The following is a 123,419-nucleotide window of genomic DNA, read 5'->3' on the forward strand; positions in this document are numbered from 1 at the left end:
TTGGACTCAATTTTTGTTGCCTTAATGAAGTGCTCCTTCCCAGGGAGCTCCTTTTGCCAGGAAGGAGTGCAGCAGTTATGCTGCTATAAGGCGAAAACAGAGGCCTCAAACCTTCCCCCCTCCCTTAAGATCCCGCTGGCTCCCACAACAAATATCATTCGCTCCAGCAGCAAGGCAGGCAGGCCTAGTCCCGTCCCCTTGTGCTTAATTCAGAGAGTGTTAGCAGAAGATGCAAGATTGATAGCTCCACAGGTCAGGGACCTCTTTGAGGCTTCAGCCAACCTTCCCCACAGACTGGAGGGTTTACAGGGATCCTGGCTCTTTCCTTGGAAAGGTTAATCTTGTATTTTTTACTGGAATCCGTAAGCCGAAAGCATTATGATTAGGGGAAGCGTTCAAGCCAAATTGCGTCATTGGGCAGGTCAGAAGCCACCATAAAACAACCACCAGGGATGGAAACAATGCCCATCGTCGGTCCATGGGGGACCAGGAGCAAAAGCTCGGAGAGGATTGGGCTGTGATCACTTTCAAGGGGACTGGGGAATTCAGGGACAGGAGGAGCCTCATCGTGGATAGTTTATTTGGGGAAGCCTCAGGGGTACAGCTGCTCTCTCGGAGCGGGACTGATAGCTTTGCCCGCCCTGTGTATTTGCTCCCACTTACTCTCTGCCATCCTTCCGAGGTCGGTAAAATAAGTACCCAGCTTGCTGGGGGGGGGGGGGGAAGTAATGACTGGGGAAGGCACAGGCAAAACCACCTTGTATTGAGTCTGCCAAGAAAACGCTGGAGGGCGTCACCCCAAGGGTCAGACATGACCCGGTGCTTGCACAAGGGATACCTTTACCTTTACTCTCTGCAGGCGCATTAGACAGTTAAGCAAACACTGCATACCCCCCCCCGTCCATTTCCACCTCTTTCCTCAACATGACCTCCCCCCCCCCGGAGGGCGTGCCCTGGAGCTTTGCCCTCCTCGGCCGTGTGGCCGCATAACACGATTCTTTTCCGTGTTGCCGCCTTGCACTTCACACGAACCTCTGCCACCCTTTAGCAGCAGCCGGACGCTAAAGGGGACCGGGGACCTGGGCACGGGGGGGGGAGCGGGGGGCTCCGAGAGGAGCCGCCTGCCCAGAGGAATAAAGGACGGTTGCTGCTGCTGCTGCGGCCGCCGCTACTTCACGCACTCTCTCCCCGCCCCTTCCCCACGCTCGCCCACGCGCCCCCCCCCCCCCCCGCCCGGCCGCCTCTCGGAGAGCCTCGCCTGCCTGGCCCCTTGCTGCAGTGCCGGCCAAGCATGGAGCAGCCGAAGCGCGGGGAATGGGAGACGGCCTGCCCGTCGCGTCCTCCCCGTCGCACCAGCAGCAGCAGCAGCTACAGCGCCGGCGCCGGACCTGCCCGAGCCTAAAGCCCAGCGGCCGCACGGTAAGCCCCGCCTGGGACTTCTCGGCCTCGGCCGCGCTTTCGGAGGCACCCCGCCCTGCTCCCCCCGCGCCGAAACCCCTGGGCCGGCGGGCTGGCGCTGGCTGGGCGCGATGTCGCCGTCCTCCCTCTCCCTCTCTGGGCGGGAAAGCCGCCGGCTCGCGCCATCCGGCTGGCGAGGCTGCTTCTCTTCGCGAAGGCAGGTGCCACCGCACACCCTTTGGCTCCGTGCGCCAGGAGGGCGACGCAGGCATTGTCGCCCCACGAGGTCCGCGGCGGCCAGCCTTGGTGCTCAGGGCCTCTGCGCCCCCCCCCCGCCCCCGAATGGGCCACAAGTACCCCCCCCTCAGGTCTTGGGGGCGCAGTCCTCTCCTCTGCCCCCAGCCGCATGGGGTCTCGAGAGAAGTCAGCACTGCTGCCCACAGTCCGGCCTCCCTGAACTCGCGCCGCCCCTCCTTGGAGGAGGACTTCGGGCAGCCCGGGTTCAAGGGCTCCGGTGCCCGCCCTGAGAGTGGTCTGGCCCTGCAGAGCGGGCGGGTACCTCATCCAAGCTAGCCTGACAGGCCGCTTGTGGGGAAGCGCCATTGCCAGGGGCTCAGCGTCCTCTCCCGTATAGAGGAGGGGCAACCCTTCCAGTCTATTCAGCGTTCTCCAGGGTCTTTACACCTTGCAAAATCCTTACACAGGAATCTCTTGTGCAGAGGAATTTCCTCTTGTATGATGCAACCTACAGCTGTCTGGCATTGTTGTGTAGCCCATGTTTGCTTCAGGACTGCTTTTGCCACAGCTTAGGATCTGGGGTGCGTGGGGAGCATTTCTGCATCTGAGGTGTATGTTTGTAGGAAAAGATGGCACACCTGATGCTGCAATCACAACTCATCTCTGTTTCTATGGGGATAGAATGCAAGTTTCAGGAGGTTGCAACCCTGCTTGGCATCTCCTCCATGAGGGTGTATGTTGGGGGTACATCAGAGGTAGCAAAGAGGATGTGGAAGCCCGCCCACTGGTCCCTCCTAAAGGCCCCTGCAGAGTCTGCAGCCCTATTGCCTGGACTGGAAAGATTTGCCTTCTAGAAAAGAGATAATGCCAGACTTGGATGATATGGAAGCCCTCTCTCGCTCTGGAGTTTGCAGTCCCCTTCTGTGGGGCCCTGCTCTCACATGGATCAGCACCCTCCCCTCTTGACTGCCTTCAGCTTCCTTGAGCTTCAGATTATACTGAGAAAGAGTGTCTTCCCTCTCCAAGCTCTGCTTTCGGGAAAGAGGCAGACCTTATTCACATGGATCATTGTGCAAATAAAACCAGGAGTGAAAACATCTCCAGATGAGTTCATGCAGCAGTCAATGATATGTGATACAGAGCCAGCCACCAGTCTGGCTAATAAAGTTGACACAGGAATTCAATATCTTAGTCCTCTTGGACTTGCCTTGCCTTTTGCATCAGGGTGGGGTACATTTTGTTTTCTCTGTTATCCACCAGCATCTGCTGTCCAATGTAAACTAGTAGTGCTGTAGGGCAGAACACTACTTGTTGATGGAGAATGTGAGCTGTACGTTTTTTAGATAATCTTCTCTTCCAGCCATCCCTGTTGGGATGATATGTCTGGTTAGTTTTCAGAAGCTTAGAAAGACCACTTGTACATGTTTAAATAATAGTTCTTGTCCACTGAGGCATAGTGTTTTGGAAAGGCATGCCAGCAAAGCAGGAGCACCCCAGAGGGGGAGGAGCAAAGTGGAACTTGTCCACCTGTCTTGTTGATGCTGTGACATGGTTTTAATTGTAAGCCACCTCAAGCAGGACCTAAATAAATAAATGTCCTTGAAGAACATCAGTGTACTCAACCAAAAGGCACAGGAAGAAGTCCCTTTGGTTTGCTTTTCCATCTTAGAGAAGGGAACACAGCTAGTCCAAAGTCTCTTATGGGTTGGATTGGGTACTGGACTAGGACAGGCAGGACTGGGTTTTGACCACACACTCACACACTACAATGCAGCTCTCTGGTGGACCTTGCCTAGTCACACTCTCTCAGCCTAACTTACCTTACAGGGCCATTGTGAGGATCTAATAGAGAAGGGAGAGGACCATGGATGCTACCCTGAGCTCCTTGGAGGAAAGGTAGGGTAAAAATGTAATACATAAGTCAGCCTTCCTTAACTTTTTCTTCATTGAGAAACCCCTGAAACATTCTTCAGGCTTCAAGAAACCCCAGAAGTGCTGTGATTGGGCAGAATACAGCTGGGTAGCTGTGGACACGCCCACCTGAGGCCCCTCCCCTTCTCACCTCCTCCAGGCCCATCATTGGCTATTTTGGTAGGGGCGGGGAAACAGGTCAACATGACCATATATGGTCATATCGCCCAATAACTGTTTAGCAGATTTAAAAAATATATTAAAATTAACTCCCGCCCATTCAGGAAGCCCTTCCAGGGCCATCAAGAAACCCCGGGGTTTCACAAAACCCTGATTGAGAACACCTGAGATAAGTAAAAGGAACCTTGCTGGAAAATCATTTTCCTCTGAGTGATTGATGCTTCTCAGCCCTTTCCTCAACAGCATTATCTCCCCTTTTCTTCCGCACAAGCTGGAAGGTAGAGCTTGCCTGCCCCAGGACATAGGCTTCGATGGCAAGGGAGAAGGACTTTGATTTCGGCCAGTTCACTCATTCCTGCATTCATTTGCCTTAAGACACAGCTTGGAATTCCGCCGTTTATCTGGGCTGCAGGATGGGCCATGTGTTTTGAGTCACATCGCATGTCCTTAAAAGACTGATCAAAGGTAGCTTCAGAGCTTGTGAGAACACCATTGGGAGAGAGAGGCAACAGTCATTATCAGGGTAACCATAGATAAACCATGAAAACAGGAAGAGCAGACAGGCCAGCAGATGGTTGGGAGGGGAAGGAATTGTACCAGCCTGTTGTTTTTTTCGCTTTAGCTCTTTTCCCGCATGGATCTTCAGTAGGTTCCTGTTGTTTCATTGATTCTCCTGAAGAACAAATAAGTATTATTCTAGGCCAAACGTTCTGCAGACAGGATTCGGGTTGGTGAATTGGATTTAGCTGTGAAGAAAATTGATCAATGGTTAGAGCACAGAACAGAAAGCTTGGAAGATCTGTTATTAGGATTGTCACCAGCTTTCTCCATGATCTTGGGTAAGTCACTTAGAATCAAACTGAAGGGTTTGTTTGTTTGTTTGTATGGGACTTTTTACTGGGGCCAGTTGTGTGAAGACCCGTATAGAGGAGGACATTATATAGCAGCTAAAATTTAGGTAGAAACTAGGCAGTTCTCAGAAAAGAATTAACCATGTCATCAAAACTAGTGGTGTTAAGAAAAGAGCTGGCAGATGTTGTTCACTATGCCTCATGAAAGTTGAATTATTCTTATTCGGCATTACAAAAAAATTTGCTTGCTGTGGTGGTGGGCAAAACATGCCTGGATGTTGGTCCCTTTGTCTTTCTCTGCAATGAACATAATAAGCTGTCCTCCTTGCACGACCAAAACGGTGGTTTAGCTTGATACCCAGCTAAATTCTGTTCCTAAAGTGGCTTAACTTCCTTGCCATCCCATTACTGACAGTTATTAAATTTTCTGTTTGTTTGCAAGGGACAAATGTTCTGCTAGTGTCTGCTCATCTATGCCAGGGGTGTTGTAGGACCTCGGTGAATCTTGTATGGTGTTTATGTCAGGGTTGGAGGCTATAGAGCGTAACAGTACTAGGACCTTTTTCTTAGGTTTTATAAAAGTTGCCTGACTGCTTAGCCATCCTCAAGGTTTTGCTGCCAGCCACCATCATCTGAATGGAATTAATGTTGGTGAGCTAGGAGCCATATGGAAGGGCGGTATAGAAATCAAATAAATAAATAGATAAAACTTGAGTTTAATGCTGCAAACAACATTGGTCTGAAAAGGAATGTATGTCTTTATAGCCCCTTCTGGGGCAAACTGTAGCCCTCCATCAGCCTCCAACATGGCCAAGTGTTAATCAGTAGTGCGGCATCATGAAAAGAATGGGCGAGGTGAGGTTTCTCAGGGCTGGCTTCCCTAAGCAAAAAGTGGTGGTAAGGAAATCTTTGTGTAAGACGGATTGTTTTTTTGTAGTGGTTTAAAAGAGCTTTAGAGCAGGTCAGCTAAGCAGCTTCTGAACTTGGTCTTCTGGATCACGCTCAAAAACCTATAGCTCTTTTTGCCAGGAAGCTGGCTGCAGCATGAAGATAAGACCAGGGAAGGGAGAGAGAAAGAGAGGAAGAGGGAGAGGGAGCAAGAGAGAAGGTGAATGGCGCCTGCAAGATAACCAAATGCAAGACCTAGTGATGTGCTCATTGACCAACCTCTGGGCAAGACCCAGCAAGCTCCTCTGTGCTGCTGTTGGAATTGATTCTTCCTGGCGTGCAGGGACTGAGGTCATCTCCAGAGTTATTGATGGTTACCTTTGCCAGGGTTCCACCCCTCGATGTAATTGCCAGCAAAAACCTCATTGCTTGCAGCAAAAGCAGCATGGTGGCCTTTAACTCATTCTGCCTAACAAATATCTTCTCTGCATGAGGACATACTCCCCAATTAAATCTAAGGCACAGGAGAGAAGATGACTGCATGTTGGCTGCAAGAGCACATGGTGTGTCCAAAAATACTAAAGGCTTGCCCCCGCCCCCATGCTGCAGGGCAACAGCTAGTGTTTTGTCTCAACGTATGGAACTAAGCATTGGCCAGTGGTGGGCATTGGGTTAAGAAGGGCTCCGGGAGAGCCTGCAGAATTACAGCATGGGGCTTCTAGCCCCTGTTCTGAGAATCAGAGTTCTGTAAAGCAAGGGTAGAAAAGTCTCTCTTCTTTTCCAGCTGCCCAAGGAGAGGCTGTGGCTCAAAGCCAGAGTACTTGCTTTGCATGCTGAAAATTCCAGGTTCATTCACAGGTTTCTCCAGTTCAAAAGAGCAGGCCTTGGAGAACCCTGGATAGCAGCTGCCACTCAGAGGAGGCAATGACAAGTTGGACAAAAGGTCTGAACCAATATCAGGCAGCTTCCTATGTTCTAAACAATTAAGTAACTCAATTAAGGAAACCAGAACCTCTGCACTGTATTTGGTATAGGGCTGAAAAGATGAACTTGCAAGCAGCTTGTATATTAAAATGGCTCACAAATCCCCCTTTTGGAATTCAGAAAGGCAGTGTGCTTTCCTGTTGCTTAGAGATTGTGTTCACTGAATTCTAAAGTCACTTAACACGTGAGCCCTTTTTGCCAAGGCTATTTCTGAGATTCCTGCCTGGGAACTACATTTTTGTGATCAGTATATGTTCAGTCATTGCCTTAGCGAAGGAACATTGATTAAGAAAAATTAGGAAAGACCAAAACTTGTGGGATTCTGGACCCTTCTGTAATTCAGTTGTCTGGCATCGATTGGGGTGTGTGTCAGGGTTGCAACTCGGGCCTAAATAATAGTTAGAAAAAAGTCATAAGTGGGCCTTTTGTGATGAGCATGCCTCTACAAGACACTCTGTTGTCATGTATCAAACAAGGGAGCAAGAGTTTGATTTTAAATGGAAACCCAGTTAAATTTTGTATTGGAAGAGGTGACCTGGCCTTTCTTATGCCATCTTGTTGACCGATAGCTGAAGTTGATTCAACTTTCTTTACGTATTTCTTTTAGGTTATTTATTTGTATTTGATTATAGTTTGCTTTAGAACTAAAAATAATACTCCTAGCAATTGACCATGCTCTGAGTTGGCAGCCGGTTGACTGCAATGGATCTGAGAAAGGACTTTGGGTTGCTCTGAGGGCCAGGATTATCCTACTTCATTAAAGGTAAAGGTGTCCCCTGTGCAAGCACCGAGTCATGTCTGACCCTTGGGGTGACGCCCTCTAGCGTTTTCATGGCAGACTCAATACGGGGTGGTTTGCCAGTGCCTTCCCCAGTCATTACCGTTTACCCCCCAGCAAGCTGGGTACTCATTTTATCGACCTTGGAAGGATGGAAGGCGGAGTCAACCTTGAGCCGGCTGCTGGGATTGAACTCCCAGCCTCATGGGCAAAGCTTTCAGACTGCATGTCTGCTGCCTTACCACTCTGCGCCACAAGAGGCTCTTATCGTACTTGATAACCAAGTTGTAAATTCTTTTTAATTTATATACCTCCCATTGTCTGAAGAACTCAGAACGATTTCAGGTTAGTGTAAGGAGAAGTCATTGTTGGACCAGTCAAGTCAAGCACTCTGCTTTAGCATCTGCATTAGTACAGGCGGTTCTAGCTTTGACAGTGTTCTAACAATTTTTATGGGATTGCATTTTGTCAACAGCCTGACTAATTTCTTCCCAAGGAGGTGAGCTAGCTCAATGCTCTTCAGAGCAATCTAGCAGTTGGATAGCAGCAAATCTGTGGAAAACAAATTCTGAAAATGTTTTTGGGACTTCTGGGGGTGGAGATGCTCATAATGAGAGATCTTGTTTTGCTTTTAATTGACACCCTGTTGATCAAAGCCTAATTTCCTCTCCACCAGCATTGGTCAGGCTCACCTCCTGGAATGAGTTTGTACCTTACTTTGGCTTGACTGAGTGCACAAAGGCCTTCTGAAGTCTGACAGTGCAATTCCATGCAGAGGTATACCAGTCTAAGGCCGTTGAAATCAGTGGGATTAGGCTGGAGCAACTCTGTGTAGGATTGCACCATGGGAAACTCTTTTAACGTGGTCTAGGCAGAGAATAATTGACCTGTTCCTTTAGTCTTGTGGGACCATCTGATGTTTTGGTTCCTTCCCGTCAGAAAGAATATAGCCCAGTGCTTGTAGCAGAGACGATTTTATGGGTCATATGGTAGCCATTCTTGCCGTATCAACAAAAAAACCTGAGAATTAAAATGAACAGAAAGCTGGAAAAGGAAAACCGATCAAGGAGGAGATATGTTTTGGAGGAAGAAGGGCATCTGTGAGTCCACAGCAAAGCATTGCAGAGATGGAAGACTGTGACCCATGGGTGCTGTTCTCCTACCCAGCAGGACACAGCTGGTGCCACCAACGGTTCTGCTCCTTCTTGGAAATGGAAGTCAGGGAGCAGAGGCCCCCTAGATCAAGGCCTCATTTGCTACCAGCCCTCCCAGTTTGGTCCTGTAAAAAACAACCTGCATATTCCATCTCTCCCTGTTCTTTGTCCTGAAATTGAGATTAATGGTCTACACGCCCCCTTTTGTCAGTCTCCCTGTTTCTGTCCAAAACTGACTTTGGCAGGCAGGTAGTAACAAGACTTAGTCTTCATGTAGAATCGATTGCCTGGAAAGCCTCTTTCTGTGTTGATTGACATGAACCTGAGCAAACAAGGCCCCAGTGGCAAAAGGTGAGAATGGAGCCCTAATGTGAGTCTGGGATGAAGAGAGCTCAGAGACAGGTGAGGCTGCTCTTGCAACCATGAGCTCTGAGTCTTACTGCTTTTGTAAAACTAGTCCTGAATACTTGGTCTTCTAAGGAACCAGGCCTTGATATCTGCAGCATTCACTGATATTACAGATACAGATACATTTATGCATATTCCAGCACTCCCTTTATTTTTTTTACAGAGGTTGCACAAATTGCCAGCAGGGTGTGGGTTGGTGGCTGTTGTTGCTTGTTTTGGACTGATCTTAGTTTTGCATCCAGGTTGGGATACAAAGATCTTTGTGGACAGGTAGCAAGCACCTACAGTCTGTGGTTGGATGACCTTTGATATTGGAAATTGTTGGGCTGTTGTGTGTATGAACCAGGGGAGAATGAGCAAACAACAAAAGAGGGGGAACAAACTCAACCCCCAAATCTTCTAGTTTCTCAAATGGTTCAAGCTACAACAAATAAAATAATAACTAAAATATTTATAATGTAGTATACACATACAGAATTAAAAACATTAGGAGTCTGAATATCAGACTGTACAATTTACAAGCATTCTTGATTGATTAATATGTCCGATGAACCACATAAAGGCAGATGCATTTCAGTTTCTACAGCCTTCCTCAGTGGTACAAATATATCATTATTAAAGTACATAAGACACATTCAGAGAATATTCTGTATTTTTCTCAATCAGGTGTTATTCTCTGAAATCAAAAAGGGGGAAGCAAGCTATTGAATGAAAATGACAGTATTATAGTATTTTTTATTAAATAATATATTATAAAAATTAAAATGTTATAAAAATTAAGAATAGTTTTACCTCTCATACTGTGTAGTTAGGCAAAGAATTGTATAGATGCACATGATATAATAAATATTTTGTTATTTTAGTTTATTGGTTGTAGCTTGGTCTTTGACCCATCAGGAATTTGAGGATTATCCAAGGGACCACGGAAGATCCCACGTTCCCATAACGTGGGCCTTCCTTGGGCTTGGGGCGGGTCACACCCGCGCTGGCATTGTCGTTGTGCGTAATCGGGGATTTTCCCCCATGCCCTGACGCCGCCAGCACAGGCATTCCGGCTCGTGCATAAAGGGTGAATATTGGTAATTTTGGTAAATTGTAAATGGTAAAATTTAAAAAGTGCTAAATGTTAATGGTCCTTCCCTGGATCAGGCTAGCTCAGTGTCATCTGGTCTCAGAAGCTAAGCAAGCATTGGGATCAAGACCCAGCCTTTATGCACCCTCAGTTGGGAGGGATAGGGTGGCCTAAAAATTAAAATATAAATACATAGATCAATAAATAAAATTGCAAAGGAGAATGAGACCACTGCAGGGAGGGATGAGTGATGAGTGCACTGATGGGTTATGCTGGGGCATCCTGTCACAGGATGCTGTCTCATTGATTGGGTAATTGCAGCTGACTGGCAGTGAATGAAACCTTCTCCACTTGGTGATGGTCTGTATCCTTGAGACCTAGGCCTAGTCTGCACACAATAGATAATACACTTTCAATGCATTTTAGAAGTAGATTTTCCTGTTCTGCACAGGAAAATCCAGCTGCCAAAGCACATTGAAAGTGCATTATCCTGTATGTGCAGACTAGGCCCTAGTTGGCTGAATTCTCTGGACTGCCACTGACTACTTACTGCATTGTCAGCCTGCAACCATGCCATTTGTGGTAACCTCTCCACTTTGGGTACATGCCAGAAAAGTGCCCAATCTCCCTTTTCATCTTTTCATTTCAAGCACAGCACAAAAGTGTGCCCCATTGTCAGCAAGATTTGCATAGAGCAATGCTCTAATGATCATCTTTGACTTCAGTTTGCCAAAGATAAAACTGCAAGGAGACACTATTTGTCACAGAACGGGTGTCCAACTATTTGGCACAGAAGGGATTGTGCAGAATCATCCATGTGGCTTTATGGTTCTGCTGGGACAGATGGGCCAAAAGAATTTTGCACTGAAGCCTGCTTTGTAGGGATTACTGCCATCCTGGCTGGTATGCCATAAAACAGGAGACCGATACAGCTGCTGTTGCCACCTCAAGTTTCCAATTGGCACTGCGTTTCTTCCAGTAGTAGCAGGAGGAATGCAGATGCTATGAATAAAGCAAGCGTTGTTCCATATTCATCTCACCCAGGTTTCTAATTTGAATCTGGGAACTAAACATTTTGTGCTGGCAAGGAGAAGGGAAACATAGTTTGTTTTCTCCTGCAGTAGCACACAGAGTTGTGCTGCCCCACCACACAGGATTTCAAAGTGAATTGTCCTTTGGGGCTTTTCTCCCCTGGAGCTTTGCATCCCAACACTGAATGTTGTTCTTTCACAGCCCACAAATATGCTTCGCTTCCTGAGATTCATGACCCCCCCCCCCCAAATCCAGCAGACTCCTTGACTGGCACTGGAATCCTGGGACCCAGCTATCTAGATCAGGGGTAGTCAAACTGCATTCGCTGGCAGGGGCTCCTGGGAATTGTAGTCCATGGACATCTGGAGGGCCGCAGTTCGACTACCCCTGATCTAGATCAAAGCTGTCTTTAGTTTCACTTGAGGATTTGGTGGGGGGGGATCAGCTGCCTTTTGGGAGTGGTAGATCTAAGCTTTTTGTACCATTTCCACAAGACAGCATCTTCATTTATTTCTATCAAGATGTTCCAGCAAGTGGAGGTTTCCCCCCCCCCTTTTCCTTTTCTTTTAGCTGTTCCCTCCTGGAATATGTTGCCTCAAACAAGATTTTGAATTGCACAGTGAGAGTAGAGCTTGAAGCAAATGGAAATAAACTCCAGATATGGATTAGAATTCTTTCCCCACTTGTCTAAGAAATGGAGGTAACTGTGAGATAAGGATTTGAGAGGGGCTGTTGGGATGGATCCCATAGCAGCTGGGGCAGGAGAGCAGGCAAAACGCCCTTCTCGTACAGTGGGGCCTGTAAGGGTTGTCCATGGCTATCCATCTGAGGATTAAAAATGGTGCTTGAAAACCTAAAGAACACGATGGAAATTGATAGAACAAAAATCCAGGCAAGGGAAAACTTACGCTTGGAGACTTTTCACAGTAAGAGCTGTTTTATTGACAACGCTGTAGGGGAAAATGCCCAAAGCCTCCCCAGTTGTAGATGCATTTTACAATCAGCCATAAATTGAAAGAAATCCACGCTTATTCATAAAGTATTATGTTGATGATTCTAAGCCTCTTTGTGGTTAAGGCTGTGCTGAGATTTGGATGTCATGCAAATAAAAAATAAAAAACCCTCCGTTTCCATTTTATGCTTTAATGACTGAATTAAATACCCAGATTTGATTCAGCATCTCATCTGGGATCAGCTGGAATTTTTCCACACTGTTTATTCACAGGATTCACAGAGAAAGCTTTAAATGGTCTGGCTTGTTATGATTCCCACTCTTTCTTCCTTCAGTCCCCACACTTCAGATTCATTGCCAAGGGAGGGTTCCAGGTTCATATTTATCTCCGTTATGAAGTGGGCAGTTCTGTAAGACACTTGAGAGGTATCACGGTTGCCTTTCTTTTGTCGCACTTTGCCTTGTGGTTGTAGGGGCTTGGGGGGGGGGCGTAAAGGCAAGCGACAGCTAGCTCATTCTGCTTGCAAGAGTGGAAACAACGTCTGTGGGTCCCTTCAGCATTAACATGGAGTGTTTTGAATGTCTTCTTCACCAGCTAAATGGGCTTCAGCATAGTATTTCCACTTGGATTATAGGAAGGACACATGTTGCGGCCCCAGCATTCAGTTGGTAGTGAGTGAACCTGTTACAAGAAATGAGCAGCATTAACATGGAGGAATTGCAACAGAGGTATCGTGCCAGCCTTGGCTCAAGAAGAAGCTGCATGAACAGTCTAGCACAGGGGTAGTCAAACTGCGGCCCTCCAGATGTCCATGGACTACAATTCCCAGGAGCCCCTGCCAGAGAATGCTGGCAGGGGCTCCTGGGAATTGTAGTCCATGGACATCTGGAGGGCCGCAGTTTGACTACCCCTAGTCTAGCATCATAAGCATGTTAGAATCATAGAATCATAGAGTTGGAAGGGGCCATACAGGCCATCTAGTCCAACCCCCTGTTGCTGCTGTGGAAATATTCTCTGTGCTATCTACAGTGGTGTCACAAGCACAGAGGATTTGGGGAGGGGGGGATCTGGACCTGCTAAATAATTTTGCCGTTCACATTTGGAAATAGCACATATGTGCACCCTCATGAAGTCACTTATTTTCTGCCACTGATCTCTCTCTTCCTTTTTTCTTAATAGAAGAGTTGCTGTCTCAGAGAAAACAGGCTGACCTCTTTATGAGACCTCTACAATCAGGGGCAGCTCTTTGAGTAAGCAAAGGGAGGTAAACCATGTCAGGCAGTCAATTTTGGTCCCCATTAAAGGGCAAGAAAAATTGCCTTCTAAATGCCACATTTGACGGTGACTGGAGGCACCATTTGGCATGGCTTGGCCTTGCCTGCAGTATTTATTTTTCTTTGTTTTTGCATTCCTCCTTTGCTATTGTAGTTTTTAACGTGTGAGGCAGCTATTCAGGACATGCTACCAGCAGACGCCTTTGTTCCTTCTACTTCTAGCTTCTGAATTTCACAACCCTGGCTACTTTGTGAACTCACCGAGATGCTTTGACATCCCTTCACTTTGTTTCTGCAAATGCCTAACACAGTAAAGTCCACAGCTTGGTCTCCACAGAAGAGATAAAATAAGAGTGGTAGGTCATGGGAATGCTGTTCAGCCAAAGGAAGCGGGTCTTGACAAGCAATTTGGACCTCTGGGAACAAGCAGGGGCCTTGCCAGCCTAAACCCCTACGCTCCTAACCGTGACTCAACCAGGAGCATGAAAACTTTGGTATTGCTTCCGTTGGGTGGCTCCTTGGAACCATCATGGTATATGTAACAAAGCTTGGACATAGGTAGGCACAATGTGAAAGGATCTCAAAAGCACAGTCTCATATTTTATGGAGACTAATTAGGCTTTGTGCCATCCTGTACAATTATTTGGGGTGAGCTGGCCATATTGATTGGCACAGAAGGGTTCATTGCCATCAGCAGTTCCTATGTAGCCCATGCTGCTTGTGCCCCATCTCTACCCCATGCGTACACCCCTATGCTCCTAAACCAGCTCTTCTGTTACGGGGGCACATTGAGGCGTGTCAGTCCAATGATGAGGGCTCTTGGCCTAGGTAACACCCACCCCTTTCATTCAGGCTGCGTGCATTGTAGGACTCCAGTGGCGTCAGGAGGGGGAGTGTGCAGCCCAGCCCTACTCCTTGCCACAGCCTGCTCGTGCAAATGATCTCATTCCCAGTGTGAAGAGTCCTTCGCAGAACAAAAGCAGGATGGAAATCAACTATCAAGCAGATTCCTAGATATCAAGCCAGTTCTTATCCACCCAATGGAATGGATGCGCAGAAGTGACATAATGTACTCATTTATTAAGTAGCAAAATATTCTGGGAGAGTAGGGGTTATCAACACTTTTAGCCTAGCGAGGCTCCTGTGCTTTTGTAAGGTTTATTGTCAGTGTGCAAATACAGCTGTTGTGTGATGCATGGCCCAAACAGCTGCCTACCAAGCAGTTTGCAGTGACACTGAAAGTGAGCTAGAACAAGCCAATGACAACCCCACAGCAGAGCAGCTAGAGACATACTGGTCACTTCAGCTGTTGGCCATGTTGTGGGCTCTCTAGGAACCTGGCCCTGCACTTTCGAGGAGTCCTCTCCTGGCTTTTAGCCCTGCTGAAAGGTTGACTGCAAAAGAGTTTCAAGGATATAGATTCATGTTCAGCCTCAAGGGTTTGATTAGGTGGGTGATAGATAGTACACCCCTATTTTTAGGTAACCTTTAGGGACCAGTATTTCAACCCATATCACTTCTGTTGAAGAGTTATTTCCCCTGCTGTTTTCTAATTTATTTGATTCAATGCACTCTTCAATATATGACACAACACGATTTATTTATGCATTACTGTATTTATATACTGCCCTCTCTTTCGGCTCAGGGCAGTTTACATTATAACTCTCATAGGCAGTACAGTACAATGAGCATTCAGTATAAAACTTGTTTAACAGTGAACTTGTTTCATCAACAACTCGTCCCACCCTGTCTGCCCATGCAGCTTATACCCAAGAGTGAGTGTATCCCATGGATTTTGCCATTCCACCATTCTATTTGGCATGGTGTATTGATTGGGATGCGATCTGGGAGATATTTTGTTCAGATGTGTATTCTGGGCGGTCTTGGGCCACTCACACACACTCAGTCTGGCCCTGCTTCACAGGGTTGTCATGAGGATAAACTGGAGGATGAGAGAATGATGCAAGCTTATTGGGGCCACAGGGACACATCTGGTCTCTGAGGTAGGTTATGTTGAGAAAGAGCAAATGACCCAAAGTCATCTAGTACAGGGGTAGTCAACCTGTGGTCCTCCAGATGTCCGTGGACTACAATTCCCATTAGCCCCTGCCAGCATTTAGAGAAGAACATTCATTCATTTATTCATTCATTCTATTTCTGTACTGCCCTCCCATGAGGCTCAGGGTGGTTTACGTGGGGATATACATTGAATCATAATAACAATAATAACGAAAGACAACCATAACAATGAGTCCCAAGTTGAACACCAGAGTTATAAAAATTCATATTACAACAATAGCTTCTATAATTTCTAACACAAACCCATAGGTTGCAGAAGTCTAGCCTAGAGGTGACCGTCACATGTATCACTGTGCTAGATGTTCTGGGGCCAAGAAGGGTTCTAGTAGTTTGGCTTGGCTAAGGTGGTAAAATGCCAACTGCACTACTCTCGTAACCTGTGCCTCCATGGAAAGGGAGGCATTGAGGATCACACCGAGGTATCTGATGGAGTGAGGTACTGATAGCTGCACCCTGTCCAGGTTGGGTTGGCATGCTTCCTTGCTTGGTCCCTTCTGCCCAGCCACAGAACCTCTATCTTGAGCCATCGCGTCACTGCTTCCAGGCTAAGGATTCAGGGGAAGAATCAGAGTGGCCATCCATCAGGAGGAGGAGTTGGGTGACATATTGATGACACCCCAGCCCAAACTTCCGCACCAGCTGAATAAACAATGAAATGCTTCAATTGCTCATTTTCCAAACATTCAGCCTGGTGCAGTGGTTAATAGCAGTGGCCTCTGATCTGGAGAACTGCATTTGCTTCCCCACTCCTATTCCACATGCAGCCAGCTGGGTGACCTTGGGCCAGTTGCAGTTCTCCCAGACCTCTCTCAGCCTCACCTACCTCATAGAGTGTCTGTTGTGGGGAGAGGGAGGGTAGGCAACCATAAGCCACTTTGAGACTCCTTTGGGTAGTGAAAAGTGAGGTACTAAAAAATAGCTATTCTGTTACTGGAACGAGACATATTTTGCAACAGCATATTGGCAAAACTAATGGGGTTTGAAACTGGATCTTCCAGAACCTGGTTTAGTACCTTATCTGCAATACTCAGCTGGTGGACATGGACCCTTTACCCAGATTTCAAAGACATCTACATTCACCCTGATTTTCTAGGAGGACGTGGACTGGCAAAACTTGGCATCTCTGAAGTTTCATGCAAGTATAAAGAATTGGTCACGTCAAAGCAAACTTCAAAGTTAAAACATTCTGATTCTCTTACGTGAAACATTAAAGGACGATGGAGCCATACAGTTTGAAGGAGAAAACAAAATAAGCCTTGAGACCATTTCCAAGTGCTTTTATTTTAATGGCACAGTCTAAAGATTCACAGCCCTAAATGCACCCTGCAATTACTGCTGTTGAAAGTTGAGAGTCAGCAAGGCTACCTGCAAAGTCTCTGTATCACCTCTGCTGCAGGGATGCTGAGTCTCTAGTCCACAGCATCCTGCCCAGAATGTGGTCTCACTCTGATCACAGCTGGATTTACTTACATGTAAATGTGATTGGAATGCAGTGGGAAGTTAGTACTAGCTCTTTCCATTTCTTGTTCCTGGATAGAACAGGGAGGCTCTGGAGGGGTGGGGGAAGTCTTAATATTTAACAGACAATGTGTGACGCTTGTCAACTCTTTATCTTTCCACAATCACAAAAGGTGGAAAACAGCCTTATGCACTCCTCTTGCTATGCACACTTGATTTTGGCTGAGGCAGAAGTTTGCACAGGCCACAGTGTGAGGACCAGAGCAACTGGCTGGCTGCTTCACTGGAGGGTGCCATTCTGCCCAGCATCCTTTCCCAGGCTGTTCTGGTTCTCCCACTGGCTGTTCTGAGCCAAGAGGAGGAGCTCTATTTGCCTGCTCTCAGAGATCTTTAGATTCTGTCCAAGCTGACCAGAGAAAACACCTTTTGGAAACAGCCACATCCTACCATTATTGTGTATAATGAAGGCAAAACCAAATGATCAGCTTCACAAAATCTGTTTCATTGTGGTTCTTAAGGTTAATGCATCCGTCCACTTGTTTCTGTGAGTGCAGAAGCTGTATGAAATGGCCCAGTTCTGGTTCTGCGCCATGCCTTGTACATCAGCACAGTCATTCATCCACCTTCCCTTCCCCACCTGAGCCGTGCTTACCCAGAGTCCTGGTATTTGCTGAGACATGACCAACTCCCCTTGTAAGCTGCCTGACACCATGAATAGGAGCCTGGACCATGTTTGCAACATCATCAAGCTGAGATGGATCAATGGCATCTCCTTCTCATCCCAAGCATTCCACTTTTAACAGCAGTGCAGTTCAGCATTTGTCAAACACTTTTTCATCTGAAAGGCTTAAGAGCTTCCTGTCATAATTGAAAGCTTGGCTCTTCAGTGCTACTGACCCCATTCAGCAGACCACAGTGTTTTGACATAGGAACTGCTGGGATCCCAGGTGCAGGCATTTGGACAGCACGGGTAAGGACCAATCGTACTCTTCCAGCACCATAATCTTTGCATCAGCTCTTCAGTATTAGCTTATTGCATTGAGAATGTGCGAATCGTTGCTTTTTGGCAGCCTTCGTGTCTTTGATGATGAGAATGTGGGTTTATTTAGCTTACAACAGCTTTGGGGTAGGCTTTTCCCAGTGCTGCTGGAGAGCCCCATTTCAAAGAACCAGCTGGCCATGATGAAAGCTGGCGCAAAACCAGCACAGAGCAAAGTCTCCATTCTGCCTTGGGTCACTGTAGAGAAGGGTACATGTTGGAGATACACCTGGCACCTTCTTAGGTTCTTCCTTCCCTGGAGGTGGCCCCTCTTCAAGTGAGAATGTCTTTAAAAGCCCCTGCTTTCAAAGCCACCTAAAGAATATAATTCATAATAATGCATTATTTTTGCAGCATCTAAGCTCACTAGGCATTGAGCAACATAAGCATGTAAACACCTTGCCATAGAGAAAAAGGATAAGGAGAAAAGCCTTGATTTTCATTGGCAGCTTTAGAATTCTCCACACTGAATTGATTTTGAAAGTTTGAAAGTGGCCTTCCTGATTGAATGAGGGATGAATATAAAAAGCGCCCTGCTGGATCAGGCCAAGAGTTCATCTAGAGCGGCATCTTGATGTGGCGAGCTAGCTTTTTTCTAGGAAATTCACAAGCAGAGTATGAAGGCAGTAGCCTTCCCTTTCTGCTGACCCTTAGCAAGAGGCATCCATTCTTCCTCTGAAACTGGAGGATCTGTTTGGCTTCCCATTATATAACAGCACTGGCAATGCTAATCAGTGTCCTATGATTGCTCAGTAGGGAGGGAATATGTAAAAGACCGACTCCTCACCAAGGCACAAAGAGCCTAACAATTGTAGAGTCCATGATACACCCACTAATCACAATGCAGCAGGCTGGTGGTAGCCCACATGACGGGCAGATGCAACCAACCAGCACATTCTGATGCGTTCACGCCATCCGTCATGCCAGGCTGTGGTGCCACTGAGAAGCAGAACTCAAGAGGAGAAGGAACAAAGGGTGCACATTACACTCACTAGATAAGGATGACTGTGGTGTGCTCAGTAGGGGTACCAGATTAGGGACAGACTTCATGTTTCAAAATGCTTACATTTGAGCGACAACACAAGGACTTTGAATCATGCCTTCAGTGGGAGTTTTGTGCCTCCCAGACTCATGAAAGCCCATTTCTACTCGTGATCATGGTGTGCAGGCAGGTGGCTGAAGCTTTCCCCATGGAACTCTTCTCTTCTTGAAGCACCCTCTAGAGCTGCTATTGGAGCCAGTGTGGTGTACTGGTTAAAGGGTGGCGGCCTCTAATCCGGAGAACTGGTTTGATTCCCCATTCCTCCACATGCAGCCAGCTGGGTGACCTTGGGCTAGCTGCAGTTCTCAGAGTTCTGACAGCCCCATCTCCCTCAAAGGGTATCTATTCTGGGGAGAGGAAGAAGATTGTAAGTTACTTTGAGACCCCACTCGATAGAGAAAAGTAGGGTATAAAAATTAGCTATTTTTCTTCTATTGGCTCTCTTGCTCCTCTAAATAATGTGATTTTGCATGTAAATTGTACTGATAATACCTGTTTCCTCCCTGGATAATTTGCCTTGGACAAAGTGCAAGATGGGTTCACATCCTACATCCCCCAACCCCATCAAGAAGAAGAAGTAGAGTGGCAATAATTATCCTTTCTCCCCTAAAGAAGGAGAATGATTGCTTCAATAAACCTAGAAGGAAGGATCTCTGTTTAGGATAGCTTTGTTAATGTTCTGTAAGGTTACTGGGAGAAAAATATCCTGTCTTTGATATAGGCTTCATGTGTTGAAATGGGTGGTCTGATTTTGTTGTTGTTATATGGAGGTAAATAAGCAAGGAAAACAAAGGAGAACAAGCAACCAAAACAAGAACCTGTGTTGGCTCTAAACATAAAGTTCATGCAGAGAAACGTGTGTAAAATGTCTTCTTTCTTTTATTCTGAAAAACCTTGTGAAAGGACAGAGTTTCCGGAGTGGCTCTCTGTTTCGAATTCTTCTTCAGACAAGGTCTAATATTATGAGTTGTTCCACAAAAGGAATCTTTACCAACATACGTGACCTTAGGCGTCTTACTTGCTGCAGCATGCACCTGTGCTCCAGTTGACTCATAACATTAGACCTTGTTTGAAGAAGAATTCAAAACAGAGAGCCACTCCAGAAACTATGTCCTTTCACAAGGTTTTTCAGAAGAAAAGAAAGAAGAAATTTTACACGCGTTTCTCTGCATGAACTTTATTCATGTCGATGTTTAGAGCCAAAACAGGTTTTTGTTTTGATTTGTTGTATGGAGGTAAATGATATCTTGTGGTACTCAGCACCCTATTAAGTCTCTGTTAAAGGGCAGGATCCTTTCCTCCTGACCTGTTGGCAACCATAATGTCCTGAGAAGGGAGTTAAATTGCATCTCTAGGCTCCGTTTTTGTGGAAGAGATGAGCCTTGAAGGGGAGTCACCATCATGCCAGGAAGGACCACCTTGCTGCCTCCTACATTGGCCTTTGAGAATACTCTTAAGAGGTGAAGGTTTTACATTTATTCCATAGCCACAAGTTTGGTAATTGAGTCTCTCCAAAGGGGCTTGTCATTTTCCTGATGCCTCTGCTAGGAAAACATGGAAAGGGGAGTGTTGCCTGTGCTGTGATGCTGCTTTCCTTGGTGGTTTCTACATTTGGGTATAGAGAAATAAAAAAAATCTGTTGGTAAATATGTCGTTAAGAGAAGTGGACCTGGGGCGCTCTATATTAATTTTGTGTAAAAAGAGGCTCCTGCATTCTCATATTGCAAGGAATTAATGAGACAAGTAGCAGTGTCTTGTGGAGAGTCCAATAGGGCAGCTCCCCATGTCTGCTTCCACTGCTGCTTGTGCCTTCTTTTTAGAAATCATTTCTTCCTTTCCATTCCCTGCCCTTGGATTCTCCAACTGGCCCTTGCCGATGATGGCAAAATGCTCTAGAAACATAGAACGGCAATGAATGTTATGCCAAGTAATGATAATGATATGCAAATATATTTAATTTTCATCAGCTGTAGAGCATGGGTTTCCTTTTAAAAAACAGGCTAAATGGTTTCAAAACTCAGATTTGAACATTGGAAAAATAGAGGCAGCAGTTCATTTGTATAAGCTTTTGAGCTCCTGGGAGCTGCAGGGTTTTGGTCAACTGACTTGAACTGATTTTCCCATTCTCTTAGTTGCTGATGCTGTTATTTGTAACACAGAGGTTGGAAAGTGATCACAGAGGCAAGTAACAATTTCCTGGGTTGGTAGATGGGTCAGCTGCTTATGTTGCCCCATGATGCATACCCAGGATTCCAGCCAGGCATTCCTCAAGCCCCCCCCCCTCTCCCCGCTTTATTAAATGATCACTCTACTTCCATCCTACAGTGGCAGGGTAGAGATGGGGCTCTTTGCTGGCATGGCTTTCTCTCCAATTTATTATTGGTACTAACCCCACGGGCCTCATTTTGGCATTGCTGTACGTTGAATTGCAGGCTCCGCTTCCCTTGCTGTGCTGTTTATACCTCCTGGGTTATATCGCCTCTCACTTTTCTCTGCATTAAAAAGTCATCCCATTAATCTCCCCAGTATTCAGTAGATTGCTCAGCAGTTGATGGTCCTCCTGGGTGCTGGCTGTGCCCCCTTCTCACTCCAGCAGTACGTATGTGCTCCTTGGTCCCTCTTTCCACGTAATGGGCTATGCCAAAAGGTAGGGATTTCCCAACTCTGGTCCTCAGGGGAGGGGGATGCAACCAATAGTTCAGTCTGTGACTACAATTATACATGTTCTAGGGGCCAAGCCCATTGCATTCAGGAATACAGCAGGCACTAGATTGGGGCGGTGGAGTGGAAGAATTCTGTGGATGGCCTGCCCCTCCCCTCAGGTCCTGGAAAGGCTGCAGGCTAGAGGCCCCCGGGAAGTGGACTCACCGGCAGGGGCAGCTATCACGCAGCAGGGATCTGCAGCCTCCGAGCCTCAGAGGGAAGTGGAGGAGGGGGTGGTCAGAGGTGGGGGACGGAAGGCGATTGGCTGGCTGCTGGCAGACAGGCAAGCCGGTTGGAGGAGGAGGCACTCAGGCCTGGGACAGCCCTAAGTCAGTGTTAAGCACTGAGTGGCACTTAAGCCATGAGACACGCTCCTCCTCCAAGGCCTTACCAGAAATATATTAAGTGGAACAGATATGAAACACTGGGAAAATGGGGTACAACTATAAATCAACGTTCTTTCATGTCTATCAGTTCAGAAGCTAAGGACAATTTCAATTAAAGTTGCATTTCTGGTTTGTTTCACATATCAGAAGCCAGATCAGGTTGCATTTAGAATTATCTTTCACACATGCTCAGAACTGCACAAGAAGGATTGAAATGGCTTTATGGACACTCATGAATATGGGTCATGTCCCATTAGCTGGTAACTTTCATGGAAATGAACTTTCACATGCTTTCTACAGATTATAGAGGGCTGTTGTGTTTGCCTGAAGAAGCAGAGACAAATGAAGAAGGAGAATTGGTTCTTATATGTCGCTTTTCTCTGCCTGAAGGAGTCTCAAAGTGGCTTCCAATTGCCTTCCCTTTCCTCTCTCCACAACAGACACCCTGTGAGGAAGGTGAGGCTGAGAGAGCTCTGATATTACTGCTCAGTCAGAACAGCCTTATCAGTGGTGCGGAGAGCCCAAGGTCACCCAGCTGGTTGCATGTGGGGGAGTGCAGAATCAAACCCGGCTCGCCAGATTAGAACTCCGCACTCCTAACCACTACACCAGGCTGGCTCTCAATGAAATTATATGGCCTTAGAAGCTTCATCTCTCCTTTGCTTTCTGATTGCCATGGCAGGGCATGACTCAATACCTTCATTATATGGGTGGCCTGAACCTGTTTTCATTTTAAACTAGGGGTCTATTTTGACATTGCCTTATTAGAATGGAATGGGAGGTTGCTTAATCCCTCAATTGCTTTGAAGATTTATGGTTTAAATAACCTTGAATGCACAAGGCTGTAGCATACAGAATTCAACTATTGGTTGATCAGAGTCAGCCATCTACTTTTACTGGCATTGGCTGTCCTGCATCTCAGGCAAAATTGTTTTACATCGCCTACTACCAGGTCCAGAGCCTCTTGTGGCGCAGAGTGGTAAGGCAGCAGACATGCAGTCTGAAAGCTTGGCCCATGAGGCTGGGAGTTCAATCCCAGCAGCCGGCTCAAGGTTGACTCAGCCTTCCATCCTTCCGAGGTCGGTAAAATGAGTACCCAGCTTGCTGGGGGGTAAACGGTAATGACTGGGGAAGGCACTGGCAAACCACCCCGTATTGAGTCTGCCATGAAAACGCTAGAGGGCGTCACCCCAAGGGTCAGACATGACTCGGTGCTTGCACAGGGGATACCTTTACCTTTACTACCAGGTCCTTGTACTGGAGACAGCCGGTTATTGAATCTGGGTCCATCTGGATGCAAAGGAGATGTTTGGCTACTGTGCCGTGACCCCACCTTTTGAAAAGGTTCACACAATAGCCAGGGAGAAGAGACGTGACAGGACCTTTCCAGTGGGCATGTCTGAGAATCACGTGATTATAGGATTACACATGACTCACTGGCCCAAGCAAATGCTGGTGAATGGTGCTGCAGAGCTGCATTTTCCCATCTATGCCTTGTTACCCTTTTACGTGCCAGGAAAAATGCAGTGTTTTGTGCTATGCAAGTGCTACGCAGGATCTCCCGCAGGAACTGAGAAATGGCCAGTTCACTCTGTATGCTAAAAATAGTTCTGTGGCTGAAATGTCCAGAGATGGCTTCAGCTTAGCAGCTTCACTTTCCCTGGTGGGTCTGGAAAACTGGGAAGCTCATTCTGCCTACCTCGTATTCTCTATGAAGTCTTGCCCGGAAGGAAGAATTAGCCTGTGGCTTCTTTTTCATTTAGTAGCACTGAAGGCATCAGCGAAAAGTCCTTCATCATCCCATGCCTCATGCACACATCCAGCTCCTACCTTGCCATGGGGCACTGAACCATAATTTCCCACTTCCTTCTCCTCCCTTTCTTGAGCAAGCAGAGAGCCCATGATCACTGCTAATTAACTGTGCCTGTCCCCTTTGGAAAGCTAGAAATTAATGAGATCAAAGGAGAAGGGCACAGAAGCAGAAGGAAGAAGGAAGGTTCAATTAGTGAATTTGGGGCTGGTCCACTGAGAGATGGTGGCCCTTGTGAGGTTGGGCTTGATGTGTGCAAGAACATTGCAGTATGAGCACCACTTGGCATAACTTTCTGTTTGCTTTTTCTGAGGACTGTGGGTCATGTAACAGGTAAGGCATTAGCCCAGCATGTCAACAATTGTCTAGGGCAGGGGTAGTCAACCTGTGGTCCTCCAGATGTTCATGGACTACAATTCCCATGAGCCCCTGCCAGCAAATGCTGGCAAGGGCTCATGGGAATTGTAGTCCATGGACATCTGGTGGACCACAGGTTGACTACCCCTGGTCTAGGAGTCTCCGCAGGTGGCCGTAACTTTGCTGGGATATGTATTAAATGCGTGAGGTTTGAGATTCATTTGAGACCAGGGCAGAGTCTGCACTTACTTTCTTTATTCCATTGTCAATCCTGTTGAATTCAGATCGCTTTGAACTCGATTCTTCCTCTCCCCCCCCCTCCCCATTGAAACACTTGGTTAGGGTAGTTCAGAAGGGGGGAGGAAGCCAAGCCTCTTTCTTTCTTTTCTTGAAGGGGGGGGGAGAGGAGCCAAGCAGGGAGCCTCTTTCTTTTCTTGGAGGGGTGGGGGAGAGGATCGAAAAAGGCAGAGGAGGGAGGAAAAATCCAGGACCGACAGAAATTGAGAGAAATTAGGGGCTTCTCCTTCAAGGCAAGCATGCCACATTACCAGGTGTAGCCCATCAGAGGTTCTCTACCACGGAGCTTTCTTTCCCAAATGGATATTGAGGATTAACAGCACTCTGAGATATCGCACAATAAAGGTAGGGTCACACCGGATCAATCCTTCTGGCTGCAGAAGGAAATTTTAAATCGCCCAAAATCCAAATGGAAATCGCATTCTGTGTAGAGGGCAGGGACTGAATCGATCTGGGGTTGGAATAAAAGCTCCGTGCAGTTTACACCCAGGTCCAAAGAATTGTTCCTTTTCCTGCAACCTGCACATACTTTGAAGTGGAAAAATGGGGTCCGTTTTTTGTGAGGTTTGCTTATGAGGTTACTTAGACAGGCTTATTTGTTTAAATATTTTCATTCTGAGAAACGAGGATACATTGACGCTCTGGAGGCAATGGCATTTCTATGTTTATGAAGCTTTTGTCTACATTTTTGGTGCCTCTTATGTGATGGATGGATCCAGCTAGCTTTACCCATTTGGAAGAAAAAGACCCCTTTTACTATTCAAAAGAGCTATGCTGGGGATCATGACCTGCATGGACAAAAGCCAAGAGGGATAGGAATTGTGGTAAGGAGGAAAACGAAGCAAAATGTTTGCTGGATCCAGCCCATTGAATGAAGTGAGCAACATCACTCCATTAAGGAGATAATGCAGTATAGCCAGAGAATGCTGGAGACAAGGGGTCAAATGTCTAATTCAAGGATTTATTGACAGCTCATCATCCTGACACATTTTGCGGCAATACTTCATCCTTCAGACATGGATATAAAAAGGGAGCTGTGAAATGTTGCAGGGAACTGAGGATAATTAGGGCCCATCTTTCATGCTAAGATTTAAATATGCAATCATGGAATATGTCAGTATAATAAACATCATCTAAATATTTTTCACATGATTAATCAGTTGAAAGGCTAGCAGGATCTCATCAGATCTCAGAAGTTTAATCAAGGTTGGCTCTGGTTTGCTTTTGGAGGGGAAATCACAAAGGAAGTTCATTCAGTCATCCATCCATCCATCCATCCATCCATCCATCCATGCATCCATGCATCCATGCATCTATCCATCCATCCATCCATCCATCCATTCATATTTATATACTGCCCTCCCCTGAGGCTTAGGGTGGTTGCTGTGCAGAGGCAGGTAATGCCAAATCACTTCTGTTCACCTCTTGCCTCGAACACCCCGAGGTTGCCACTGGTCTGCTGTGACTTGACAGTACTGCCCACCACAAATAATTTAAGGAACAGATACAACCATCAACTGCTTTTCAACTTTAAAAATATAAGTATTTTTATAAGCTCAAATGATGTAACATATATGTTATATGTTACATCATTTGAGCTTACTGCTTACATGGATCAAGGCACTAATCTGTCTACTCCAGCATCCTGCTTCCCATGGTATCCAATCAAACTGCCCCTGGAAAGAGTACAAACAGGTAATGGAAGCCCAAATATTTATCTGTTTCCGTACCACAAAGGACCAGTAATTGGAAATTAGCTGCCTCTGAAATGGAAGTTCCATTTAATCATAGCCAATGGCGGTGACTGTGTTTGTTCTTCTAGAACTTGTCTACTTCCCTTTCTAAGTCAAACTAGTGGCCACCACTGCATTCTGCAGCAGCAAATTCAATATGCCAGGCAATGAAGAGTTGGTTTTGTGTTTCTGCCCTGAACCTTTTGCCCATGGACTCATTGGTTGGTCACTAGTTTGAATACGGGGGGGGGGGGGGGGGGGAGGAGGAAGCTAGTGCAGCTGAATTGGTGGGATTCCTTCTGTGGCTTCTCACAACTCTAGCTGAGAAGATGGGTGACCAATCCAGAAATACTAGCTCAGATATTAATTTGGCCGAGATTTGAGCCCAGATCTCTCCAGCCAAAGTGCAGCATCCTGGCCACTAGAAAGGCCACATGACGGTGGATGCAAACTACACAGGACAGTTTTTGTGTCTGTGGACAATGCTGGAGGAGCTACCAGACGCCTAAGCTTTTGCTCATTGCTGTACATAACACATATTGCATCCCTTTCTACTGCTGGAGTCAGGCTGGATAGCTAACAGAGCAAGCCCAGCTTTACACGGTACTGCATGGCTTGCTACCTTGCTCTCCGTGCAGTTCTCCACATCCCATTAAACAGCTGCTTTCCTTTGGTCTCTTCCAGCTCGTTTGCTTTGTCTGAGAATTTACAGGACCCCCCCAGAGATATTTGTAGAGAGATGTTAATAAGCATGCCCCTCAGAATGCTTTGCAGCTGCCCGAAGATGCAGGCTTGCCTGGATATTTTAAAACCTGGTCGGTTCATCCCTCTCTCCGTTTTTGTTTTCACTCCATCGGTTACCCATTAGTTACCGGATGCAATGTAAATTAATGACTATGTGAAGGGGGGCAGTGAGGCAATACTATGCCCCCCCCCCCGCCTTCTCAGCCCTGCACAGGGTCAAGCCCAGCAAACCACCAGGACCAGTGAGGTGCCTGATGCTGCTCACAGCTCAGTGGTGGCTGCCTTTCTAAGACTCAGATGTCCACTGAGAATCAGCTGTTGGGAAACTCCACCCTAATGAAAGAGGTAAGAGGCAGAAAGGGCTCAGGAGTGCTCTTGGCCCCTCAATGCCAAGGGTAGAGGGAAGCTACTGGGCATACCCCAGGCTGGAAAAGACCTTGAGGAGGCTGATAGACCAGGGACCTGTCTGCATTCCTAGTTTAATTTCAATTCTTACTGAATTGAAGCAGTATCTTTAATCCACATCCTGTTTGCATCTGTTCCTGCACTCTGCACCTATTTCCTTTCTTGGACTTTCTCCTCCAAAGCGCAGAGTTTAACTCTGCATGCAGATTGGATTGCCAAGATTCCCTCCCCTCCCCCCCCCCCCTTTTTTTTTTGAGCTGTTGATCGGTTTCTCCTGATTGTTGTGCAGCAGGAGCAGTGCGTTTGACTTTCCGTCCTCCCTTTTCAGCTGTGGATCCATTGTGTGTAAACTTTTGTGCTGTGGGGGTATTTTTCTGGTTTTCCTGGCCTCTTAAGGAATGGAATAAGCACTCGTATCAGAAGGAGATAAAGATGAACCTGTAGTCACCCTCAGCTGCCGTTTCTTCTCCCAATCTGGGGAGAGGGGAAGAATGCTTGCAAAAAGTAAGCAACCATTGTGAATAGGGTCCACAGGCAGTGAACTTGACTAGTGGTCCCCAACCCCCGGTCCGGGGACCGGGACCGGTCCATGGATCAGTCAGTACCGGGCCGCAGCTCCTCCTCATCCTCCTCCCTGGCTGCTTCCTTGGGAGGCTGCCCTGCCACTCTGCCACTGGATCACCTTTGGTGCTCTCCGGCAGCCGCCATGGCTGGGGCTCCCCCTCGGCATGACATTGCGCAGCTGCTGCTGGCAGCGTCCCCCAGTGGGCGGCGGGAAGTCAGGAGCACCGACGGGAAAACAAGTGGAGCAGGGGCTCATGGGAATTGTAGTCCATGAACCTCTGAAGAACTGCAGTTTGACTACCTCTGGTCTATTGGATAGCCCCCACCGTTGCTTGTATTGACCTCTTCTGTGTAATCAGCATTGAGTCCCAGGAAGAAAGGCAAACTAAGTAATGCAATTAAGTAAATAAACAAATGGCCTCAGTTTCAGAAGATATCAAGCATGGGAAGAAGTCCTTCTGAATGATCCTTCTTAGACTGCTACAGGAGTTTGCAAGCTTTCAGTGTGCACAGAGCTCTTCATCAGGCAGACTCTTGTGTGGAACCTGCAGATTCCCACACCAGCCTGTGATGGTGCAGAGCTGGTACCAAAGAGATTTTTTCACCCTGCATTCTACCTCTTAACCTTTAGAACTAACATAGCAACCACTTCTATAAGATGGGAGACGTGGATTCAGAATAACGTGCATGAAGCACAAGTGACTCAAATTAGGAGTATGCAAAAATTGGCTGACGTAAGGAAGGAAGGGGGAGAGGAGGTGGCAGCTCGCCCCTCCCCAGCAATTGCCCGTCTGTCTCTCGCACATTTAGAACTGTCCCTTGTGCCAGTCATGGCAGGAGAGCGCATGAGCAGCCGTGTTTGTACAAGCATGCTCCAGGTAGCCCAGCAATGGGGCTGAGGCTGTGCTCCTCCCTGCTGCTCTGCCTGCTGCCGTCGACTGCTTGTTCTCTGCACACAGCTCTCCTCCGAGAACCGAGAGGCTCCCAGCAAACAGAACCATTTAATAGCAGAAAGAAATGAAACAGAAATGTTACAGGCAGAAGCATGGGAGGGGGAAGACTTTTCTGTCTAGAGACGCAGGAACTGGAACTACACAGGCACTGACAGGCACAGGCTTTGACAAGGTTGGGATGAGGCAGTGGTAGCCCCCTGAGTGTCAGCTACTAACAGTTCCATCCGACAAGCTTTAAACTCCTCTCCTCTCGCCTCCCTTTTGGGGCATGCATCGCTTTCTAGATGTCAGCAACTAGGTGCCACAATCCAGGTGTCCATCACCCAAGGTGTGTGTTGCAGTCCCTTTGCAGAAGTAAACACAGATGTTGTGGGGGGAGGGGAGTGAACAATTAGAAGGTAGGGTCTATTTCTTTCCGACTGGGCCAACCAAGTTAGCAAGGCCCGGCAGTGCAGACCTGTGAGTTTTTGGAAGGGTTTGCTGAACACATTTTCCTCCCCGTGGTGATTCTCTTCAGAGGGATGCAGGCAATTTCATTTCAAAGTCTCTGCTCAGGGTGTTTATTGTGCTAAATCATAATGTACACTGTGCATTCTCTGGCTCGCTGTGAAATGCACCAAACACCCTGGGGGTAATGAAATGTTGAAGCCGACTCCCAGGGGTTATCAGCTCTGGGCAGCTTTTCAGCTCTGTGGAAAAGGAGGCAGAGTTTGTTCCTCACTTGGGGGCAGTGGAACAGGGGCAGTTGGTTCCTTATCGGAATACCTTCACAAGGTTGAACTGTTCCCCTGATCAAGTGCCCAGGCAAATGCTGCGAGGGGGTTGCTACAAAGAAGCACTGATCCAAGGGGTTGGTAGACATTTCACTGTTCTCTTGCCAGGGCATCTGGTTATCTACCTGTGAAAATGTCAAGGCTTTGTTAATGCGGGTTTTAAGCAGCAAAATAATGAAGGCCAACCTACTTAATTTGGTGCAAACAGAAGCTGAGAAGGAACAGTGAGGTCTGCTTTGTCAATCAAGCTGAGCCTTTTGGATGGACCTTGTTGGCAATTAGCTGGTGCCCAGTTGGGCTGGCGGTTGCAGACCATCCACAGTGTCCAGAGAAATGGCTGTGCTACCATCTGGACAAGCTTTGGGGTGGTGGGAAGCCACCTTCTTCTGCCATCCATCCCAGCTATCTCACCTGCTCTGCGGAGGAGTTTTTGTTTTGTCCTTGTGGAGACCTCTGTGGTAGCCAGCCTCTGGTAAGGAGAGCTTATGGTCTGTATCCAAACATGTCCCAGCTAATGAAAGACATAGGGGTAGTCAAACTGCAGCCCTCCAGATGTCCATGGACTACAATTCTCATGAGCCCCTGCCAGCGAACGCTGGCAGGGGCTCATGGGAATTGTAGTCCATGGACATCTGGAGGGCCACAGTTTGACTACACCTGGTGGACAAGCAGTGGGACAGAAGTCAAAGGAAAGTCAACTGTTGGGGGGGGGGTGAAGGAATGTGTTGCCATGACTGGAATGCCTTCTGCATTAGGTTGGGTGCCTTTGCTCCTATTGCTGCACTTGTGGCAGCAGCTGGTTCTCAAGAATGAGATGTCTGCTGGAGGTTTTGGAGAGGGTGCTCCTTGCACTAGGAGAAATGTAGAAGGAAGGCTGGATAGCCGTCTGACGGAGAGGCTGATTCTGTGAAGGCTTAAGGGGGTGGCAGGTTACAGTAGATGAGCGATTGGGATGTGAGTGTCCTGCATAGTGCAGGGGGTTGGACTAGATGACCCATGAGATCCCTTCCTATTATTCTATGATTCCAGGAGCAGAACCAGGACGCTAAGTTTGGGTTAAGAGACTGTCAGTGGGACAGAGGATCTAGATGCAGCCTTTTATTTCCAGATTGATAGTTTGTTTCTTCCCTTTGATTTATTGTTTTTCTGCCTTATTTTTAGGCCACGCTACTGGTCTATCTGAATTTTTGGTGTTTTAGGTTTTATGGTTAACAAGAGGATTGCTTGCATGTGGGGGAGCCCATCTTCCAACTCTTTACTTCCTCCCCCTCACTCTAACTTCCCTCCCTACCTGGCTTGCCTTGTCTCTTCCTGGGCATTCCATCATAACCATGCTGGCTACCACCAGTTTCTGTGCCACTATTTGAGTTGCTCTGGGAATATAAGATCCAGCTATCTGCTTTTTTTGCAATATGTGCACATATGTGGATGTCCCAGGTAAGATTTTGAGGGGGTTTCACCCTCCAATTCATCCTTTACCAAAGTTAGATTTTCTCTAATGCTTTAAGGAGTCCCTCCACTGTGTTTATGTCTGGCCCTATCATGCTTTTCCTGCTGGACATTCTAATTATGGTTAATCACCTCTGAAAGACTGGTTACCTGCTTATGATACTGTGGGAAGGGCTGGCTGGGGAACCTCTGAGGCAGTCCAGTAGGAGAGAGGAGGCAACCATGCTACAGTAAGTATTAGAGGAAGAAGAGGGTTTTTTTTTTTTTTTGCATTCCATATTTAAGAACAATCATGTCTCTTCTCAACCTCCTCCAGGCTGAACATTCCCAAACCCCTTAGCCTTTCCTCATAGGTCCCCTGGCCCCTGATCATCCATGTCACTCACAATCTCCTGCTCTTCCTCTCCCCACAACAGACACCATGTGAGGTAGGTGAGGCTGGGAGAGCTCTGAGAGAACTGTGACTGGCCCAAGGCCACCCAGCAGACTGCATGTGGAGGAGGGGTGGGGAATCCAACCCAGCTCTCCAGATTAGAGGCCACCACTCTTAAGCACCCTACCGAGAAAGGCATCTCTATTGCATGAACAGAGGATGTAGAGCTGGAGCTATGAGGAATGGCACAGCTTTCTTGCCCAGCCTTTTTTCTCTGCTGTGTCTGATTGCTCACAAGTGTTTCCACCTCCCCTAGTTAGGCTTTCACTGCCTTCCATTGTCTCCTAGGTCCAGCCTGCCTCCAGGGGACCCCCCCCCCCAGAGGGTTGAAGTCCAGTATTGTGATCTGTGATAAGAGCCAAGCATGTGAGGAGCTCAGACTCTGGGGCCACTCTCAGGCTCTTGTGCTAGACTTCAATGACAGAGCTCAGACTTCACCTGTGCAGTGTCTGTCATGCAATCTGCAGAGGGATCTTGTGTCACAGGACTTCTGCACCTGAAGGCTTGGAAAGCTGCTAAATCTGAGTAATGCCGTATATACTCGCATATAAGCCGGCCCACATATAAGCCGAGGCACCTAATTTTACCACAAAATCTAGGCAAAGTTATTGACTCGAATATAAGCCAAAGGTGGGAAAGGCTCCATCATCACAGGTTCTCCCTTCCATCATTGCCATTCCTTTTGCCACTGAAGGCAAAAGGAAAGAAGATCAGAGTCCCTCAGTCAAATCATTCATGTCCTACAAGCTGCCAGAGCAAGCTCAGCTTGCAGTATACATTTGCAAAAGGCAAAGCAACAATTGGCTGGCTGGAGCAGGCTTTTATTTCAGTTACCGTATATACCTGCGTATAAGCCGAGGAGGGCTTTTTCAGAAAAAGGTGCCGAAAAACTAGGCTTATACATGAGTACATAGGGTACTTTTAGCAGGGTCAACCAGGCTGGCCCAATCTCATCAGATCTAAGAAGCTAAAGCAGGGCATAAGGTTGGTATGCAGAGTCACTCAATGGCAAACCATCTCTGAATCTCTCTTGCCTTGAAAACTCTTATGGGGCAGCCTGTAAAGGGCCAACCGAGATGCCACCAAACATCATATAAGCCCGGGATAATCAAACTATGGCCCTCCAAATGTCCATGGACTACAATTCCCATGAGCCCCTGCCAGCGAACACTGATATAAGCTTTTGAGTTCCTCAGAACACTTTGTAAAGCTCGGTCTTAGAACATTTTAAAAATGGAGGGGGAAAGCAGATTGCAGGATCTTAAGATCCTGTCATTGTGAGCTTGTGGCATTAGTTGCTGACAGGCTCACAGACTCCAGTTAAATTGCCTTAGGATTTAGGTGACAACAGTTGCATTTTGGGAAGAAGAAGGAAGCAATGGAGGGTCATTTCGTTTGAAAATAATTGAATTCCTCAAGGTCCAGTGTCTGTGGCCGTATCTGATTTGCTGTAGGGTATTCTCTCATCTGCCTCCTGGCCTTATCCTCGGCCCTTCTCTCCCCGCTGTCCTTCGGACCTTGCAGCAGTTGCTGGGGAAGGTGCCCCCTCCGGGGTTCTTTCTTGCCAGCTCTCTTTACCCATTAAAATAGCTCATTTTTCACATTTAACTTCAATCATCTGGACACGCCATCCATCCCCAGGCTGGCCTTTAAGAACTGGGAAACTGGCATCTGCAGCCAGCTGCTGTTCCGCAGACTCGCCTCTACCCCCTCCCCAGCCGAAATGCTGATGGCAGCGGGATGAGTGATGGAGGCAGCCTGAGCAGCGAGATCACTGTGTGCGTGAGGACTGTTCTTGATAGGCCTGCAGATAATAAACACACGAGAGAGAGAGGGAGGGAGAGAGAGAGCGAACGAACGAACAAATGAACGAACCATTCAGGGAAGATTCTGGGGCAAGAAAAGCTTTGGGATGCAAAGCCCCAGGCTCTGCCTCATTGAGAGCCAGCTTGGTGTAGTGGTTAAGAGCAGTAGCGTCTATTCTGGAGAGTCAACTTTGATTCCCCACTCCTTCTCCAATCACGGTTCTCTCAGAGCTCTCTCAGCCTCACCCACCACACGGGCTGTCTGTTCTGAGGAGAGGAAGGGAAGGGAAGGCGATTGGAAGCCACTTTGAGACTCCTTTGGGTAGAAAAAAGTGGGATACCAAAAAACAGCTCTTATTCTTCGCATAGTGTAGAAGCGTGGCCAAACTGTGGCTCTCCAGAAGTCCATGAACTACAATTCCCATGAGCCCTCAGCAGCACATGCCAGCGGGGGCTCATGGGAATTGTAGTCCATGGACCTCTGGAGAGCCGCAGTTTGGCCACCTCTGGATAGAAGGAACTTCTAGATGGCCACGATCTCATAAGCAGGAGTCAATATTGTTTACTCAGAAGGTCTTTCACGTCACCTATTGGCAGAGCTTTGGAGATGCTGGGGATTGACTCCAGGGCCTTCAGCATGCCAAGCAGGTGCCCTGCCACTGAGCTGCAGCCACTTCTTGCTGTGAGCATAACAGCAGCCCATTGCCCACTTGGGAACAGGAGAAGCCTCCTTTGGAGGCCACTTAGCCCTTTCTGCAAGCCACCCCTGTGCTCCAGATGCTACTGCTTCTCCCGTAGATTGTCCCTCAAATGTTTCAAATGTGCTCAGGAAGTCAAATGTACGTTTTAAAACCCAGGGGGATTTGCAGTGAGAAAAGGAAGTGCTCCTCCCCTGTCATTTCTTTAGCCTCAATTGCTACTCCCAGTAACAGCCTTTTCTTGAAAAATTGGCCATTCAGTGCCTGTTACATAAATAACTGCATAAAATGTGAGTCTTTACTCTTACAGTATCAGACACAGACCTCTGTGAGCCCTGCAGAGCTCGGGCGAGCAAGGTATGGCTAAAAAGCAGGTGCCACGCCCTGGTCTAGAGCGTTTGGTGAAGGGGATAATATTTCCACTTCCTCTGGGGCCTTGGAAGAGGGTAGGGCAGCTGGGAAGAGCCTGTACCTGGGTCCCAGTAGTTTTCTCTAGCAGAAGCAAAAATAACACATCAGGTTTGTGTTCCACGATTGGCGCTCCGGAGACCTCCAAAGGCAGCCATGGTGGACCACCTGGCTCAGGGATGCACCACACAGGGAAAGGGTCTGTGTGAAACTGTTCCTCATCCATAGTTTCCCTGATTCCTTCTGGGGGGGGAGAGAGAGAGGGAGATAGAGGTGGTTTTTAATTAGGGAAATGGTGTGGGGAAAGTGTTTAAATGCTCATTTCCCTCGTTTCATAGACTCAGTTAGCACAAATTTCACTGGCTGCTTTTTAGGGCTAAAAAAGCACCAGTCAGACTAGAACTCCAGACCACAGAACTTTAGAATCCTGCAGTTTGGCTTTTGATAGATAACTTCACAAAGGTAGTATTCTCCTTACTGAAGATGGATTTGCATGTACAGTCTTCTGTATAGTGCCAAGATTCTCTTTGAATTCTGTGACATCCTGCAACAAAGTGCTGCAAAAATTAGGGCAAGGATAACACAAACTCCCTTCTCCTTGTAGATTCCAACAGAATGTGAATCAAGCCATCGGATGTTGGCTCTGAATCCACCTCGCCCCTTTCTCAGATCGGCTGGGAAATCCATCAAGTCTAATTCTGATTTATGCAGGTGTGGGATATTTGCATATGCATATGACGCCACTTTGCTTTCTCAGCTGCCTTTAATATCTGAGACCCAAAAGATTGATCTGTGTGAAAACTTCCTGGCCAAATATGGTGCATATCAGATTAAATAATGAATGATTCCAATCGGAGATGATTTGCATGGGCTGATCAAGCTAATTACTTCAGCGTCTGCAGGAACTCGCCAAAAGGCAAAATTCTTATGCGATGGGAATGCTAAGCTCTGTTGCTATGAAACTTCACACATGCATTACAGGGGAGCGGTGCAGATCTAGTTCGTAGAAGGGCACTCAGATATAGATAGATAGATATAGATAGATAGGTAAAAAGGTAAAGGTATCCCCTGTGCAAGCACCGAGCCATGTCTGACCCTTGGGGTGACGCCCTCTAGCGTTTTCATGGCAGACTCAATACGGGGTGGTTTGCCAGTGCCTTCCCCAGTCATTACCATTTACCCCCCAGCAAGTTGGGTACTCATTTTACCGACCTCGGAAGGATGGAAGGCTGAGTCAACCTTGAGCCGGCTGCTGGGATTGAACTCCCAACCTCATGGGCAAAGCTTTCAGGCGGCTGCCTTACCACTCTGCGCCACAGATAGATATATAGATATGTATATATAGATTTATTTATAGATATATATAGATATGTATATATAGAGATATAGCTATAGATATCTGTTTTTAAAAGCTGGAAGGAGGAGGGTCCTCTTCGGAGTCAAGACAGAGCCAGGATGCAGCCTCCTTTGCCAGTCTGAGCAGATTGTGAGAGGTTTGGGGGCTGCCACCAGGATGGCAGAGCCACCGTAGTGCAGGCAGCTCGTACGCCAGCAAGATCCCAGGCTTCGCTGCTTATCAGTTGACGAGAGATGCAAAGCTACCCCATTAATAATTCATACATCGTTTAACAGCCGTTTCATTTTGTTTTGGTGCATTTAAAAACGGATACATTTCTGCATGATGAATGCAAGCGGAGTAGATTTGCTTTGGGTGTAAAAATTAAGAGAAACTTCATGGCTGCTGAGTGACGGTCTACTCTAGTCAGTGTTGTTGGGGGATTTTGGCATGGGGGAGTTTCGTCCATGCACAGGAAGAGAGTACGGCGTTGGCTGCAGGGGAGGGGCGACATCAAGAGGGACGTGCATTTGGAAAGGCAGCAAAACTCAAGCTGAGTATAGAATGCTCACGAACCTGAATGGAATTTCCTACAACTTTCGGACCTGGGCTGGTTAGATCACACTGGGCTGATCGTTTTTCATCTCCATTTCCTTGTGCATTTAACAAAAAAACAATGACGGGAATAGGATTGTTGCGTGAGATGTAAACATCCAACAGTAAAACTACAGGAAAGAGGCAAATGAGATGCATTTTTTTGTTTGTTGGATTTTCCCTATGAGTGCCGCATAAGATGTTCTCACATCAAAAAGTTTTCACTTCACTAGAAGGAATGGGGGCTTATCAGATATGTACCTGACAAGCAAGTTGTCCAACCAAACACATAGCCCATTCACACCACACAGGATAATCCATTGGTGGTGTTTCTCTATGCTGCTTTTTTACTTCTCACATTGATGACACTTACTCTCTCTGTATATGAGGAAGGTGCTTCTCACATGAGCTGTTCCAGATACAGGATATGAGCCACACAAAAGGAGGGGACCAGTAGTTTACTGTAGCCTATGGCAGGATGATCAGACTTTGGCAGATGGGGATAGAGGCAGAGGGAGTTCATTCTTTTATGCTGCTTTTCTCTACCAGAAGGAGTCTCAAAGCCCTCCGTTTCCTTTCCCCACAACAGACACACTGTGGGGGAAGTGAGGCTGAGAGAGCCCTGATATTACTGCTCAGTCAGAACAGCTTTATCAGGGCTGTGGAGAGCCCAAGGTCACCCAGCTGGCTGCATGTGGGGGAAGTGCAGAATCAAACCCGGCTTGCCAGATTAGAAGTCCGCACTCTTAGCCACTACGCCAAGCTGGCAGAAAACTCAAGCCGCAGCCATAGGTGCACATACTCTGCAACTCTGTTAAGAAAACAAACACGGATGTTTTCCCTTAATGGGAAGGATTTAGTCCCTGAGAGCTTTGTTGGAGTTGGGGTAAGAGAGTTAAAGCTGGGAATGTGTTTCCCATTGAAATAAACAGAAATGGCTGCCAAGCAGACCAGCAACCCTGAATACCTGTCAGAATTATTTTAAATAACCCAAACACAAAAAGCAGAATCGCACCAAATATTTCCCTGCACGCCCCCTTGCCATCACTGCAGGGTGCTTTGCAGAGTAAGAACAAGAAGATTGTCTTCAGCATGGAAGCAACTGAGGGACTGGCAGCTAAGCCAGGGAAGCAAAAATGCCCCACTCATTTCAGCAGTTTCTGGTCACGCTTTGCCCATGAAACTGTTCCTTCCTCCTAGCACCGTCTCCTCTTTTCTGCCTCTGGTCTCAAAGGTACTCCTTCCCCCACTCAGGACCAACATTGTTGGGGGTCTTAAACCGCCTCTTGGGGTGGGGCTGGGGGGTGTCCCTGCTTGCAGAGATACTCAGCTGCTTCCAGGAGTAACAGAGTCCTGTTCCAGCCTCTTTGTACTGGTGTAAAGTTCTATTTTACAGCATTTTAAAAGCATTGTAAAGTATTTCATGGAATTTTTCCTTCCTTTAAGGGCTGCACAGAACAAGGCTGTAAAGGGAGACGGGGTATGAAAAACAGGTCTAATAAACTGTCCCAACTGTCTTTTGTTTCTTTATGAAATATGTCACTCATCCGGCTTTCAGAGAGGAATGACCTTCGTCGTTTTCCCAGCTGACTCTCCTTGGCCACGCCTCTTTCTTCCCCTTTTTCAGCTGCCAGCTGGGAAACAGGTGATGGGCTATGGTTGTTGACTGTTCATAGAATCTTAAAGTTGGAAGGGACATCCAGGGTCATCTAGTCCAACCCCCAGAAGAATGCACGAAATTCACAACTACCTGTCCACCTCAGTAACCTCCAGTTCCATGCCCATATGATGCCCCCCAAACCAGAATCTCAGACCAGTCTGGTTTGGAAAAAATTCGCCTTTTGACCCCAAAGTGGCAATCAGCATTTCTTTCTCTGGGCATGCAAGAAAGGGCCACAAGAGCCAAGCTCAGACACAATCCCTTCTGCCCATTCACTTACAATCTGCCTAAGTTCTGTCACCATTTCTATCAGATGGCTACCTAGCTTCTGCTTAAGAACTTCCGAAGAAGGAGAACCTTCCACCTCTTGAGGAGGCCTGTTCCACTGAGGAACTGCTCCGTCAGGAACTTCTTCTGGATATTTAGCTGAAAATTCTTTTGAATTCATCCCATTGGTTCTGGTCCGACCCTCTGGGGCAACAGGAAACAACTTTGCTCCATCCTCTATGGCAGGGGTAGTCAACCTGTGGTCCTCCAGATGTCCGTGGACTACAATTCCCATGAGCCCCTGCCAGCGTTTGCTCTATGGGACAGCCCTTCAAGTACTTGAAGATGGTTATCATATCACCTCTTAGTTGCCTTCTCTCCTGGCTAAACAGACCAGGGTCCCTCAACCTTTCCTTCAGAAACTGAGGAGTAATCCTGCAGTCCTAAGAACACTTTCCTAAGAGCAAGTTTGTTATTAATTAGAATCATAGAATCATAGAATAATAGAGTTGGAAGGGACCTCATGGGTCATCTAGTCTAACCCCCTGCACTATGCAGGACACTCACAACCCTATCACTTATCCACTGTAACCTGCCACCCCCTTGTGCCTTCACAGAATCAGCCTTTCCATCAGATGGCTATCCAGCCTCTGCTTTAAAATCTCCAAAGATGGAGAACCCACGACCTCCCGTGGATGCCTGTTCCACTGAGAAGCCGCTCTGTCAGGAACTTCTTCCGGATGTTTAGACGGAATTTCTTTTGAATTAATTTCATCCCATTGGTTCTTGTGTGTGCCTCTGGGGCAAGAGAGAACAATTCTGCTCCATCCTCAATATGGCAGCCTTTTAAATACTTGAAGATGATTATCAGATCCCCTCTCAATCGTCTCCTCTCTAGGCTAAACAGACCAAACTCCCCCAACCTTTCTTTATATGTCTTGGTCTCCAAACCCCTCACCATCTTTGTTGCCCTCCTGTGGACACGCTCCAGTTTGTCTACGTCCCTCTTCAACTGGGGGGCCCAAAACTGAACACAGTACTCCAAGTGAGGCCGAATCACAGCAGAGTAAAGCAGAGTAAATTGATGCTGATTCTTCCACTTGCCACCTTTAGCAAGCTGCTGAGGCCAAACAAGCCTGCTTTACTGCCAAAGTACTGCCCTTTCTTCTTTTTTTACTTCACCTTCAATCATCTGAAAATGTTACCTTTGCCTTAAAGCCTAGCTGGGCACGGTAGACGGCTGGATCGGAATGAAATATCTCATATTGTCTTTATTGCCCCCATAAGGCCAAGTGGTCTGAAGAGCCCATCGCTGCCCTGTGCTTCTGTCCAGGCTAGTTATGATTCTTCCCGGGAGGTGCTGTGGCTAAGGTTGATGGGTTTAAAGGACACTTTGTCTTCTTGTTCCTCTCCTCCTACCCACTGTGAATGATAAAATGAACTTCTGACATCTCCTCCTGCAGCCCACAAGCTTGGAGGTCTTACTGTCAGAGGACAGAACCAGTCAGCGACTCCTAAAATTTTAACGAGAAATTGTGTGTTATCAATTGAGGCACCCCCGCTCTGTAATCTTTGTTGGTCTTAAAGGTGCTACTGGACTCTGATTTTGTTGGGCTACTTCAGACCAACACGGCTACCCATTTGAATCTGTAATGCTAGTGGGAGAAACATCTGGCAAGATGTTGAACTTGGGGTCTTCATGGGTATACCTGTACTGCAACCTCCTGTCAGTTTTATGCTGGTTTCACTGTCCTGGCACCCACAAAAGGATCCTAGGAATTTAGTTTGGAGAAGGGTGCACAATCCCATGCATATGAACTTTGGGTCAGCCCATGTTCCTTTTCTTACCACTTTTTCAGCCAGTTTGGTGGGACTTTCAGAATGCAGGTGCCCAAAAATTTTGTTGGGCAGTCTTGGTAAATGGGGAATGACTGATCCCAGATCCTGACCAATATTACCTAGACTTTCTTTGCTTAGTCAGCCTTTAGCAAAAATCCTCATGTTTTCAGCTTTAGCTTCGTTAAGGAGTTAAAACTTGCTCTTTGCAAATTAAAAAATAAGATGTAAGGTTTCCAAGGTTGGGTCTACTTTCTTGCTTGGGCTGCTGGGAAACTGGGACTAAAATTGGTCAGGTACAATCAAGATGGCTCTTCTGGGCTCAGTATCTCCCACTGGCCATCTCAGCACTGTAATCTGGCTGCCTTTTCCTGGCTAAACATGGACATCTGGAGGACCACAGGTTGACTACCCCTGCTCTGGATAGTCCCATGATGAAGGCCACCTCAAGGATCACCACTGAGTCTTCCTCTGGGCCCAGATCTACTCCTTGACTGCCCCCAGACGTCCCTGAGCACTCCCAGGCCCTGTCCCGTCATCTCTTCTGAGTCACAGGGGAGGAAGTGAGCCATATGATCCACCAGAAAAAGCTCCTGTAAGTAAGGAGGACCTTGCTGCATCCCTGCTATGATAGTTTCCATTGGAGCCTTTGAGCATTTTGAAGAATGCCACATGCTTATTTTCACTTCTATAATTTCTTTTCATTTATTCATTTAATTTATATGCCACCCTCCCAGCAGACTGGCTTAGGTGCGCATCCTACTGTCCGAACATCATCAAAGTTAAAACTGCTTGTTAAAGTTCAAATCTAAAAATATAAACAGGTAAAGTTTAAATTTGAGTGGCATTTTAGCCTAACATCATATGTCAAGTACCCAAATAGCAACATCAACAACCCTTCCATGCTCTCCCAGGATTAGGGTCTTTTTTTATGTAGTAAACCTCTCTGGGAGATCATGGCTGAGAGCTGCTGTTTATTATATTTTTTTAAAGAAACAGTTCTTTTCTAAGAAGAAGAAGAAGAAGAGTTGGTTCTTATATGCCGCTTTTCCCTACCCGAAGGAGGCTCAAAGCGGCTTACAGTCGCCTTCCCATTCCTCTCCCCACAACAGACACCCTGTGGGGTGGGTGAGGCTGAGAGAGCCCTGATATCACTGCCCGGTCAGAACAGCTTTATCAGTGCCGTGGCGAGCCCAAGGTCACCCAGCTGGTTGCATGTGGGGGAGTGCAGAATCGAACCTGGCATGCCAGATTACAAGTCCGCACTCCTAACCACTACATCAAGCTGGCTCTAAGTAGCCACCACACTGTCCATGCACTCAACCATTTAGGATTTGCAGTATATAAATGTAATAAATAAATAAAATAAATTTTCTGAATATGTAAAACACCCATAATTTCATATAACGAGGCTTACTGTTGTATCCACTGTGCCAAAACTAGCACTGCTTTCACATATTTTTTGCCATTGGGGATGAAGAACCTTCTTAGCTGTTCCATGTTTTAAGCTGCTAGACCTGCATGGAGCATCATCTCTACAGCTTATTCCGCGGGCTAGTAACATGTTTAGGGTTTACTCTCTGCTGCCACCAACAGGCTGATAGCGACTAGTGCACTCCCCTAGTGACTGCTGGCAAATTGCAAATAACTAACTCAGTAAAGCCCACCTTTTGCAAGACCTGTGACTGGCTGCTATTCTTGTACTGGAGAATTTTAATTCATAGGGTCACCAAAGGCCAGAAGGAACTTGACAGCACTTAACTCACACTCAGCTGTGTTGTTTGAAAAATAAAACAAAAGACCGGTGGTTCCTTAAGGACTAACAGCTTCTATTTCAACATTAGCTTTTGCAAGCCACTGCTCAAAACAATTGTTTTTATGGGGCAGACTTGTAGGTGGGCAGGCGTTAGAGCAGACGGTTAATTCAGTCATGAGTCTATCAAGTGTGCATTCATGATGTGGGGGGAAAGAGGTAAAGGGATCTTAGCAGGCCTTTTATTCAGTATGTGCCTGCTTTGCCCAAATTCTGACTCTCTTCCCAGATTAGAGAGCTGCTTATTCCCCCATAAGTCATTCCTCTCTTGGTGGAAAATTACTAGGCAGAAGGGTAGGGGGGGGTTTAGAAAATTCTGCCACCTCTAATTCCTTGCATCTGCTTTCGGCATACTTGCCCACGGACCCTTTGCCATTTCGACTGGCATTTATCAGTATAATAATCACATTTTGTTGCCTTTAGAAACTGGAAAGGGAAGGGGGGACTTGCTTTGTAGCCCTTTGCCTGTACTACCTGCAAGACAGTTTTGAGCTTAGTCTCTGAGCATTCTCATGCAGCAAATTCAGCTTTCACCTGGCAAAGTGACAAAGGTCCACGCAGATACATGGAGCTAAAAGGATGTTTTACCACACCCACATACTGCATTTGTTCTGGGTTCTGCGCGTTTGTTCACTGGACCTTGTAACTTTTGTAAATAACTTCATGGTAAGTGAGCAGCTATTGCAAGGGCAGTGGCAGCAGCCCCAGCAAACATTATTTGCATGGTAGCAATGCCGTAAAGTTAAAAAGTAATGGTCTTGTAATGCACACTTCTCCTGTTCATAATGTTTGTTCTTATTTCAGGTTAAGCCCCCTTGCTTTGAAATTATTACTCTGTTCATAATTAACAGTGGGCAGTATTTCAAGTTTATGTGCCACTTTTGCACCTACATTGTTGGTCCTTGGAAAATGAGGTTGCTGAGGCTGTTAGTGCATGCTTAGAATCTAGTTACTTTAGCCCCTTTCTTGGTCTTCATGAAACTGTTCTGGTTTCTGAAATAGATTTATGAGTATTATTGGAAACATGGATAGCATGGGAGCTTTGTAAGTTGTCCTAGCCAAGACACAGACTCCTACCTCAATGTCCACTCACTACAGCAAGGCTTGCGCTCCCTGAAAGCAAGCCAAAAGACTCTCTTTTCACAAACCCTTCTGAGTGAGAGAACTGTTTAACAACGTCCTTGCTCAGCTTCTCAGAGTTAATGCCCATTGCTGCCCGGTCAGCAGTGAGTGCTACTCTTTTTTGCTTGTTGTGACTCCCTTGTCAGTTCTGGATCTTGCCTACTGCCAACGTTTCCAAATGGGCTTTAAGAAGAGAGTGAAACTTCCATGCATGTTCACTGAGGAATAGATGGCTTCCTCAGGCTCTGTCTTCACAGATTGGGTAGCAATGAGCAGGTTGGACTAGCAAGTTCTTTTTTCAGTTGGGCAGCGGTTCCCATATAAAAGTGGTTTCTTGGTATAGAACTGAGTGCAACCATGCAGATGAATTAATAATCTTTTCTTGAGCCATCAGTATGGGCATTTTCTGGCTGTGCTTCTCTGCCCTTGTGACTTCTCCTGCATGCCTTGTACCTGAATTGCACACCACATGAGTTGCCTTTCCATCTAGCCATTTTGTTTATTTGGGGTATTCCTGGTTTTGTTTTGCTTTCTTGTAAAGATGCATTATTTGGGAGCTTTGCACAGGTGTGGTACAAATGTGAATTTGAACATTGCTCCTTGAGACAAGGCGGGGGACTATCTTAAAAGGACAGTATTGGAAATGGGTAGGTGACCCCCCCTCAAAAAATGCTTAGCAAACACATGTATGCTCTTCTTAACTGATTAGAACCCATTGCTCTCCCAGTGGGGTTAGTTTAAAGTTTAGAAGAACAAAGTGATCTAAAATAAAGGCAACCTAAACCTTCTAAAGCAAACACTGTATAAGATTTGAGTATGGACAAGTTTCATAAGAATCAATCTGGGTCTTCCCTGCAAATTTTGTAGCTGAACGGAGATCCCTGATTCAAAGCCCTCTGGCAGAACTAAACTATGATACTATTGTCATTGTTATTGTTGCTGTTTTTATAATATTAGCATTAACATTAACATTTTCTGAGCACTTTCAGCATTCCACTGTTTGCCATATATTATCTTTCTGGCTGGCTTTCGTTGTGCTGGATCTCCACTTTGAACCCCCTCTTCTCCTCTCCTTACAGCAACCTTCCCAGAGGCTCTCTTCCCCGTGTGCTTTTGACGGGCCCCAAATCAAACCCTATAGACCTGAAAGGTAGCCAGATTGATGACCGCAAGCTTCAGGTTATGCATCATTAGGCAGAAAGTGGGGCTATTTGCACACACCCCGTAAAAATCTGGGCCAACGTGCTTCATTTACTTAGCACAGAAAAGCGGACGCAGTCCCGGCAGCCGGGAAGCTTGCACAGCACCATTAACTGTGGTGTGCTTTTGCATGCGGTACGTTTTATGAAAGGAAGGAATTTCACTTGGGGAACATGGTCTGCAGCCAGAACGTCAAGTGTGGAAGGGAGCAAGGTGGGTGCAAATCTTAGTTCATTGCCGAAGTAGAGGCTGTATATTTGCTGTGGTACTGAAGGTCTTGGTGGGTGTTTTAAGTGCTTGCTGCCAGGATCTGATAGGAACGTGCTGTGTTATAAATTTAAAGTATTGGGGAGATGTGAATTTTCTGATTGGCTTTTGGAGAAGTTCGAATGAAAATGGTTTGAAATACAAGAGCTCGGGGAGTGAGGGTCTTGGATTCTTCTATATAATTGCTAGCGGGGAGGGGGGCGCCCAGAAGTAAAAGGGGGGTTAGGTTTGATGTGCAATTAGGAAATAAGGTACATAAATTTGTAAGACCAAGACTTTGTCTCTATAATGATTTATGAGAGCTGCGATTCATTTTCTTCCGTAAAGGTAGAGTTGAATGTACTGTTGAGAAACGTGAATTGTTATCGTGGCTGTGCTTGTATACAGTTGGCATCATCCGGTACAGTTTTGAATCATGCACAGTCTCACTGGTTTCGTGGGGTTCTGCATGCCTAAAGCTGTTGTATTTTGGCCCCTGAGTACAGATGTGCTCATTTGTTGAGATGGCTAGAATTAATCTGGATTAAATGAAGAATGTGCCTTGCAGACATTTAAACAGGCATTATCGGAAAATCCAGATCTTAAGGAGCCAAGCCTGACTGTTGACCTACACTGTTTTGCCTCTGAGTCCCTTGGAATGGTCAGTGATCCTCTGAAATCATATTTTGGTGATTTTGTGATTTGATGGTCTCAACGGAACCCAGTGTGATTAAATTGCTGTTCTATGATCCATGTAGCTCACTGGTTGGCCACTATCTCAGCATATCTTAGTTTTATAGTTATAAAATGGAGGGAAGATAACATAAACTGCTCTTGAGCTCCTTCAAGGACAAGCTAGGTCAATAAATACAGGCATTCTCCTCAGCCTTTCATTCTGCACTCTCATTCCAGCATAATTTTGGAAAATTGACCAAATGAGTTTCAGAAAGTCCATCCTCCACTAAGCATATGAGGCTATACCATGTCTATATGATGCTGCACCATTGGTCCGTCTAGCCCAGGAATGTCTTACTCTGGCTAGCAGTGGTTTTCCACAGTCTTGGGCTGTGATGCGTCTTTCCTAGCTGGAAGATTCCCCCTTATAAATTAGGAATCTCCTGCTGCAAAGCCGTTGATCTGTGACTGAACTATAGGGCCTTTCTTTTCTCTCTTTCAATAAAACCATTCTGAAACCATTATAAACTCTTCTGTGCCTCCTCCTGCTGTTAGGCTAGGTCAGACAATGTGAAATAAATGGTAAAAATTACATTCTTTGAATGAGGTCTTGCTAATCAAGTCCAAGAAGCTCAAGTCCTCTTGATGTTTCTGAGAACATATTTCAGCACCTTGGATAGCTCTGAGATGACGCTTCTATTGCAAGTTCAAGATCAGAAGCTTCATTTTAAATGACCCTTCAAATGGTTGTTCAGTCAATTCAGGATTCCCTTCCTTGTTCCTTAAATGGATTTATTGAGAATGTTTGGGGCCCAGCCAGTCTGGTGAGTTTTACTGAAGTTGCTCGCTGTCAAGATTTTTAGAAGAAGAGTTGGTTCCTATATGCTGCTATTCTCTACCAGGAGTCTTAAAGCTGCTTTTAATCATCATTCCTTTCCTCTCCCAACAACAGACACCCTGTGAGGTAGGCAAGGCTGAGAGAGCCCTGATATTACTGCTCAGTCAGAACAGCTTTCTTGGTGCTGTGGCGAGCCCATTTCACCCAGCTGGCTGCATGTGAGGGAGCGGAGAATCAAACCAGACTCTCCAGATTAGAAGAAGAGTTGGTTCTTATATGCCACTTTTCTCTACCAGAAAGAGTTTCAACTTGACTTACAATTGCCTTTCCTTTCCTCTCCCCACAATGGGCACCCTGTGAGGGTGGTGAGGCTGAGAGAGCTCTGATATTACTGCTTGGTCAGAACAGCTTTATCAGTGATGCAGTAAGCCCAAGACCACCCAGATAGTTGCATGTGGGGGAGTAGGGAATCAAATCCTGCTCATCAGAATAAAAGCTTTTGCTCCTAACCACTATACCAAGCTGGCTTTTAAATTAATATATGGAACTTTTGAAAGTATGTAGGAGGAAAGATCCTGTTTCAGGCTCTGCATGGGGCTAAGAGGCACAGATTGTATTTGTTTGCTTGTCTGTATACTTATTTTGGACCATATAATTATTATTGGACCATAAGGAAGGCCAAGCGTCAAAGAATTGAGGCTTTTGAACTCTGGTGCTGGAGAAGACTCTTGCGAGTCCCTTGGACTGCAAGGCGAACAAACCGGTCAGTCCTAGAGGAGATCAGCCCTGACTGCTCCTTAGATGGCCAGATCCTGAAGATGAAACTCAAATACTTTGGCCACCTAATGAGAAGGAAGGACTCCCTGAAGAAGAGCCTAATGCTGGGAGCGATTGAGGGCAAAAGAAGAAGGGGACGACAGAGAAAGAGGTGGCTGGATGGAGTCACTGAAGCAGTTGGTGCAAACTTAAATGGACTCCGGGGAATGGTAGAGGACAGGAAGGCCTGGAGGATCATTGTCCATGCTTCGGACACGAATTCGCAGCTAACAACAACAACATTACTTATTTATTCCATTTGTACCTCAACTTTCACCTCATTGCAGACCAAACATAGCTTATTTTCCCCTCTTCTGCCTTTTAGCCTCCAAACAGTAATGCTGTGAGCTAAGTGAGGCTGAGAGAGTGTAGCCAGCCCAAGGTTACTCAGGACATTTCCATGGCAGAGTGGAGATTTTCTCTTGAGTCTCCAAGATCCTTGTCCAGCACTAACCACTGTAACAACCTGGCTGAAACCAAGATGCTGCTTTGATGTACAGACCTAGGTTTCCTGCAGCTCTTGTGTTGGCTTCAAGGCTGGAGTGAAACTGTTGACTTCAAGGCTGCATATGCTAGCCTTGAACCCCAGTTCTTTGCTGGGACCTTTCTTCTGCCTCATCTCACTTGCTCCAATCCAAAATGCATTATTATTTGGAATAATTGAGTTCAGTAGAGTTTTCTTTCAAAGTCTTGTGGCATCTTAAAGACTATTGTATTTATCACAGCATGATGTTTCCTTGCACTTCATCAGTTCTCCGCTGCCAAGCACATACATGTATGCTTTGGAACAGGAGGGGGGGGGGGAAGAAGCTACTGAGTTTCCAAATTTCTGTGAAAGTATCACTAAGGTTGCTGTAAAGTTCAGTTAACCTTGCAGCTTCAGCAGTTGGTATGTGAGTAGTTAGTAGCTGTATTATTTATGACTGTGGAGGCATAACTTCGAGAACAAGGTTTGACAGAAGAGCCCTAAGAACTCCCAACACATCAGGAATCAGGGAGTGGGCCTTGACTCCATGTGTGAAAAAACAATATTTGTGGAACTAACCCAATAGATTAGATATGACACTCTGACCAAACCATGACTTATAAGAATGATTCTCCCTTTAGAAAGCAGGGACACTAGCTGGGTACCCCAGCAATGCCGACTTTTTGCTTCCCAAACTCATCATCTTTAGTTCTATAAACATTTGTTGTTGTTGTTATGTGCGAAGTCGTGTCCGACCCATCGCGACCCCATGGACAATGATCCTCCAGGCCTTCCTGTCCTCTACCATTCCCCGGAGTCCATTTAAGTTTGCACCTACTGCTTCAGTGACTCCATCCATCCACCTCATTCTCTGTCGTCCCCTTCTTCTTTTGCCCTCGATCTCTCCCAGCATTAGGCTCTTCTCCAGGGAGTCCTTCCTTCTCATGAGGTGGCCAAAATATTTGAGTTTCATCTTCAGGATCTGGCCTTCTAAAGAGCAGTCAGGGCTGATCTCCTCTAGGACTGACTGGTTTGTTCGCCTTGCAGTCCAAGGGACTCGCAAGAGTCTTCTCCAGCACCAGAGTTCAAAAGCCTCAATTCTTTGACGCTCGGCCTTCCTTATGGTCCAACTTTCGCAGCCATACATTGCAACTGGGAAGACCATAGCCTTGACTAAACGCACTTTTGTTGGCAGGGTGATGTCTCTGCTTTTTAGGATGCTGTCTAGATTTGCCATAGCTTTCCTCCCCAGGAGCAAGCGTCTTTTAATTTCTTTGCTGCAGTCCCCATCTGCAGTGATCTTGGAGCCCAGGAAAATAAAATCTGTCACTATCTCCATTTCTTCCCCTTCTATTTGCCAGGAATTGAGAGGGCCGGATGCCATGATCTTTGTTTTCTTGATGTTGAGTTTCAAGCCAACTTTGGCACTCTCCTCCTTCACCCGCATCAACAGGCTCTTTAGTTCCTCTTCACTTTCTGCCATTAGAGTGGTATCATCTGCATATCTGAGGTTGTTGATATTTCTCCCTGCAATCTTGATCCCAATTTGTGACTCCTCTAATCCCGCATTTCTCATGATGTGCTCTGCATACAAGTTAAATAGGCAAGGCGACAGTATACAGCCTTGCCGAACTCCTTTCTCAATTTTGAACCAGTCAGTGATTCCATGTTCAGTTCTCACTGTTGCTTCTTGACCTGCATATAAATTTCTCAAGAGACAAATAAGATGCTCTGGTATTCCCATCTCTTTAAGAACTTGCCACAATTTGTTGTGCTCCACACAATCAAAGGCTTTAGCATAGTCAATGAAGCAGAAGTAGACGTTCTTCTGGTACTCCCTAGCTTTCTCCATGATCCAGCGTATGTTGGCAATTTGATCTCTAGTTCCTCTGCCTCTTCGAAATCCTGCCTGTACTTCTGGAAGTTCTCGGTCCACATATTGCTGGAGCCTAGCTTGTAGGATTTTGAGCATAACTTTGCTAGCATGAGAAATTAGTGCGATGGTGCGGTAGTTTGAACATTCTTTGGCATTGCCCTTCTTTGGGATTGGAATGTAAACTGACCTTTTCCAATCCTGTGGCCATTGTTGAGTTTTCCAAATTTGCTGGCATATTGAGTGTAGCACTTTTACTGCATCGTCCTTTAAGATTTTGAATAGTTCAACTGGAATGCTGTCACTACCACTAGCTTTATTGTTGCTCAGACTTCCTAAGGCCCATTTGACTTCACATTCCAGGATGTCTGGCTCCAGGTCAGTAACTACCCCATTGTGGTCATCAGGGATGTTAAGCTCGCTCTTGTATAGTTCTTCTGTATAATTTTGCCACCTTTGTTTGATCTCTTCTGCTTCTGTGAGGTCCCTACCATTTTGGTCCCTTATCATACCCATCTTTGCATGAAACGTTCTCTTCATATCTCCAATTTTCTTGAAAAGATCTCTGGTCCTCCCCATTCTATTGTTTTCTTCTATTTGTTTGCACTGTTCATTTAAGAAGGCATTCTTATCTCTTCTAGCTTTTCTCTGGAATTCTGCATTCAATTGGGTGTATCTTTCTCTTTCTCCCTTGCCTTTCACTTCCCTTCTCTCCTTAGCTATTTGTAAAGCTTCCTCAGACAGCCATTTTGATTTCTTGCATTTCTTTTTCTTTGGGATGGTTTTAGTTGCTACCTCTTGTACAATGTTGCGAACCTCCGTCCATAGTTCTTCAGGCACTCTGTCTATCAGATCTAATTCCTTAACTCTATTTGTCACCTCCACTGTGTATTCGTCAGGGATATGATTTAGTTCATACCTGAGTGGCCTAGTGCTTTTCCCTACTTTCTTCAATTTAAGCCTAAATTTTGCAACAAGAAGCTCATGATCTGAACCACAATCAGCTCCTGGTCTTGTTTTTATTGACTGGATAGAACTTTTCCATCTTTGGCTGCAGAGCACATAGTCAATCTGATTTCTGTGTTGACCGTCTGGTGATGTCCATGTGTAGAGTCGTCTCTTGGGTTGCTGGAAAAGAGTGTTTGCTATGACCATTGTATTCTCTTGACAAAATTCTACCAGCCTGTGCCCTGCTTCATTTTGTACTCCAAGGCCAAACTTGCCTGTTATCCCGGTTATCTTTTGGCTTCCTACTTTAGCATTCCAATCCCCCATGATGATAAGCACATCATTTTTGGGCGTTGCTTCTAGAAGGTGTTGTAGGGCTTCATAGAACTGATCAACTTCATCCTCTTCAGCAGCAGTGGTTGGGGCGTAGACCTGGATCACTGTGATGTAGAATGGTTTGCCTTGGATTCGAACTGAGATCATTCTGTCATTTTGGGGATTGTATCCCAAGACTGCTTTTCCTACTCTCTTATTGATTATGAATGCTACTCCATTTCTTCTGCGAGATTCTTGTCCACAGTAGTATACCTGATGGTCATCTGAATTAAATTCACCCATTCCTGTCCATTTTAGTTCACTGATTCCTAAAATGTCGATGTTCAGTCTTCTCATTTCTTGTTTAACCACGTCCAGCTTGCCTTGATTCATGGATCTGACGTTCCAGGTTCCTATGGAATAAAAATCTTTACAGCATCGGACTGTCTTTTCGCCACCAGTTACTTCCACAACTGAGCGTCCTTTCGGCTTTGGCCCAGCCGCTTCATTCATTCTGGCGCTACTCGTACTAGCCGTCTGCTCATCCCCAGTAGCATATTGGACACCTTCCGACCTGAGGGGCTCATCTTCCAGCGTCATATCGTTATGCCTATTGGAACTGTCCATAGAGTTTTCATGGCAAAGATACTGGAGTGGTTTGCCATTGCCTTCTCCAGTGGATCACCTTTTGTCAGAGCTCTCAGCTATGACCTGTCCGTCTTGGGTGGCCCTGCACGGCATAGCTCATAGCTTCACTGAACTACGCAAGCCCCCTTGCCACAACAAGGCAGCGATCCTTGAAGGGGGTCTATAAACATAGAGGTGGATTTATTGGGGGATACTTTTTCGCATGGTTATAATGCCAAGTCTGAACAGCAAGGTCAGCTGCACCAGAGGGCAGGGGAGGGGAGGAAGAAGGGCCATCTTTTCCATTGGCTGATGGTCCTTGTCAGGGGCTTTCCTACTGTTTCTGACTGAATGGTTGATGTTGTGTAAATTAAAGCTAGTTACTCTCTCTCATACACGAACATGCAACAATTTCCTTTTTGGAAAGTAGTATAACTCCCAAATGCAGTAGAAAGCCCTCTTCCTGCCTCATCCACACTTCTGGCATATGACGCTGAGCTTGCTTAGTCACTGCTTTTTCTTATGAGGCTTTGCATGAGGTTAGCGGTTGACTTCCTATGCACCCTTATCTCCTTGGAGAAGGCAAAGAGACTGGAACAGGGCTGGCCAGCCAGTAGTTTCTAAAGAGGCTGACAGGTATACACTGAAATAAATTGGTATGTGCAAATGAACAGTGAGAACCAAGATGCTCTGGTGTACTGAATTCTGATCAGAAAAACCTGGATTCAAGCACTGCCCCTGTGGTGTCGGGCATGGCACATTTATCTGAGCCTCAGTTGTTTGGCTATTTGGCAATTTATGAAATGTTTGTGACTTGCATTTCAGCAGCGGTGGCAGTGGATTTTTCCCTGGGGGCAAAGCAAGTGCTAAGCTCTCTTGGAGAGCTCCATCTCACCAGAGAACAGCTATCTACAGGGGAGATCCAAGGGAACTGAAACACTCCCTGGGTGGAGAGGGCTTCTCCCTTTGAGCTTCCCTCTGTGAGAGAGAGAAAGAGAGAGGAGCCTGAATCAGAGAGGGTCATTTGCCCAGGAGGTCTGGCGGGACATGGGCAGAACTTCCTAGTGGCTCCTGTTCCGTCGCAGCCCTGCTGTGGTTGTGGTAGGACCGCAGTGAGCTGACCGGTTCTTTTAGCAGACAGTGAAGGAGAGCATGTGTTCCCCCTGCTCGCTCCCTGTCATGGTTCTGGGGCTGAGCCAGCCACTTCTTTAAGATTCTGATCACAGCCGGTGCTGAATTTCGAAGGCTTGAGTGCTCAGAGTCTCCCTCTCTCTCTGTTTCCGCACAGACGCCGCCATCGCCCGTGCCGGGCAAAAGGAAAGGAGGGGACAGGGCCGGAGGTCGTCTCTCCTGCCAGCTGTTGGGCGCAGACAGTGAGTATTTGCCTTCTCATAAGTAGCCAAGACCCATTCCCTCCCCTCTCCCCCCACTTCTGTTGTGCTTAGTTTGGGTGGGGTACTGAAATCGGGCAGCTTTTCTCTCTCATTAGTCGATTGTGGCAGCCAGCTTAGATTTCGTCTTGCTGTTGGATCCCACGCTGAGGTGGTTGGGTTGTCACTGCGTGAGCTGTTCAGTCAGAGGGGTGGACCTTCTGAAGCATTACCCATCCCTGGTGATTACAGTCAGATTTATTAGAAAGAAACAGCATCTGGGATTTAATGAATTGATTTGTCGACTTGTTAACCTGTCAGCAAAAACACATAACGGAGATCACAGAAAGAGGGGGAGGAGGTGAAATATTTTTTAGCAAAATGGATCTTTTCCAGCAAGATGCTGATAGAGTGGGGGGAGGAAGAAGCGTTTTGTTTGCTGTTGTTCCTAGGGACTGAAATTTGGCAAGGGCCATCCTTCCTAGCCTCCCCCAAACAAGGCAGCCAAGTTTGCTGCTTCTTACACAAGAGCAATCCTCTTTCCAGCAGTGTTGGGCAGTCCTAAGCAGAGTTACACCCTTCCAAACCAATTGACTTCAGTGGAGTTAAAAGGGTATAACTCTCCTCGGGATTGTAATGTGGGTCATGCAGTCTTATGACCCTTATGGGTTTAGCGGAATGCTCATAAACTCTAGGCCTTCTAGCCTTCATTTCTGGCTCTTTCTGGTGTGAAAAGAAACCTGGATAGTGACATCCAGGAAGCAACAGAATGACCAACAGGCCCAAAATATGAGGCTTTGTCTCTTGGCATTTCAGGTGAGATTGTTGTGCCTGGTCTATTCTGCCTTTTCTACAGGACAACCTGGCTATGCTTGTTGACCGTGTTGTACTTGTCGGACTCAGAAGAAAAAAGGAAATCATGCACTTTATGAAATCACCAGACGATTATGAGCATTTTGCCAATGTGATACTACAACTACTATGACAATATATTGGAAGAGCAACCACTGACGAAGATAAAACAGAAAGTGGGTCACTTAACCTAGGATCCCGTTTTGGTTGACTCTTTATGTTTGATCATATGTTTGACCACTTAGAGTTTATGTTATAACCTTTTCACCTATAAACAGAGAAGGCTACTATATCATTGTGCCTCGTGATTTCCTTTTTTCTTCTGAGTCCACATTGAGGAATCCACAGTTCTATACTTGTGTTGTACTTGTCAGCATCTGTATTCAGCAACAGCAACCATGGGACGGTTAGTCTAGCCTGGTCCCCATTAGATCTACTTCACATTGATTTGGGGGCGGGCATTAGATGTTATGAGGTCACTGGCCCCAACCACAAGCTTGGCAGAAGAGTTCCATCTTGCAGGCTCTGTGGAACTGAACCAGCTCTGTCAGGGCCCAGATCTCTTCCAGGAGTTCATTCTGACAAGTAAGGGCCAGGACTAAAAACATCCTGGCCCTGGTTGAGGTCAGGTGTACTTCTTTGGGGCCAGGGACCACCAAAAGGTTGGCATTTGCAGAGCTCTTTGGGGGATGTAGGCAGCCTGAGTCTTGTGCTGGATTTGCTATAGGGATTGATCTGACTGAGCTCTAAGGTGTCTCCATCCTTAATGCTCCATGGATCCAAAGCTAATTAATCTCCACTTTACATCTTAGCAGCTCTGCCTTTATTCTCTGTCAGAAACCCTAGTATTAGTTCTGAGAAGGTATGGAAGAGTTACTCTAGGACATTTCCTGGGAAGGGTCTTCTGAGAATAAGGCATGCCTGTTTTGGGTGGGTCTGCGAGCCACATGTAAGCTCTGCCAACCTCCCTGTTGTTCCTACTTAGTCCAACATATGACTGAGGAATTAATGGCCCAGCATGGGATGCAGAGTTTGTCGAGTGGATTCCAAAGGGGTTTTTATAACCAGCCGCCATGTGGCTTCGTCTGTCTCTTGCCAGTTTTGCTTCCTGCACCTCCACTTCAGCACTAAGTCACACAAGTCAGTAGTTGCAATTCAGCCTGAAACAAGGCTTAAGCCTTTTAGGCAGAACAGGATTTCTGAATAATTTCACTCTGATCCAGAGCTTGGCACAGTGCTTCTGTACACCTTGGAGCGGAGTGAACAAAAGCTTTTAAACAAGCTAAAAATCACAGCAGAATCCAAGAAAGGGGGGACTGGTGGCCTCCAGGTAAAAGGGATTTGCACTGACAGAAAGAGGCTTGGCTGGGAGGCAAATGCAAACACATTCAGATAAGCCAGACCTTTCTCCTTCCCTGGAAACGTGAAACCATTTTGATTCATCAGGCCATTTTTCAAGGAGGCTGAATTCCTGCAAGTGTATTTTAGGGGACTCTAGCATTAGGGAAAGAGCCTCTTGTGGCGCAGAGTGGTAAGGCAGCCGTCTGAAAGCTTTGCCCATGAGGCTGGGAGTTCGATCCCAGCAGCCGGCTCAAGGTTGACTCAGCCTTCCATCCTTCCGAGGTCGGTAAAATGAGTACCCAGCTTGCTGGGGGGTAAACGGTCATGACTGGGGAAGGCACTGGCAAACCACCCCGTATTGAGTCTGCCATGAAAACGCTAGAGGGCGTCACCCCAAGGGTCAGACATGACCCGGTGCTTGCACAGGGGATACCTTTACCTTTTTTTAGCATTAGGGAAGCATACATGCAGTCTCAGAGTGGACTCTTTCGGTGCATATATGCCTGCTTTCTATGACTGAATGCTGGGCTTGATTTCACGCCAGGTCTGGGAAGTCCTAGTATGCCGTCCGCCTGTTGGAGCCTAACCCAGTACCTCCACCTCCACCCCCCTCAAAAAGGATCCTTATAACTAGGGTTGGTCCTGGATGGAGAGAAAGAAGGGTTTGCTGCAAGCTGGGGAATCCCTCTGCTAGGCACACTCATACACTGTAGAAGAAGATGCTTGCAGCTGGCAACATGGCTATCTGTGCCAGGAGAGTGTGCAGAAACAACTGTCTGCCATTCGGATCCAGCATCTTGGCAAAGCTGGCAGGCTTGGGATGAGTTCCAGACCATGACCAGTCATGGGTTGTTGCCCAGCATTGCCTCTCCCAAGCATGAGGAGTTAGAAAAGGGCATTGACAAAAGCATGGTGTTTTGGCACAGCACAGAGGGCTTCCAGGCAGTCCTAGAGTTCAGCAGCCCTGCGCATGGTCTCTGGGCCTAGAATACCCTGGGGAGTCCTCCTTCCCAAGAGGGGGCATGGCCATCCTTTAGTGGCAGCATCCCAGTGTACTCCTGCAGGAAGAGCAGATCCTGCAAGACAGATATGCACCAGAGCCCATCTCAAATGGTATTTAAACTACTCTGTGCAGACCCTGGAGCCTGCAGTACTGCCCTGGGCTGCTGGAGAAGTCCCCAAGAGCACATTCCTCTGTAGGGTTCATCAGGCCATTGTGAGGCGTGGCCAGGGACTTTGAAGGAAGGGGCTTGCTTGCTTGTTCCCTTGGTAACAGCAAAAGCCATTTTATTCTAGGGAGTGTTCGGTCCCTCATGTTTGCTTGCTTATTTTAATTGGATCGTTTCCACTTTGTTTTGTATTCTTTATTATAGTGGTTGCTTATGTTTAGATTTGTTTTTCTGTTCATCGTTTGTTTCCACTGGCTGCAAAGGGAAACATATTTCTGCCCACCATCTCCTTGGTTTTCCACTCCGTTGGAATTGTTACCCTTCACCCTGCCAAGTTTCAGGCAGGTAAGGTTAAAAAAAAATCTGCTCTGTTGAAGCAATTTAAATGCCCTCCAGCATACAGGGAGGTGTGATTTGGCGGGTGAGGGCGGTCTTGCCTCCTCTCCTAGGGGACTGTTTTTAAACAAAACTGGGGAGGTGTGCTAAAGCACTCTGTGACATGTACACTGTGCTTCACTCCTTGCTTGTGTTGGTAGCATGTTTCTCCCAGTCTGACTCTGGCATCAGAAGCTGGCTAGGAGGAAATGTGTTTCATGGCAAGTACAGGGGCTAGTGCCCTTCACCCTCACACTCTGCTTTTGATTCAAAACAGACCTTGTATGTATGTGTACATGCATTTTGGCTTTACACATGACTCAAAGATTGTCAGTCCTTCCCCCTTTACGAGACCAGTTTGTGTCAAGGACAAGGAGTAGCTGTTTTTGCAACAACAACAGAACATTACAGTGGTTCGCTCTGACATAGATACTTAATCCCTTAAAGTATTTATTTGAAATATTTATACTCTGCTCTTTGACTTTAAAAATCACGTAGGACATCTTGCAATAAGTTTTTATTAGTCTAGTACTTTTTGCTTTAAAATAATTGCATCATAACAGCAAAAGCAAAGCAATGAAAGCAAAGAGCAATTTAAAATGTACACTAGGGGTCAATTTGGTTTAACTGAAAACCTACAAAGCAGCACTTTTTTCATCCCCAAACAGCAGAAAATACACCAAAGCAACAGAAAAGTGAAACCTAGCATAGAGAGTCAATGTTGGGGGATAATTTCACTCCCCCCACACACACACACACCCTGCCTCTATAGAAAATAATTGTTTTAAGTGATCTTTGGAAGGCCATCAGTGGAGGTGCCATCTGGATCTCCTGTAGGGAAGAGTATTCCAGAGCCTAGAGGCCACCACAAAGGAGGCCCTCTTCTGTCTTCTCATGTATCTCTGATTCCTTACCTGGTTTGATGTTTCATCTTGTTGTGCTTTCTATAAGCCATCTCGAAGATACAACAAAAGCACACCTATTTAATAAATAAAATAAATAAACACCAACTTCCCTGCTAACAGAGAATATTAGCTGATGTCATGCCTTTTGCTGGCCTTGGACCATTCTGCCCTATATTTTCACTCCTCAAGGACCTGTCATGACAGGGCATTATTGTGCTCCTGATAACCACCCCCCTGTACTTATAGGGGCCATCCGATGCAGTTACTCCAGTATAACTCCATTAATTTTTCTGGGCTGGGACTAGAGTAACTCTGCATAGGGTTGCAATGCTTGTGAATTGAAGGTGGCCATAAGGATGCCCCAAAAGACGTTTAAAAAAATGCCTTCACTTAGCATATGCAACAAACTCCTAGGAAGATCTATATGCTGAATCCTTTTGCACTAGGATCTAATGGGGTGCAGTGAATAAAGCAGCAGACTAGGACCTAGAAGATCACTGTTCAGATCTCCACTATGGCATGAAAGGGTTTGGATGATGTTGGACCCAGAGGGTTGTTGTGAGGTGAAAATAGGGGTGGGGACCTGTGGGGACCCTGAACTCCTTGGAGGCAAACCGGGATTAAAATGCTATAGATAAGAAATCTTTCCTAACAGTTGCCTGGCCCTCTTTTGGGAAGGGGTCACGTTTTGACAAAAGCACCAACCAACTTAAGAGAATCTCAAGGGCTTAACAAGATGGTCACACAGTGACTACATTTCATGATGGTTGAATAGCTTTTTGAATGAAGGGGCCAGGGCACCACCAAGATGATCTGCTAAATAGTTAAAGGGAAGGATTATGCAAGTTTTGGTTTTCAGCAAACCACCTTAATTCTGAGGGAAGCCACCAGTAGCCTCCTGCCCATCCCATTAGGAGCAGTCACTAAGCCTCAGTCCTTCTTTGTTAATCCTGTGAGTGGGGATTGATACAATGGGCAGATAGCACCAATTTAGGAGGCATTCTCAATAGGTGGAAGGGTCAGGAATGAATGGGTTGGCCTCTGAACTGGAGTAAGAGACTTCCGCAAATGTTTGGCTCGCAGCAAGACTTGGCAGCTGCCAATCAGCTCTTTTCAAGGACAGAGGAGAAGACAAAAACTCTTATCCAGTCTTTAATGAATAACAAGAAGTTATAGCCATAAAAAAGGAGGGTTGTTTGTTAACAAATACATAACAAGCTTTAACCAAGCAGCATTTCCATGGTGCAGTTGTACAGATGTTATTTCAAAAGGTAACCAAAGGAAGCAAAATCCACCACTGTAGCCACTTGCCTCTGTATTAGTCACCCTCTCATTTAGTTACCCAGGTATTAAATGAAAGAGCCAGATGTAAAAGGGGCTGGCCCTCTAAAGTATCTTCTCCTTCATTTATTGGCAGGCAAATTACTGTCACCGCTTCGCCAAAGTTTAAGATCTCTTATTGATCCTGAAGAGCTTGATAGCTCAGGCCCATGATCTTGTGCAGTCTGCTTGCAAAACCATAGATCTGAGCTGCCCATCAGATCAAATTTATTACAGTACACTTTAATTAACTTAGAGCTGCGCTACAGAGCTTTCAAAAGAACTGAGCTGTGTTCCTAAATACTTTCCCTTGATCTGTCCAATTCCATTCTTGGCGATTCTACCTTAACTGGCATCCGTACTGGAGAACAAGTTTCATTCACCGGGGAATTGGCAGGTCTGCCATCATGTTCCATTCTGCCATGATGTGACCAGATTCACACAAAGAGATCTTTTACGTGGAGATTTGGTTGTATTTTATACAGGACCCTGGCTGTGGCTCTCTGTGATCTGTCACATCCTCTTGTACAGGGTTTCCCAACCATAGTGATGCAAAGTCCCCTCAGCACCTGGGTTTTCAAAATGGCGGCTGGGTAGAGCCCTCCCACCCTGTGCCTGCCACTTCTGGCTCCGAGCAAAGAGGGAAAGAAAAGGAGTTTTAATTTTTGTAAAAAAAACCCTACCCTTATTTGGGCAGATTGACCTGCCTCTTCCCAAAGTGGCCAGTTATGGGCCTGTTGGGGTGGATGGGAACGGGAGGGGCCCATGCTATTTAAACACTTTTCAGTGCTGCTCCTCTCACTTCTGGGGGCCATGGCGGGGAGGCGTAGCTAGATGCTGCTGCTTCTTGGTACCTCGAAGCCTGAAAAACATTTTATTGGTACCTTCATGGTCAAAAAGCTGAAAAAGGCTGCCCTGGTATCTGATCCTGTTAACTGGAGTAGCTGGAGACAGAACCTGGGACTATCTGTACTCAAAAGAGAAGCTCTACTACTGAGCCGCAACCCCTCCCTGCCTTCTTCGCTCTTTCCAGCACATACAAGACCTGCTCAACAATTCCAAGAGAACAGAGGACAGCATTGGAGGGGGGAGGGGCTTGTTCCAGATTCCTGGCTGAGTGGTTTCTATATTTATTGATTTTATTTAGATTTGCATGACCACCCTTCCCGGACACCAGCTTGGGGCAGTTTACAACATTTAGGTTTATAAACAAAACATTAGCAGTTAAAACAATTATAAAGTGCTTATAAAATGCTTAGGATTTGCTGCACTCAGTCCACTTTCTGCTCCAGAAACATAAGCAGGCCAGCCCAGATGTGCAAATAATTCTGGTTGGTGGCTGCCATCACTCCAGCTGCATATATATATCCTGGCCAGCAGCATCAGGAAGGAATTGTGGTGACTAGGGATGATGGCTACCACTACAATTTCTCATTTTTGCGTACTCTGCTGATTCTCCCAAAGAACAGTCAGCAGGCTACAAGGTCCAGCAACCTGTTCTTCTCCCTCCGGAGCTTCTATCCTTCCTGCGCAAGGGTTGGAGGATGAAGAGAACCTTGAGGACTCTGAATCCCACTTGAGCTTTGAACTTGGAAGACAAGAGAAGCTTGAGAGCCAGTGTGGTGTAGTGGTTAAGAGAGGCTGACTCTAATTTGGAGAACTGGGGTGGATTCCCCACTCCTCCACGTGCAGCCAACCTTGGACTAGTCACTGTTCTCTTAGAGCTGTTATCACAGAGCGATTCTCTTAGAGGTCTTTTAGCCCCTCCTACCACACAGGGTGTCTGTTTGTGGGGAGAGGAAGGGAAGACAATTGTCAGCTGCCTTGAGACCCCTTCAGGGAGTGAAAAAATGTGATAAAGAAGCCAGCTCTTCTCAGAGAGGGCAATTTCCTGCAGCTGCAGAAAGACTTTGGCCTGCCTGCATGTTAGGAAGGAAGCTGTGTATTTGTGCTTTGGTTTGGCTTCTTCCCCATCCTGGCTGTCAAGGAGGCATTCTTGCAGTATGCCACTATCCTCCATTCTCACCTTGACAAGGTGGCTTCTCCTCTGCTGGGCCTCAATGCAGGCATATAAATAAGCAGCCACCAACGACCATTCATCTGAGGAAGCCAGCCTGTGCTTCTCAAGGCTCGTGCCGCAGCAAACAAATAAGCCTTCAGCACTGTGGGACCGTCCTGCCTTTTTTGGGAAGTGAGGTTGCTGTCAGTGCTCCCAGCAAAGGCTTTTGCAGAGTCCTTGCAAAGCTCCAGTGATCTCCATCTCTGGGAAGAGTCTTGCAGTCGACCCATTGAATAAACCTTTTGGAGCATCCCTGTTGGAGATGAGTATTTTTAATAGGATCCGCTGCAGCTCAGAATTATGGCCAGTGAAGGAGCAAGGAGCAGGAGGAGTGGATCCTTTTCCTCCAATTTGTTCTTAGCCCATCAGGGTCAGAACAGTGGATTTCATCACTGTGCAAATCTTAATGCTGTTGCTCAAGCACGACTCAGTCCTTGTTTCTAGCTAGAGTAAAAAGTCTTCTGGTCTGTGGTGGTGGTGATGAGGGGAAGGGGGTGCATAACTGGGCCTGTGAGTGGAGGGGTGCGATGGGAACAGGGACCTGGGACTTGTCTCTGCCTTGCCGGTTTGCTTCCACCCTTGTTTGTGTTCTAGTACTCCTCCACTTTGATATTCTGCTAGGAAGCTTAACTGGTAACACCTGGGAGTTGAGGAACGGGAGGAATCCATCAAGACCTCTCCCTTACGGCTACCACCGTGCCGAGCCACCCGGCTCTGTTCCCCAGCTTGGAGACGCTTGATTTACATACAACACTAATTAGACACACTAATTATGTGAGCCAGGCACAATAAATTAACCTGTGTCATTTGCATAGCTTATGTCTGGCATTTCATCCCGTGTAGCGAAGGTCATATCTGACCATGTGCCTTTGCAGGAGGGGAAGGGCTGCCCAGCCCAAGGCTCCGCCACAAAGCCATGTGCTAAAAGGCAGCGAGGCCAAGTGCTTGGCTGTTCTCACCAGGGATGCATCTCCTGCCAGGGAAACATGTGTCAAATCCACAGCACGTTAATCTTCCCCTTCCCCCACCCAATACGTGCGACAGATAAATGGGTAAAGTAAATAGACTTTGGGGAATTATAGGAGGATTAGAAAGGAAATGAGCCCTGCCAGAGAAATAACCCCTTGTCACCACATGCCACAGGTCCTTGTAGAAGAAGAAGAGGAGTTGGTTCTTATATGCTGGTTTTGTCTACCAGCAGGAGTGCCAAAGCAGCTTCCAATCACCTTCCCTTTCTTCTCCTCACAACAGACACCCTGTGGGGTGGGTGAGGCTGAGAGAGCCCTGGAATTTCTGCTCAATCAGAACAGCTTTATCAGTGCTGTGGTGAGCCCAAGATCATCCAGCTGGCTGCATGTGGGGGAGGAGCAGGGAATCAGACCTGGCTCGCCAGATTAGAAGTCCGGGCTCCTGACCATTCCATCAAGCTGGGTCTCAGAACCTGGTTTGGCACAACACCTAAACGGAAGGAGCTGCCCAGCTGCCACATCAGTCCATCTTGCTCCACACGGCCTGCCATCCCTGAAGGCATAGGGGCTTCCGCAGGCTTCCGCTGGTGAGATGCTATGGTAGGCTTGAAGAGATGGGCTCAGAAAATGCAATACTCTTTGCTCACCCCACTTGATAGAGTGGCCGACACGTAGAACATGTCAATTCTGGGCTTGTTGTTACTCTATGATATCATTAGGAGTAAGCAATGAAAGCATTGTGCTAGTAATGATGGCCAGGCAAGTAGACCATTGCTGGAGCAGATGTCTTCCAGCCTTATTTAAATACAGTGGGAGCGAAGCCTTCCCCCCCCCCCCTCTGGGTTCCATGTGCCTCTGCTTTGGCTGGCTGCTTTTTAATTCTTCTTACGCCAAGGAAGCTGTGCTAGAGTGCACATCTGCCAGGATACAAAAGGGGCAAGTGTTTGGAGCAAGCTTGCTACAATCAGTCTGGTCCCCATGGCAAAGATAATCCCTCTGTTATGTGGTGCTGGGGTACCGCGTGCGCTGTGTTGGATTTTGAGCTTCCCAAAATATTGCCCCTAGGAAAAAGAGGCTTGGGGGGGGGCCTTGTGTCTGATCCCACGGGGAAACTTTTCACTCTGTTATTAAAAGTGCATTAGCATTGTACAAGTTGAAAAGCCTAGTTTGCACAGGAAGCCTCTCTAGGGAATGGATGCAGTTTTTATTCAGCAAAGGGAGGGAGGGAATCAATGAATAGCAAAAGCCTGTTGATAAACGTGTCCTTATTTGAACAAGTCAGTCACTGCAGCAGCATCACAGGCTCATGGGGAGCTTGTGCCCTCCTAGTGTAAGGAGCTGTTGTCAAAGGGAGGGTACACTCTGGATCATGGCCATTGCTCTCCCCCCAGCTTTGCAGCCACCCAGTTCACTTGGGCAGCCTGCAGCAGGAAGGGGGAGTGGGGTGCTGCAGAGTAGCCTTGGCAAACTTGTCAGCTAAGCTCAAGCGGCAGAATATTAATCCGTGCTGGTGATGCACGAGGCCGTTGGAGTACAGCTGGGGTGTGCAGCACTTGCGACGTGAAGCCTAAAAATACATCAGCTCCCTTGCAGCTTGGAAGCTGTGCAAGCTGGTGTGGAGCAAGAAGGAGCTTTAAGATCCCCATCGGGACACTTTCCCATGACTGAAAGGCAAAAGGCCTTGGAGGGCCTTCCTGACAGGCAGCCTGGTTCTGCTTTCAGTTTACTCAAAAGTAAGCCACACTGAATTCAGTGGGACTTCCGTGGAGGAGGTTCTGTCGAGATCGGAGAGAGTTGCACAGGCGAGTGGGATTTCTATGGGAATGAAGTTATTTGTTCCACGGCTGCATGAAGTGGACTGGAAACATTATGAGTCTTTACATATTAGCCCGTGGTGTCTTAGAGGAGAGCAAGACTAACCCAGGCTGCTCCTTTTGTGATTTCAGTTGTTCACTCCCAGGCTCCAATTTCCTGCTTGCACTTGTTGGAATCTGCAGCTGCCATTGCTCGGGCAATCGAGTCCCAGATCAGCAGCTACGATTGGAAACGGAGAGGCCCCTCCACATCCTTGCTTCTGCAATGGCTTTGAGCAGGGCTTTCCTTGTAAGCGAGGGGACACAAACAAGACCACGTCCTCCCTGTTCCCGTGACTACTTCTCCGCAGCACCAGGGCCGGGAGAGCCGAATTGCAGGGGCAAGTTACCCAACGCAGACAGTGCTGTTTAAGTCAAAGGCCAAAATGTCAGTGGGGAACTAGAGAGAGGAAGGATTGGATGAAAACTTGGGTCAACGGCAGCAAGATCTTGTGTAGGGGCACAAGGACAGCCCGTGGAGAGTAGGAGGTGTCCAGGGCCTGTCAGTGCCAGAGGTGGACGTGTGGCCTGAACCTCGCTGGGCTGCTGTGTTTGGGCAAAAAGGGGAAAGGAAACAGGATGCCATGAAGCTCCATTCAAGGAAGAGCAGCGGCGCCTCTGCTTCCCAGGTGCAAGGAGGAAATGAATTAGGTCCCAGGAGATCAGCACCACAAGAACAAGTGCTTTGCTCCAGATGTGAGCCTGCTTGTTTCCTTCTGTTTTGTGTCCTCATTCGCTCGTCCAGACATGTGATGCAGGAGGAGCGCTGGGATGATATGGAATGTGGCCAGTTGCCTTCAGATGCCCTCCGACAGGTGAAGATCCAGCGTGACCCCCTCTACGGCTTTGGCTTTGTGGCCGGCAGTGAGAGGCCTGTGGTGGTTCGCTCTGTGACCCCAGGTAGGTCTGAGCGGGCTCTGAGGACCTGGGCAGGTGTAGGGAGTGACGGAATCGGCGGTGGGAAAGGGAGGGCAGTTTCTGTGGGAATTGCACTGTGATCCTCCCCACTCGTCCAGCCCTAACTCCAGGGCACTGCGGGAACCAGGATGGGGACCCCCCATGCAGAAGCCAGGAAGAGCAGGAGCAAAAGGGGGGAGGGTACCTCGAGGCAGGCAGTGCAGGTTCTTCCTTGCTCAAGAGGTGGTCAGATGGGACATGCAGATCTGACGGGATGGGTACGCCTCTGGCCATGCAAAGGCCAACCCATAGGGGAGGGAGGTCAGAGTCCCCTAACAGGGCAGTAGGATCTCTCGGGCAGCGACTTACCGTTGACCCCCCCTCTCTTTGACAGGCGGACCCTCTGATGATAAACTCTTGGCAGGTGACCAGATTTTGGCCATAAATGATGAAGATGTGAGTGAAGCCCCAAGAGAGAGATTCATAGAGCTTGTGAGGTAAGGGAGGGGACCAAGAAGAGAGAGAGAGAGAGAGAAAGAGGAGAATATTCCCTCCCCAGGACTGTGAGCAGACCTGGCTCCAGGTGTTTTGTTGTCACCAGATCCTTTCCAGTTACGCAAAACTGCAGATGATCCCCTCATCCACTTGGCAAGAATCCAGTGGGGTCCTCCACTTTCTTTGCCAGCAAGTAGCTAGAAGAGGATTCCCATACGGGAGACAGCCTGTGGGTCTTCAGCAGCAGACAGTGTGCAGGGCATGAATCTTCAGTTGGCTGAGATAGTTTTTGCTGTGCCTCCCTGGTTAATACAGCAGGAGAGCTGAGCCCGCCTCATGTCCTACAAGGCACACAGAGCAGTGTCATTTTGACTGCTTCCACCCCTGCGTGCCTGCTCATAAACTTCACGCTTTTGCACCATGGCCTCATGGGGATGGGAGGCAAGGAAAGCAGGCATGCTGCACAGGGCCTTCTCAGTAATTGCACCCAGGCTGTGGAATTCACTGCCCCAGGGCTTCCACTGGATCCCTTCAATCCTCTCCTACAGATGCCTGATTCATGTTTCTGTTTCTAAAGGGGGATGAGTTCTTCATTAGATTTGTTTGTGCACTCTTTTGAACGAACTATTTTACACCGTTGTGTTTTGATGATATCCTTTGTCTTAATTTTTGTAAACCTCCTTGAGCACTGCTGTTTGGTGGAAAGGCAGTATATGCATTTTCTAAATGTACAAATTGTTCTGTTCCCCCTGCCTCCCTCTTTCCTGCAGAGGTGCTAAAGAGTCTATTCTCCTCACTGTGCTACAGACCCATCAGGTGAGAACCATAATTTGGCAGTCAAGGGGCGCAGGGAGAAAGGAGCCTCCATGACTGTTAACACTCTGCATGGATTTCCTGGGCCCTGGTTGTGTCTCTTATCTTACCTCTTGCCTGTGTGTCCCCTCCATTCTGGATCATTTCCTGTTCAGCCCTCTTTGCTGACATCTGCCACCCCCCCTGCCACCCATGCCTAGGACTAGCTTTTCCCTTTCTCTTTGACAGATTCTACAGAAATTAAGGAAAACATTTTTAAGCAATTAAACCTAGCCCTTAACATTTTAAAGCAATCAAACCTAGCTCTTCAAGGGACCAAGCCCTATGAAGATAGGTTGAGGGACTTGGGAATGTTCAGCCTGGAGAAAAGGAGGTTGAGAGGGGACATGATAGCCCTCTTTAAGTATTTGAAAGGTTGTCATTTGGAGGAGGGCAGGATGCTGTTCCCATTGGCTACAGAGCAAAGGACACGCAGTAATTTGTTTAAACTACAAGTACAACGATATAGGCTAGATATCAGGAAAATGTTTTTCACAGTCAGACTAGTTCAGTGGTGGAATGGCTGCCTAAGGAGGTGGTGAGCTCCCCCTCACTGGCAGTCTTCAAGCAAAGGTTGGATACACACTTTTCTTGAATGCTTTAGGATGCTTTGGGCTGATCCTGTGTTGAGCAGGGGGTTGGACTAGATGGCCTGTGTGGCCCCTTCCAACTCTATGAATCTATGAATTACTTTGGGTTTCAAAACAAGGCAGAAAATGGCTCAGGTGTTGGAAGCGATGAAGTTGCTTGTCCCGAATGGTGTCACACACAGATACTGTCCAGTAGATGCCGGCAGTAGTTCTGCACACTGTTGCCATTCTGGCTGATCTGTAAAGGGAGAGTGGTTGTGTTTCCCCAAGAACAAAAGCGCTAGGCAACTCCCTTGCAATTGAAGAGACGTTTCCCAGGGGGTGGGGAAAAGAATCCTTTGTAACAATTGAATTAGAACTGTTCATTTATCTTGAGGAAGAAGATTGCCTGGGTTGGCCCCAAGATTAAGTTCCACCCAATAAAGAGGAGAGAGTTGGGAGCCATTGCTCCCTTATGGCTCATATGACGGCCAGTTGCTGTTCAAGAGGACTGAGATGTAATTTGTTTCCTACCCTACCAAAGAATGAGAGTCAAGGGAGATTAGAAAGGGGAAGCTTTGATTTGTAAAAGAATCTGAGACCCATGCTAGGTCATACTAGTAGTTTATCTGTTCCTGAAGCTTGGGACCAAGAGATGACCTGGGAAAGTCTACTAATTGTGCACTCAAGATGGGAAAGACTCTAACGTTGTCTCTGCCTCTGAGCATGGAGAATCTATTTTGCTACTGTGGCAAATAGCCACTGATAGGCGTCTCCTCCAGGAATTTGTCCAAGTTCTAATATTACAGGAAGAACAAGTTCTGCCTTATCCATGTTATGCATAATTTCTATAAATGTATATTATGTTCCACTCTCCTCCCCAGTAGTCTTTCGCCTAAAGTAAAAATCCCACAAACCCTTAACCTCCCCTCATTGGGAGGTTTTCCCAACCCTTTGTTCAGTTCACTTGCCCTTTCTGCAACTTTTCTAGTGCTATATATCTTTCTAGAGAAGTAGCATCTGGATTTGTACACCATATTCCAAATGCAGCAGCATCATAGATCTATTCAAAGGCGTTACATTACCAGACACTTCATTTTCAGTCCCTTCCCTTAAATTCCTAGGCTAGAATTTACCTTTTTAAGTACAGCTGCATGCTGACTTGCTGTTTGCAATGAAGTATCCATCGTGACCCCAAGATCTCTTTCCTGGCGAATTGTTGCCTGTTCAGACTCCATCAGCAGGTTTTTCAATCGGGTGTTTTCCCCTAGAGTGCATCTTTGTACCGCTACAGTGACCCTAATTTGCCATGCTGTTACCTGCTCATCCGGTTTTGAGAGGCCCCTTTGAAGCACTTTACAATATGCTTTGGTTCTCACTTTACTGGATAATTTGGTGCCAGCCGCATACTTAACTGCCTTGCAACTCACCCCCAATTCCAGATCATTTATGAGCGACTGATTAGAAGGGCGTAATTCAGTGTAGGATTGCATTCTTAGTAGAGTTTGTTACAATGGCACGGGCATCGATGGAGCTTGCTGTCGGGAGGAGAGAGGGAGCACACCACCTCTTTCCCATCACCTGGCTCCCTACAAGAAGAAATAAGATGCACCAGGGACTCATGATCTCCTGGCTGGGTTCACAGTGGAGCTGAAGGGAGTGCATTCCAATGTCTGGTGCGTGGTAGAAAACCTCAGCCTTTGGCCAAGATCTGTGTGTGGCCACCTTGCTGTGGGCTGGATAAATAGAGTGAGGGATGGGGAAAGAGGCTGCCAAACACCGACCATCCCTTCCTGCAGTGCTGTGCACATTGTGCCCAAGTAAACCATCTTCGCGGAGAAGCCGGCCATGCCATTGCTCAGGGCATTTGCATTCAGGGCCAGCAGCCAGAGATGTTGCCCGGCCATGGCAGATGCTGGCTTTGAGCAGGGAAGGAATCTCAGTGCTTCAGAGCCCATGGCAGTGGAACAGATTGAACTGTCACGCCACCGGCAATGAAGGCAGGCTGTCGTTTCTGCTTTGCTGAACCTTTTGATCTTGGTGAAAGGGATCGGCGTGAGAATCCCCTCGGCTCCCTCTGCCTTTCTTCCTTCCGTAGAAGGAAGGAAGGGTCGCAGCTGCATTTAGCTCCGTCAGGGATGGAGCCAGCAGCGAGTGGTCCCCAGAAGCAGGCAGGTGGTGGGGTAAGGTGACTCCAACCCCATAGAGAGATCTCCCAAGCTGGACAGAAGACTAGGCTTTGCCAGCTATAGCAGATCCCCCCAGGTGCACAGGCATCATGGCAGGGAAGTCTGCTTATTGCTTTAAGGTTTTCTAAATTGCATTCTGCACTGAGACACATTTGGTACCCAAAACGTTCAATGGAAAAGCTCCTGAGAGCAAGCTTGGTGTAGTGGTTAGGAATGCGGACTTCTAATCTGGTGAGCCAGGTTTGATTCCATGTTCCCCCACATGCAACCAGCTGGGTGACCTTGGGCTCATCATAGCACTGATAAGGCTGTTCTGACCGAGCAGTAATATCAGGGCGCTCTCAGCCTCACAGGGTGTCTGCTGTGGGGAGAGGAAAGGGAAGGAGAATGTAAGCTGCTTTGAGACTTCTTCAGGCAGAGAAAAGCGGCATATAAGAACCAACTCTTCTTCTTAATTCTGGTGGAATCCCAGTCCATTGTATGAATGGTCCTAACAGCTGTCTCCAGCATTCCCCTTTTTAGCTGTTGTTTGCTTTTATCATTCCCTAAGGAGCAAAAGGCAGCTTACGTGGCTCTCCTCTCCTAGGTCAACCTGCCTGGCTGAAGATCCCCAGACAGCTCAGTGCTGTAGACCTAGAGCATTGCCTTTAGGTGTATTAAATCCCAGGTTCTCCAGACTCCCAGCTCAGCCCTGGAGTTCTCTGGGAGGGAGGGTAGAATATAAAAAACAGAATTGATTAGACGGCTCTGGGGGGCCTTGCACATGCAGGACGTATGCTCCACCATTCAGCTGCGTCTTCTGCTTCTCATTCTGTTATTCTGCCGCCACTGGAGGTTTTGCCAAGAAGGGCAGGACTATTTCAGAACAGAATGAAGAAAAGAAGAAGCTGGCACTGAAGAGGGAACCTCTGGCAAGTTTTGTGTGGGCCAGACTGGTAAATCCAGACAAGGGGCCAGTGTGGAAAGGATGGACTGCTTCAGATTGTTATACTGAGGTCTTGGGAAGTGTGATGGTCATTGCAAACTGCCTGCATGTACTCTGTGGCTTGCTTCTCACATGACAGCCAGTCGAGACTAACCTTCAGAGACACCCTCCCCTAGCCCAAAAGGCATGTCTTTTATTTACAGAACCTTTAAGACCAAGGTTTCAAACTGCTAAACAAGAAATCATAAAACAAAACACTCTAAAATTCCCATGATGTCTTCCTGTCCTGTCTTTGGCCCTAGCTGCATGTCCCTGTTGGTTACCACTCAACACCTCACCATCCCCTTTCCATCTTCGCTGACCCAAGAGTCCTTTGAGGCTTGTGACCCGGCAGTGGTGATGCTGTCTGCCAGGGAGGTAACACGATTCCATCTTCTCTTTCCAGTCTCCAAAATCAGCATTCATCAGTGCAGCCAAGAAGGCAAAGCTGAGGTCCAATCCAGTGAAGGTCCGCTTTTCTGAGCAGGTCACCATTGGTGAGACTGATCCAGTAAGTTCTGTTCCCTGTGCACCTTTGTGGACACAGCACCCACAGCATTCCCACCCAGACACCTGTGCTGCTGTACTGTCCATCTCTTAGTAGGATCCCACTTACTGTGTGGGGGCTGCAGAACCGAGGGCTGAGAGGCTGGTGGGTTCAGGGAAAGGTATTCCTTTGTACCTAGCCCCCTGTCGGGCTTCACCTCAGATATGCCAGTTTGCTAAAGAGATATTGACTTCTCAGGAGATTAAAGCCAAAGCAGTTTCAATAGGTTTGGCTCAAGCGCTGTAACAAAAAGTACATTCTGCACCAAGAAGCCTCAGATTTGTGGTCCTCAGCACTCTGTGGATCCATAAGAGGCAGTTGTGATTTTGCACATTTGTTCTTGCACAGTTGGAGGCTCTCTGGGGAGAGCAGAAGTCCATGGGGGGGGGGAATCAAGGATGAAAAGGGTAAACAGGGCTGTTTGCTGGCAGGGGGAATGGGGAGCTCTGCAAGGCCTAGCAATTCCTCTTCCAGCTTTGCTTCTGCGGAAGGGGGAGAAGGGCTACAAGGGCAGGCTGCAGCTGGGTCGCCTGTGAAAGTTCAGGCTAGTTCTTTGGAAGTTTTTAAGTTTTTAGTCATCTGACAGAAATGCTGGTTTTATGAGCTTAGGCAGATTGTGAGTGGCTGGGTAGGAAGGGATGTGCCAGTGTTTGTCTCTTGTGGCCCTTCCTTGCAGACCCAGGGAACGGCTGATCACCACTGTGAGATGGTAGGTGAATTTCCTCCAGGCCGGGCTGGATTCTGGAGATTTTTGGTGGAGTGCTTACATGGCCATGAAATTGGGGTCACCGTGGGTGGGCAGGTAGTTGTGAGTTCTTGCATTGTGCAGGGGGTTGGACTAGATGACCCTGTAGGTCGCTCCCAGCCCTGTGATTTCTATTATTCTGCTATTTTCTTGCAAGGTCACCACAATTTTGACAGTGTGCTATGACCCCCACCTGGCAAACGGAGCGAGGTGCCCAGTCAGAAGGCATACAGCTTGTGAGCTCTCCCACTCTCTCTTTGACAGCTTCCAGTTGGGCAGGTGTGGGGGGAGAGAGCACCCCAGCTGTGCCTTCCTTGGGCTGCTGCTCTGTCTGAGCCTCCCCAGTCTCCAGGTGCCATGCACGGCTTGCAGCCAGAAAGGCTCCTGCTGGAATAGAAGGCAGCCTCCTTACAGCAGCTGTGCATGGCTTGGCCTGTGCCACTGCAGGCTCCCTCAGTGAACAGAGACAGTTATCCTACAACGCCATTCCATCCCAATAATATTATCTCTTAATTGCGCAAAGATTTTATTAAACAGCGCAGCCAAAGTGAACTAAAAGGCACGTGTGGCAAGTTCTATTTTTAAACCAAATCAGTGAAAGTGATTATCCGATTCAAACATGACTTGCTAAAGAAAAAGCTTTCTTTGCCAGGTATTGCTTATTGGGGGCTGGGCTTTGGAGCATGGGTGGCCTGGGTGGCCAGCAGCAAGTGGGTGGGGAAGGGGGGTTGTCTCTTAATGGGAGGGGAAGAGCAAGAATCTCAGAAGGTTAGGATTGGGCGGGAGGCTGTGGATAGTCTGAACTCCAGCCTATGCCTAGGGCTCAGCAGTTGGGGGAGAAGGAAGCTGGGAACGAATTGTGCCAATATAGCTTAGAGTGATATGCTTCATGGTACGATATGAGCTTTGAGGCCCTTCTTCACAACCTAGCAGATCTGTGTGCCACAAGCAACTCAGACTGCCCAACTGTTGAGGTCAGCATTGTCTGCTGTGGCTGGCCAGTAGTGCAGAGGGCCTTTCACATCACCCGCTCCTGGACCCTTAGCTGAAGAGGCCAGGACCAGTTAGAGCAACTGACAGACTCTCTCTTTTTTCTTGTCCTCCTCTCCTTTCTTCTCCACACCGTGCCCTGTTGCTGCTTCTGCTGCTCCTGGACTGGCGGGGGGTGGTACCCGTTCATCTCCCAGGAGATGCTGAAGAAGGAAGCACTTCTCCTTATTCCTAATGTGCTGAAGGTTTTCCTCGAGAATGGGCAAATCAAGTCTTTCACATTTGATGGCCGGACCACTGTCAAGGTAGGGGGTACGCTGGGGGAGTGGGGGGAGTCAGATGCCCTGCCATCCCTCTTAGAACCGTGGGAGTTCTGCCTGCAGCAGTGTGTGGCCTTGTAGTCCCACAAATGCTGTGTCTGTATCCCAGAAAGCAGGAAGCGCCTCCCTACCCCCCCCCCCCGAGGCCAGCTGGTGGTGGGTGCAGGGGTGCTCAACTGGTGAGGGGGGGAAAGTAAAATGGAATCATGCAGCTTGGGAACTGTGTAATTTTATCTGTTTTACTGGAGTTTTACTGTAAACCACCACGAGCTGGCACGATCCGGGAGTGGCAGTCGATACATTTTAAAATAAATAAATATATAAAAATTTGGCTGCACTTTCCTAGCCAGCCGGCTTCCTTTGAATTAAACAGGAGCAAGACTGAACCTTCTGAATTGATTGCTGGCCACTAGCTTGGGCAGAGCTCCAGAACATTGTGGTGCATTTTCCCCAGCCCAGAGAGTTCTATTTCTTGAGCCTGCGACTCCCTGTTGCAGTTCTTGGAGAATATGTTCCCAAGCCTCACTGCATCCCAGTTGAGTCTGTTTCTGGGAGGCCGGACTGTCCTCAGCCTTCCCGAATAAAGAAGGGGAGGGGAGGCCCACAGTCGCCAAGTGCTGTCCTGTCGCAAACTCCGGCCTCCGACCCCAGCATCTCGGCTCCCTCCTGATAACCTTCTCGGCCTGCTCTCTCCCGCCAGGATGTGATGGTGACTCTGCAGGACCGGCTGTCCCTGAGGCACATAGAGCATTTCGCCCTTGTCCTGGAGTATGCCAGCCCAGAGCAGAGCCACAAGTTCCTTCTCCTCCAGGACAAGCAGCCCCTCGCCCACGTAAGCAGCGGTGGCCTTCTGTTTTCTGCCCCCGGCTTAGCCGTTGGGGACCTGCTGAAGACTGGTTTGGAATGCTTTCCTGGTTACAGCTTCTGCCATGAAATGATCCAGCAAGGACAGCAGCAATTAATGAGGCAACTCTGGTGGTGCTAATGAAACTAGAGGCGTCAGGGCAAGAGTGGGGACAAGGGGCACCATGAATAGACCAAGAGCGGGGGCAGGGGGATCCTGGCCAAGTGGCCTGACAGTCAGAGACATCCTAGGACAGATTCGGGTAAATTGCTAGCCCCCCTCCCCCCTCCACGCACATGCACTGAGTTTTACCAGGACAGCTGCAAAATCTCCTGTGCCTGCTGCACCAGTCCTTTCTGATGCGCCAGATCCTTTCTGACGGACTTTGTTCCTCTTGAGTTTGAATGCACCACTGGGACGGGAGGAGCTGAGCCTGCCTTCAGTGCTTTGATGAAGGGGGAGATGAAAGCAGATGGGAAGGGCCCATGAATAAATGCTGGCACCGACATTTGCAGCCTGTGTGCTCATGGGTGCTATCTCCTTAGTCTGGTACTTAGAGGGGAGGCATTATCCTGAACTTCATGGAGGAAAGGTGGCATCGCCAGCATGAAGATTGCATTTTTAAAAAATATTGGGGAGGGTCTGAAGCAGTGAGTGACGGGCTCCCCTTATCTCCCCATATCTTGGGGTGCCAGTCCTGATCAGTGATAGAACCTGTGTGTTCTTGGGCTCTGCGTGAAGCCAGAGAAGGAACCACAGGCTCGCCCTGCCCCACCTTACCTGCTCCTGCTTCTATCCAGGTGGTGCAAAGGACCCACTATCAGGGGATGAGGTGCCTGTTCCGTGTGAGCTTCTTTCCCAAAGATCCGGTGGAGCTGCTGCGTCAAGATCCAGCAGCATTTGAGTACTTGTACATCCAGGTAAGAGGGAACAGACAATCAGCCGGAAGGAGCCCACCCGAGGCCTTGCCTTCTCACCTGCCAGCAAACATGCCACATTATCCTCTCCCTCCCACCTGCTGAGTCTTTGGCTCTCCCGGGTTTTTCCTGGCTCTGAATGAAATTCTTTTCATGTCGGCTTTTCCCAGTATTTTGATATCATTATGTTTTGGGATTTCTAGTTCCACGTATTGCTCTTTGGCCATGTTGTATTTCTGGTTTACTTTTGGATGCTGCTTGTATTTTGTACGTTTTCCCTGTTTTTTTAATTGTTGTGAATCCGGAAGCTCCTCGGGGGGCCTTCTTGTGCCAAGGGGGTGCTGTGTGAAGCCCCCGCCTGCTTGGGCTGCTTCCTCAGTTGGATCAGTTCCATGTTCCTCCTCCTCCTCTCCCTCCGCTGGAGGCAGCGGGTGCAGCATAGAAGGCCTCCCTGCCTGGTGCAGCAGTCGAGCAGCCCCAGCTGGCACAAGCATCGCATGGCAGCCCCCTCTGCTCAACTGAGGATGGCTGAGGAGAGGAGGCTGGAGATGAAGACGTCAAATGGGGCCGTGGTTGGCTGGGGCTTCACGGCAGCAGATGGTAGACGGAGCAGCCAGCCAGCCAGCCAGTCAGCTGTCGCCCTCCCTGCAGTGGGTCTCTGGGCATGTGGCTTCCGGAGCAATGCAGCATGGAATGGGGGGGGTGTAGGGGGGGGGGCGTTGCTCAGCTGAAGCATTCCTGAGCACAGCAAGGCTCCACAGATCCTGATGGGAACTGCCTCCTCTTGCCTCCCCCTCCCCACAGAGCCGCAATGATGTGATTCGGGAACGCTTCGGGATGGAGCCCAAGCCGGAGATGCTGCTGGGCCTGACCGCTCTCCACATTTACATCACGGTTTCTGCTACACGGCCAAGCCAGAAGGTGTCCCTCAAAAACGTTGAGTGAGTTTTCCTGCTATCTCTGTGCACTCTGTGCTACCTGTCTGCACATGGGGGCAGTTCTTGAGGCCCTTGCAGCTCTAGAAGATTTTCCTTGCTGCTGTGCAGGGGTTCAGGGCAGCCAGGCCCCTAGCAGGCCACTTGTACTGATAAATGGACAGCAGGGAGGGAGGGGAAGCATGGAGCACTGGGCCAGAATCTAGGCTGGGGATGACGTTCTGCCAGATCCCCTCTGCCAGATCCCCTCCTCCACCTGCAGTTTCCAACCTCTCAAGGAGTGCCGTCTTAGGCATCCTGATGTCCATGGACTACAATTCCCATGAGCCCCTGCCAGTGAATGCTGGGAATTGTAGTCTCATGGGAATTGTAGTCCATGGACATCAGGAGGGCCACAGTTTGCCCACCCCTGGTTAGGGTTAGGGATAGTTTTGTTGCTTTTTAGTTTTTATAATGTTTTAATCTATCACTGTAAATCACCCTGAGCCTGCTAGCAAAGAGGAGTGGTATATAAGCCAATGAATGAATGAATGAATGAATGAATGAATGAATGAATGAATGAATGAATGAATGAATGAATGAATGAATGAATGAATGAATGAATGAATATAACCTGCAGCATGGAAGAGTGGGAATTCTCTCTGACCTCTGTGAGCTCTATGCTGCTTGCTTCCGGCCCCTCACTCCATTCTGACCCTTTCACGTTCTTCTTGCCCCTTCCCCCTTCCCAGATTTCAGCAGCAGCAGCAGCAGCTTCCCCCTTGTACCCACTTTCTCCCCAGCTTGCCAAAAATTTTCCCCTCTCCCAGATTCACACAGACATGCAGACTGAAACGTGACGGGATTTGTGTCCCTGCCCCTTATTTCAAGGTTTCCTCTTACCCACTTTCAGGAAAGAATGGGGGCTGGAGCCATTTCTGCCCCCCTCCTTGCTGCAGGACATCAAAGACAAGAGCCTTCGGAAAGCTCTCTCTCAGCAGCTGAAAGCCCACCAGAACCAGCCGCCGTGCGGCACCAAGGCAAGGAGATTGGGAGGGGCACTTTCTGGAGGCAAGGAGCCAGCTAAGCTTTTGAGGACCTGTTGGCTTCTTTGGCTTTAGTGAGCATATGTAACAAAGTTAGACATCATCTTATTTAAAAACCTTATAAGGACACATGAATCAGTCACTCATGGCTCCAGGGCTGCAGCCAGACCAAGAATAACCTCATGTTACAAGGAATCATCCCTAAATCTGGCCAAAATACAGTTCCAGCTCCGACAAATTGCACAGAAATTGTTCTTCCCCACTGATCTATTGAGGGAGGGAGGAGGGGTCCTTCACAGAGCAAATTTTCCAAAATCACACTCTGGGTCCCGTTCCCCCCCAATTCCACTCTGTGGCAGCTGCCCTGTGCCACCTTCTAAATGGATAAATCAGCAACTACAAAAGAGTGCTTTGCATTATATCATTGCACGCCAGGTTTCCATACAGTTCTGGAACTACTGCAGCCAGAATAACATGACACATATAAGCATTGCAAAATCAAAGACTGGAAGCTACCTTTTCTTTTCACTGAAAGATTTCAAAGACCAGGGATAATCAACCTGCGGTCCTCCAGATGTCTATGGACTACAATTCCCATGAGCCCTTGCCAGAGTTTGCTGGCAGGGGCTCATGGGAATTGTAGTCCATGAACATCTGGAGGACCGCAGGTTGACTACCCCTGTTAGACCATCCGTCTTAATCTACTTTTAGAGAACACCATGTGATGGTTTTCTTGCATGTTGCTTAATAGGAAACTGTATTTTGGCCGAAATTGTGCAATCTGTATTTAGGGCCCTCTGTCTGCTAGTGCTTGAAAGCATCTCTCAGATGTGCCTGCAAAACCAGCCTGGCTGGAACTAGTGCAGGAGGCTTGTCTGTCTAGATTGGTGTAGAGACTAAATAGCACCTCTGTTTGTAATGCCCTAAGTGAGAAACGTATGCTTCTTTGAGGCCCTGAAGAAGGAAGCTGTTTCTTCTGCCCCCTGTCCAGGGAACAAGAGCCATTTGCTAAATTATAAAGAATGCCTTTGCAACCTTTACAGTCTTGCTGACAGAGATGCGATGCGTTTACACAGGTCTCCACAACCCAAGCAAAGCTCCAGTACCTGCGTATCCTAAATGAGCTGCCAACCTTTGCAGGAGTCCTCTTCAACACCGTGGGACTGGTACGGTAACTGCAGTGTGGGCTCATCATAAGCAAACAGGAACCCAAGGGCACATTTCCTAAAGGCACGAACTGGATTCTCCAAGGATCCAGTTTAAATACATCTGTTCCTTGGCTGGCCATCTGCCCCTCTTCCCCCCCCCCCTTGTGTGACCCTTAGGCCAGCTTCAGTCATTTGGGGAGGTTTTGCAGAATATATGCCAAGCCAGGTCTTTTGGGCTATAGCAAGGAGGCAGTACTGGGGTCCCCTGGGCTAATATTGGGAACGCGACTCTTTCCCCTTGCTCTTATCATCTCCCTTCACTCATCCATTCACCTTTGCTGAGGGCCTAACTGCATGGTCCTGGGGTCCACATTTGTGAGTTCCCTGCTGGGAAATATTGGGATGGGGACTGTAGTGTGTGAGAAGCTTATGCCTCCCTTGTTTTAGCCAAGAGGGAAGTGCTGCTTGCCTTATTGAGGAAACCTGTGTGTGTCCAATCAGTACCCACGGAGCAAACAGCAACACTTTGGGCATATTTTGGGTCAGGAACTCAGTGTGGGGGTGGGGGGGGTACATGCTTCAAGTCTGGAGTCCTGATGGGGTACATCCTGGGAGAAAAGCTAGAGCCTATTGTCTTCACATACCACAAGCCCAGCCCAAATTGGCCCTGTGGACCTGGAAATGGGAATCCCAGCAGGGAAACTGCAAGCACACAAGAACTGCATGGAGCGACAGAGAACCTGGGGAGGGGACAGAACATGTGCTGTTCAGCGCTGGCAGATCTGGCAGCCTTTGCTTTCAGAGACCTTATGGATACTTCTGCGTTCTCTTTTGTATCTCCCTCACTCCATCCAGCCTCCACATGGTCTCCTTGTCTAGGACAGGATCACAGGCCTGTTTTTCAGTGCCCAAGGAGCCATTCTAAATATTCCCCACATCCTTTGCCAACCAGTCTTGGTACCTCAGGTGCAAGGAGCATTTGCAAGCACCTGGGCAGCAGGATCAAAGCAGCTTGTGGCCTTTGTTCTGGGCATGTGCCCCCCCCTCTCCCCGCCACCCACAGACTCCGTCTCCTGCACAGAGGCAGTCTCTGGTGCAGTGACCTTCTGCTCAGTTTGCACCCAAGGTGGAACCCGGCCAGCAGAGCTCAGCATGTTTGGCTTTGGGCCCAGCTCAGTGGAAGGAGGGAGGGAAAGGAGACTGCAGCAGCCCTTGCAGGCCGCCCGGGTTCTGACAGCCTCTCTCGTCCCCCTCCCTGGCTGACCTTGGTCCCTGCTCAGGATGAGAAGCAGCCAGCCACCACGCTTCTGGTGGGACCCCGCCACGGCATCAGCCACGTGATTGACCTGAAGACCAACCTCACCACAGTGCTCTCGGAGTTCAGCAAGGTCAGCAAGATCCAGCTGTTTCGGGAAAACCAGGGCGTGGCGCGGGTGGAAACAAGCATCTTGGATGCCAAGGTAGGTGTTGCTTCCTCTCTTCCTTCCTCCCTGTTTCGTGGTGGGGACAGAAGGAGAAGCTATTCCCAGCTGGGGGAAAGTCCTGTCTACTAACTGACATTCAAGGCTGCATGGATCAGTAAGTGTGGAAAGGAAGCCTAATCCAGCGGGGAGGCAGGCCCGTGAGACCTGAACTCTGCAAGGGGGGCAGGAAACACAGAGGTGGGGCCTGGCAAAAGAACCTGGAGGCCCTCCGGTTAAAATCACAACGGAGCAGAAAGTGAAGCTTAAATTGAGAACTGGGAGGTCAGGTTGGGGCACACTCCCTCTTGTCTTTACTATTTTTTAATCCTGCCCTTCCTTCAAGCAGGTCAGGGCAGATCTCTCCTCTTCTGTTTTCTCCTCACAACAACCCTGTGAAGCAGGGCTTGGCAGTCAGAGAACGGCCATCCGCTGGCCCACAGTCATACAATCAGCATCACAGCTGAGGGGAGTTTTCTGCCTGGCTCTCATCAACCAGACAATTTAACCACAACAACACCTGGGCTGGCTGTTCTGGGATCACAGTGGGAAGGGGAACAAAGCTAAAAACAAATTCTGCAAGGGAAGTTGTAAATAGGCCCCAGAAGAGAGGAGCCCTGGAAGTTCTGCCTCCAGAGCCAACGGCAGGCCAGAGGAGCAGGAAGCCACCCTGGTCTGGCCCACTGGAAGCTCACTAGGGGCAGAAGAGCTATGTGGGACCCACAACTGTTATAGAAACCCCTGGGGCCCCCCGTTGTGCAATGTGTAGCTTTATTTGCAAATGATTTTCAAGCAGTGTATGAGGTGTAGAGCAGGGGTAGTCAACCTGTGGTCCTCCAGATGTCCATGGACTACAATTCCCATGAGCCCCTGCCAGCGTTTGCTGGCAGGGGCTCATGGGAATCGTAGTCCATGGACATCTGGAGGACCACAGGTTGACTACCCCTGGTGTAGAGGACCAAAGCAGAGAGCTATGAGGAGGGAGGAAGGGAGGGACAGTGGGTATGAATTTTGGAGGGGAATGAAGAGTTTTCATTGCAAACAGCCCCTTGGCCTCTTCAATGACCTGCTGTTAAAAGAGTGATTGCTCCAGAGGAGTTCCCTCCCCTCCTGTCGCCAATTGATTGTTTTCAGCCCCAGAGAGCTCAAGGAGGCTGAGAAGGGAAGGAAACAGTCGCTGCAGTCCTTCAGAATGTTAACCTGCCCATCACAGTTATTCCATTGTGCTAGCAGCTCCTGCGGCTCCAGTGAAAGCTGTGGGATGCAACTTCAATGCCATTCCTTTGTGATGCAAAGCCATTAGCGGCTCACCTTCCCCAAGCATTGTTTGAGCCCTTGGCGAATGGAGAGCCCCATCCTGATTGCTCTTCAAGACTGGCAACAGCCCAGCAGATTAGAAACAGCAGGGAAGACATGTGAATGCCAAGCCAAATGATGCCCACAGTCCCCTGAGATTCACAGACTGCAGACCTGCTGGAACGTTGGCACATTCACCTGCCTTCAGGGTTGGGCATTTGGGCCTAGGAATTCTGCAGGCATTTCAGCCTATTTTGAGATGCTTCTCAGGTGCTTAAGTAGCAACTCACTAATGAGCAACTTTGGAAGCTCCTCCAGCACAGGCAGCGATGCTTATTCTGCCCTTTGCCAGCTCTGTGCCGACGTGAGACCGTCCTTTCAGCATCCTATCTCATCTGTTACTGTGGGAAGATGTGGTATTGCATCTTTGCAGCATGAAACAGGGTAATGTCTGATTTCAAGAAGATTGTTGGCCTTGTCAGGATTGACCAATCCCGGCATTGTAGCCTGGAGGCCCTCTGCTCGGTGGGCCGTCTGCTCTGTGAACATGGGTTGTTTACCTGAAAACCAGAGTGAGTCCCTCTCCTTCTAAGCTGGCATTTCTTTTCATGTCTTAAGTTCTGAGTATATTGATCCATATTCCCCGGTAGAAGCAAACGCTTAACATTTCAGTTGCCTGTAATTAAAACTGAATCGAAACCCTGTATGTTTACTTGCAGAGGCTCTGTAATTGGTTCTGGTTTCCATCCCTGCTGCATGCTCCTCTTCTCCTGCTGGGGACACACAGTGTGCCTGCACAAAACCTGCAGCCCAGCTCTCTGCAGCTTGTCTGGCCGGAGCCTCTCCCAGCCCTTTCACTAGAAGACGCTGGGGGTTGAACTTCGGGTGCTCTGCATGCAAAGCAGGCGTTCTCCCGCTGAGCCTCAAAGACAAGAGCCTCCCCTGAGAGCAAGGAGCCAAGATGAAGCGCCTGAAGTGCCTGGCAACATGCCAGATGCAAATTCAGTCCAACACCATCATGGTCATTGAGCTCTTGCCTCCGGGCACTTAGCAGAGGTCAAGAAGACTTGGATTGCAAAGGATCCCTGGTGGTGTTTGTACCTAGAAGCTGATTTCAGGACCAGCCCTGGCTTGATTGCAGCCCCACATGCCCCAACAGTAATCAAAACAGGCACAGTTAGTCTCCTTATGTGCCAACCCCATGCTTTCCTCCTACTCAGCTAATCAAGCATCTGCAGGGGGAAAGCTGTTCAGCACTGCAAGCCACCTGTGCTTGGGCAGGCTCTGTGACATGTCAAGGGATCCTGAACCATAGCTGAGCTCACCTAGGCACTCAGTCAGGGCAGGAAAATGCCATAGACCTTTTATACACTGGTGTTTGCCCGCGCTTTTGCCATCCATGTACCTTAGGTTTCCTTTGCATTCTGCAATTCCCCTTGCTTTCTGCAATTCCCCACACATGTCCATCAGGTTTTATTTTTCATTCTGCATTGATTTTCCTCCCCTCAGTGCTCAGTTAGTTTCCCAGCTCTGTTTTCCTGTGTTTTCTTAGAGTGGTTTTGTGGTGGTTATCCTCTTGCTTCCAAGCTGAAGGTGTATAATGATTCTTTTGGATTCCCCCCAGCCCTCTTCCCACCCTTCATAGTTGTTCCTCTCACTCTTTTGCCACTCCTCCCTGCATTAGTGATAAAGCTTCACTGTTACATAATCCCTTTTAAAAATGTATATATAAGCAAGATTAGCTGAGCAATATCACTTTTATGTTAAACTTACTATATCATGGTGGGGGGGAATAGTGACAGGGAAAATTTTATATGTTGTGTGTGTACTTTTTAAAGTTTTAAAAGATGCATGCCAGACCAGTGGCCAAAGAGGCAGTGGTGGGTGCTCCATGATGGAACGAAGCTAGCAACCCAGAGTGTGTCACATTGGCAGCACCCTCTCCCAGCATGTGAACCAAGGATGTCCAAACAACAAAGATAACAGAATAGAATAAACTTTATTGCACTGCACTAGGCCATAGACCATCACAATGTAAAGCACGTTATTGTTTACAGGTGCCACATCAGGGTCCCAGTCATCAACAATACAGAAAAAAGTCAGTGTTAACACAGGCAAGAAACTGTGGCTTAGTGACAGAGCATTAGCTTGGCATGCAGAAGGTCTTATGTTCAATCCCTGGTGCCCCCAATTAAAAGGAGCCAGGCAGAGCAGAGCCGCTGCTGGTCTAAGTAGACCATAAACCCTGCAGTTCAGCTGTTTGAAGGAGCCATGATATTTGTCAGGCACTCAGCTCGGATCTTACTTGCGGCCAATGCAAAGAGAGCAACCCTTTGTGACACATAAGGATCCGTGTCAGAGAGCAAATATATTAGCTTGTCGTTTACTGAAGATCGTTCCCTCAGAGTTATTTTGTATAGGAATTTTCCCCTGAGTTCTGCATAAAGTGGACAGTTTAATAAGTAATGTGGAAGATCTTCAACTGATTGATCTCATTGTGATAGGGGAGTTTGGGTATAACAAAGGTAACAGCAGCAGCAGCACAAGGGAGCTGAAGCCAGAAGCACAGGGGGAGCTCTCAGCAGTAGCACTGATAGCTTTTGGCCAAGCTCCGCACCCCTTTCCCTGACTCACAGCTGGATACTGTGCCTACGGGAGGCTCAGCACCCCCAGAGGAGGATCTTCTGGGCATGCCGAGTGCCCCATTCCCAGAGCATTCTCTTCGCCTCTCCAGGACTTTGCACAGGATCAGCTGCAGGGGAGGAAGAAGGGGGGGGATGGTTGTCAAGCCCAGCCTTGCTCAATTTGGCCCCTCTCTCTCACTCACTTGCTCTGCCCCAAAGGGCAAAGGACAGTTGTGAATTTCCAAGCTTCCCTGCTCTGGATTCATTCTGATTCTGATTAAACATCCTTTTGTGCGAAGAAAGGAGCACTTCCCAGCTGAACACAGTATTGCCTCCTGAAGGCAGGCATCTTCGTTAAACTTTGAACAACACACACATATACAACAGTTATAACTTTCCCTGTGGCAAATTTTCCCCCCAGCGATCCAAGTTTAGTGAAAAAGTGGTTTCACTAGACTCATTCCACTTCTAAAATATTCCAGCAATTGACAAGATGGAAAAAGCAAGCTTGTACCCTGAGGAAGGGGAGAGAACCACTAAAGTTCTGCTAAGATGGCTAGCCAACAGTAAATGCAGCTTGAAGACTCTACTTAGTTTCAAAAAACGTGGCCAGTGCAAAACATGCCCATCTTCATGAAACCCACCGATTATGCGTAACAATTGCAATTTTGTCACCGAGGGAACTATCCTAAACAGAAACCCAGCTATTCTACATGAGGCATTGTGCAAAGCCCTTGTAAGGACCCCTTCCCCCAGAAGCAAATATCTGCCGAGTCCCTAAAAGGTCTCTGAGAAAGAAGAATCCTCCACTTTCTAGAGGAGCACATTGTCTCCTATTTAGCAGGCAGAAACGTACGGATCGACTTCATTCTTAGTTGACAAGAGTACCTGGCCTTTGTACAGCAGGCCGGAGGGCAGAAGTGGGGAGGAGGTATCCAGAGTGATGCAATTCAGGACTTCCCTTTGAAGATCTGTCCCTTTATTGATGGAGGTGCTGATGTATCTGGTAGGCTGAGCTTCAGGTGCTGAGCAGATTTCCTTAATGGCAGCATTAAGACCATGGGATTGAGTGTAGAGCTGGTAGAATCCCTTAAGTATGCTTTTCCCCTTCTGAAAAGTGATACAGACCAGGAGTAGGGCTCTTTCTTTCTTTCGTTGGCTTATGCCTTCAGTTCCAAAGAGCACAGAAAGAAAGCATGCCTCCCTTGCGTGCTTCGAGCATTTATGCCACTGGATCCAGGCGCTTCCTGCCATCTACAGACCTTTTCTGGAATGACTTGCTTCCCCGCACACAATGGACTGGAAAAGATGCTGCAGTGACTGGCGATCTCCTGGGCAGCACAGAAGCTGGAGTGGAATAAAAGCAAAATAATAATAATAATAATAATAATAATAATAATAATAATAATAATAATAATAATAATAATCCTTTTATCTCAGGCTGTGGTTTTGAGTAACAGGAAGCTAAGATATAAGCCAAACTGGGGCAGGTGTTTCTCCAGGGCCAGGAGCTGGTTCAGTGTTGTAAGGAATACAAAACAGGTCCCTGCTTTCAGTGCCACAAACAAGAATTAGAAAGAGGCAGGAAGGCTTTGAAGAGAAGCAGGAGATGCTGGGTGATGCAGCTGTCGACCTTACAGCAGACATCTGCAGAACCACAGCTGTGCCCTGCAAAGTGGAGTTCGGTATTTGTAGAGTGCAACTTTTGATTAAAGCCTCAGATTAAATGCATCCTTGTCTGCAGTCTGGCTCTGTTTTTCCCTCTGCCAGAAAACGAGCTGCGTTTTGCCAGTGAAGAGTTTGGTGCAACGTTACTGCCTTTCTCCTGCTGAAGTCAGTCGTATGAATCACCTCCAGCTTTCAGAGTCCCAAGGAAAGTGGGCTTTTTGCTCCTAATTAACAGAGGACCAGCTCTATTAGCTGTTCTTCCATCAAAAGCATAGCAACAAGGGGCTCAGCATCCATTCTCTTCAATAAGAGTGTCACTCTCCTTAGGATAGCACTGTTAATCTGCATTTTAGGCATTCCCAGTTAAAGCCTAAATCAGTCATTCTCTCAGGTGCAGATGTGGTTCCCACAGCTGCCTCATTGTCCCAGATTGCCCTCTCTGAAGTGCTTGATCTAATTTAGACACCATCACAGTTGCATGGTACTTTTGTCTTGGCCCATGTGCCCAAGGGTGTGGCTAAAGTGGGGACCTTCTCCCACAGTATCAGGGAGACCCAAATTTGGGGAAAGGCTTAACTGTTGTTGCCTCAGAACCTTCTCCTACATCATATTGTTCCCAGAGCCGCCCCCACCCCTCCAGATCCTTTTCTTGCTTTTCAGTTTTCTCTACCGGGGCTAATAGCAGCCAGGGGTGTGAATTCAGCCCTAGAAAGGAAGCAAACAGCCCCCTCCATCACCAGACTTGATCCAAATTACCACTTTTTAAAGGGTTGATTGAGCCTCTTGTGGCGCAGAGTGGTAAGGCAGCCGTCTGAAAGCTTTGCTCATGAGGCTGGGAGTTCAATCCCAGAAGCTGGCTCAAGGTTGACTCAGCCTTCCATCCTTCCGAGGTCGGTAAAATGAGTACCCAGCTTGCTGGGGGGTAAACGGTAATGACTGGGGAAGGCACTGGCAAACCACCCCGTATTGAGTCTGCCATGAAAACGCTGGAGGGCGTCACCCCAAGGATCAGACAAGACCCGGTGCTTGCACAGGGGATACCTTTACCTTTAAAGGGTTGATTAGCATGCTGAGCAACCTAATTCTGGCTCTCCAGTGCCAGGTGTAATTTGACCCTGTGGTCATAGAGTCATACCTCAGAGATAGAGCATCTGCTTGGATGCAGAAGGTCTCCGGTTCGATCTCAAGCTAAAAGGACCAGACAACAGGTGATGTGAAAAACCATTACTTGAGACTTTGGAGAGCATCTGGCAGTCTGAATAGACAAAAGTGACCTTGATGGACAAATGGTCTGATTCAGTAGAAGGCAGCTTCATGCTGTGTCCCAAAAGAAAGCACACAGAATAGCCCCTGGTCACTGGGGAAAAGTACAAGCTGAGCCATTTCCTTATACTACTATAAAGCAGGGTTAGTCAACCTGTGGTCCTCCAGATGTTCATGGACTACAATTCCCATGAGCCCCTGCCAGCAAACGCTGGCAGGGGCTCATGGGAATTGTAATCCATGAACATCTGGAGGACCACAGGTTGACTACCTCTGCTATAAAGTACTTTTTGCTCCAAAGGATCCAGAATGGAGTGGCTTATCTAAAGCACGGTGACATTTTAAACATCCCGAAGCATAAGAAACAATGGCTTAAATTGTGCCTTCTGTTGGACAAAATGCAACTTCACAAAGCTTCCATCTATCCGTAACTTGGTCTGCCCGCTCTTTCATGACACTCAAACGTAGCCTCCCCCCCCCCCCCCGCTGCCGCCCTTTTTGGGTGTCTCCCCCCCATTCCTGACCCCTTGTGAGGCGGTGTCTGCTCCAAACCGGAATGTTCTTTTCTCCCAACTCCTTTGCCAGCCATTTCAGGTGCAGAGAGGGAAGCTTTGCTGGCGTTTCCTGCATTAAAACCCTTGATGAGTCAAGCAACGCCTCTGCACTGGAGCCTGTACAGCAGGGGAAGACACGGCCTTCGGCGGCATAGGAGGGAACCTTGTCATTCATCACGAATAAACCTCGCAAACAGCTTCCAAACAGGGCTTCGTGACACCCACAGAACAAAGGCTGTTTTCTTCCCTCCTGCAGCAGGAGGCGGATTCTCCTGTCCTTGCCCTGTCCGTCCGCCTTCCCCGTTTGCCGAGCTCCCCTTTAATGGCTTTTCCTCCCCTTCTCAGCCGCTGGTGCTGCTCATGGAGTGGCCGGAGGCCACCAACTTTGCCTGCCTCATTGCCGGCTACTGCCGTCTCCTGGTAGACTCCAAGAGGATGATCTTCTCCCGCCCCACCAGCCAGCCGCCGCCTCCTCAAATGATCAAGGCAGGTATGTTTCAACCTCTGCTTTTTGAGCCCCAACTACTCAGGGCTGCCTACCTGGATGGGGACCCCCCAAGCTGGCTTCTTCCCCCTGCTATCAAGGGCTGCAACCCCTCCTTCCCTCCTCCCAATCCACCCCAGCTAAGGCAGAGACGGAATCACCTCTTTCCGCTTTCCCTGGACCAGCCCAATGGCTGGACTGAGGCTGAGTCAAAGGGAGGAGAGGGGCGAGGGTGACTGAGGGTCTCTGCAGCTGCTCACAGCAGGGGGCTTTTGCCATGCAGGCCCCACAGGAGGAAGCAGGAGCAACAGGCCTTTCTTCAGGGGCCCTGAGTAGTTCCATCTTGGTCGAGCCCCTCCTAGAACGTAGGCAAACCAGCCAGCAGTATTCAGGATGTTTTTATTTCAAAATAGATTCAAATGAGTAGCCATGTTGGTCTGAAGATTTATTCAAGGTGTGAGCTTTCGAGTGCAAGCACCCTTCATGGTGCTTGCATTCGAAAGCTCACACCTTGAATAAATTTTTGTTGCTCTTAAAGGTGCTACTGGACTCTGATTTTATTGTTTTATTTCAAAATGTTAGAGAGTCCTTCACGTTGTTAAGAATGCTATCAATGGGGCAAGTTGCACCTGGCCATGATGGAGATCACTGTGTGTAGTTTGCTTTTTCAAATTCTAAAACTCGCAGCCAGGAACAGCAAGATGTGCTCAGTTTGTTTTGGACTGTGACTGGGGGATAGTTCTCTAATTGCAGCAAAGGAGCATCCATGCAGTTTTGCTCACACTTTTCTTCCCAAAGCCCCAGACAGTTGCTGGTTGATCCCCCACTACCACCACCCAAGGACTCTGGGAAGCTTTTTAAAAAATCAATCAGCAAGTGCAGTGCCATAAATGATCTATCGCAGTGACCAAGCCATTCCTCTGAATTTCCAGCTTTAAAAAATACAATCAGAGTAAGTCTACAGGTATAGCTTTATAATGTCACTGTACTAGAGCAATGACTGACTTTTTAGAAGAAAAAATCCCTGGGTGCAGCATGATGGCTGTAGGTTGCTGTAGCAAAGAAAACGGTGCTAGAATGAGTGGTACCTTCAAAAAGGATGCACCTTCCTGTCCACACAAAGGTCAAGCATTCTAGGTTTGGGAAAGATCACTGCAAAGCAGGAGAAAACCAAGAAAGTGAGCAATTAGGGGATGACATCATGTAGATACTCTGGGGGGAAAAACCCTGTAATTTGATGCTGAAACAGAGCAAAATGTGTGTTTGTGTGTAAGCAACTTGTCACTTTCTGCCCTGAAACCACCTGGCACATTCTGTCCCAGGAGAGAAGACTTTGGGCTCAGGATCTCACCCTGACTGCTCCGGTGAGATCTCAACTTTATTTTCTGCATAGGAGGCAAGATAGGGACCTATTCCCACTCCTGGACCTGTATCCACTTGCTGGCTGGCTTTCAGGGTGAGGATTGAGCGAGTGCCCCTGCGAGCAGTAGGGTATTAGAATGATTTCTCCTCATGAATGTAATGGATCAAGTCTGGTTTCAGAAGAGTGCCTGCATGAATGGGCAGCCACCCAATGACAAGCCCTGCGGCACCTCAGCAGCTGATTGGTCTACTGTGACCTGAGCCTTTCTAGCCAAGGGTTGCGTCAACAGATGTGTGGAGTGGACAGAGAAGGTGGTGGGTATGTTATGGATGCATGGGTAAAGGGACGTTGGTTGAGGGGAGCTGAAGAGGAAGGGAAGAGGATGAGCATTCAACATAGTGCCACCAGGCAGGAGGTCCCACGGGTTGTGTACTAAGACCACGGCCATTCAGGTCCTGTTAAAAAAAACAAACATTGCATGTTTGCAGAGTCCCACTATCTGCCGTAGCTCTAAGACAGCTCATTTATAGATTTAGAGCCCCACAGTTCACCTGCTGAACTTGGCGTGTCGCTGGGCACGTTGGAGGGAAAAGAGGAAAGATGGTTTCTTTTGTGGCCGCCTGATTTGGGCCCACTTTAGCATTCATGGCTCCCCCTCCTGTAGCTAAGCGGTTTCTCAAGATCCAGACCACATGCGGATTTACCCCTCTGCAAGGATAAGCTCTCCCTGTGTTGAGACGTGCCACTGCAAGTGCCTGCTTGTATGACTGGATACCGCTGGAAAGCTAGCAGGTCAGGGAGGAGATGAGAGCATGCGTGGCTGGATACTTCTGGAACTAGTGAGGCTAGAACTGGGCTTCCTGAGTTGCTGGGGTATTTTTGTACTTGGGTATATTGTGTATGCAAAAGCATTTGATCACGTATGTAATTTGAGGTGCGTGGTCGGATCTCGGGGAACAGAAGGCTTACAGCAGGGGTAGTCAAACTGCGGCCCTCCATGGACCACAATTCCCAGAAGCCCCTGCCAGCGAATGCCAGCAAATGGGAATTGCAGTCCATGGACATCTGGAGGGCCGCAGTTTGACTACCCCTGGCTTACAGGTTAATTAAGCCATATCAGCTTGTTTGAATAGTGCCACTGCTTCCCCCCCCACACACACACACACACACTGTTGTCCTAGCTAGGATCAACACCACCTCCATGTGGTGAATGCCCTGGAAGTGTATGCCAGGCTGGCTTTGGAAAGGGTTTCCGATTTGCTAGTGTTCTTCACAACGCAAGGCTGCAAATCAAACCAGTTTGGGAACAAATTCTTATCGCTGGCATCACTGGATGAGCTTCACTGCAGGGCAGACTTCTAATGGTCTGTTTGCTATTTTCATTCAGATTATGCGCCCGCCACCCACCGGTCTGTGGCAGCGGGGCACGTGGGAAAGAAAGAGAGCGGGTTCCTGGGTGGCACTGTCCCCAGCCCCGGGGAATGCCCCGCTCGAGCTCCCATGGCCCCGGACTCGGAGCTCGTCAGCTTTTGCTACCTGCACATGCGAGAGCAGAGAAAGGAGCGCAAGACCCGGACGGACATCAATGAAAACCTGATCTTCTTCGAGGAGTCTCGGCCCCGGACCAAATCTGACCCCACCCCAAAAAGTTCTGGGAAAGACTGCAATGGGGCCGCTCACAACTATGACCCGGATGGCCTGGACCGGGAGCGCTGGGCCAACCGGGCCAGAGCCTACACCATGGACAGCCATGGGCGGAGCAACTCTGTGCACTTTTACTGCGACTCTTGCAAAGCCAAAGTCAAGGGCAGGCTGGCCTCTCGCAAGGGTGCCAATCCTGGCAGCTCCCGTGACAATATGGTGGATTTGATGTCCCTTCCCCCTCCAGGGAGCGATGAGGAAGAGGACGAGACCACCGCTCTGCTCCCGGCCATTGCTGCTCCGCCACCTGGCTTCCGGGACAACAGCTCTGACGAAGATGACTCCAAGCGCCGGGCGGCAGCACAGGGCCAGGAGCAAGGCCGCCACCTCTGCGGAATCCTCTATGACGAGATCCCCGTGACTCTCATAGACAGTGTGCAGACAAGGACAGTCAGAGACCACGCCCAGGATCTGGACGACGCTCTCGTATCCACCCTGCAGGCACTGGAGGCTTTGGCTGCCTCGGAGGATGGCCCTCACCCCCAGCCGCAGCAGACAGCAGGTAACCCTACTCTGGACATCAGTTACAGCTGGGGTAGTCAACCTGTGGTCCCCCAGATGTCCATGGACTACAATTCCCATGAGCCCCTGCTGGCAGGGGCTCATGGGAATTGTAGTCCATGGACATCTGGAGGACCACAGGTTGACTACCCCTGAGTTACAGGGCAGTTACAGCTCCCGTGAGAGCCATTTAGCACAGGGCGTGCAAAAGGCCAGGTGAGAAAGCAGGGGTCACAGGACGAGACTATTATCAGTGTGTATCTACAAAGCTGCCCTAGCCTAGTACTCTGATGGTCAGTGTCTCACTGGGATCTCAGGACCCTGACGTGGATAGCCCAGGCAAGCCCAATCCAATCAGATCCCAGAAGCTAAGCAGGATGGAACCTGGCTAATATTTGGATGGGAGACCTCCAGCAGACACTAGGGTCATGACATGGAGACAGGCGATGGCAAACCACCTCCAAACGTCCCTCGCCTGGCTGCCAGGCAATCCTTGGATTGCTTGACTACACTACGTGCGCCATTCGATAATAAATAAATGGGGAATTCCTTCTCAGCACTTGCAGCCTGAAATCCTTTATCTGGAAATGCCAGGCATGAAACCTGGGACCCACAGCTTGCAAAGCATGTGCTCCACCACTGAGCCACAGCCCCTCCCAATGAAGCTGTTGGTTCATCAACCTCATGTTTGCCTACCTTGACAGGAAGTAGCTGTCCAGGCACCAAACTGGTCTTCTTTCCCAGACAAGCTGGCTGAGGCCTTTTGGACTGGAAATGCCAGGGGCTACATCTGACGGCTTCTGCATGCAAACCTTTGCCTCCAAGCTGTAGCGGCTCTGGTTCCTCTGAACATTTCAAAAGCTGGCATGAGATTGGTCTAAATTTCCTTGTGATCAGGGCTAGGCACTGTAGGCTTGTCTTCCAAAGCAGCTGGAAGGCAGTGACCTTGTCCGAGTGCACAGTTCCATGCAATATGTGCACATTCTAATTTGGGCATTTCCAATGGGAATTTTGTGCAGTTATGAGCTGTTAATCAAAGGAAGGAAGACAATGAAAATATATTTCTTGGTGCTGCAGTAGACACAATGGTGGTGTTATTGTGCCTACTACAAACCCTACCAGAGTCTTGGGTTCAATCTCCTTGTGGCCATGTCCTCAGGAGCACCAAGCTTAGGAAACTGCCTTTTAGCATTAACTTCTGGAAAAATAACATAAAATGCAGCTGTTTCTTTCCCCGACATCAGTGAATTGCTCATTATATACCTGAGGCGCCTCTTCTGTCATATCCCTCTGCCACAGGATACCCTGTGTATTTCCAAGGAAGGATCTCCCAGCCTTCAGAAAGAAAAGCTTCTAGCAATCAGCCCCAAGGGCCTGACTTCTCCAGTCCAGTTACTGGTGGCCTTCCAGAAACAGGAAGAGACAAGTGTCCGATCAAGAGAACAGCAGGGAGCAAAACACTGCAGATGCTAAGGAAACTTCTTTGCCTTAGTGCCATCAACAAATTCTCCTATCTAAGAATTTTCACCCATTCCTTCAGTGTTGGCCACTGCTTACAGATATCAGGGAATGTGATTCTTATTAGCAGAGTTTGTGTCCACTCACAAGATAAATGCATAGGTGTGTTGTGTTGTAGTGACATACACTGTGTGTGCCAGTGAGGATCACCTGCCACTGTGCAGCAATAAGAACACCCACTCCACAGGCAGAGCAGCAATGAGACAGCAGCCAGGTTATTTGTTTGTTTATTTATAGTCCCATCCCATAAGTTTATAAAGCAGGAGGGGATGGATTTATTTCTTACATGGGTGAGGCTGAGAGAGCCCTGATATTCCTGCTCAGTCAGAACAGTTTTATCAGTGCCGGGGTGAGCCCAAGGTCACCCAGATGGTTGCATGTGGGGGAGTGCAGAATTGAACCCGGCATGCCGGATTAAAAGTCTGCACTCCTAACTTGTTGTTTTGAAGGCCAAAAAATATCTGAGTTGCCCAGAGAGAGGTTCTGATTAAACAGAAGAGCGACGCTACAGTGCAGGGAAATAGGCATCTGTTTGGCACAGAGGCCTATTTGCTTGAAGAATTCTGATGGCTTGTTCGTACCTTTTGCACCTTGGAAAGCAATCTCCATTATCCTACATTTGGTCCGGTATCAGAGCAGGTTTTTCCACTCCCCCCTTTTGACTGGTCACATTAGTCTGAGAAAGATCATTTTTTTACCTGCGCAAAATGCTAGTACTCAAGGGCATCCAATGAAGCTAATGGGCACTAGATTCAAGATATACTTCTTTACCCAGCAAGTGATTAAAATGTGGAATTTGCTGCCAGAGGATATAGTGATGTCCACAGGCATCAGCGGCTTTAAAAAGGGATTAGACAGATTCATGGACAAAAGTAGGTTACTAGCCATGGTGACTAAAGGGAACCTCCATGTTCAGAGACAACCAGCCTCTGAATCCCAGAGCCAGGGTGCAACATCACGGGAAGGCCTGAGCAGATTCCCAACTCTAACTTTTGGCTTGTGTTTCTCCAGGCTTGATTGTTCTGGCTGCCATCACCCCGGAGTCGTCACTGGACTCCGGCCATGAGACAAATTCTTCAGAGATCACCGATGTCTCAGAGATGGTCTCGGCCATGAAGCAGCATCAGAACACTGCCTACTTCCTGGCTCAGCATATCAACAAAGAGAACATTCTGACCAGGAAGGACCTTCCTTTCCGCATCCAAGGCTGTGCGGCACAAGCTGTCCTTGCTTCGCCTTACCCCCTCCGCCACCAGGAACCGAGCTCTTCCCCAAAGCTGGCAATCTCGAGCCAAAACACCAAGCCTCCCTGCAGTAGGAACAAGCAGGATCCTTCCCAGCTGGGGAGAAGCTATTCCCTGGCTGTTCAGCCTGCGCCCACCCAGCAGCTCAGCGAGCTAAAGAGCAGAGGTACACCAACGCCAAATGTGGAGTGTGAGGGACCCAGTCCCCACAAAGCAGCCTTAGAGGTATCCTTGCACACCACAGCCCTAAGCGGTGATCAGGGGCTGCAGGACAAGATGCACAAGGAGGTCCGGCTGAGCCCCAAGTTGATCCTGGATGCCAGAGGCGGAGTTCCTCCTGCAATCATTTCAGCTGCTCTGCAGCAGGTGGTAAGCCACAGATCCCTGCCTCCCCAAGCAGCAGCAGCAGCAGCAGCCACCTTGCTTGATCTCCCTAGTGAACATAAGACTCCTACGGGAAGCCAGGGCTGCAGACGGCAAGGCAGCAGCAAGCATTTGCAGCAGCAGGCAAGTCAGCTTGACGTTGAGCCTCCTTCTTACAAGTGCTCACAGAAGCAGCAAGAAGAGGTTTCTCCAAGGCTCAGAGGATCCCAAAGTAGTAAAGTGAATGTCCTCCATCGCTCTCCAGCCCCTGGGGAAAGGCAGGCTTCCAAGAGCAGCCAGCCCAAAATCGGCCAAGAATCTGCAGGGAAGCCAGGGGGTGAGGAGCCCCTGCCTAAGGCTGGGGGGCAGCCCGCTAGCCCAGCCGCTCTGAAACAGACTGCTCCGGCAGGCCAAGGGGAAAAGGGACAGCAGGAACCCGGTGCCAAAAGCCTCAAAGCAGAGGCAAGCAGCCTGAGGTCCCCTGCTGCCGCAAGTGGCATTTCTCGGAGCTCCAGTGACGATCCGACAGGGCAGATCCAGCTGGGAACCCGGACGGAGGGCCTGGCACTAAGCTCTGTGCCTTCCAAAAAGCCCGAAAAGGTTTTGGAGGTAACCCCGCAGGATGTTGACGTCCCAGCCAAGCCCAAAGTGCCCAAGGCCCCATTCCGGTTCAGGAAACTCTTTTCAGCTACTTTCCCCACCCGGCTCAAAAAAGAGACAGACGAGAGGCAGGCCCAGCTGCAGAAGGTGAGGCAGTATGAGCTGGAATTCTTGGAAGAGCTACTCAAGCCAAAGACTAAAGGGGACCCCCCACCACTGGAGTACCTGCTCCCTTCAGCATCCGGGCGCTGTGGCTGCCAGCTAAAGACCAGCCCTGTGCAGAAGGTCCCTGGGATGTCCAGGGAACAGAGGAGAAGCTGTGACTGTAAGCGCATCAGCAGAGGGGCAAGGCCGCAGCCCAGCCAGGCCATTGCACCGGAACTGGAGCGGCAAGGCAGGGAGAAGGCCCAGAGGCAGGCTGAGGTGGTAAAAGGCACCAGCATCAAAAGCCCTTTGAGGGGCAGCCGGCTGCGGTCCACCAGCCTGGAGTCCAGAGACCGCCGATCTGACCCTGAGAACAGCTTGTCGTGCTTGACGACGTGTGCCTCTCGTGGAGAGTGCATGGGAGCCCCGCAGTACAGGAAGCTCATGCGCCGCTACAGCGTTAGTGAACTTGACAAGACGGACAACTCCTCTCTGACCTCCGAGGTCTACCAGAGCATTTATCCCACCCCACAGAAATGCTTGCAGGAGGAAGGTCACGCTGCTGTCCAGGCACCGGCCTTGAAGAGCAAAGCCCAGGAGGCCCTGGCAGTGGGGGCAGAGCCTTCCTATGCCCAAACGGAGCAGGAAAAAAAGGCCCAGAAGGACCCCTCGGTCTTCTCTCTCCAGGAGGACCTGTATCCGAGCCATGCGGAGCTCCCAGAGGAGGACATGGACGGGGAGAGATGCTGCTCTATCCGGTACTGTTTCTACTACAAGAAGTGTGACATGGCAGATGACGGGAGCGAGAAGGACGAGTTGTCTTACTCCATCCCCATGCAGATCCTTCCTGGCATGAAACGGGACAATCAGGCTATTCCCGTGGTAAGCAGGACCCTTCAGGTTCTGGACGCTAGTGCCTGCAGCAGCCCGGACGACCACCAGACCCAAGAGATAGACCTGCGGACCTCCACCTTTGAGGGCAGCCTGGCTAAGATCCATGCCCTCCGAGGGCGCATCTACGCCCTGCCCGATGGGTTCCTGGCCGTGCAGCTGGACACCAGCGAGCTCCTGACCATCCTGAGGCAGTGTGTGGTGAACCCCGAAGTCCAGGAGGGCAAACATTACCTCTCGCAGCTGGTTGAGTACAAGCAAAAGCTGGCCTTGAGGTTCAAGGAGTTCAGGGCTTCCTGCCGCAGAGTGGCCGCGGTGGACAAGAGCCCGACGCGCATGCTCTCGGCCGTCACGGGCAGCTTCCAGGTCCTCGGCAGCCTGATCGAGACCTTTGTGCGGCTGGTGTACGTCGTACGCTCGGAGTCCCAGAGGCAGGCGCTGCTGGCCAAAGTCGAGGAGGTGGTGCGGAACTACACTTTCCTGCTCAGGGCAGCCGAGGAGTCGACGGCCCGAACGGTCAGTCACCGGGACCAAGCTGCTGATCAGCTGACTCGGCAGTCGGTGGCCACGGTCATGAGCACTTTCACCCGCTCCTTGAAGACCCTAATGAATAAGTAAGCCAGCGTGCATCGGAGCAGCGTACCTCTCCTCTCATGTCAGCATGCCGAGAACTGGTGCCCGACCTTCCGCAGGGGCTGTGGGTGGGCAACAGAGTCCAAAGAAGAAAGCAGAAGTCTTACTAACTTACCAGGGGCCTCCAGCAGCTGCACTGCATGCTTTCCATGCTGCCTGCCCTGCGTGGAGAAAGTCCACTGCCCACACAAGCCCCCTTTTGTTTCTTTGAAGGCAGCAGGTATCTTTTGCTTCACAGAGCTCTGCTGGGCCTTTCTGAATGTTCAGATGTGTGCCAAGGCCACTTGCTTTTGTCCCACAGGGACCAGAAGGGAGACTTGGCCTCTGCCAGGTGCCTCCAACATCTACGGATGCAGCATTCGGCTAGGAGTAGATGCCGCCATCAGCAGACCAATCCCTGCAGGCGTACCTGGGGAGTAGCATCAGGAAGGTATCGGCCCTTCCAATTAGTGCATTAAGCATCCAGCAAGGCAGCGGAGGAGGATGTTCCTCTTGCTGTGCTGATGTTGCTAAGAGCTGTAAAGCCCCACGTGCCTCAGAGTTTCTAGCAGGCCGGACCCGGGGCCATCAGCTAGGAGTCGACTTCCCGCCCTCCCCTTCCCCGAGGATGCGACTGCCATGCAGCGCCAGACCTCACCCCATCCCAATCTCTGTACAGTGACGTCTTGACTGTTCATAGGCAGGGAGCAGTGGCAGCTCGGTCGCATTGTCAAGTCAGGCCACCATCCCACAGGCCTTTGCAGGTGGGCCTTTCCTTTGAGAACCAACATTGTGTTGCCACCCTTTTTTGGAAAGGGAAGGGGTCCTGCAAATGCTTTACTGCCTGCCCCCGACTTGCAAAATGTTCTTTAGTACCGGGATATGCGTACTGGAATGTCTGGTGAAATAACACCCAATGGGTCTGTCATTCTGCTGATGCCCAACCTCCAGATATCCACAATTGAAGCACTTTCTTTGGGCTTCTGGGCCCTTCCTATTCCTCCCAAACAGAGCCAAGGGGAGATTCCTCATGTGGGTGCCCACCTGCCTTCCCTAAACTATACTCTACTGTGGCACTTGGGGCAAAGCGCCTGTCTGGAAGAGATCTCCGAGTCTTTTTCCAAGACACCCACACTGAAGGCAAAAAGAATCTTCCCACTTAGGCAGAAAGGCAAGGGCTCCGGGAGTGGGGCTTTGCATTTTGAGGAATGAAAAATCAAGTTAAGGGTCCAGTGACAGGGGATTGCTCATCTTCTTGTTGCTGTTTTAATACACAGTACATTGGCAATAGTGTATTATTTGCCACCAATGTAGGGAGATGCATACTGTGCTTTTAAACAGATATCCTCTATGTAGTGCAGTGTGTTCTGTGGCTCACTGTGATCCCAAGCAGGCCTTGTATGTTGTCCCCATGGAAAGAGCCTTTTGCAGGACACACAGTGAGGGTTAGCAGAATCCCTTCCCTGTCCATCACTGACCAAGCAACCAGAAAGCTTCCCTTGGTTGTGCCTGCCTCTCATAAGACTCTCCACTGAATACAGAGGGAAATTTTTTTTAATGTCTGTATATAGTATACATAAATAAAGGCTATATATGTATAGATATATGAAAATTATATATATATATATATAAATATACAAATTTATGTCTTGTTTTACAAATAAGAAAGAGTAAATATACTAATCTTAATATCAGACTTGTTGTTTGTCAAGTTTCTCTTAGAGCTGTATGACACTATTCTCAAAAATAATGGACTGGAGAAGACGGAAGCTGAGAATCAAAGCCCTCGGGGAGGCTTGGAAGTGCTTCGTAATGTAGTTACAGAAATAATGTTCTGATGTCTTGCAAAAGATATCCTCAGAAAAAGGATATGGCTCAGAAAAAGGCAGTGATCAAGCTTGAAGCATCTTTGATACACAGCTAACCTATAGCGCTTGGGGCCCTGGCTGGGTTCAATAGAACCTTTGTTATTTTCTAAGCAAAGCAAACTTTGACAAAAAAAAAATTCTAAATTTAGAATGCAATTTTGTTACCATGCAATCACAAACATGTAAACTGGCATCTTTAACCTAAAGAGGTGTCTAGGAGTATCAAGTTCTCAATAGGAAAAGGACAGAGACTTGACTTTAAAAGAATATTGGGGTTATTTAGGGATTTGGTACAATGGTGGACTTAGCCTAAGCAAATACTCGCAATACAAAATCAAAACACAGACATATTATTTATCCTAATTAACATAGCAACAACTAAATATTCAGCGGAGCTACTCCAAATTAGAGCAGGAGTTGCTCTGTGAACTAAAGGTGTCTACGTGGGGAAATAGGGGATAGAAGTGAAAGCAGGTGGAATAGGTGTCCAAAATTTCAGATGTAAAGGGCAGAGAGAAGCAAAGTGCTATGTACTACAAGTGTGCTATGGAAAATAGGGGTGAAGGGATAGATCTAGCTGGAGAGCAAGGATTGCCTGTTGTATTCTGTGAGGAAATCTGATGAAAGGAAGAGTCTTGCTTATGATGTTACGAATACAGTACATACATTCAGAGAGGATGGGTGGGTCTGCAGATAAGGGCAGGGCTGGCCACACTGTAGGTCTGCAGCCTGACTCCAATTAGTCCTTTGTAAGAAGAAGAGTTGGTTCTTATATGCCGTTTTTCTCTACCCGAAGGAGGCTCAAAGTGGCTTACAGTCACCTTCCCTTTCCTCTCCCCACAACAGACACCCTGTGAGGTAGGTGTGGCTGAGAGAGCCCTGATATTCCTGCTCGGTCAGAACAGTTTTATCAGTGCTGTGGCAAGCCCAAGGTCACCCAGCTGGCTGCATGTGGGGGAGAGCGGAATCAAACCCGGCATGCCAAATTAGAAGTCCATACTCCAAACCACTATACCAAACTGGCTCTCCCCCCTCCCATGTACTGGCCCGGATATAAGGGCTGATGGATCTTCATGCTGATTTGTATTGGACAGACACCACAACCTACACATTTCTGGAAGTGAATCCCATTGAACAGGCTACTGTGGAATATTGAGTCGACCTGCTTAGGACTGTTCTCAAAATGAGTTCTGGCTGACTATAGCATAGAGAATTATGTTCTGTAAGATAAGATGGTGCTAAATAAGAATTTTGTTCTATATTTAGAATGAATAGTCTTCAACAAGATAAACTATTTTCTGAACACCACCTATGTTTTTAAAGCTAGAAACTTACACACTTTATTTAGTTTATAGGCTGCTTTCTCACTTGATTACATAGAGTGAGTCAGTAGAACTGAAGGATGGGACATTCAATAAACAATATAATAGGATTACGGTTGCTGTACCAACTGGAAGTCTAACAGCAGGACGGAATCAAAGCATAAATAGAAACATGATTCGTTAAATGAAGCATAATTCCATAGCTGAAATAATATTTATTAAAATTAAAAGCCCAACCCTTATCGAACAGGCTCAATAAAATCAGTTCATACATGCATACTAGGCACTAGTTTTATTGAGCCTTTGCGATAAGCCTTGGTTTTATAATGAATAAATAGTACCTAATTTTTAAATTGTGCTCTACCCTACATAGACTTAAATTCATTCCTCTTATTTGGACTCTAATTTGGGTCAAGACATTTTCTACTTTTCGTTTTGGAGAATGTGCGGCCCCCGTGTTTAAAGGCCCTATACCACTGAGCGCCCATTGCTGGAGAGACTTTGGTCCGTTCTACGCCCTTCTGTTCAGTGGAATACGGGGCCGGCTGACACGTCAACTATCTTGTCCCGCATTCACCCTGGCGAGCTAGCTTTCGGCGTGCGGGGAGCCACTCACTCCCCTACTCCCACAGCCTGCGCAAGGAACGTGTCTCCGCTCGGCCTCCGCATCTCAACGGCGCTCACGCTGCAGCAACCCCCAGTCCGGACGAAACTCTCGCGATCCGGGCCGCGCGGTAGAATCGCGGAGGCCCATTGGCTCTCCGTCCGGCTTTCGCCTGCCTGGACCAATCAGCTCCACGGCAGTCCCGCCTCCCGGCCAGAAGCCGTTGCTCTCCATTGTCAGCCGGCCCAGGCCGGCCCCGCCCCCACGTTGCCACGTGAGGAGCCTTTGGGGGTGTGGCCGCCGCGGCCCGGCGAGGGCATAAAAGGGGGTGCGACTGGCGGGAAGTGCCAAGATGGCGGCGTAGGCGCGGGTCTTGCATTTGCTCTGCTGTTCCCTTCCTCCCCGTCCTTCACCCGGAGCCGCCGGCAGGGCGGAGGGCTTTCCGCCGCTGGAGCCCCGGAGGCAGGCCAGGCCCGAGGAGCGGCGCAGGGAGGCGGAGGCGGTGGCGAAGTGGTGCCCGTCGATCGTCTCCAGGATGCCCAACATCAAGATCTTCAGCGGCAGCTCCCACCAGGACCTCTCACAGAAGATCGCCGACCGCCTCGGCCTCGAACTCGGGAAGGTCGTCACCAAGAAGTTCAGCAACCAGGAGACCTGGTGAGCGGGGGCGGGGCGGCCATAGCCGGGAGGCCGCCAGAGACTACGGTTCCCGGCCGGCGCCACGGCGCGCGGGGGCTGACGGGAACTGTAGTCCGGGGAGGGGGGTCTGTGAAGCCTAACCCTCGCCTGACCTGCCCTTCCGCGCCCGGCAGCGTGGAGATCGGCGAGAGCGTGCGCGGCGAGGATGTCTACATCGTGCAGAGCGGCTGCGGCGAGATCAACGACAACCTGATGGAGCTGCTCATCATGATCAACGCCTGCAAGATCGCCTCGGCCAGCCGCGTCACCGCCGTCATCCCCTGTTTCCCCTACGCGCGCCAGGACAAGAAGGACAAGGTGGGCTGTAGGGAGGGCTCGGCAACCTGCCACTGGCAGAGCGTTCTCCCGGAGAGAAGGGCTGCTCCGCTGCAAGCCTCGCATGCAAGCGCCAGAGGCAAGCCGTGGGAGCTCTTGGAGCTGGACTTGTGGGGACTGCAGGGATCTCTCTTCAGCCAGCATAAAATGTTCTGAAGCACCGAGGAGGCAGGGAAGCAGACCTGGTGGGCTGGGAGTTATCTAGTCTAGTGCAGACGGGGAAGTTGCTCGGCATGATCCATGAGGGATGAATTGAGACCCAGAGGCTCAGGAATGGCGGTGGAAAGGTCGAAGGGAGTGCAGTCATTGTGCTGTCCTTCCCAAGCGCAAAATACCTCAGTTTAACAAGGGTAAGACTAGGTCGACTTTGTGCATGCAAGTAGTTAGGCATGACTGGGAAGAAGGGTTTTGGTCCCTCAGGAAAGGCCATGGAAGTGCATCTGCAGAAGAGGGTGCCGGATGATGAAGTGGAGCAATCTGAAAGGTCTCACTTTTTAAAGCAATCAACTTTTAAAGAAAAATCATTGGTTGTGCTCTGTTATTTTTCAGTTTGTATGGCCATCCGTGTGCTTGGTGTCCAAAGATATTTTTGAAACGAATCTGCTCTCTATTCTGATTGCTTCCCTGGTTGCCAGGCTGGCTGTTGTTGGGTCTGAAACTTCTAGGGAAGTTCATTTTGCAGTGAAGGCATGATTCAATTTTCGGTCTCCCCGTGAGCTGTTGCCTCTTTCTGCTGTTAGGGGAGTTGTGCACGCAGTCTGAAAGAAGGCAGAGTCACATGGCTGTTTTCTCTTTTAGAGCCGGGCACCCATCTCTGCCAAGCTGGTGGCCAATATGCTCTCGGTTGCTGGAGCAGACCACATCATCACCATGGACTTGCATGCCTCTCAGATCCAGGTGAGCCAAAAATGTCTTCTGTGCTTCTGCCTGTTTCTCACTTTCTTCTTCCCTCAGCTCTGTGGCTGATGCTGTTTGTCAAGCATCAATTGTTCAGGATATTATCGGAGGAAGCAAATGGGCCTTTAGCCAATATAGCTGAACAATAACCTGCTAGTGTGGGTATTCCATACTGAGTGGCTGGGATCTGGTAGTTTTAGTCCCTGACGCTTCACCAGTGATTGAAACTGTCTTCTTCAGAGGTGGGAATCTCTCCATGCCAAAGTGTGGAGTTTGTGAACAATTGCTGTGCATTTTATTTACTTCTTAGGGAGGGCATGAGTGTGTAAAATATCACATTTCTGTCTTAACTTGGAAGAATCTCAGGGAGATGGACTGGAACTAGGAATCTCTTTCCCTGTGTCCGGGTAGAGTTCATTAGCAAGTCCACTAGTCTTGCCTGTCTTATCTGATGCACTGCCAAACCATGGCTACACAGCTTAGAAAACCCACAAAAACCAGTTGACTCTGGCCATGAAAGCCTTCGACAATTAACAGTAACCTGCTCCTCTGCCAATGTCAAGATTCGGCTCTAATCTAGTTTGGTTCAGGCCTTTTTAACACATGCAGAACAATGAGGTAGTAAAATGGACTGCAGCATATCAATCTGTGGGTAGAGCATTACGGCATTCCCAGAAAACTCAGTGCAAATAGAAAGCTAGAACAGCAGAGTGACAACTTCTGCCTCTCACCTAATTTTTCTTTTTAAGGGAGTCTCTGACATATAGGAGCATTCCAAAATGTGATCCTTGACTCGCAGTTTGCTGTGAATTGGTCCATTTTATGACCTTAGGTCTCTGCCACTTCATTCTCCTGCATGTGAACCGAGCTTTAGAAGGCCTGGTGTGGTGGATGTCCTGAAACTGCAACCTTTGCAAAATAAGATTTGGCTTCTTCCTCTTTACCCAATGCTTCCTAAGGCATTGAAATTAAGTCTTAGTCAATGGCTTATTGTAATCTGAAAGCCCTCTAACCTTGCAGGCTTGGGCTAAGGAGGCTGAAGCAGCAGCTTGTGAGGTGGGTCATTGCTGTGCCTGTTCCAAATGAAAGTTGCAGCCATGATAGTCCAGAGCAGTCTGGTTCCAAACCTGCAGCTGCTGCTGCCACCTTACAGCCTGCTGCTTCTTTCCTTCCATTAAAATAACTGTTTGGAGCATGGAAGACTCTGGCTGTGCCAGATCTATCTTGAGAACCTGGCTGTCTACTTTTCCCCAAAGGGCTTCTTTGATATCCCTGTGGACAACCTGTATGCAGAGCCTGCTGTCCTGAAGTGGATCAAGGAGAACATTGCAGAGTGGAAGACCTGCACAATCGTCTCACCTGATGCTGGTGGAGCCAAAAGGTGATTGGTCAGATGGAAGGGGAATAGTGAGTGCCTGGGACAGCAGTGAGTCCTTTGGGCCTAGTCAACAGCAGGCATTCATGCTGGTCTAGTTATAGCATCATGCTGTTCGTACTTGCTCTCCTCTCTACATTTTATCATTTCAGATTGTGCCCATCTTTTCATCTTTGCTTCCATAGTCTTCTCTAATATTGCTCCCTTTGGTGCCAAATTAAGGCTGCTTTGGATGAGATTGTACTCCCTCTAAACAGCCCCTCTAACTGGGGCAGGGGGGCTCCTGGATAAGCAAGTGTTATCTGTGGCATATCCTGGGCAGAAAAGATCTGGCCATCCTTGCAAACCGTTCTGAAACTTCAGTTATCACGTAATGCTGTAGGCAAGTTGTTGGCTGAAGTGGGATGCAGGGACCAGATCCCTCCAGTCTTGGCTCATCTTCTGCACTGACTCCCACATTGTTTGCAGGCCCCATTTAGGTTGCTGGTGTTGACCTTTAAAGCCCTGTACAGATGGGGCTCAGCATACTTGAAAGGCTGCCTATGCCCATACGAACTTGCCCAAGACCTAATATCTTCCCAGACAATGCTGCAGATGCACCTTTTAGCAAGGTACTGCACATTGAACTTGGAACCAGCTGCAGGTGCTCTCTGACACTGAACCCCTCCCCAAGCCCACAGCCTCTCACGGCATGCCTGGAAGGCCCCTGGTCCAGTGCCATTGCTGAAGCGAAGCTGTTCTGCTGGTTCCTGAATTAGAGTTCTCCTTGGACCCACCTTCAACCTGGACTTTGTTTAATTCCATGTCGATAGAAGGGCGAGAGGGACATGCAATAATGACGACTAATAGTAAGCTGTGGCCTGTGGGAGTGGGGTCTCCCAGGGCGCTATGTCCATGTTCGGTTTTCCTCTCCACAGAGTGACTTCTATTGCTGATCGGCTGAACGTGGACTTTGCCCTCATTCACAAGGAGAGGAAGAAGGCAAACGAGGTGGACCGCATGGTTTTGGTGGGAGACGTGAAAGACAGAGTGGCTATCCTTGTGGATGACATGGCAGACACCTGTGGAACGATCTGCCACGCAGCAGACAGGTGAGCACTTTTCTCTGCCCTGTCCAACCAGGCTTCTGGAAGAAGCATCTGTGGCTTGGTCACCTTTTGCAGGTTTCGTGCACTGTTCACACGGAAGGGGCAGAGTCTTCAGCAAGAGCAGCTTCTTTGGAGTTGCCTCTCCCCCCTTACTTGGCGTATTTATCTGTTGCCTTTTTGTCTTAAGAAAAATACCCAAGATGAGTGTGGAACTCATTTCTCCCACATTGTTTTGGGACGAGCCTTAGAGCTGCTAAACTGATTTTGATTTTTGAAAATCGAAGCAAGCATCTCATATTAGATGTGCCCTTTTATGAGAGGGGGTGGCTGAGGTATGCTGTCCCCTTGCATGCTGGGAAAGGAATCCCAAAACTTTCCCTTGCCAGTGATGCAAAACTTGCCTTCTGCCTTCCTTCTGCCCTAGGCTGCTTTCAGCTGGAGCCACCAAAGTGTATGCCATTCTGACTCACGGGATCTTTTCTGGGCCAGCCATTTCCCGCATCAACAATGCCTGCTTCGAGGCGGTTGTTGTCACAAACACAATCCCCCAGGAAGACAAGATGAAGCACTGCCCTAAAATCCAGGTAATTGGGGATTTGTTTTTAAGGGACTGGTGATGTCCAGTAGAAAAGACCTAGCAAGGGTGGGGGGGGGGGGGGGGCCTTGTAGTTGGACCTTGACAGCCTTTCTCTGATGTTTCTTTTCCCCTGCACAGGTCATTGACATCTCTATGATTCTGGCTGAGGCCATCCGGAGGACTCACAACGGCGAATCAGTCTCTTACCTCTTCAGCCATGTTCCTTTATAACAGTCAATGCTGCTGCTGCTGCTGGTGTGGCTCTTGGGGGGAGGGGGGGACAAACCAAAACGTGTTGAATTTGTTTTAAGGTTCCATAGAAGATAACTTTGCTTGCCTGATTGCAGCTCTGCTCAGTTCTTCCTCTGTGTTTCCCAGAGCCTGGCCTGGGAGCACTTTTAAGCTCTCTGACTGTCGCCCTCCCTGGGCTCCTGAGTAACTAGTGCTATTAAAGCAATTCTCACTCAGAGATACAGGAGAGCTGACTTGGCAGACTGCCCAGTGGGGTTGGGATGGGGGGAGACTTTTTTGCATGTGAAGCTCCCTGGATTGTTTTGTATAGTAGGTCAGGTAGCGGCAGAAGGAAGCTCCCTGGGGAGGGGCAGGAGGCGGTGGCAGGAGGCGAGGGGTGGGCTTCCACATGCCGTGGCTAGTTGGAGTACGGCTTGGATCCTACTCCTCCTAGTCTCTTTCTCTGTTTTTTCTTTGTGTCCAATTCATTTCAGAGCAGTCCCACTGGGTTGGGCTGACCCAGGTTTTCATTTTCCCCAGTTAAACTTTGTTTCCTATTTTGGGCTTTGATGAGTGGCATTCCCATCCCAGACCTGCCATGTTGGGGTGCCCTGTTTTCCTTCCTGTGCCAGAGGGCAATTGTGCCATTTCCAATGCCCTGGGGGAAGACCCTGCCACCCACCCCTCTCTGAGATGCTTTTCATAGTGAGACCTTTTACCCGGCTTTTATTTATTAGTGCTTCTTCAGTGTTCCTTGTTAACTCATGCAATGCTCCTGCAGAAGGATGGAGGAGGGTCCTGACTCCAGGGACAGAGGCAAAAGCATCACACTTGAACTCTGAGCTGCCGCACCAGACAATCTGCAGATGACCCACTAACCTGTCTTTAATGCGAGAGCAGCAGACAGCTCTTGCAAAGTCATGGGCATCTCTCAGCCGTGGCTTATGTGAAACCCTGCATTTGCGGGACGACAGTAGCTATCTTTAAAAAGCTCAGCTTGGGGCGGGGGGAGCTCTGGAGACATTGGGTATTGTGCCTTCATAATGTACTCCCTCTCCTGTCTCAGGACATTGGTCCCCTGACAATTACATACCCATGTCTTCCTGAGCACGTGGCGGTGGGGAGGGGCGTGTCTCGTGTCATCTTTGTGACAGTGTGTCTGTGTGGTCGCTGCTTTGCCCTGTGTCCCTCATGTCTCCTCCCTCCCTCTCTCTCGACCTGCTGCCTCTACTCAGTCCTGGTCAGTAGCTTTGGAAAGTGTTCCTCCAGACCTCAATGAAGGAATTAAACTTTTATTTAAAAACAAAAAAAAACCCTCCTTGGATGCTACTCAGATTGAATGTGGGGGGGGGGGGCTGTTCCCCTTTTGGAACCCGCTCTTGCAGGAACTGACTGGCCTCATGTGAAAGACGTGGGAGGACCAGCCTAAGTGTGGGTGACTTTCTTCGCCCACCTCAAAGCGGAGGCTGCTCGTTTTTTGGCACCTGAAAACAGGAAGATGGCGGGTGATCTGGACAAGGGGCAAAGGTGCAGCGTGCCCCAGTGCAGGTGGAAGGTGGTGCATCAAGTTCTTGTTTTTAAGGCACAGTAACGGCCGGGGTTTCAGTCGTGCAAAGCAAGATTGGGAAGTGGGGAATGGATGAGCTGAGAAGTAAGAAGCTTTCCTGGTGCTCCTTGGTGCTGTCGACCTTTTGACCATGGAGGGGCCCCGGAAATAATTTTTCAGACTTTGAGGAGTCCCGGAAGTGATGTCAGCTGGCCACACCTGCCGCCACACACCCAGAAGTGACATCACCGCCCACCTCCTTAGCTCTCCTTTTGCTCCTACTATGGCAGCGTTGCCTCATGTAGGCCGGAAAGTAGGAGCTGAGAAGACAGCCCAGACCACACCACCCCATAGTGCTCACAGACCCCCAGGGGAATAATCCCTGCTGTAGGGGATGAGGAGTGCCCTAAGCTCAGAACAGTGAGCGAAGCCAGCCGGCTGCCAGTCCTGCAAATACTGTGGAGAGGTCCAGGTATGTATTACAAAGAAACCAGAAGCATGGTCATGGATTTTCTTCCAAGAGTCTGAGCCTGAAAAGGGTTGCTGGGCTAAAGATCTCTGCATGCCCTTCCCAGGTTTTGTGAGTGACATCACGGAGTGCTCATGGGTTGGGGGGGGGGGCTTGTTGCAGGCTCACTTGAAGCACTAAAGGCAATTGTGGCCATGTATCTATCAGCAAGGAGGAGACCTGAATGTGCCAAGGTCAATGTTGGATACTTCGCTACATCAATGCAACATCCTTTGCTTATCCTGTCACCCCCCCCCTTTTCCTGGACGGGCTGGGGCTTGGCTTGATATCCTCCCCACAGTCATCGTTGCATAAAACACCTCTTTCCCACACTGCTGAAATTGTGAGTCTATATTACTGGGCAGCAAAGCCCGCTTGTAAGAGCGAGCTTTGAAAGGGGGGTCCACAGCAGCGGACCCACACCTCCAGGGAACCCCCCCCCCCCGTGTACACCTCAGGAATGTTACTACAAACTGAGTGTGTTCCAGGATTAAGAGAACTTTTCTCCCTGTCTGAAGTGGGCATGCACATGAAAGTTCACACTTTGAATGAATTTTGGTTGGTCTTAAAGGGGCTCCTGGACTCAAACTTTGTTCTGTGGCTTAAGCCCGGCCCAGCCACCCAACTGAATTTTCTCCTGGAAGCTCTTTGCATGATGCTGAGACCCTGGCGGGGGTGGGGTGGGGAGTGGGGAGAGCCAACGAAGGGGAGTCTGCGCGTGGGCAGCTCCAGCTTGGTCCCTTGTGTCAGTGAGGCAGACTCTGCTGGTAAGAAAGAGGCTTGTGGCTGCTGGTCCTCCTGAGCAGCCGCCGGAAGCTTTAGTGGGGTGGAGACACCGGCAGGGAGAACATCCGGCAGCCCCAAGAACGAAGCCCTTCTTGCGCTGCGAAGGATGTGAGATGAGCAGCAGGAGAAACTGAAGGGAGGGGAGGATCAGAGGTGGCCCTGCAACAAGAGAAGGTGAGCTGTGCTTTTGTTTCTGCTTCATTTCAAAGGGAATAGGGGGAGACCCCCCCCCCCGCCACATCACACACACACACACACACATCCAACCAGTGGCTTATTTACTAAGCCTGGCTTCATAGAGCAAGAGGCAAGGGAAGGTGTCCCAAGATGAGTTTGCCAGATTTTATAGATGGGGTGTGTGTGGGCATGGCTGCTGCGGAGTGATCATCTTCCCCTGGCCCCAGAGCCGAAAAGGAGGGAGCCATGTCCATAACAAAAGCCATGCCACGCCTTTTATTGAAACCCAGCCAGATCAGCAGCCTGCAAGCTCATTGATGCTTTACGTTCCTCCTGGGTTAGGAAGCTCTGCCGCCTTCGATGAGTACAACAAATGCCACGAGCTGGTTCCAGGCTCTGCCCTTGGGAATGCTCGGAACCAGCAAAAAGCATGAGCTCTCTGGCTGAACCCAAGACAGGAGGCCCTTCGCCCTCTTGCCTCTGCCCCGCCAGGTGTCAAGCGCAGACAAAACTCACAAACAAACTTCTATAGTAAGAAAGCTTTTATTGGAAGTAGCTCTGTACACTATAACATTCGAAGTCAAGACTGTTCGATACCAGGACAGCAAGCAGTTATCAATACTTTTCTCCCGCCGAAACCCAAGCGTTCCCGGGGGGGGGGGGGGCCCTCACCCAGGTGCCATCCCAGGCTTCCTGCCAAGGTGTTGAAGGTAGCATGGCCTTGGTCAGGCTGGTGCCTCGGGCTAGCAGATAAGATGTTTACAGGAACTGGGCAACATTGTTTCACAGCGGGGAGACTATGCAGTGTGAAAATACAAGGATCAAAGAAGGGGGGAATCAAAGGAAAACTACAGGCATAAGCATTCTGGTTACATGGGAATGTTTCTGTAAAGGCACAACACTCCAAGATGGAGTCCCTTAGGTTCACTGGAAACTCAAGCATGGCAGAGAGCAGGGACTGATTCTGACACCAGGAAGCCAGAGCAGTGATCGGCTGGAAGACTGTCTCCTGGGGGTCGGGGGCTGTAGCACTCATGCCAGGACTTCAGCTGGCAAGCTCACACTGCTCCCTTACGTGGCACATCCCACCCAGGCAGCAGTTCTCCCGTTCCCCTTGCTTACAGTTACTCCGCTATGGGGTAAAGTGAGGATGGGTGCTGGCCTCCTGAGCCGTCTCATGGACTTCCTTCCTTCTGACTAGCAGCCACAAGGAGAAGGACCTGGGATGCAGGAGAAAGCGGAGAAGACCCTTCCTGGGGCCCCTGGAAAGGCAGAGCAGGAAAAGGACGAGCCTGGCTGGGGCTCACGCAGCTACAATGTGGGGGCTGCCTCCTGCTTCCTCTCCACGCTGGCCACCTTCCCCGTCTACAAGACCATCTTCCGCCAGCAGCTCCACACCTTTTCCATCCGGGAAGCCGTTCGCCAACTGAGCCAAGAGGGCCTTCGCAACTTCTACCGGGGACTCTCCCCTCCCCTCCTTTCCAAGACCCTGCAGGGGACCCTGATGTTTGGCACGTATGAGAACTGCCTTCGCACCCTTGCCAGCCAGTCCTCTGGGCCTTACTCACTGGGAGACCGGTACACAGCAGGACTCCTGTCCGGCCTTTCGGAAGCCTTGGTGCTGGCCCCCTTTGAGAGGATCCAGAATATTCTCCAGGACGGGCGGAAGAACAAGAGATTCCCGACAACCCGCAGCATCTTGCGGGAGTTCCACTCATATGCTCTGAGGGATAGACTGGTGCTGGGCTACTACCACGGCCTAGGGCTTATCCTGGTTCGTAATGGCCTGGGGAGCTCCCTCTATTTCTCCTTGAAGGATCCCCTCCGGGACAGCCTCTCTGAAAGAGGCCTGCCCCACTGGCTTCCTGCCTTGGTGTCCGGCAGTGTGAACGGCACGTTGATTGGTCTTTTCCTGTATCCTCTCGGTGTCCTTATTGCCAATGTGCAGTCTCAGGTGGGGAAACAGGAGGTGCTTCACTTCCGGGCTTCAGTGACGGCTGTCTGGGCAAACCATGGGAGGAGAGTGGTGTTGCTCTACAGAGGTGGCTCCCTCCTTGTTCTCAGGTCGTGCATAACATGGGGTCTCACCACAGCCATCTATGACTTCCTCCAGCAGAACACAATCTAGGCTGGAGACCCACATGGTCCATGATGACAGGAGCTGGAGAGGGGAGGTGCCATGGCTCTCCAGGAAGGGCAAGGGGAAACCAGGGATGCTTTTGCTTGCCACTGACCCATTAGCATTCCTCCACTACTACACTGGCTCCCTTCAGAGCTGGCATGCACAAAACGTAGTCCTTTTGGACCCAAGCAACATGCGGGTGACACAGCCTCTCTTTAGCAATACATCTGAACTGTATCTGCGTCAACAGAGCAAGAAGGGGAGGTGGAGGCAATTCCTTGCAAGGGAGAAATAAAGAAAATAAGTGCATGCACACAGGAGAACACAGAACAGACAAAACCGTACCGAAAGCGAAGGCGGCTTGACTCGGCATGCCCTAATTAAATGGCTTACAGTTCATAAATCCTGAGCCACATCAACTTGATGCTGACTTATTCCGTGAGGGACTCCTCCAGCCTTGCTTCCCTCTGGGAAAAGGAACTGTAAAATTTCCCTTCAAGGGTTTTTCAGATTTTCTATAATCACACCCCTTGCAGGGATAGATGCCCTTTTCCTGCTGCTCATATGCTAAGCTGCTCAGATGTTCCCTCTTGGAAGAGTAATCATATTTCTTTGTGCCCCCCCCCCAAAAAAAAAACACAGTGTGGTTTGCTAGCCTGTTGCTGTTCTTGGCCAGCCTGAATTAAAAGGAAATCACGGGGACTTACTGCAGGGGAGTGAAGCCCATTCAGGGATCAAGCTGGAGGTGGAAGGTGGAACTTTGGTCAACAGTGCAAGATCCATACAGAAACCCAGATGGAGGAAGGCACAGGCAGCTCATACACCCAAGACTGCCATTACCAATACTTAAAAAAAAATGAGGCAAGTCCCTCCCAACCAAGTTATTAGGGGGATTAGCATAAGTGCTTCCATATCAGCTCAGAAGCCACACTTGTGGGACAGGGAACCTGTCTTGGAGAGTTCAGGCAGAGAGCTGGGATGAGGAGAGTCTGAGGAGCTGCAAGGCCGCATTAACAACTCCCAGGGCTTTCCAGCTTCCTCAAAGTGACCTGTCTCCTGTTAGGGAAGCTGGAGCAACCACGGCAGGCCTGTGGGATGCCCTCCTGAGACCCATAATCGAGGGAAGGCAAACAAATGGGGAGTAGCACAAAAATTGGGGTGATCCTTGGCATGGAACATATCTGCTGTGACTTATTGAACTCAAGAAGCAAATGACCCAATGAGGAACTGCTGCATGTACATCTGGATTGCCTTATCTTTAGTCTTTTCAAGGGACTGATGACTGTGCCTCATTTATTGACTTTTAGGGTAAAGAAAATGAACTGTACAATCACTTAGGGTTTCTCTTGTAATGGATGGCATGGAGAAATAAAGTATTAAATTAAAAGTTGTTTTGGTGAGTCAATTATGGCTCCCTATGATTGATGTACTGTACAGTCCACAACATTATCAAAGAACATGACATTTTTCTAGGCAGAAGATGGTTCCCTGCCCAGAGGAGCTTACATCACAAATGTTGAGACAAGAAAGCAAGACAGAAGGGGAGAGTGAACTAGGAGAAACATTGCACCTGAAGGTGTTCTGGGAGGCACTTTCAAGGACAAGGAGGGAGGGTGGTAGAATTATTTGACAGTCCAGAAGAAAAATCTGGAGAAGCCATAACAAAAAGCCATAACACTGTTTAGAAGTAGTGGCTGATGGAGATCCTATGGCTGGGAAGACAAGGGCAGGACCAGGAAGCACACCTCCTATGCCTGGATGGGGTGCAATTGACACCTGCACCAACCACCAGGAATTTGGGTGCGACCTTTGATGCTTCCCTTTCCATGGAGGCTCAGGTCACAAAGGTAGCCCGAATTGCATTTTTCTACCTGCGCCGAGCGTGGCTATTAGTGCCCTACCTGCCCCCAGAACACTTGGCTACAGTGATCCATGCAATGGTCACTTCCAGATTAGACTTCTGTAACTCGCTCTACATGGGCCTGCCCTTGGCTTTGACCCGGAAATGACAGCTGGCACAGAACATGGCTGTGAGGGTCCTCACTAGAACACCTTGGGGGGCCCGTATTCAGCCGGTGTTGCGTCATCTCCACTGGTTACCAGTCTGTTTCCATATCAAGTTTAGGGCATTGGTTTTGACCTTTAAGGCGATACTCGGCTTGGGCCCTACGTATCTGTGGGACCACTTGTCTGCTTATGCCCCTGCGGGGCACTTTGCTCTGCGGGTATGAATTAGCTGGTGGTCCCAGGTCCCCGTGACATTCACCTGGAAACCAGATGTGGTCCCGGACAGCGTGCTGCCCACAGGGGCATTTCACAAATATTAAGGAGAACAATGGTAAGGATTATCCCACATAATTCTTTGTTGAACAGCTAATGAGTCCTTTTGTCATCAGTTGTCCCCAAAACATTGGGGGGGGGGATAAAACTGTTAAGGTTAGTGATTAATGGCAGACACTTTCCCTGTTGTGAAAAGAAGTAATTTAGAGAGATTAGTTGCTTGCCCTCCACCCAAACCATAGTTAAGGATGTGGGTTTCTTGAAATGTGATTCTGTATCCTCCTCCTAGTATCGTGGCTTCAATGTTGATTTCTGGGATGTTTGCCTGTTTTATGTTGCTAACTGGTTAGTTTGGAAATTGTGTCGGTCATTAAACATATATATCCCCAAAGCTTCGGGAGGGGAAAAGCCACCGAACCGCCGCCAGATGGCGCACAAAGTCATGAGGGAGGCAGAGAGTGGGGAAGCGGGAGTTTACAGACAACCGGAGGTATTGTGCGGGGAGAATTCCTCTCCAGTCCCTATGAGGAGGCGGGGCTTGTGACCACGAGGCCTTTATCCCCTTCCGATCTCACACCCCCCTCGATATTATAAAGTTAAAAGGAACAGGCAGCCTGAACTTCCGACACAAAAGCGAAGCCTGCCAGTGATCGTGAAGCCTTAACGGCGAAGACTGCAGCGCATAGACTCCATTGTGCGGCTTCCAGAGAAGGCGCCAGACTGTTCTTGGGGGGACGCTCCCTCTCTGCACGGCAGGCGCGGCGGAGGCATCGCCCCCCTTTTAGTTTGAGGGATCCCCCCAGCCCCATTCCTAAATCTCGGGGTGGAAGCGCAAACTGAGATCCTGTGCGGGGAGAGATCCTTTGCTGGTCCCGCTTCACGGTCTGCTCTGGTTCCAAATGACGTTCGGCTCTAAAACCGTCGTATCCGCCACCAGTTGCGGAAGCACGCGGGCCCCCACGCCCTTCTTCCCCGCTGGCGAGAGTGATTTCCCACCTTTATAAGAAGCGCCTTACACGCTACTCCCTCCCTATTGATTTTACCAAACCGTTGTAAGGGCAATTTAGAAAACTTGAAAGAACAGTAGATCCGGTCGATTTACAGATTAACACCTAAGTGCCTACAGGATCGCACCCAGACGCGAACCTTCCCCACTTATTCAAATAGGCGCCTCGATCTGTCTGGATCACAAGGCTCGTTATTGGCTGTCCGGGGACCCCTCCCCCCCCCCCAAGTCTGCCTTCGGAAGGATTGCACTTCCGAGAGCCGCCGGAGGGACGTTCTGCGCACCCAGTCCCTTGACTCCGCTCCAGCAGGGAGCGATTTTCCTTAAGGGTGGCCGGCGGCTGGGTGGCTAGAGTTCGCCCGGCGGCGTTTTGCAATGTGTGACACACCAGGATGGTCGGTCCAGATGTGCGGGTTATCCCAGCCGCTGCAGCAGGTGAAATGGCAGGGGCTGAGCGCGGAAGGGTGCCTCGGGGCCCATGAGCGCGCACTTTCCTCCATCTGGGCTACGGGCAAAATGCAGCCCCGCACGCACCCATCGCTTGAACATCTGCATGCCGTGGGGAGCCACCGCTGGGTAAGGCCCGGGGTTCCGGGACAGGCGGATCCCCGTGCTGGGCACCCCAGCGAGCAGCCGCTCCACGCCCTTCTTTCTTGCTTCTTGGCGCGCTCTTCTCGGCTGCCTCGCCCACGCAGCCCAGCAAAGGCGCGCCCTCCAGCCGTACCAGCCCCTTTCCCACAGCCCCCTGGGGCGCGTAGTTTCCTCTGGCGCGGCGCCTGCAGCCTGCCCGGCCAGGAAGACTACACTTCCCGGCGTTCCTAGCGCCTCGCCGCGGCATATAAAAGGCTGTTCCAGACACGCTGGCTTTACAGCGCTCGAGCAGCCTTGCGAGTGTGGTCGTCCGTCGTTGCAGGTAGCCGGGGGCCAGATGGGCGGTGCCCCCGGGGTGGGGTGGGGACGCGTGGGGCAGGAGGGGCGTCTTTCTCACCTGTCTCTTCCCGTCTGCCTGGCATCCCTCCCGCGGGCGCTTCTCCTGCAGGGGCCGTTTCGGGGCTCGTGCTTCTCCGTCCCGCCTTTGTCTTCGCGGGCGTGGCGGGGAAGGGAGGCTGAAAGGGTCGCCTTGGCGGGCCGCTTGGAGGGTCGGGGGGCCTGTGGGGCTGACGGCCTCTCCGCAGTTTTTTGCACGCGATGAGGCGCTTGCTGCCTTAACACGGAGGGAGGCTGACTCCTTCGTCAGCCCCCACCCCACCATGTTCGCGCTCCGTTTCCTTTTTTCCACAGACGGGAGCTGGACGGTCAGTGGGGCTTGCCTTCTTCGTACCCCCAAAGCCCTTTTCTTAAACGGGGCTCTGTGCTGTCTTCCCGGGGTGCCCTTTTCGTCCTTTCCTGGGAGGGTCAGCGGTGGATTCATGGGTGGGAGGGCTCTCCCTTGGGCGCTGTGCCAGGCTTCTTTCCTCGTTGACGCTGACCTCTTTTTGCAGTCCTCGAGGTGTCAGCTTGTCTTCCTGTGGCCAAAATGTGTGACAAACCCGACCTGTCTGAAGTGGAGAAGTTTGACAAAAAGAAGCTGAAGAAAACTAACACGGAAGAGAAGAACACCCTTCCTTCCAAGGAGAGTGAGTGTCTTTGGGGAGAGGAGGCTTTCTCCCCCACCCCCATTTCCTTGGCCATGGGGCTGGAATCAGCGGCTGGCTGCCTAGGTGTATCCCTTCACCACCCAAGTATCAAGATGAAATGGGTGTGTGCTGAGCACAGGGGAAATGGCAGGCAGCCATGCCTGTGGGCTGGTAGCGTGTCAAAGCCAGAGTCTTGGGCTGCCTGGCCTCTGCCCACCCACCTTGCCTTATGCAGGCCCCCAAAGCAGATGGGCTTGGCCGGGCCATTCTGTAGAGGTGATGAAGGGTGGGAGAGCCAGTGGGCTGGGGCTCCTTGACTGAGCCACTGGGCAAGGCGGGTCTTCCTCTGGCAGAAGGCTTAACTGGAACGTCAGACTCTCACCCACCTTCACCCAGGAGTTCTTTCTTGCATTCCCAGTCCTGGTTGAGTGGGGCTGGAGGCTCTTGCTTCTGTTTACTTCATCTGAAAGGAATCTGGCAGTCAAAGAAGAGCTGGAATGTGTCTGGGCTTCTTGGAGCCCCGCTACACAGAGGCCTGGGGCTCAATTTGCTCTTCAGCATGCCTCAAAAGCTGCCGTGGGTCGAACTACAGCAAGGCACTTAGGCTCCCCACCAGCTGCTTCAAGGGGCTTCCCAAGGGTGCGGTGGTGCTTCAGCCGTTCCTCAGTTCCCTTGGCCAAATTGCCAGCCCTTCCCTTTGCATGCCGGTGGTCTTGCTGGGGTAGCTACGAAATGAGCGTTTGTGGGGTGAGGGTCAGAATGGCATTTGATGGGCTGAAAGGCAGGAGCCCTTGGCCACCCTGGTTCACAGAACATGGTTCCCAGAAACACCAGCCTTGCCTAATGGCTTCAGGCCACAGGACGTCGCCTCAACAAACCCCCGACCTCTTGGGACATCGTTGCTAATTGTGTGCTTTGCAAAGGGATGCTGCATTTCAGCACAGTTGTCAGAGGCGTTTCAAACAGTGACGCAAGTCCGCTAGGGCAGCTAATGATTCCAGTTTTCTTTCTCTTCCAGCTATTGAACAGGAGAAGGAATGTGGGAAGACATCGTAGAGATGGCCCTTGATGTGAAGTGCCCATTCTCTCTTCCTTCCTCTTGTTTGCATTCACTTTTTTTTTTTACAACAATGTATATTGTATTCAGGGCTGCAGCTCCCATTGCAACCATCCCACCTCCACCGCTTTGGGTCCCTCTGAAGCCTAGTCACCAGCTGGCCACTTCTTCCTGGGGCAGCCGTGGCCTCCTTTGGGTGTTGCTGCTGCTGCTCCTGCCTGTTTCAGTACAGAAAAGGGGATCTGGGGCTCAGGTGGGTCAGACCCCTCCCTTCCTGCCTGCCCCATCTAGGTAGATGGGGCCATTTCAGGGGCTGAGACTCATCCACTATATTTGCCCACTAATTGTTTCTGCAGCTCTGTTTGATTTGTCTTCCTAGAAAATTAAAACTTGAGAAAAATAAAGTGATTTCCTGGTCGTCTGTCTGGAAACAGCTGAAGCACTGCAGAACTTCTGCTGTTTATGTTTCAGCTCTGCTTGAGCGCCTGGCAGTGGGAGGTTCAGTTTTGCTGAGGGAGGAGTAGCCGGGCAATCCAAAGCTGTGTTCCACTAATGTAAAGAGCGTAGTTCTGTTAGGATTCCACCATTCAGCTGGGGCTGCCAGTGGGCAAGTGAGGAGGATTTCAGGAGAGGGTCTTTTAGCATGTACAGTCAGGTGGTTTGGAGAATCTAGGCCAGTTGCCACTTAACTGTCTCTCGCCTGCTTTCCAACACTTGGGCTTCCCTTTTGATTGAGTTCAATTTCTGCTGTAGTGCTTTCTTGCTCAAAATTGGTCTCAGGTGACCCTTGAAGCACATACAGGTGGAAGCTGAGTTTAGGATCCTGCTCACATCCCATTGGTGAAAGCTGCATGCATTCCTTGGCCTGACTGCTGTGTACTTATTTGATAACAGATATTAGCTGGCATGCTTCATGACTGGAGCTCTTGATCCCTTGCTAGAGTGTCCTGCCATCAGAATTGCCAAATCTCCCATCTGTTTATCTTGCACAGAGTTAGTGTAGAGAACATAACTAACAAAAAACGTGCTAGCTGTGAAGCTGCATGCAGCAGAGCTGTCACGAGCCGTGATGGGCACAAGGCTCCGTTTTGCCCAGCACCAAGCTTCACTCAGCCTTTAGAGTGGTTGAGCTGCAATGGGATGGAAGGAAACTTTCCTTGGAAAGATGGAATGGGATAAGGCGGAGCTGATTCTCTTTCTCACGTTAATCTAAAGGTGACTTCAGTGTTTATCACACACTGACAGAAACAGCAAGTGCAGACTTGTGGGTGCTTAACAGACGGAGCCCTCCACAACGTCCCTGTTTAAGTACAGGTTGTTTGCATGTTCGGTGAGGGACAAGTGGCTGATGGACAGGGCTGTGGGCTGAAGTTCTTGCTAACAGCCTTCTTTGGATGGGTGTCAGAAGAGGCTTGTGGTAAGTATTGCTTTCCGTATAGACTAGAGGTGCTTTAGGTGGAGTGCCTGCCTCTTAAGAACCTACTGGATCAGCTCCCAAGGTTGCATGGTCCAGGTGCAACCCACCCCCCTGCACCCCAGTAGGAGAAATCCAAGCAACAAATGAACAAACAAAGCACTTCTGTGCCTAGAAGGTGGCCAGGTGCAAAGCAGTAGAGCAGGGATAGTCAACCTGTGGTCCTCCAGATGTCCATGGACTACAATTCCCAGGGGCTCATGGGAATTGTAGTCCATGGACATCTGGAGGACCACAGGTTGACTACCCCTGCAGTAGAGGACAGTGGGGGCAAAGGCTAGGCTTCATCTCCAGCAGCAGGGAGACGGCGGCCCTGGTATAATAATGTTTGGGTTTGCTGTGATCCTAAACGAGTAGGAAGTGAGAAGTTTAAAAAAGAAACCACAGCTGCTTCGTGCATGACGTGGCTTCGTGTAGCAGAAGAATAAATGCCGAAGCGGTAGTGCCTGCGGCTTTCCTTTCTGCAGATAAATTATCTGCGTAGGAAAAGCACGCATCAGAAAGGGCCCTGTGATCTTGTGGAAATGGGGAGTTTGGTGAGAGGCTGGACCGGATTGCACGGGGCCAAGGGGGAGCAGCACCCTCTCCCGTGCCCAGCGGTGCCTTGTTTCTGCTGCTCGCAGACTGAGGGAGGGAGGGAGATAATGGACGTTGTGTGTGTCTAAGCGTTCTGGGAGCTTGACTGTGCCCCCTTTCTACAGTGGGAGATAAGAGCTCAGCCAAGTGGTATTTCTTTACAAACATGCATTGCTTGGGCTCCAGAGACACCGAAAGCTTAAAAAAGAGGAAGCACCTTAAGGAAGTGAGAGAGCAGAAACCGCGACTTGTAATAAAACTTCTCCTTGGCCTTCATTGTGTAAGTAAATTAGGGGGTCTAGCTGCAACCCTGGAGTTGCTTTATCACATTTCATAAGCTCTTTTGATCTATAACAGACTTTCAAATGCATTTAAAGTAATAGGCAAAAGCTGCCCTACTCCCACTCAACAGGATGACGAAATGAAGGGGTAGTTTAGGACTGGGGAAGGGGGCATCGATGCTCTGTACCCATGCAAAGTGCAGAAATGAGAAACTAGCTATGGTACGTTTTTAGTGTCTGCAAGCCCCCTGGGGAGGAAGGAAAAGGGGCTCTTTAAAATGCCAGACTTCCTTGCTGGTCCTGGGCTTTCCCAAAACTTTCCTGGGTTCTACAGACAAAATGATGATTCCTCAGGCATGGGGGAGCAAGCTGGGACATGCCCAAACCTGTTATGCTCCGTTATCCTTAATCTTGCCCCAGTCTGGCCAAGTCTCTGAGCAACGCCTAAGCAGGGCCCTGTAATGTAATGAACCTTCCAGCTGGGCAGGCAACTGGAGAGCACTGGTTCCCATCTGCCTTCATGAGGCAGCAGCGCCTTGAGTTCACCTCAGATCCTGGGGCAGGGGAAATGAGTGGCAGGGGCAAGACCAAGCAGGCCTTTTCCTCCACTCGCCAGAGAGCCTGCCAAGGTTTCAGGGCACACGAGACTGCACAGCTCAAAGGCTCTGCCTACGATGCCTCATCTCAGCAGGACCAATCTGTTGCACAGAACTCTCTGGAGCCACAGCTGACTCTGGAAGCCCCTGTGCAAAGGCAGAGGGGAGGAGCAGCACAAGAAATGGTCTGCTTCCATTGTGCCAGCAAGCAGGCATAGGCTGGGTATTGCACTCAGACCTCATTCTATTTCTGCATACAGTGAAGATGAGCAATACCAAGGACCCCTGTCCTGCAGGTGTCCTTGAAGGAATGCCCACGTAGTAGCTTCCATGCCTCCTTCTGGCCAGATAACTTCCTGGTCATTAGGGAACTCTTTGGGTTTGAAGGCTAGCTTGTTAAGAGCAGCCTCTGTCTGCCTGGTTTATAACTACCTGTCAGGCTCTGTTACAGTGCCCAGCAGCAGGAACGTGAAAAAGTCCCCAAGAAGTCCTGTTTTGTTGGCCGCCATCCACTTTGGAGAAACTCAAGGTGCCTGACTGCTCTCCAGATAGTGCCTGGGATGTAAAGCTCCCTCGGGATCCTGATGAGAAAGATACTAGGAAAGCTGACTGAGAGAGAAGCTCTGGTCTTTGGGCTGCAGTCAGAAGCAAACCAAAACTGGAAGCAGGCTGCTGGAAAGCTTCGTCAACTAATTCTTCCAACAGCCCTGATACAGGGCTTGATTGCCAAGATATACAGCAGCTGCCCTCACACTCAGCCTTTAGAGAGCAAAGTCAAGGCATAACTGGTGAGAGTCACACCCTGGAAGTTGCAAATGGCTCCTTTCCCAGCTGGGCTATTGTGCTGGCATTCAGAGTTGGAGGTGAGGGACAGAAGCCCTTCTCCCTATCCGTGGGATACTGCCATCAACTCAAAGGGGGGGGGGGGGGGAAGGCCGAATGGTTGTGCTTTGATTGTGCAAACCACCCACGAGCAAAAGCAGAGCACAACTAGCACACCAAAACGCTGATGCTGTCTGCTGGGCTGGTCTCTCATAGTAGGGTTTCCTGGGACTGGAGCAGAAGAACTGTGTGCCAGAGGTAAAAGCGGCAGAGAAAGACAGTGTTGTAACAGCAAATTAAAAGTCTTTGTCTCCGGAAGAGGGATTGTTGGCCAACAAGGGCCTGGTGTTGACTGCGGTGCCTCCCCTTTTTCCGTCTGGAAGCGGCTGAGCAAGCTTGTTTGTCCACCTCGGTAGGTAGATGGCTGCGGGGAAAGTGATGGATTCCTTTATGAGGCCCACATCAGTCAAGGCTGTTGGGCTTCCTATACAAAAGCCCCATGCTTCCTGTGGCTACTGCCTACCATTCGTCCTCATGTCATGTAGAAGACAAGCCTCAACCCAACCTCTGAGTGGTTTAGGATGGCAAGTAAGCCTAGTGCAATGGTGTGGTCGGTGAAACACTCAGTAGGTGGGCAATGTTGGGGGCATGTTACAGATAGTGTGGGGCTTAATCGGCCTCCCTACCCCCAACCAGGCTCTTGATGCAACGTAATGGCAGCAAGGCTACAATATGTGTTTATTTCCCCTTCGGTGGAGCAGGCTTAGAATACCAACGGGGAGCATCATCAGCCTACTGGTGACATCCTTGTGGCAGGGCCTTTGGATGGGGCTGACTATCATCTATGTGAAGGAAAAGCCCACCCAGATTCCTTCCATGTGGTCCCCTGGAGGCCCTCCCGCATTTCCACTTAGCACACACGCCTTGCCTTTCCTCTCACTTCCCGATGGTGCTAAAAACAAGCTAGATAGCAGCTGCTGTCACCAGCAACTGCGAAAGTATCATCAGCTAAACAAAACTGCATGTCTATACACTGTACTTTCACTGCCATTTAAAAGTTTTGCTGAGTAGTCACACCTCCTGCAAGCTAGGATAGAAGAGCTGGGACCACTGAGGTATTGTGGCTAGAAGGTCAGGCTAAGATTTGAGAGACCTAGGCCTGAAACCACCAATTTTCCAATGAAGTTTGCTGAGTGACCTTGGACAAGTCACACTTCTCAAACTAACCAACCTCGCTGGGTTGTTGTGAGGTTAAAATGGAGGTGAGGAGAAGTAGGTAGGTGGCTTTGGGTTCACATTATGAGGAGAAAGGCAGGGTATGTATGAAATACAGAAAAACAATACAAATTTTGCAATTTCAAGCTAGTGGGCTCTAGGGATGGCAAACGCTGGCAGGAGCTCATGGGAATGGTAGTCCATGGACATCTGGAGGACCACAGGTTGACTACCCCTGCATTAGTGCACGTCAATAGTAAAGTACCCTCAGCACCACAGGGACCAAGAAGAGTTCCAGATATAAGTTTTCGAGAGTCAAAACTCTCTTTGTCAGACACTGCCTGATGAAGGGAACTTTGATTCCCTTCAAGCTTATACCTTGAAACTCTTGATGGTCTCTAAGGTGCAACTGGAGTCTAACTGGTTTGCAGTAGATGTGCACAGCTACCCTCTGAAACTTCCCAGTGGTTGGAGCCAGATGGCTTGCCCCCCGGACCCTTCCTTCCTCCCAGCTCTGAGTTTGCAGCCCAGTTTCATCATGGAGTACATTCACATTAAGTGGAAGAGTTGATCAGAATTGAAATGCATTGAAATTAATTGAAGGTAATTGAACCAAATGATACAGAAATTTAGGCCAGGTGTCCAGCAAAACTGAATTGGATGTTTCCTTGGCATGTTAAGGCTTGCAGTTGGAGAACCCTTCTATTTGGGGAAACAGCATCATTGTATCCCACCCCCTCGGCCCTGTTATTTCACAGAGGGTGCCTGAACACCTTCACCCTGTGCATAGATTAGAGTCCCAGCCTCCTTGCCAGAAACAGGAGGACTGGGAAAATCCCATCAGAAAGGCCCATTCAGCAGAGGGGGAGAATTAGGCAGGATACAGAAAACATGTTGACCATTAGTAAATTGACAATGGGAAGGGGAGCTTAATGCTCCTATGGACAGCCTCTGTCCATGATCTGTGCAAGTTGCCACTTGCTAATTTCCATTTGCATGGGTGTGAAAGGGGGCTGTGGCTGCTTCCAAGAGAAGATGAAGGAGCAGCATCGGAGTGTGAACTCCGTCAGGAGGGGAACTGCCACATTCTTCAAAGCTTGTTAGAACTGGAGATATTATGCAATGCAGCAGAAAGCGCAGAGGCTGCGAGAATACAAACCCTCTGGGCTCAGAGATGGAAAAGGAGCGACATGCTTCACCTACATGGGGGGCTGCAATAGCTGGTCTTAGCTTGATCTGCCTTTAGGTGAGCCATTGAAGCTTGCTGTGTGGCCTTGGGGCAGTGTGGTGTAGTGGTTCAGAGCAACTGTCTCACATAATATGGAGAACTGGATTTGATTCATAGAATCATAGAGTTGGAAGGGGCCACGCAGGCCATCTAGTCCAACCCCCTGCTCAATGCAGGTTCAGCCCTAAGCATCCTAAAGCATCCAAGAAAAGTGTGCATCCAACCTTTGCTTGAAGACTGCCAGTGGGGGGGAGCTCACCACCTCCTTAGGCAGCCTAGTCCACTACTGAACTAATTCCCCACTCCTCCTCTACCTATAGTCAGCTGGATGACCCTGGGTTAGTCACAATTCTCTCAGAGCTCTCTCATCCCCACCTTACTCACAGAGTGTCTGTTGTGGGGAGAGGAAAGGTAGGCAATTGGAAGGGGCTTTGAGACTCCTGCAGTGAAAACTGGTGTAGAAAAAACCCAGCTCTTCTTCTTTTGTCCATTGGGTCAGTCCTCATACTTTTAGTCTTGCCCAGCCTTTCCTTTGTCCAGGGCCTTTCACTGGGTGTTTCTGAAAATTGGTCTTTACAGCATCTGTGTGCTATATCCATAGCGAGGTCAACAGATTGGCTTCTGGTATGGGAAGCTCCTTCCATACTGGATGCGAGAAGCCGAGAAGCTTAATAGCAATTGTTCTTTGTATAGCTTTGTCCATAGAAGCTAAGCATCCTCCTTGCATAGGATTTTGGTCATCTCCACCACAATAGCACCAAGGCTGACTAGTGCTATTAACCACATACTGCAGAAGGGGATACAGAAGCTACAAAAACAATGACTTGCCTAAAAATGAGATCATAGTAGATGTGGGATCTGAACTGCCCGTATCACAAGATCTGTCAAACAGGGGTAGTCAAACTGCGGCCCTCCAGATGTCCATGGACTACAATTCCCATGAGCCTCTGCCAGCATTTGCTGGCAGGGGCTCATGGGAATTGTAGTCCATGGACATCTGGAGGGCCACAGTTTGACTATCCCTGTGAGTGAAGCCAGGAAAGCATGACTTCCCCAGCCCGCTCATGACTAAGGTGAGATTTGAACACAAGTCTTTCCAGCCTGAAGAACAGCTCTCTGGATGCAAACCAGGAAATACAGACATAGCATCACCCAAGGTATATAAATGTGAGGGGTGTTGTTAATCTTTCATTCACCCTTCCCACTCCCCTGTTACTAACAGCATTTCCAACTCTTGTAGCAATAAAACAGAGAGCAAATTACAGGATGTGTCTGAGTTATGAGATGGAGAAGATGCCTTGTTCATCAGAAGTTATGCCACTAGCTGACACCCAGCAACAGCTGACCTGCATTGCATTCACTCCCCCCCACACATCAGACACTTTGACAGCCCGGAAAATGTGATAACCTTATGACAAAAGCAAAACTGGAGAAGCAACTGTGCCGAGAAGCTTTGAGTCCAGCTGTGGTTCTCCCGGGTTTCTAGCACAAGCCTCTCCCCAGACCTTTTAACCAAAAGTATCAGTGAGGTAATCTGTTTTTTGAATAAAAGTTTTGTCTCCAACCTCAGGCCTTCCTAGGGCGATTTCTCTCTTCAGCAGACAGCTGGGGTGGCTATCCTGAGCATGCAGGCCTGTCTGAGCCCCTCTGGGAACTCCTCACCCACTTCCGTATTCTGGGGGACGTGAATGGATCCTTCGGCTGCCATCTGACCAATTGCACAAGCCTCTCAGAGGGAGAAAAAGTTGCCATTTTGCACATTCTACAGATTCCAGAAGTCCTCTACGGCAAATATAAACCTGCTACAAAATAGCAGAGCACATTCTTTGTCCCTAGTTCCTCTTGGGAGTGTCTGCTTGCTAGTCTCTTACTAGGGGTGTATATTTGTCAAGCAAACGTGGTTTGCAAGGAGTATCTCTTGATCATGGAACAGCTGGTGGTGGGGTGGGATGGGAGGCAATGCTGGAGCCTTCTAATCTTCCTCTGGGACATGTGAATTGCTGTTTCATGAACAGCAGGTTCAAAGAGCCAGAGGCACATAGCCCATGCATGGAGACTGGGAAACTCCAGACCACGCTTTGCAGAGTTCCTGACAATTAGTAGTGGAGTATGTCTCGTAGGCCAGGGTTTTCAAAGTGACAGACATTCAGATGTGGTTTGCTATTTCCTGCTTCTGAGTCACACCCATCCAAATACCGACCCTGCTTAGCTTCCAAGATCTGATGAGATCATTTAGCCTGACAATTACCATCCCCATAAAACCCTCTTGGCTGGCTGCTTGTGGTAGCCCAGTTCATCAAGAACTGCAGGTATCTGGTGCATGAGAGGTG

The 123,419-nt window shown here is 48.9% G+C and overlaps 4 protein-coding genes across 5 annotated transcripts; all 4 read left to right on the forward strand.

Annotated features, from left to right (window-relative positions):
* The first annotated feature begins 1,240 nt into the window (after positions 1-1,240).
* Positions 1,241-96,679, forward strand: FRMPD3 (FERM and PDZ domain containing 3). Its single transcript, XM_077309333.1, has 17 exons — positions 1,241-1,419; positions 52,177-52,261; positions 63,846-64,000; positions 64,392-64,494; positions 65,263-65,308; positions 69,473-69,577; positions 71,546-71,653; positions 72,369-72,500; positions 73,313-73,432; positions 74,234-74,370; positions 75,257-75,383; positions 76,466-76,555; positions 77,818-77,997; positions 85,748-85,892; positions 88,637-89,452; positions 91,981-94,825; positions 96,536-96,679. The coding sequence occupies exons 3-17, from the start codon at positions 63,853-63,855 to the stop codon at positions 96,543-96,545; spliced, it is 5,112 nt and encodes a 1,703-aa protein (XP_077165448.1). The 5' UTR covers positions 1,241-1,419; positions 52,177-52,261; positions 63,846-63,852; the 3' UTR covers positions 96,546-96,679.
* Positions 96,680-98,855: 2,176 nt separating this feature from the next.
* On the forward strand, positions 98,856-105,112 carry PRPS1 (phosphoribosyl pyrophosphate synthetase 1). The gene is made up of 7 exons (XM_077309334.1): positions 98,856-99,274; positions 99,430-99,613; positions 100,430-100,528; positions 101,785-101,909; positions 102,821-102,994; positions 103,416-103,575; positions 103,707-105,112. The coding sequence occupies exons 1-7, from the start codon at positions 99,153-99,155 to the stop codon at positions 103,797-103,799; spliced, it is 957 nt and encodes a 318-aa protein (XP_077165449.1). The 5' UTR covers positions 98,856-99,152; the 3' UTR covers positions 103,800-105,112.
* A 1,469-nt stretch (positions 105,113-106,581) lies between these two features.
* SLC25A53 (solute carrier family 25 member 53) lies at positions 106,582-110,371 on the forward strand. 2 transcript variants are annotated; one of them, XM_077308606.1, is made up of 2 exons: positions 106,582-106,813; positions 108,018-110,371. In XM_077308606.1, the coding sequence occupies exon 2, from the start codon at positions 108,042-108,044 to the stop codon at positions 108,942-108,944; it is 903 nt and encodes a 300-aa protein (XP_077164721.1). In that variant the 5' UTR covers positions 106,582-106,813; positions 108,018-108,041; the 3' UTR covers positions 108,945-110,371. The 2 variants fall into 2 exon arrangements, with proteins under 2 accessions (XP_077164721.1, XP_077164722.1); XM_077308607.1 differs by having other exon boundaries at positions 108,021-110,371.
* Positions 110,372-112,979: 2,608 nt separating this feature from the next.
* Positions 112,980-115,301, forward strand: LOC143822769 (thymosin beta-15A homolog). The gene is made up of 3 exons (XM_077308328.1): positions 112,980-113,137; positions 113,706-113,840; positions 114,859-115,301. Exons 2-3 carry the CDS (start codon positions 113,741-113,743, stop codon positions 114,894-114,896), a joined length of 138 nt encoding a protein of 45 aa, XP_077164443.1. The 5' UTR covers positions 112,980-113,137; positions 113,706-113,740; the 3' UTR covers positions 114,897-115,301.
* The last annotated feature ends 8,118 nt before the right edge of the window (positions 115,302-123,419 follow it).

The sequence above is a fragment of the Paroedura picta genome, chromosome 13 (assembly GCF_049243985.1).
Source record: "Paroedura picta isolate Pp20150507F chromosome 13, Ppicta_v3.0, whole genome shotgun sequence".
Classification (NCBI taxonomy): Eukaryota; Metazoa; Chordata; class Lepidosauria; order Squamata; family Gekkonidae; genus Paroedura; species Paroedura picta.

Coding starts and splice junctions, on each gene's coding strand:
- FRMPD3 (XM_077309333.1), top strand. CDS start 63,853: ATGCAGGAGGAGCGCTGGGATGATATGGAATGTGGCCAGTTGCCTTCA. Junction 71,654..72,368: donor ATGGCCGGACCACTGTCAAG/GTAGGGGGTACG, acceptor CTCTCCCGCCAG/GATGTGATGGTGACTCTGCA. Junction 77,998..85,747: donor CAAGCATCTTGGATGCCAAG/GTAGGTGTTGCT, acceptor TCCCCTTCTCAG/CCGCTGGTGCTGCTCATGGA.
- PRPS1 (XM_077309334.1), top strand. CDS start 99,153: ATGCCCAACATCAAGATCTTCAGCGGCAGCTCCCACCAGGACCTCTCA. Junction 100,529..101,784: donor TGCATGCCTCTCAGATCCAG/GTGAGCCAAAAA, acceptor TTTTCCCCAAAG/GGCTTCTTTGATATCCCTGT. Junction 101,910..102,820: donor GATGCTGGTGGAGCCAAAAG/GTGATTGGTCAG, acceptor TCCTCTCCACAG/AGTGACTTCTATTGCTGATC.
- SLC25A53 (XM_077308606.1), top strand. CDS start 108,042: ATGCAGGAGAAAGCGGAGAAGACCCTTCCTGGGGCCCCTGGAAAGGCA.
- LOC143822769 (XM_077308328.1), top strand. CDS start 113,741: ATGTGTGACAAACCCGACCTGTCTGAAGTGGAGAAGTTTGACAAAAAG. Junction 113,841..114,858: donor CACCCTTCCTTCCAAGGAGA/GTGAGTGTCTTT, acceptor TTTCTCTTCCAG/CTATTGAACAGGAGAAGGAA.